The sequence below is a fragment of the Squalius cephalus genome (assembly GCF_949319135.1).
Source record: "Squalius cephalus genome assembly, chromosome: 10".
Lineage (NCBI taxonomy): Eukaryota > Metazoa > Chordata > Actinopteri > Cypriniformes > Leuciscidae > Squalius > Squalius cephalus.
Genome location: NC_137131.1, coordinates 33,541,189 through 33,685,367, shown reverse-complemented (window position 1 = coordinate 33,685,367; position 144,179 = coordinate 33,541,189). Strand labels below are relative to the sequence as shown.

Here is a 144,179-nt window from a genome sequence, read left to right as displayed (position 1 = left end):
TTCTTCTTTCTTTCTTTCTTTCTCTCTTTTCTTTCTTTCTCTCTTTCTTTCTCTCTCTTTTCTTTCTTTCTTTCTTTGTCTTTCTTTCTTTCATTCTCTTTCTTTCTTTTGCTCTTTCTTTATTTTTCTTTCTTTCTTTCTAACTATCTAGACCATGAGACTCCATTAGCTGCCATTCTATGTAATATTTCTAATCAATCAAGACTTATTTAAGCTTCCATTCTATCTAATATTTCTAAACTAAAACAAACTATTTCAAACTGAAAACATTCAAACTTTTAAAACTACTATACTAAAACTTAAACTAATTAAAACTATAAAAACCTTCAAACCTCAAGCTTTTAAAAATTCTTCAAACTTTCTAGCAAGGTTTTTTTCATGCCAATTTAAAGCTTGTCTACAAACTTTTTTTTATCTTGTTCTCTCTATGATATCACTTTCTGTTTCCCCGCATGTTGGTGGCACACCATGACCTTGATTTGATTTGATTTATAAACCGAAAGCTGAGATTTATATATATATATAAAAAATGGATGCAATCTCACAACCTACAATTAGCATTTCTTCAAAAGACACACAAACACTCTCTGAAGCCTAAAAATCTTGTGATTCAGCTTTATTTATTGCAGGATTTTACTTTAGAAAAGGGATTAAGCTGCTAGGATTAGACAAATAGCTGGCAGATTTTCCATCTAACTAACGTCAGCTGATGGGAAAAGTTTACTTCCAACACCCAAGTATATTCTTCACATTAAATTATTTTTTTCATTCTCTTTAAATGTTCTTTCAAATCGTGCTCAGAGAAAGAAAAAAACAGAATATGTAGCTTTACCATTATTTATTGTATTTTACTCTCATAAAATCGAGAAGCCTCATTCTAGCGGTTTAGATATTGAAATTTGTTGTCGTAGACCTACCTGCCTGCCTGCATGTGATGAAATCTTACAGCGTTCACCGCATGCTTAGTTTCATCAGCCTACTAACGTTACAGCACTTAACTTACCTCTGTTTCCGTCAGGTTTTTGTCAGGTCCCATCAAAAACCGTGTTAGAAAAGGCTCCAGTGGTCTGAGGCTGGAGAAAAATCCATAAATGCACAGTAAAACGGTGGGGCAAAGCCATGGTTCAGTCATAATCGCTTGCGCCTATTGACCTTAACGCTACAAAGTGAAAGATCCAGTGATCCAAAGATCCATTTTGCAATGCCACTTTTCGCTCACCGGTTGACCCATCATTTTCTTCTTCTAGGATTCCGGTAGTAGACGCAGCTAAGCGCATACTGCCCTCCACAGGTCAAAATTTGCACTAAATTCTCACATACAATACTGTGTCATGCAAGAACTGAAGAACTGAAGAACTGCCTTGAAGATCAGTTTATGCTTGTCATTGTGTCCAAACAAAGAAAAAACAGAAAAAGCCTCAGCTCCAAGTCCTGCCAGTTTAACAACAAACAAAGCTACAGGAAAAGATCAATACATTATATAGGTACACAAAGAGAGCTTTGGAATACTGACAATTATTGCAGGGGAATCTCTATCAAACTTATAGATGGTTTTATGGGACTCCTCAAGGAAGTGTTTTACTGTTCATCATCATGATTCATGATGTATTCTCAGTATTTCATAGGACTATTGTCAAGTCATTGTTTGCAGATGATATGCTATTTGGTACAGGCAAGAAAACAGAACATTCTCCCGCAGTTTCACTGCACAAGGCTTAAGTCCCAGACTAAAGTGCATGTTTGTGCTGTTTTAACTGAAAGCTACTTGCACTGGCATAGCTTAATATTTGTCAGTGCCATTGTTTTGTCTCAAGATGCACACCACCATCTTTTTTTTTTCTAAGGCACATTTATAAAAGCTCTAGTTAAATGCCATAATTGAACTAAGGCCTAATCCTGACTTAATCTAAGTCCTTTCTGTGAAACCAGGCCATTGTTTGACAAATGAAAATAGACAAATAAGAGTTTGTATACAGATTTGAAGTTGAGACAATGTAATAAAGTTAGATTGGGTATCTATTGTAAGGTACCTTGGGTTGTGGTATATTAAGAAACATGAAGAAGACATAAAAGACAAATACATTTTGTACCAAGGTGTAAGCAAATACGGTAACCTTATTTTGTTATTCGATACAGTCTGTACGGACAGCCCACTGTGGGCCCCGATACTGGTGTGAAATGCAGGGAACATGTGGACCCCATGGGGCAGTTCAGGTGTCTGATATGGTCTAATGGGGCTTTTGCATTTGCATTCCTACGTTCACAGAAGTGTTGATGCATAGTGATAAAAGCTTATTGGCTGAGTTTACAAGATGTGCTTTGCTGATTTGAATAACTTGGTTGGGTTTATCCACATGGTCAAGGAATGAAAGGATGGGTTTGTGTAGAAGAGATCGACAACTAATGTCATGCTTTGTTATTTTAAAGGTCAGAAGGAAAAGATCCTAACAAGGAAAGTGGAAAATGCCAACTTTGGACGGGTTACACTTTAACCCGTTGGTTACACTTTATTTAAGGTGTCATTGTTACACTGTAATTATATATTTAAGTACTGAGTAATAGTAAGCAACTACATGTACTTACTAAAGGTTAGGGTAGGATTAGGATTCGGTTAAGGGGTTAATTGCATTTAATTTTGCATAATTGACTGTTATTACTACGGTAAGTACATGTAACATATGTAACTAGAAAAATGCATTTCCGGGGGAACTGCGAAGTGTGCTTGCTCGGGTGCGGTTCACTAACGTTAGCAGGTAGTGCATGCGTCGAAGTTTGCTTGATCTGAGAATTTCAACAATAGTACTTTTTTCAAGATTGTGCAAAAAGGTGAAAAGTTATGTGCATTAAGAGACATGTCTGCAATGTAGACTAGTGCCAATGGCATTGTTTATGTGGCTTGGATGTTGGTTTTGAAATAATTGGTTATGAATATACAGCAGAGAGTGGGAGTGTTTTGGGTGATGAAATAGTAGCCTATTGAAAGGAAGTTGACAGTCTTCATTTACTGTATCCAATAAGCCAATACAAAACTCACCCAGCTGTTCTGTGGTTGAGTGTTCCCTTTGATTAGGAACAAATTTACTATCTCAAATTAAGGTCTACTGTAATTAGCGATGCTTTGATTGCTGCTGTCAAGATGGTTGTCATCACCTACAAAGAAACGCTGATTTTTATAGCCTACCGTCAGTCCTCATATTGTAATTAAATGAAAAACGCTATCAGTTTCACTATTAGCTTACTCTAGCGATGCAATCGCAACAACATGGATAACGCTGTTTGGCCTTGCCTAGCTTTATATGACATATGCGCCATATGCTAGAGTTGCACATCCCGCTGCCATTTCAGGGCTTGAATTTTGGTGCGGGAATGTGGGGATTGTGCATAATTTAAATATGATAACTTCACACAGATGTTATTATTCATGCCTCAAAAGATCCAAATGAGTAAAGATAGACCATAGTCAAGAAAAGGATATCTGATCATGGATATCATAATGGTTATAATGGTATAATAAATCAAAATAAATCATACAACCAAAAAATAAACAGAAAATTTAAATTAAAAAAATTCTCAAAGAGCATTACAGAAAGCTTTTTCTACCATCTGTAAAGTTTTAATCAATATCGAATATTTATGGTTGGATACAGTTATTGGAAGTGTTTGTCACAGTGTTGGGTTTGTGTTCCCGGGTGTCCACAGATGTCCTCCTTCCCCGGTGTCACTCACATCATGAACTACGTTTCCTATCATCCTGTCTGGCTACCACTGATCATTGCACTCAGGTGTTCCCCATCATCATTGCACTCAGCTGTTTCCCCTCACCTTGTTAGTGTATGTGTATATATATCCTGTTTGTGTCAGTGTTTGTCACTGAGTCCTTGTAACATTTCACACCACTTCTGACGTTTGTTTCTGCCTGGTTCCTGTTTTGTTCTTGTTTATGGATTGCCTTTATGGATTTTGATCTTTTGCCTGGACTGGTTTTGTGAGTACGGATTACCCCAATAAATACTGCAAATTGGATCTCTCTTGTTTCCTGTGTGTGTGGATCGTGACAGAGTTGAGCAATAGGGAGTAACACAATCCAACTATTGTCACAGTTCCTGGAATGTACATTGTTAACAGAGTGGATGTATCATATTAGTGGACTTTTCTTTTTTTTTTTCTTTTTTTTTAAAAAAATTGATTCTTAAAATCAACAAGGCCAATTGCATGTAGTTAAAGAAACACCCAAATGTAGATTTTGTTTATTAAAGCATTGTTTTATAGTTATAGTTTGATATAGGGTCGCGTTTGTGGGTCATATACATCATGAAGGTATGAAGGTAAAACGGTAGCAAAACTCGAGAGCTTGCTAATTTGAATGTAAAATTAATATTTGTATTTGTAAGTTGAAATTTATACTTGCAGCTCTGATGTGAAAAGCTGCATCTATCGATTTGCACACACAGACAATACTCAGAACACCTGTGTTTTGAATTCGAAGTTGCAGATTAATAGTTACAAATGTGTAAAGTGTCATTTACATAAACAAAATGACAGGCACAATTGTGTACTACACATTTATCTTTGTGCTTTAGTTCAGTTTCGTTGTACAACCACAAGTCGGCACTCACAACCTCTCATATCTGGCAGTACAACTTCAAATCCTAGCGCTTTGACTTTTGCTACTCTTTTTGCGATATACCTGTAGCAAAACTCACTCGTGCACTTGTAAATGCAGACTTGAGAGAGCAGAGTCGGGGGCGGGGCTGGGGTCGGAATGAAGTCATTTTATTGGTCGATGCCTCACCAATGAACAACGCCAGCCACAATGCAAACATTTGTATGCATATGTATCAGCTATTTTTTAAAACGCTTGGAAAATATTTTTATGAAATGTCATTAGTTTTACTGGAATAGTTTTACAGAATATGAACGCAACGCGTTTAATTGAGACAGTGGTATTAAAAGACCAAACAGGAAACACCATAAAGCATAGCCTATACAGAAAAAAATTGAGCACAGAATATGAACGCAACGCGTTTAATTGTACGTTTTCCTCGAAACCCAAGAAAACGCTTAATGAGGCTTAATGGACCAACAGTTATAAAATAAAAATTAAAAACAATAAAAAAAAAAACACATAATTTGTTACTTTATTAATAAAACACTAGGCAGCAAGTTTATTTGCACTGAACACACATTTGCTTATATATATATATATATATATATGAAGAGTTCAGATGCTCGTATATTTAAATTCAATAATTTCACTTAAATGGCAGTGAAGATTACCTATTAATTATCATTTAAGTGAAATTACTGAACTTAAATATACAAGCTTGATAAAAATGATCATTCTATAAGAAAATTTCAAATGGCATTTAGAGGCTTTTGCATCTGAACTCTTCATATATATATATATATATATATATATATATATATATATATATATATATATATATATATGTGCCAATTCCATTGCAATATGAAAATGCACCTAAATTATCTGATAAGAATGTAAAATGTATACCTTATGCAATGTAAGTCGCTTTGGAAAAATGTAAATGTTTTAAATATTCACCCTAGCCTAACTGTTGGACACACAAAAACAAACAAAACATAAATAAATTATATATATATATATATATATATATATATGTACGTGTGTGTGTGTGTGTGTCTTTTACAGTCTATGGTATATATACCATATATATATGGGGCATATATATATATGGCATACGTCATATGTTTTACGTCATATTCTGTGCTCATCTGCTTTTCTGTAGTATGCATTAGCATTGTGTCTACTGAGTTTGATAATTTCGTTTATTTATTTTAATATCAGTCTAATGCATTAAGCCATGTTAGTGTTTCAGTGCACGCGGGTTTCGTGACATCATCGAACTCCCATTTCATTGGCTAGGTGCCTACCAATAAAACGGCTCCTTTGACCCCCCCTCCTCCCGCCCCCCTTTCCCTCTCACCGCCTCTGAGTTTCAAGTGCACAAGTTAGTTTTGCACCTGATATATCGCGAAAAGAGTAGCAAAAGTCAAGGCGCGAAATTTGAAATTGCAGTGACAGATTTGAGAAGCTGCAAGTGCCTAATTGAGGAAGTACCGCGAATGTGAACGTAAGATTAAACGCAAAATATATATTACAAGTTTGTGTCTGTCGTTGTATTTCTGTGAATGGCATTTTACACATTTGTGTCTACTTGTCTGCAGCTTCAGATTCAGAATACAGGTTTGTGACTATTGTATGCGAGTGCAAATTTCAACATTCAACTTCAGATTTTTATTTTACAGGTTTTCACATTGGAGCTGTGAGTGTAAATGTTCATGTACAAGTACGAATATTTATTGTACAAGTTCTCAAATTCACATTTACATGCTCTCGAGTTTTGCTACTGTTTTACCTTCATATGAAGGCCTCATTTCAGAAATGTAGGAGTAGGCCAGACCGGCTTTATGAAAGGACGTATTAGGCGTATAAAGGACATATTAGTTGTAAAACTCGACTTGTTCTGGATCTTATTGATTATAAAGAAGAAATTGAGTCTGGTGCAATTATCTTATTCCTTGATTTTTATAAGGCCTTAGACACTGAAGAGCACCAGTTCCTTATAAGCTCTTTGGAGGCTTTTGGATTCCCATCCAATTTTATTAATGTTGTCCAAATATTGTACAAAGATATTGATAGCTGTAATTTTAAATTCACGAACATCACCAAGGTTTCCTATTCTTCGCGGAATAAGACAGGGTTGCCCTTTAAGCCCATTTTTATTTTTATTGGTTGTAGAAACATTATCCATTGATATTTTGCGCAATAATAACTTTGTTGGTCTTAATGTCTTTAACAGAGAGATTTGAATCTCACAATTTGCAGATGATACCATTTTATTCTTAAAAGATAAAGAGCAAGTTTAACTAAAATGAATGCTTTCTCTAATGCATCTGGACTCAAACTTAATTTATCCAAGTGTGAAATGATTTGCTTATTTGACAATGTAGAAAATGAAATTGAAAATATACCAATTAAAAATGAAGTAAAATATTTGGGGATTCATCTAACAAAAAATGTAATAGACAGTTTCTGAATAGTTGGCTACAAAGAAATCTGACTTTAGGCAATTTTAGTCTTTTTATCCAAAGCAGATGGATTATCCAGATTTTATTTGGAAAAATAAATCTCAAAAATTGAAGAAATATATTTTAGCAAACGAAGGAGTGAGGGGGGTCTTGAAGTCCTGAACTTTGATGTTACTAACCACACATTCAGAATTAATTGATTGAAGAGAGGCTTGCTTGGGTCAGATTTGATGTGGTATTTTATCCCTAATATATCTAAAAGGGTAGGTGGCCTTTATTTTTTGATGAAATGTAATTACTCCACTGGTAAATTAAGCTCTGTTAGCCTGGAAATTGGGCTACCACAACCACAACTTTTCCCTCCACAAAACCATCTTATGGAATAATTCAGATATTAAAATTAGAAATAGATCAATCTTTTTTGATAATGGTTTAATTAAAAACATAATTTTTATTGCTGATCTATTCAACTCTAATGGTGATCTGTTATCTTGAGTTTTATGAATATCTACCAATATCCTGTCCCGTTTAAAGAATTTAACTCTGTTATAAAGGCTATTCCAAGTGGTTTAATATGTCTGATGAAAGCTTCCCTTACCCATGAGTCATGTTAAACAACTATCCTTGTTATGTTTGGGAGCTGTATCGCTCTTAAGTAAAGATTGTAATAATAAATGTATTCGTCAACTCTCTCAATCAAGAAATTTATTTACTCCAAAGGGGAAATATTTCTGGAAAACATGGTTACCATTTAAATATTGCACACCCAATAAAATGAGAGAAGTGCATTTTAAATTCTGCATAATATATACCCTTGAAATGCACTTTTGTCCAAATACTGTGATTTAGCTGATATATGCACCTTCTGTAAGAATGTGTCACAGTGTTGGTTTATGTTCCCTGGTGTCTACTAGAGGTCCTCTTCCCCCATGGTGTTATTCACATTAGGAACTGCATTCCCCACAATCCTTGTCTGCACTCATCACTGTTCATTGCACCCAGCTGTTCCCCATCATGATTGTTAGTTTCTGTGTGTATAAATACACTGCCTGTTTAGTGTTTGTTACGCAGTCCTTGTTGTTCATCACACCACTTTTGAGGTCTGTTACCACTCTGGTTTACCTGTTTATTGTTTTGTGTTTGGATTGCTTATTTGGATTTTGACCCCTGCCTGGACTGTTTATGAGTTACGGATTTCCATAATAAAACATCACTGCATTATTGGATCTTCTCTTGTCTCTTTGAGTGTGGATCATGACAGAGGGACTCCGTCATACAAGATCCAGCGGTATGTTTTCCAATGTCTCTTCCCCATCCACCGAGCTGGAGAGAAGACAATTTTTTGAGGGAACCAGGTTGGTCAGATTTCACGGGACCCGTGGAGGCCGCAGTGGAGAAGGTGACCGAGAGGAATCCCGACACCATTCTCCACTCTTGCCCCTCTTCAGAAGGCTGTCTTCCTCTTTTATGCAGTAGCAGTACTGCGTGCTTGGAGGAGACACAGTAGGTCTGCCGATCCAAAGACCGTTCAGGGGCCTCATTTATAAACGTTGCGTACGCACAAAAGAAGGCGTACGCTGCTCTCTACGCAATAATTGGTATTTATTAAAAGCAAACTTGACGGGAAAATGTGCGGTCCTTCATGCAAACTCTGACCCAGGCGTACGCACAAAAACGGGTGAAATGAGAAATGGCGAAACCGTCGGCAGATGGAAGAAACACATGAAAGTGAGTGAAACTGTAGACCGTTGTGTAAAAGAAATGGCAATACTGCCTCTCATAAATAATATGAAGACTTCACAAAGCAAGTCTTACAATTAACAGCCTACACGAACACCCGTTTGATCGATCTGCATTGTAAAACAAACAAAATCAAACGAAGATTAGGCTACAACAGAAATGCAAATTAACACATTTTCACAAAAGTGAAATATGTTCTGCAATCATATTGGCATGTTATGCAATTCATCCTCATAACACATCTGTAGCTTGTCAGATGCAATCAAATGGATGGCAATAAAATGCCATGATGCCATCACAATGCGTAATGACGTGAGTGAAGTTACGTTTCTTGGTTTTCTTCTCTGTGTTTGCCATGATTTCGCAATCAATGAATATTAACTTGTGGGAGTTTCACGGACTATTTATGGGCAACTATGGGCGTGACATGAAGCCGCAAAAGCTGCGTTACATTTAGAATTGATTGTGATTTATTAAGGGAAAACTGCGTAGGATGTGCGTGCGCACGGTTTTATAAATCTGAATATTTCTGTGCGTACGCACGTCCTATGTTTCATCCGTACGCCACTTCTGACGCAAATCCTACGCAAAGTTTTATAAATGAGGCCCCAGGTCACGTCGGCCGAGCCAGAGACCGTTCACGTCACGTCTGCCGATCCAGAGACCGTTCACTTCACGTCTGCCGATCCAGAGACTGTTCACGTCACGTCTGCCGATCCAGAGACCGTTCACGTCACGTCTGCTGAGCCTGTCTCCGGACAGGATGACCGCCGCCGAGCCTGTGTCTCCGGACAGGATGGCCGCCGCCGAGCTGGTGCCTGTTCCTGTTCCTGAGCCGGGGTCTGTTTCTGTTCCTGAGCCGATTCCTTTTCCTGAGCCATGGCCACCTGAGCCTGTTCCTGAGCCATGGCCACCTGAGCCTGTTCCTGTGCCATGGCCTCCTGAAGGGTCGTCTCCTCCCTGGCCTCCTGAAGGGTCGTCTCCTCCCTGGCCTCCTGAAGGGTCGTCTCCTCCCTGACCGCCAGATGGACTGTCGTCTCCACTCTGGCCGCCCGATGGACTGACATTTCCGCCCTGGCCATCTGCACAGCCTGCTCCGCCCTTGCCGCCCGATGGATTGTCGTCTTCGCCCTGGCCGCCCGAGGGGAGGTCTCCGCCTTGCCCGCCCGATGGACTGTCTGTTTTGCCCTGGCTGCTGGCTAAGCTGTTCCCCCCTGTTCCTGTTCCCCTCCATGGACCTGCCCCCCATCCCGCCCCCTGATCCTCACCATTCCTCACCCCCCCCAACCCCCCCCCCCCCCCCCCCCCAACCCCCCCAACCCCCCCCCCCCAGTGTCACTCACATTAGGAACTGCATTCCCCACAATCCTTGTCTGCACTCATCACTGTTCATTGCACCCAGCTGTTCCCCATCATGATTGTTAGTTTCTGTGTATATAAATACACTGCCTGTTTAGTGTTTGTTACGGAGTCCTTGTTCATTACACCACTTTTGAGGTCTGTTTCCGCTCTGGTTTACCTGTTTATTGTTGTGTTTGGATTGCTTATTTGGATTTTGACCCCTGCCTGGACTGTTTGAGTTACGGATTTCCCTAATAAAACATCACTGCATTATTGTATCTTCCCTTGTCTCTTTGAGTGTGGATCGTGACAGAATGAAAATGAAGACATCTGTCATTTGCTTTTCTCTTGTAATGTTTCATCAATTTTCTGGAATGATTTGAGCTCTTATGTTTTTCTAAAGTTAATGAACGGTAATCTACGTATTAAGGATGTCGTTTGTCTTTTTGAAAACCCAAACAAATCTTTAGAATATACTGTTAACTTCCTTATCCTTGTGGCAAAGTTTTACTTTCACAAACAAAGGTTTCTTAAGAAAATTCCTACTTTTAAAGATTTTTTATGTGAAGTAAAATATTTAATCAAATCACTAATAATTGATAATAGAAAACGTACTACTTAAAGCAATATGATGAGATCTTTCATGTACCATGATTAATCTCTGTTTGTTTCTTTTTTTTCCTGTTCTTTCCATTTTTGTCCTATGATTGTGCAAGAACTTTGTACTTTGTTTAATATGTACATTGTTGAAAATGTTCTAGATTTCTAAGAGATGAGTGTTTGTACTATTGTAATTTTTTTTTCTTGAGAAAAAAAAGAAAAGAAAAAAAAGTAGAGAAAGAAATTAGTGTAATTTACAACTCATGAGAATAACAGTACATTTTATAATGGTTATTTTTCTGAAATGAGACATCTTCAATGACATGTGGCTGACAAAAGCGGAGAGCACAGCCTTCAAAATGAGAAAAAAAAATTCTCAATGAAGTTTGTGGTGTGTGTGCTTGTGCATGAGTAGGGCCAGAACATTCAGCGTCTTTGCTCCATGCTAGCAGAAGGTGGTGGCAATGAGCTATTTTAGTTTGTCCTCCGCCGGAAACAGCAAACGGAAGAGAGAAGAAATTTGTCTGTTGTTGTTTGGTAGTAACGGACTACACGATATTTGGATTACGTAATTAGATTACAAAAACCAAGAGTCTGCAAATAGAATAGGATATATATTTTTTTTAATTACACGATAAAATAGTAAACAGCAAAAATAATTTACTGTTTTTGTTCTTTCGTTTTAAAAGAGCTGACCGCGCCGGAGCCTCGTGTGAAGATGGAGCGGGCTCGAACAGCTTTTGACCACTGGATGCACAGGCACCACTTCACGTTCAGGGATACAAGAGGGAGAAACATAACCGTTCAGTGCAACCTCTGCCTTCCAAAGATCAACATCTTGTCCACTGCGAGGGACTCTACGTCTAATCTAAAGAAGCATTTGGAGGTACATTTGCGTGTTTTCTCAATTTTAACATCCAAAGATTGCTTTTTTTATACTGTATAACGTCATGAGTTTGTGGAGCGAATATGCAAAAGTAGACTGTTTTTGGTAGATTCGCGATCGAGCACAGATTAAAGCTTTTGTTACATTTCTATATGTGAATACAAGGATGCACGAGATAATATAATTATGTGACATATAAATACAGGTAGGCACTGGTTTTACTTTAAATGCTTTTCAGGCAAAGTTTCAAGCGAAACGTGGGGACAGAATAAACAAAAGTGGGAGTGGTTTTGAGTTTGTAGCCAACAGATTTATTCTATTAAAAAGTGTTAAGTTAGATGTTAGGTGCTAAATTAGGACTAGTTACCCGCTAGTAATAACGTGCAATATATCCAGTCATGGAATAAGAAAGTTCATTTTAAATCGATTGGCGGTTTGGCGACGGTGAGCAGAGCTGTTCCTGTTTATAATGTTTCTAACGTTACAACGCATGTACTATTTGCAAACTCGTTAGTTAGTGTCGACTCTAAAATGTTGATAAAACGTTTGTAAGGCTTATTGTTTACTCTTTATAAAATGTTATTGACGTTATACGTGTTCATTTGTGAATGAGGGGTAATACCGCGTGTACGTCTCACGGTTTGTTTATTGTGCTTTACACAAGGAAAATGCCGCTTGCGTTACAATTTTAAGATATCCAACAACTCCATCTTACTGTATGTTTGTAAAATATAGTCTAAAACTTAGAAACATGCATATCCTCGGTAGACTTCTATTTAAAAAAAGAAAAGAAAAAGCTCGTCTGAGAAAATGGCGGACGGCTGCAGTTTCGAAGGTGGGATTGGTCAGTAATGTTTTTAAGGCGGGCTAGCTAGTGTTGTATACAACTTTGGTGTATCCAAAATAGTCCCCTATCCCTTTAGTGAATGTCTTATAATCCACTACACTAGAAAGGGGTGAATGAAAATTGGAGAGTGAATTCAGAAAATGTTGCTTTATAAAAAGGGAAATGAAACATTCCTTTGCAGAATTGTTCATATACATTAGTATAATGTATCCCCCTCCCTGTTCCTAATTAATACATTCAGTATTCAAATGTTCGTACAGTTAAAGGGATAGTTCCCCCAAAAATGAAAAATTTCCAAACCTGTATGAATTTCTTTCTTCTGCTGAACACAAAAGAAGATATTTTGAAGAATATGGGTAACCAAACAATTGATGGGGCCCCATTGACATCCATAGGATGGGGAAAAAAATACTATGGAGGTCAATGTCACAATACATGTTTGGTTACCGACATTCTTCAAAATACCTGGTTTTGTGATCAGGAAAGGAAAGAAATGTATGGTTTTGGAACAACTTGAGGGTGAGTAAATAATGACAGAATTTTACTTTTTAGGTGAACTATCCCTTTAACCATGCATTCTGTAGTAGAGCTTTATGGGATTGAATGAGTGCACTGGATAATCTCCACCCTAAATAATGCACAATATATGGGATTGGGGTGATTTTTAGACACAGCTAAATTTCTATATGGCATGGTTTGTGACATGTTCATTCCTAACAGTATGATGATTGATTATTATTATTCATCAAAGCACTTTATCTGTTCAAACTAGCAATGTAATGGTATGACGGTTTTACGGTACACGGTTTTAAATAAAGACGGTTATTGGAACACAATTTAGGGTTTTTATTTTGAATAAAACCAAAATAAGAATTTTTTCTATTTACTATACGTTTAATTAAGAGAGAATCACAAATGTCTAAATTGCGACTTTCTCCTCTTTCATTTAAGTGTCACTCACCTTGCCAGATGCGCAAACGGCAGCACACCGAAATGTCGGAGCCTGAGCCTCTTTTTCTCCCACCCAAGCGGCTGAAGTCCGCTGTCTGGGAGCATTTTGGGTATTTAAAAGACCCAGGAGGCACCATCACTGTTGATGGTTATCCAGTTTGTAGAATGTGTCGGAAAAAAGTGTCGGCACGGTCGGGCAACACTTCAAACATGATGCACCATCTCCGTGACCACCACCCCAAGGAATTTGCAAAGATGAATGTAAGTGACAATACTATAAATCGCCAACTAATAAATTATAGACCGCCTTTTATAAAATACATAAGCAAATGGAATACACATCAAGTTTTGAAATGAATAATTTTTTGGTAGGTCAACCTTATGTTGGTGCATTCTGTAAGCCCTAAATGCAACATTACTATAGGGCAACATAAAAAAAAACAAAAAAACATCAAGAGTATAATCGTGTTATATTGTACCGTGAAGATCTCATACCGTTACACTTCTAGATCAGCTTGCCTGAAAGTTACTGTCCCACTTTGTCCAACATATTAAAGGATAGTTCACCCCAAACCTGTACAAGTTACTTTTGTCTGTGAATCACAAAATATATTTTGAAGAATGTTTTGAGTAGGGATGTCCTGAGTCATTGAATATTAAGTATCTGCCGATACAGAGTCCCGATCCTATACTTGTAATTTCCTAGTGCTTGGTGTACAACTTCCAATACATTTAAGTTATATTAAAATCAATCTAATGTATGGGCCGTGCAGAGAGTTTCTCGGGGACAGGGACTCAAATGTAAAAAGGGGCAAATGCAGATTTCTTTATAAAAATAATAATAATGCAAACAGGTCATTGGACTACACGTATAAAAAATGAAAATGGGTGTGCCATGGATAAATAATGGAATAGTCTATGGGTATGTTTACACAACAACTATATGCTTAAAGCAGATACATTTTTCCTTAAAGTTTTCCGCGTACAGACGACACCATTGTCAAAACGATCCCCATTCACACGGATCCGCGGAAACAACTAAAAATGCTGTATTCTGCTATAGACACTATAGACTGAACACGTAATACGCATCTGCATGACGTCATCATCTTCAGAGATTCACGTTTTTGTTGTTTACACGGAGACTGTTTTCAAAAACTTGCACTTTGAAACCTGTTTTCAAAAGTTTGCGTTTTCAGGCACCCAAACCGCTGTTGTCGTGTAAATGAACAGCAAAAACGCACAAGTTTTACGATTTTAGTTGAAAGCGGTGTCTTGTAAACAGCCTCTAAGCACAGACAAAAATGAAATTATTTTAATTAAACCATATTGTTTATGAAAATAAAATGAGAGAAAAGTGCTAGTTATTAATAATGAATCAAGGTTTTTTGAAAAAGAAACTAATTTATTAACAACAATTAATATTACTTTTTCAAAAAACAGCAGTGCTGTTTGAGCTGCGTGCGCTCAAGCTGAAGAGCTAAATGAACAGTCTTATATGAGATTAATCATATTTATACAACATAAACATATTATAACTTATCTGCACAAAATGATGCAAGTGCACAAGTGAAATTTACATGCTAGTCAGAATGTGTGATCCTGTTGTGCTCTTCTCGTAACAGTGCTGAAACATGGCAACTAGACACAGAATTCACAACGTTTTGTTAAAATAGTGTTCTCTTTATAATGTTATGTAGGCTATATGGCAGTCCCAATCATAGTTATTGATGTGCATTGCAAGTTGAGCTGCGTGCGCTGAAGCTAAAGATGATCAGGGATCACACTGGTAAACTGGAATGCTTTACCACAGCGTTAATTAACTTAACCAAATGCATCCTATGTAAGATTAATCAGATATGTATACAACATAATATTACAACTTAAATCTGCACAAAATGAAAATGAAAATGCACAAGTGAAATTGAACAAAGTTACGTAGTCAGAATGTTACTCTTATTGTGGGTGCACTCTTTCCGTAACAATGCGCTGAAACAAGGCAACTAAATCCAAAGAATTCACAGTGTTTTATTACAAGTATTCTCTTTATTATGTTATGTAATATGACATTCCCAATTATAGTTATTAACATTGTGCATTGCTGTTTGAGCTGCGTGCTAAAGCTAAAGATGATCATAAAAGCGCCCGGTAAACTGAAGCGCTCTTTTACAGCATTAATTTACTTAACCAAACGCATCCTATATGTGATTAATCAGACATACAAAAAATTAACATATTAGCCTACAGCTTACTATTGCACAAAATTTTGCGAATGTACAAGTGAACTTGAGAACAAGTGAATGTGCTAGTCATGAAGGCGTAACTCTGTTGTGGATGCGCTTTTCCCGTAACAGCACAAAACATGGGCGAACAAAGAATTCACAACATTCTTTTGCAGTAGTTTATCATTATAATCCTATGTAGCCTATATGACAGACTTGCGCTGCACATGTTGCCTGGCTTACCTGGCTCTGATACATCATCTCTCCTGTTTCCAAAATATGCCCAAACCACAGATCTTGATTTTATTTTTATTTATTTTTTTTGTCCTTATCCTGCCCTGAATTCTCCTTACCTGTTTCTTCCATGTCGTTCGGTAATCCCACTGTGTTCTGTTCTTGCGCTATATTAAGGTGTGCTGCATTCAGATTGCACACGGCCGTTCACATGTCGCGTCTAAAAACGTGTGGAAAACGCGAGAAGGGTATAACTGCAGCCTGGAGATCTCCAAATGGGGGTGAGAACTCCAAAATGGGGTGGGAGCTCCAAAATAGGGTGTGGCTTCCTCTCATTGGCAGATAGGCACATGACATGCATGCACAATTTTTTTCCACAAATCCAGTTTAGCGCAAACTCCGCCACAAGGCCGATTCTACAGTGCTGATTTCCTACACAATGCTATGCTACAACAAATTCAAACCCCTAAACCTACCCTACACCTGACCATAACCTTAACTAGTGAACTAGACTGCATGGCAGTTAATAAGCTTATGCGATATGAGATCGCCGAGTCGGGCAGATCCATAACTCCCCAACCGGACCTCACCGGACAATGGGACCTTTTTAGTTGCACTCAGCATCACAACCCCCCTCCTTCCCTGCGAATCTCGAGCCCCGGGACACCCCCGTTGCTTAGAACACAGTGATAGAGTAAAAACTTTCCCACGTGCTGTGCTGAGACGACTCGCGGGAAGTAAACTTCAGTCCGAATGCCATTGGCCATGGGCTTTGTGACAATTGGCTGAAGCCAGAGCCAATGGTGAAAGTCTCTGCGCTTGGAGACCCCACCCTATTTTGGCGGTTCTGTCCACTTTTGAAGTTCACACAACATTTTTGGAGATCTCTGGTCTGCAGTTATACCTACTTGGAAAACGCCGGCTAAGCCGCTTTTCAAAAGCGCTTGCTCTCCAGTGGTGTCTTGTGTTGCTAAGCAATCATAAGCCTCTTTCTCCATGAAGACGAAGAAGTTTCAGCAAAGGATAAATGGATTTCCAGCCCTTGCATTAGCTCTACTACTACATATATTTATGGAGACATGCAATAAAAAACCCGCCCCTTACAGCTATGATCAGCTTTTCGTCCATCTTGGCTGAGCTTTTGATGTTGTTATGGAAAGGACGAAGCTGATCGGTTGGTTCTTGTCACAAGACCTGCGGTGCGCTTGCAGGATTCTGAAAAGTTGAGATTTTTTTCATCTCGTTGTGGTGTAGTTGCGCCTGAAAAAAGAGCGCACTGCATGAGTGTCGCGGCACCGTTGCTTTCTATTACACATCACGATTTTATTATGATTTCGATTAATTGCACAGCCCTAGCTAGAACAGACCTCATTGGTTCTTGCGTGTCATGCACATTTGAGCTTCTTTTCCTTTTAATGGTGGTTGGCAAACCCACTTGAAGGTCCATATAGCCACTTACTGCATGACAGCTGATGTAAAATAAAGGATCTGGCTTAGGATAGTCACTGAACATTTAAAAAAAAAAAGAAGCTTAATCAGCTCCGATAGTGATCCTTAGATGGCTCGGGACATCTCTAGTTTTGACTATACAATTAAAGCCACTGGGGTCCAAAACAGAATTGAGCCCCATTGACTTTTATTGTATGGATAAAAAGTTCAAGAAGGACTCGTATCCTTCATAGGACATTCATTCATTTTTGTTTTCAAGCCTAGAAGAAATAAGTTCCAAAAGGCCTTTTTAAAAGAAAAATAATGAATCTTTCATCTTCTAGGGCAAGACATACCTATCAGTTAATGTTTTAAAGTGTTTCATGTGTCTTGGTTTCACTAAGTTTAAGCAATGAAAATAAATGTCTTGTTTTAATTTTTCTTTGTCCTCCAGAGAAAGCATTCTGTGCCGTGTAGGAAGAGAATAAGGGATGCACAAAGCAGTGATGGACCAAGCAATTATGGACCAAGCATTTTGGAAAATCAAACGGAAGAATCCTCCGAAGCAAAAGAAGCTAAGGCTGATCCCACCATTTATTATCAAACACAATCCAGGCTAAATGCACTGGTTTTTAATTTTATCGTGGAGGATGTGCAACCCATTTCAATTCTAGAGCAACCTGGCTTCAGAAAGTTGATTGAAGCATTAAGCAGAGGCAAAAAAGTCATGAGCCGAAATGCTTTTGTCACCAGGCTTGATGTAGCATTTGATAAAATGAAAGGGGAGATAAAAGCAAAACTCGACAAAGTACAGACATTGTGTACAACTGCTGACATATGGTCGGTGCAGGACAGAAGTTATTTCGGAATGACGTGTCACTGGCTTGAGGACAATCTCGAAAGGAAGTCTGCTGCTCTTGCCTGCACAAGAATCCCTATCAGCTACACTTGTGAAACGATTATAGCTAAAATTCAAGAAATTCACTCTTCCTATAACATTGAGAGCAAAGTTCAGGCCACTGTCACTGACAATGGTAACAATTTCGTGAAGGCTTTTAAAGAGTTCTCATCTGAGGACGACCAAGAAGTGGAAGACAGTCGTTTTGAGGATTTGGGCAGTATTCTTTGTGATGGAGAAATGGGTGGAGACTTCTTTCTGAGTTATTTCTTACCTCCCCACCAAAGGTGTGCTGCCCAAACATTGAACTTGATTGCATCAAAGGATCTAGCAGATGCTGTCTCAAAGGGACCGTCAGGCAAACTGCACAGTAGCGCAACTGAAAAATGTGCAGCGATATGGCATAAGACCCATTCCTCTACGGAAGCTACTGAGGCAATGGAATCTATTGCAAAAATGACAATCACAGTACCTTGCCTGAATAAGTGGAGCTCAGAATACTATGCCGTTAACAAACTGATGTCACTTACTGATTCACAGCTCAACGAATTGACTGAAGCCTTGGGTGTCTCAGGTTTTACACCTGATGAAACTGCGTATCTCACAGAATATACAGATGTCTTCAAACCAGTGGCTTTTGCGCTGGACCTTTTGCAGGGAGAAGAAAAGTGTTTCCTTGGCATTGTGATACCAACGTTGCTGACCCTTAAAAGGAAGCTCGAGGAGAAGGCAGCAAACACCCGCCTTTTCTCCAAAGTCATTGAGGACACCGTTAAGGCAATTGATTCTGGCTTCAAGCAGGTATTTGACAGTTCTGATGCCAGATTGGCTACAGCCACCATGCCACAATTTAGATTGTGGTGGTTACCAGAAGATGAGAGGGAAGCTCTTCGGGCACAGTTGATCACTGAGGTAGTACAGGTAGACCAAGGGACTGAAGAAACCGAGACCAATGGAGGCTCTGTTCATGAAGATGAATTCTTCTCGTATGGACCTGGAAGTTCTGGCAACAAAAGTGGTAAGAGGGAAGCAGCAGAAGAGGTATGGCTGTATCTCCAGGGCACAAACAAAGATCTGAAATGCCTAAATGAATTTCCAGGTGTGAAAAAAGTGTTCATCAAGTTCAACACAACTTTGCCCTCAAGCTCCCCAGTACAACAGCTCTTCAGCAATGGGGCCAACGCTGTGACCCCAAAAGGAAATCATCTCTCAGATGAACATTTTGAGCGTGTACTCCTTTTACGTTACAACAGCAAAATCACCACTGCTTTGGAGTAATTCATGGAGGAACTTTGCTGATGTTTATTGTAAAATAAACGTTTTTTTTTTTTTTTTTCTCTGTATAGTTCATAGGATATATGTTCTGTCTCCCCTACCACCCCCCAAAATATTACAACTATTCCACACAAATGCATGTGCCACCAAATACAATTTGGAAAACATTTATTTCGTAGTAAATAAATCGTGTAAACAAAGAAATCTGTTACTTTTAAACTTTGGACTAGTGGTTCTAGAACTGTTCTTAGAACATGGTAGTCTTTGGATAATTTAGATGGATAAGATTATAGCCTACTCTAAATTAAGTTTTAAGTCATGTTCGGAGCTGTTGTAAAATATTCAAAAGCATTACTGTAACCACACATTAATGCACCAAGTTGCTACATTGCTTAGCAACTGTAAACAAACAATATCACTTGGTGGAGGAACTGTTTATTCTGATTCTCATTAGTAATAAAAGTGTTTTTGAACGAACATTGGCCTCTCTTATTTAATGGTTTCTGCTATTTTGTGAGAGCAAGAAGACAATTGAAAACACACAGTGATTTTACCATGATTATGTTTAGGCATAATATGTTTATGATTATTTAGGCAGTTAATCTGTGTTTTTACCTGTGGTATAACCCCACTAACACAGCCTTAAGTTGTGTATTTCTTTAACTTGTTCTTTTGGGATAGAAGGTATGCTTTATATTATTAGACTACTTAATTGTTCTGGGGCCGTATTCACAAATAATTTTAAGGCTAAAAGTAGCTCCTAACTGGCGAATTTAGGAGCAACTCCTAAAAATAATGGGCGTGTCACTCGTAACTTTAGGACTCCTAATTTTTTTTGACTAAGAGTAATTCACGAAACATTTTAGCCCTAAAAGTAGCACCTAAGCCTGGGACAGCTTAAAAGAAGTCGAGAGGAATCCTAACTCACTAAGACCTATTCACAAACCGCTTTTTGTGGCATTTCACGTTGCGATGTTTTGAAATGCGTATGCGGCGGCTGCAGGAGCTTCCAATCGCGAGGGAACAATTTTGCATTGTAGGCATAACTAGGGATGCAATAACGCCTCCAACAACAACCAAAACTAGGCTACTCATTGCATGTAAACTAATTGTAACGTTTCATTGTGAATCAAATTAAAATGTTCTTCTCTTTGCAAACGTAGGCAGAGGCATATAGTGACAGATTAATTCAATAATGTTGCAAAGATATTGCATCAATCCATATGTTTCATTAGGCTACTAGGCTATTTGTTTTGCCTTAGCCTACTCTTTATTCATTTAGGCTATAGTATTTATTCAGTTATTCATCATCCGTCCTTCGCACTACTTGTGTAGCGCACGCATTCTCAGACCTGTCACCTGACCTGTCACTCATCATCGTAGGGGAGGTGTTTGGAATCATTCCCGCGTTACAATCATCAGCCAATCAAGGTGGTCACTTCAGTCAAGCTCGTGCATGAGTAATGACGTCATCCATAGCAACGAAGACTCACTCTTAGTTTAGGAGTTGTCATTTTTCTTTACTAAGAGTAGGTCTGAACGGCGTTGTGAATAACTTCTAAGAGAAAACTCCTAGCTAAAATCTTTTAGTGCGATTTAGGAGTACTCCTAGTGGTAAGATAAAATGCTTTGTGAATACGGCCCATGACCTTTAATGTTTAAGAAGCTTATTCCAAAGAAATATGTTTGGCTACAGTTAAAAACATAACACCTAAGGAGCAATATTTTTTGTTCTCTGTAGTGGCCATAATTCATACACTATGTGAATGCACTTCTGACTCATGCAAGATGTATCATCATACAGAGGTGTCAAACTCAGCTTTTGGAAGGATACAGTCCTGCAGACCAACCCTAATCTAACAGCAGCTGCCAAAGACCTTGGTTAATTGGTTCACTGGTTCACTGTTGGAGGTAAAGTCTGCAGGAAGGAGGTCCTCAGGAACAGAGTTTGACATCCCTAATCTTATCCACTGTATTTTGCAATGTGGAAGTAGGATATTTTCTATGAATATTCAAGACTTCTGATTCATTAGCCACTATTGACAAATATTTCGAAGAATAACAATGTAAACAATGTTTGGAAGCAACGTGACATTAAAATCAAGAGGCTGAGCTTCTTTCATAGATCTTTTCTGATGAATAATACATCAAATTCCATGAGTCTGAAAAAAACATTTTCTTATTACCCAGTTTATTAGTTCCCATGATTCACAAGCACTTATCATTATGAACAAGAAGTTTGCCTATATGTGAGATTCATTTTGTTGAAAATGATATCCCAGGCATATCTCAAACCAGGAAGAGAGTACAGTTTATGAGAGCTGCCATATGCAAGAACAGTTCTGCGAGCAATACCAATTATACCGGTTATAAGAAATGAACAGGTAATGATCTCGGTGTGTTAATTAGCAATCCGCTGAAGAACATTGCTTGGCAGAAAGATTTTTGTTTGTTATAAATTAATACATTTGTGTTGCTGTGTGCTTATTTTATGAAACATTGGCAGCTATGTGTAGGAACAATTTGAGAAAATCCCTCTGTGATGCTGTGTTTTAAAGTGATTTTAGAATCGCTAAACTACAGCTTCATGGGGCTAGTTAGGATTTTGAAAAGAAGTCTTATGCTCACAAGGCTGCATTTATTTTATGAAAAATAGAGAAAACAAGTATTGTGAAATATTATTAATATTTATTATAATTATTTAAAATATATTTTAAAATGTAATTTATTAATGTGATGTCAAAACTGATTTTTCAGTAGCCAATACTTCAGTGTCACATGATCAATCAGAAATCATTCTACTGATTTCTTCTTACTTTCACTGTTGAAAACAGTTGTGCTGCTTAATATTTTTGTGGAAACCATGTTACACTACCATTTTAAAGTTTACCATTTAAAAGTAAGATCTTTTGGTGAATGCTGTTCTTAAAGAAATATGATGCCATAAAGAATCACATGCGCAGGGTAAGATTTGTGAAAGTGTACATAAGATTGCAAGTGCAAATTAAATTTGCATGCACAAGAAAATATTTGTAATGGTGTAAATCACCTTTCAAGTGTAAGAAAAAAAATATTTGCAGCATTTTACTGTTATTTGTAAGTGTAATTCATGTATTGTGAAACTGCAGCTTCATGCTAACGCAAAATAAATATGATCTGTATTCTTCTGACTTCCATTTTTCCGCGCTTACACTTTTGGCACGTTTTTTTTCCGCACAAATACGGCCAAAAGCATTGCAGGCCTGTGAACAGCAATTTGTAAGAGTCAGGAACTGCAAAACAGATTGATCACGTAAAACAAACCTTTGTGTGAAAAAAATAAACTGTTTCAAATGTCTAAATTACTTGTTGAGTGCATGGGGCAAAAAAAGTTCCCGAACTAACCTGATTTGATTAAAAGTACCATTTGGGCAACGAGAACGATGCTGAGCCAAAAGAAGATAAAGATGTGTTCTGGCAACTTGCGTGTTTATTGAACCAATCAGATAAGAGTAAATCGAGAGCCAGCAAGAAGCTCATTTGATTGGCTACATGAAGAAGGTGGACCCGCCCTTCTCTTCACACTTGCAAAACTCAATGAGTGAGAGAAACGTGCCAGAACTGTAAGCGCAGCTAAAAGAAAGACGCAACTGCACAAATCAGGTTATTTTGGGAACTTTTTGACCCATGCACACAAGTCATTCAGACATTTGCAACAGTTTTTTTTTTTTTTTACACAAAGGTTTGTTTTACGTGATCAATCTATTTTGCAGTTCCTGACTGCAGTTCCTGTTGTTTTCGCTTGCAAATCGCTGTTCACAGGCCTGCAATGCTTTTGGCCGTATTTGTGCGAAAAAAAACGTGGCAAAAGTGTGAGCACAAAAAAATGGAAGTCAGAAGAATACAGATAGTATTTATTTTGCGTTAGCATGAAGTTGCAGTTTCACAATACATGAATTACGAATAACAGTAAAATGCTGCCTGCATTAATTTTTTTCTTACACTTGAAAGGCGATTTACACCTTTACAAATCTTACCCTGCACATGCGATTCTTTATGGCATCATATTACCTTCATAGTCAAATAATCCTAAAATTTTTTAATAATGTATTATAAAGCTATAAATCAGCATATTAAAATGATTTCTGAAGGATCATGTGACACTGAAGACTGGAGTCATGGCTGCTGAAAATTCAGCTTTGCATCACAGGAATGAATTACTTTTAAAATATATTAGAATAGAAAAGTTATTTAAAAATAATATTTCACAATATTACTGTTTTACTGTATTTTTAATCCAATAAATTCAGCCTTGATGTGCAGAAGAGACTACCTTCATCTTCATATGTGTATTTTTGTGTGTATTCACATTGATCCATTTCATATATATGGGCGTTACCTCAAACTAGTTTATGATACATTTTCTTATCATGTCATGTGATTTCTTTAGAGAAGAACCTAAAAGCCTTATAAATAAAATAAAAAAACACCAAACTCCTGTAACCTTCCATTCACTCTTATCATGTTCCTTTTGTTCTCCCCCTGCAGACCTTTCACACCTCTTACATGATGTCATTATTATTTTGTTTTATTCTGCCATTATATCGCTTGCCCAGAATGCCCCCTTCTCTTTGAACCCGATATACATCCATCCATCCATTCTCCAAACCGATTTATGCTCTGTGACTCTGGCCACAGACGTGGGACACCTGGACGGATGGCCAGTCCACCACAGGGCTCACGCAGACATCCACACTGTCATTCACACAATTTGGTGTCTCCAATTCATACACATTTACCCACCTATTACCTTTTGTCATATACTGGTGAAAGCTGCTAACTTAAATCCACAGAAATGTTGGAAATTGTGTGAAATGCAAATGTTTAAATAAAGGAAACCTAGTGCATATTGCATTACCAAAATGCATGTTAAATTCACTGCACATACAGAGATAGAGTTGGTGAGAACGAGAAGCAGCATTTACTGTGAACCGAGGTGCACTGAGAACACCGTAAGATGAGCGCGTAACAGTGTTTCTCTTCACTCTGAAACACTTTAAAATCACAGCTATGGACTGTCTGAACTAAATTTTATTATGATTAATTCTGCAGCCACATTTATTATAATTTTACATTGTTTAATTATTAGGTTTTCATTGACTCACTAACTACCTGCAGTTCATGAACCCCCTATTTGAGAAACCCTGAACTAGACCAATGGAATATACAGTTCAATCAGAATCCAATTAACAGCTCTGTCATTAAACCATATTTTTACAGATTAAAAACTACTAATAAACAAATCAATACATGAAGTGAAAAATAAGTTCTGTAAATTTTCATCGAAACTCCCCTCCATCCAATCAGATATTAGCCTCGCCAATTCAGCAAGGTATAAACTGCTTTCTACTGTGCGCCTCCCGTATGAACTGCCTCAGGTGGAACTGTAAGAGTTCTGATGACAAATGAAGCTTTAATCCTTGTACGCTTTCATGTTTATCGAAAAATAGAATGAAATAATAAAAAAAACTGAACGGCAGTCTACTGTATGAATGAAATGAAATGGTGTTATGTATGGATTCCTGAGTGAACAACTATAATTATGGACAAACTTTAATTCAATGGAGTTAACTTGAGGTTCGGTAGCGGGACCACGCCTCAACCAATCACCTGACTTCTCAAAACCTTATATCGGGCCATCCCTTACAGTAATGTTTGTCTAGTTCTCTCTAACTTCCCTTCCCTCTCTCATCCATTCAACCATCTTTACCAACCCCTGTTCTCTCCCCTTCCAGGTTGTATCAGGGGGTCCTAATGACTCTGCCTACATTTAACTGAGATGGGCCGCCAACACCAGACTACCATCCCTTTCCCCCTTCCTCTTCATCCTCTCCCTATTCATCCCTATCTTTCTTCAATAAATAATTCTCCAACATTCATGGTTGTGCCCAGTCCTTGCTCGTGAACGGGCATTTGCTGCGTGACAGTGAGTAGATGGAAGTAAATGGGGCAATCCGTAAGCCTTATAGGCTATTAAGTAGGCCTAATCGGTTTCAAAAGTAGAGCCACATGACATAATGTGCTTGTTAATATGATTTTAGTGTTAAAAAATGACTCACTATGCTTTTCTGTGTAAAGTTATCCAATTTTACAAACTTTTGCAACTGTTTAATCTGTAGAAATATGGTGAATTCATTGACAGACTGTTAATAGGAATCTAATTGATCCGTTCATTTGATTGTTCTAGTTCAGGGTTTCCCAAACGGGGGTTCATGAGGGAACTGCGTGTGGAGTTGATGAAAAGATAAATAAATGGAATTTGAAATTATATTAATTAATCCACATAATCCTCTAGCTCCTCCCCACTAGACATCCAGTGAGGAGGAGCGAATGCAATCTGGGCCTAATGGGTGGAGCTATAATATCCAACCACACCCTAACTCTACCCACAACTCTATCCCTCCACCCCATGAGACGTCCAGAGAGGAGGAGCTGGATGTCTTTTGACTCTGCAGTGAGTAGCCTCCCCATATAGCTTGAAGCTGGGTCGGGCCTGGTTTGAACTTGTATGGGAGACCGCCTGGGAATACCAGGTGATATAAGATTTTGCTTTATCTTCATTGCTCGGCTCTGACAGTTTTCCCTTTATCCTTTCAAATTCAATTGTTTTATTTATTTTCTTTCGTTGTAGCAAAGGACAGCTCAGTCTCGTCATTCTTCTTTTCCCCTCCAGGGGGCGATTGACAAGCTTTTTTCTCTCTCAGTCTACAACTCAGCGCTTGTTCTTTTAACCACTCCTCTCGTCAGCTTCAATTAAAACAGAGGTTCCCAAACTTTTTTTAAGTGTTTTTTTTTTTTTAAATTGGTATGACTGTGAGTATAGGGTCTATTAATATAATTAATATATTATTATTTTAACTCTAATTCTAAAAATGAAGATATAAATATACAACTGTTCCGTAAAAAAAGAAAAAAAAAGAATATATGATAGGTCTAATTATCGGCCTCATAATTTTTTGATTTTATGCTGCAAGTTACAATTCTAAAGTTCTAGAATTCTACAAGTCTAAAGTTCTTTACTTTCAAACTTTTAGATCTTCGAGCTTATAGAATACAGAACAAAACGGTTTCTTTTTTAGGTGAATTGACAACCGAGTCAATTACGTGTAGCTTTTTATAATAAGCTCAGACTCTGGGGTTTTCTCCTGATTGTGTCAAGAAAATATTTAAACTAAGCCTCAGCGTCAGCAACACAGCGCAAAATTACAACAGCCTGGAAATACTGTTACTGCCGCTTGCATTGGCCACTCAGTCCAGCCAGCCGATATTGAGCTCAGTTTAACACATCCCCTATCACTCACACTACAAGGATTTGCATTCATTTATTGTTGTGCATCTTTTTATATGACTCCATTCTTTTACATGATCAGTGTTTTATTGAGTTTTATCTCAAATAAAGTGGTCAAATGACTGTGATCCCGACTTTTGAGATGAACAACATCTTGAGACTACACTGGATGTGTCCATGCGACCGCTGCAAATCCATGGCCACGTACACACTGCAGCTAAATTTGGTTTTCAATCTCAGGAGGATAAAACTCCATTATTCATGACACTATTGTTCTGGGAAAAATCAAATCCCTGTTTATGTGGTAAATCCTTTCTGGTGGTTTGGCATGAATTACCTAATCTGTCCCAGTACTTTACAAAATCATAGAATTAGACCACTTTTTCTCTCTGACCACATAAGCAAATGAGTAAATATCAGAAATTTTTATTGAACAATTCAATCTTTCTGTCTCAATTCAATGGAAAGGGGCAAATTCTATTTCAGTACAAAAAGAAAAAGGGGACGCAGGACAGGAAACACAGCAGTAGTCGTTTTCTCTAGTCCATTCTGGCCTTCAGGGTGCGTGTGGTTATCTTATCCTTCTCGCTGTGAAATAACCACATACACCAATTAACTCACTGAATTCAACTAGAAATGTAAAAATAAAAACACTTCATAGTCTGAATCTGTACCATGCATTACACTTCACACTTCAAGAGTGTGACTTCAAGAAATCATACTAAATTAATTACCCCGGGGGTCAAACATTTGGCATAACTAAGATTTTTAATGTTAATAAATAAGTCTCTTATACTCACCATGGCTGCATTTTATTTGATCATATTGTAAAACATTACATTTAAAAAACGTTTTCTATTTGAATATATATATTTTTTTTTAAAGTAATGTATTCTTGTGATGGCAAAGCTGAATTTTCAGCATCATTACTCCAGTCTTCAGTCACGCGATCCTTCAGAAATCATTCTAATATGCTGATTTAGTGCTCAATTATTAATAATGTTTCTTATTATTATCAATGTTGAAAACATTGTTTTGCTCCTTAATATTTTTGTGAAAACTGATAATTTTCTTAAGAATTCTTTGATGTTTGAAGTAAAAAAGAACAGCACTTATTTGAATTAGTAAAGACATTTATAATGTTATGAAATATATCTGTCACTTGAATCAATTTAATTGTCCCGGATGAATAAAAATATAGATTTTTATTTTAAATCCGTTTTTAACAACAACAAAAAAAAAGAAGAAAAAAAGATTACTTTCCCTAAACTTTTAAATGGTAGCATCATGGTTTCCATCAAAATATAAAGCAATAAACTGTTTTTAACATTGTCAATAATAAGAAATGTTTCTTGAGCAGCAAATCAGAATATTAGAATGATTTCTGAAGGATCATGTGACACTGAAGACTGGAGTAATGTTGCTGAAAATTCAGCTTTGCCATCCCAGTAATAAATCAAATTTTTAAATACATTAAAGTAGAAAACAGTTTTTTTAAACTGTATTATTATGTAATTATGATATATTACGGTTATTACTGTTTTTTTATCAAATAAATGCAGCCTTGGAGAGCAGAAGAGACTTCTTTCAAAAACACAACAAATCTAAAATATTCCAAACTTTTTACCCCCAGGGTATACAGTGAATAAAATCATTTAATAACTTAGTCTTAATGTTTTAAGTTCAGTAAAAATATGGCAATCTTCACATAATGCGTTTTGTGCAGTTTAAAGTCAGTTGATTAAAAGTGAATGATTTTCATACTATAACTACAGTTGATGTTTTGATGATACACTTACATGACATGAACAACGACTCCCATTCCAGACACTGCGTCTCTGTCAACAGCGTTCAGCATGGCCTGTGAGATGGTCTCAAACAAATCGTCTGGTTTCTAGAGAACACAATCAACAGCATCGTCTATGAGACTACCAGGTCTAGATCATAAACCAGCCTTCATGTCCAATACAGTGATGCACACGGGCTCTATTCCACCTACCATGTCAGGTTCCCATAGCGACTCGCACATGCCGTACATCTGCTCTGAGCAAGTACCGCTCACAACAAAGTCTTCTGTTACCATTGGGCATCCAATAAGATCAAGGGAGCAGATGAAGGGTTCGAAGGTCTTTGGGTCTAGACCAGCAATCACAGGCTCAATATAGTACGGCCCAAACCTGAGAAAGGGACATGAAGGGTTGGAATTATGTACACAGAGTGCATGGGAATGTTATTTCAGAGAAAGACAAAGGTGTTACACATTACATATCAGGGCAGTGTGTCCTGTTCCCTGTGCCTGGAAGCACACCAACAGCACACATTTCCCAACTCTTCCTAATCAAACACACCTGATTCAACCCATCAGCTCCTTAGTAGAAATGAAATGGATGGATCAGACAAAATGTGTACTGTTGGTGTGCATCCGGAGACAGGGTTGAAAACACTGGAAGGACACAGCTGTCTAAATTTAAAGATTCCCTGTAACACTGTCTTAGCATCTTAGATTACGGACATTGCAGTTTATTGCTCTGACCACATCTGCAGCATGTTCACACAGGTGATCAGGGACCCTGGACATCTTTCTTCAGGTGTTTTTCAGTAGAAAGGACTCTTTAGTGTCTTAAGCTATTGTAATTGCCTATTATCACCTGTAAACTGTTAGTGTCTTATGGACCGTTCCACAGGTGCATGTGCAATAATTGTTTATGGCTCACATGAACAAGTGCGAAAAATATAGTTGAAACCCTTTCCATTAAAGATCTGAAAAGCTTATTTGGATTGTACAAAATTATCTTTAAAATACAGTATCCTAATAAAGGGATTTTTTTTCAAAATCAGCTAAGGAGTAATAATAAACAAATGGGTTAAAATAAAATATTTTTGTTATAAGAGACAATAAAACAACTTTGTAAATCAAAACCACTCCTTTCCTGGTAAAAATAAAAAAAATAAAAAAATAATAATTACCTTGATTTTCAAAAGTCTGTGACAGTTGAATGTAACATTTCAGTGTCTGAGTAACGTAATTTATTTAAGCCACAAAATACACTTAATTCCGCAAAGTAAGTATAATTAAGTAAACGAAAAGCATTTCAATCATCTCCAGCACGTTTTATAATTACCCAGAATTCAAACATGGTTCTTTCCTTGCGCACGTTATCATGTCCGTCAAAAACTTGTGCAGATGATCTTCATACAGCTCCGGGCGAGGTGAACAGTATATTTAAGGAATTGTCTGAGCATCTCTACAGATCAGAGGTGGGAGCGGAGAAACAACCTGGTATTGGATTTCTGTCAAAACTGAATCTCCCTCACATAAATGATGAGCAGCACATTTTCTCGATTCTCCAATAGAGCTGAAAGAACTAAAGGAGTCTCTAGAGTCAATGAATACGGGGTAAGGCCCCTGGTCTGGACGGTTTACCCCCGGGGCTGTATTTGGTGTTATGGGATCTAATTGGACCACTCCTTCTCGACCACTTAAAGTTTGCAATAGATACAGGTCATTACCACAGAGGTCAGAATACTAGTGCCCTTATCTTACTGGTTCTGAAAAAAGGGAAGAATCCCCATTGCTGTTCAAGCTATAGGCCGATTTCGTTAATTAGCACGGATGCCAAGGTATATGCTGAAGTTTAGCCCAACGTTTAGGAACAGTCGCCAGCTCCCTATGACCAAACAGGATTTCTCATGGGACATTTTGCTATGGATAACGCACGACGCCGCCTGAAAATGATTGACGCATCCGACCTGGCTAACGAACAACGCGCTATCCTCTCACTAGAGGCCGAGAAAGCCCTCGACCGGGTCGAGTGGACATACGTATGGTCTGTTTTAACTTGTTTTGGCTTTGGCTCTCGCTTTATTCACATAATCCAGATTTTATATACTAACTCCTGCACGGGTATCAACAGGTTTATGCTTTTCAAGAGTATTTCAGTTGAGTAGAGGCACAAGACAAGGGTGTCCATTATCACCATTGCTATTTGCAATTTCATTAGAGCCTCTGGCGCTGGCAATTCGTCAGGATCACATAATCTCCCGTCACTATAGGCGGTTCCAAACATTACATTTCTCTTTTTGCGGATGATATCTTACTGTATAAGTCTAACTTTTCCACTTCTCTCCCTCAATGTCTTAGAATATTTAAAGATTTTAGCAATGTGAGTGGCTACAAAATTAACTGGGAAAAATCTGTATTGATGCCCTTGTCAGCATCAGCCAATACTGCATTAGTGTCCTCCTCGATTCCAATTAGCAAGACATTTAAATATTTAGGAAGTCAGATTTTTCCCATATTGCAGGATATTGCCAAGCAAAATATTAGTTCTTTAATTACTGCTATTCAGTGTTTTGTTCATTGAATGCATTTGCTGTTGAACTAATTGCTGTTGACCTACATTTTCCAGCAAATAGGCTAGTTCTTGTATTTGGTGCAAATTAACAGTAGCTAGCAAGAAAATAAGTGCATTTTTTACCTCCTCTCATACAGAAGATTGGACACCATGCTCATGAAGGTCTTCGGCTTGATCTGACGACCTTCCTTCAGCTCATACAAGTTCAAGCGGAACTTCAGCCTTTGAGATCTAAAATAACAGGGAAAGGTAAAAGCCAAAAAGTATTAAAGATCAAATTACAAGTGTTGTTTAAAATCATAAGATTATAATGCATCTAAAATTGTATTCTTACACTGTCTGTACATCTGTGGCAAGACCTGCCAGTCCGATGTAGAGTCGATCTCCCATGGGGAATAACTTCTGGAAGTCTGTGGTAACCAGCTGTGCCTGGATGCCAAACCTCCGGTCTGATGCTATTGCCACACATTCCTTTCCCCGCATCGCCATGACAGCACCTCCATTATATGACATAATAGACTATAGGCAGAAGACAGTAAGACTAAGATTAAGAAAATGCAACTTACATACACTCATATACATTTTTCAAATAGTTATTATATAGAATTAAATACTAAAACATAGTTTTGATCAAATAATATTGTACCACTGGGAACACAGCAATTGTTATCCAAATACACATCAGAAATGTTTATAAATGATCATATTTGATCAAAAAAAAAAGTTCAAATACTGAATTTGCCTTCTAATACCGATACAATTATGAAAGTTATGATATATAGCACGTCTATGCATGATTAATCCACCATCCATATTTGGCCCAGGCAGCCAAGTGCAACTGTTAGTTTCGTTTTAAACATGACTAGGGAATAATAATAATAATTCAGCATAATAGCACTCACTCGATATAACTAAAGCGTATTGTGCGTGTGGAATGCTCATATATATATACAAAAATACTTAAGATATATAGTTTGAACGTTAGGATACATTATTTTATAACAACTTCCAGTAAGTTAAAGATGAGAAGGCAAATGAGCTACAGTGCTAATAAATACGATCGCATTCAGCAAACGCAATTATTTCTTCAAACGTGTTCACTTACCATGATGACAAATGTAAAGCAAGCACTAATACGAAGAACTATTTGAAAGATATGATTATGTTATGCAGAAAATATAGCTGCAGACCGGGTAACACACGGTGACTACACACTTTCTTTCAAGCGCTAACGTTAGTTGTTCCTGCTCGCGTCACTTCCTACAGTCGCAACCACTACAGCGCCCCTGCTGGAGAAAATCCTCAGCTGATGTCTCATTAAACCACTTTTCTCCTTACTTTGACATTAAACGCATAAATAATTCAAATCGTTTTCGAATCGTGTCAATGTAACATATTATATAGCTTTTTTGAAATCAGTCACGGAAAACAACAACCAACTAAAACAAGCCTGTTGCAATTGACGATAGGGGGCGCTAATGCTGTAATTCATTCTCACCCACAAGAGAGAAAGAACAGCAGAAGAAAACAATGCTAAACAAAACAAACAAATAAAATGGGTTCGGAAGAAGAAGTCTTTAAATGCAAGTAGCACGTTTTTTATGTCAAAATGTATCGCTTTATGATTAGCCTGATTTCTTTACTTCCAAAAAACGTAATGCTTCAACAATAACAACATGCTGATATCATGAAATTGTCAATGTATGTGATTAATTCCCCTTTCAAGTAGTGGTAAAAGGCAAAATATTGTTACCAGTCGTCTCTATGCATTTAGGGACTGATGCCAACACGGCAGATCTGATTGTGTGGAGAGTCAGAAACAACAGTCTGTTTACAGGCAGAAGAAATGCAGCCATTAAAGCCTTTGAGTGAGTGAACCAGTCCTGACTTTACTGAGTGCTATCATGCCGCCGCCTTCTTACTTATTTGATGCTGTTGATCTGTCCATCTACAGGCTGTATGTGAAAGAGAAACAGCTGGAAGGGAAAGTGACCCCTGCATGGGTTCGAAAGAAGTGGGAGAATCTAAAACAAAAGTATAAGGTGATGACATGCTTTAAATGTATTAGCTTGTTTGCAAGTCACATGTCTGCAGAAATCAATTAAATACAATGGAAATACTAATGAATTACTCTGCTTGAAGACATGACATTTTTGTCTGGATCTATGAGTGTGAAGTCAAAGATGTCAGGGTACAACTGTCCTGAAGAAAAAAACTTTATTGATATGAAAAAATGATTGATAAGAAAATCTCATAATTTTTTTTTCTTTCTTCATTGCTTATTAGTATTTTAAAAAGTTTGCCAAATGAAAATCATGAGGTACAACCACAACCAAACATGCAAATATAAATAAATAAATATACATTAAATTATGTAATAGAGTGTCAGTGTCAAGGTCAGTAATTCTCTTAACAGAGAAGGTAAGGTTGGTAGTTTTGGTTGTAAAATGTCATGTGCTGTAAGTCCCTCTATTTATTAATTTATATATATATTATATATATATATATATATATATATTAAATAAAAAAAATAATCCATGATAATTGCAAAAATTATAAATATGTAGCCTAAAAGCTATAAAAAACATTTAAACATAGGGGTGTAAACAATATATCGTATCACAATATATCGCAATACAAAAATGCAACAATAATGCATTGTGGATAGTGAAAATATGTATTGTGTATAGTTTTTAGAGGAAAAAAATCAAGTTTTCAGTTTTAGTGTCAGTACTACATTCAACCACTATATAATGTTGAATATAATGTTTAATAATGCAATTGCTGAATATTTGTGGGTCCTGATAATGCCAAATGTCTTATCTTACCAGTAAAAAGTGCCGTACATTATTTTAAACATATCTAGTCAGTATTTTCAGCTTCAGAATCATGAATATTTTTATTCTGGTGTCACCATTGTCCTGTGCATTGGGTTACCAGCACCAAGTCCAAGCCTATTCATTTACACGCCCAATGTAATACCAAATTTAGCATTTTAATTGACAGTACATTTTTTGTTCACCTTTTACTAAAATATCGTGTCGTGATTTCAGTATCGTGATATGTATCGAATCGTGACATGAGGGTATTGTTACACCCCTTTTTTCTCATTCAAGATGCAAGGAAAACATCTTAAAACTTGACTGATAAATTGAAACCTTTCTTGAAAATTATATAAAAGAATCAGACGAATCAACACCAACATAATGTGGACAACTGAGGGGAAGATGGTTAGAATGTCTCAATTTAAATATATTATTGTTATTTAATGACTTTTTTTTTCCCCGATGGAAATAGGCAGGTGCTCTGAATTCTGCAAACAAATATTTGGCAACAAACTTTGCATCAATATTATCTTAAAAATAACTTAAGAACGTTTTTCAAAACCATATGAAACCAACATGAATACAAAGAGTACATTTCTAATAACACGGTACATGTACCTGCAGTTCATTTGTCTTTGATTATTTATTGCAGGACCTCAAAAGCCTCAGTATGGTGGGAGGAGACACCGCAATTGCAACCTGGAAGTGGTATGCTATCATGGATGGTGCACTGAGTGGCGAGATCCCCCTCAACCATTTCATCAAGCCGGACCAAGTGTCCTCATTTGCTCAGGACGCTCCTCCCATCAAGCAGAGAAAGGAAGAGGATTGGTTGATAATCCTGCGGGAGATGGAGAGGAGACAGGAGGAACGAGAGAGGCAAGCGGCGGAGAGGGAGGATGAGAGAGACAGACGGGCTGCAGCGAGAGAAGAAGAGCGAGACCGACGGGCTGCAGAGAGAGAGGTGGAAAGAGATCGAAGGGCTGCAGAGAGAGAAGAAATGAGAGAGGGTCAAGCGCTGGAGAGGGAGGAGAGGAGGGAACGGGAAATGTTTGCCAGAGAGGACCGGTGGGAGAAAGAGATGCTGGCTAGAGAAGAACGACATGAAAGGGAATGGAGAGAAAGAGAGGAGAGGAGAGAAAGAGAAGCTGATGCTAGAGATGAAAGGCTCTTTAAAGTCCTCGAGACATTTGTGGCCAACAAGTAAAATTGACTGATAGTTACATTCCAAGAATCGCCTATTTTCTGCTAATAAACTGTTTTGCATTGCCATGATGTGTCTAGTTCTTTTGAATAAAAAAAATAGGTACAATAAGGTTTCATTAGTTAACATTGGTTAACTACATTAGTTAACATGAGCTATAATGAACTGCACTTCTACAGCATTTATTAATCGTTGTTAATGTTAATTTCCCATTTACTAATACATTATTCAAATCTAAATTTGTATTTGTTAACATTAGTTAATGCACTGTGAAGTAACATGAACAAACAATTAACAAGTAGTAACAAATGTATGGTTCACGGTTAGTTCATGTTAGTTAATACATTAACAAATGAAACCTTGTTGTAGTGTTACCAAAAAGTCAGTATTACTCTTTCACAAATCCAACAAATAAAATGAATTTAGTAATTATACTAATGAAAATAAACCAACATGTCATGATTAAAATTTTTATTATTGAACAAATCGAACACATTAGACGAAAAAACAATATACCCACAAATCGAACACACAGAAACACAATACCTGCTGAGCTTTTACATTCTGAGGGTATTCAGGTAACACAGGGTTTGTTAGGTAACACAGAGTGAGACATTCAGTGAATTAAGTTCCGATTTGAACATTGAACGTTATGTCGAAGAATGTGCAAGGTATCTGAAAAAAGGTTATACTGTATTTTAGAGTCAGAAGTTGAGGTAACACTTTATTTTAAGGTACTTACTATAGTAATAACAGTAAATTATGCATAATCACAAGTAACTAACTCTAAACCAAACCAATCCATAACCTTAACACTATAGTAAGTACATGTAGTTAATTAATATCACTCAGTACTTATTTGAGTAATTACAATATAACAATGTCAACTTAAAATAAAGTGTAACCAAAGTTGAATTGGGCCTCAATGAACAAAGGAATCAACACTAACACAATCAGGACAACATCAGGGAAGATGCTTAGAATTTTTCTATTTAAATATATTTATTTTATTTAAATACTTTATATTTAATTGCTTATTTTCCTTATATCTATTTGAAAATGTGTCTTTGCAAACAAACATTTGGCAACAAACTTGGCATCAATATTATACAAGCATCGTTTTTTTCTGAAAATAAAGTATTTTAAAGTAAAGTAAATTATTCGAAATATCTCATTTTCATATAATCCTCTAAATAAATACTTTAAGAGATGACAAATATTTAGAATACATCTATATAATTACACAAGGAGTTTCTGTAGTTAATATATGATTATTAATAAATGATTTTCACAGAATACTTTGTAATTTATCTCACTAAAGACTGAATGGTACAACACAGGTTAATCAGCTTTCATTGATTGGTGGAATTAAAGGGATAGTTCACCCAAAAATGAAGATTCTGTCATCATTTACTCACCCTCAAGTTGTAACAAACCTGTATGAATTTCTGTCTTCTGCTGAACACAAAAGAAGATATTTTGAAGAATATGGGTAACCAAACAGTTGATGGATCCCACTGACATCCATAGTATGGGAAAATCCCATACTATGGAAGTCAATAGGGCCCATCAAACTTGAGGGTGAGTAAATGATGACAGAATTTGAATTTTTGGGTGAACTATCCCTTTAAGCACAGTGCTTCATAAATACTTCTATTGATTGCAAAGCATGGCACATCAGCTTATTATGTTTGATCAGAGTTGACGAAGAAAAATTCAAGTTATTCAAGAAATCTGATCACAGGAGAGCCCTGCCACTTCCTGTTACACTAGCACAGTATTGCACATCCCGAAGCTGGACATTCTCAGACGTGAGACTCGTCCAGATCCAGGTCAACAGGGGACAGGAGGAGCGGAGAGCGGGCATGGGGTATGAGCAGCGAGGTCAGGAGTGGGTTCTCCATGCCACGGTCCTCTTCTGTACTGTTGGAGGTGTCAGTGTTTTGCAGAAGCCCAGAGGTCTCCTCATCCTCCGGACTTTCTCTGATCTGTGTTGGGACCAGCCGGGACGGTGTACTCAGGACAGGGAGGGGAGGAGGAAGAGGGGAACAGGCTCTAGAAGCGGAGCTGGAGGCGGCAGAGGGGGTGGGAGACAGACTGCTTCTTACACTCTCCTGATCTTTCCTTTCTTTATTCTCATAGTGAAAGACCTACAGTCAAAATAGAGCAAGTGTAAGTTGTATTTAGAGGTAAATTCAATTTTAAAAACACAATGTCTCCATAACAGTCCAATATTTGCCCCCTGGAATTGATTTCCAGGTGTTTTTTAGTTTTTTTTTAACCTGTGTAATTATAATAATTTTTATAATTACCTTATTAAATATATATTAAATATTAAATAATCTTTTATGTCAAACACTTGAATATAAATATAACCAAATTATCTTTCTAACAATATAAATATGATTCAGCACATCAGATTCTTGCATCAATTGCAAGTGCACAAATACATGGTGATTAAACATTTAGGTGAGATAACTGTAATTAAAAAAAAACTATTTCAATTCTGAAATATGACCCATCTCCCCCCTGAAATCAAAAAGGGAATTCTCCCCCATTTTTCAAAACTTATTTTCCGAACTGATTTTTTGAGGACATTCTACAGTCAAAACAATTTGTAATATATCACAATATGTTATCAGCATAGCGCAAAATGTTTAAAATCACAATAATGTCGTATCGTCGCTTAAAGGACAAGTTCGGTATTTTACACTTAAAGCCCTGTTTACAGATCGTTTCTGATGAAATAGAACGGTTAAGATTAAAATGTGGACACATGCTGCTGTCCCGAGAATTTTAGGTTTATTTCGCTTTCCCCCCCACCTACACAATGGCAGCCTATGGGCACTGGAACAATCCTTCATAAAACGCATTAAACTTTCGTTTACAAAGACGTGAAACTCACCGAGTGGTCAGGGGTGTTCACTGATATGCTCACACAAAAATCGCTGCAAAAGATGCTTTCCAACAGGTGTTTTACCATTCGTTGTAAAACTGTGGACCTATTTTTCCAAACGTCTCACACCCGTAGATTCTTCCGTTGAGAGCTTGAATAATAAACACTCCAGCCCAGTTGGTGGCGATAATGCACCTTTGCCAATTACAAGCAAACCGCTGGCATTTAATTGAATACACAGAAGAAGCAGAAGAAGAAGCGGCGGAGTAATACCGTACCGCACACAGCCCATCCAATTCAAGTCAATGGAGTTGGACAAAAACTACGATAAAACCTGTTGGAAAGCATCTTTTGCAGCGATTTTTGTGTGAGCATATCAGTGAACACCCCTGACCACTCGGTGAGTTTCACGTCTTTGTAATCGAAAGTTTAATGCGTTTTAGGAAGGATTGTTCCAGTGCCCATAGGCTGCCATTCTGTAGGTGGGGGGGAGAAGCGAAATAAACCTAAAATTCTCGGGACAGCAGCATGTGTCCACATTTTTATCTCAACCGTTCTATTTCATCAGAAACGATCTGTAAACAGGGCTTTAAGTGTAAAATACCGAACTTGTCCTTTAAGTATATTGATGATATCGTATCATGGGGCCTCTGGTGAATATTATGACAAAAAACATTGTCAATTATTGCTCTTGATAATGCAATAATGATTATTATTGTTGATTAATAGAATACATTAAAAGTGGGAACATATTCTGGCTACACTGACAAAAGTTAAAAGAACCGTTTATGAATTACTTTGATAATTTCGTATTATAAAATCAAGACTTCACATTGGTTATTCACATTGCCATTTATGATGAGAGAATTCAAAGGAGTACAGATTAAAGTCAGAGAGCGCTCACTGAAACAAAACTCCAGAATTTTCAGTGACTAATCCAAATGATTGGCCATAAGCTCAACAGAAACGTGTGTGATTGGTTATAATTCCCAACGCTGCAAAATAAGCATAAATAGAAAACTAATGCAATGTGAGCAGCGTAATGCAGCAATTGACACTTTTCATTTAATTCATTTTCACATTTCGCGTTATTGCGACAGACAATAGATTTAGTAGAGCCTATAATTGAACAGATGCAGTTTTTCCCCCTTATCTTGAATTTGGGGGACATTTGATGGCACTTTTTACTCCAAGCTACTGTTAATTTCCAACCCTGGTCAAGTTCACTCAATGCACCCAAACTTTTCAAGTATATTTCAAACTAGACCTTATGAACGTGTCATTTTAAACTAACCCAACAACTCTGCAAGCTTTCATTTGAACACTGTTCTTAATCAGACCTGTGGCAATGCTGGTTTGTGCTGAGCGGTTTTGATGCTAGGTGATGAGGACTCTGATGCGGTGGAAGGACAGTCAATGCTCAGCTTCCCGACCTCTGTGACCCCTGCTAGGCCACTGCTGGGGCTGGCAGTGGCAGTGGGAGATCTGCCCGCTGCTTCCTGCTGGGTCTCAGTGAAAGTCACAGACCTCTTTTGGTCACCATGTGCTTGGGAAAAAATAAGAGATTCATTAGACACCCCTGAGCCTCGTTTGCATTTATGGGTGTGGCAGACACCTTTATCCAAAGTGACACGCACATTGCATTCAAGGTGTACATTATTAGTGCATGCGATTTCCTGGGAATCGAATCCATAACATTGGTGTTGTTAGCACCAAGCAAGCACTACTGTTTGCCCTACAGACTCTTCCATATATAATTCTCATAGTGGCCATTTGAGCTGATGTCATGAACCCTATAAAACCATATTAATTACATTTGATACTTGGCTTTCTAAGGCCTCTACATCCTAAATGTGACCAATGATTTTCCCAAAATTACCTTTTTATATGACCTACTACATATCTTCTGCCCCCTGGTGGATTATTCATGCTCTTCAGGAAGTAGAAGAACTTTTAATATTATTTCCGTATTTATTGGAATATGTATATTGGCATATTTATTATTTCACTTTTTGGTATTGCAATATATTGATATCTCAAAATGAAAATTAAGTGTATTTAAGAAACTTATAGACATTAGGTATATTTCATTGCTTATAGAAAAATCACATTGAAAATGTACTAAATTACACAGTAGGTATTTGAAGGTATGTTTTTAAAATATACTATGCCCACCACAATATCAAAAAAGTATTATTTTTTATTTAGATTGGGAACTGATATGTATTTTTAGCGTAATTTTCCACCGGACAAAATTGCGCTTGTTAAATGATTTCTGTTCTGTGCATCTGTGCGCACCAATCTTGCACTTTTATCTACTCCTCAACCAGACCACCTAGAGACTTCGGGTTTTCGGCATTATGTTAAGGAAGGTCTAATCTCGGGAACGCACAAAAAAAATCCAGGAAAAGATTTAAATTGCGCTAAAACACTCACCGAGTTTTTATTACTTGTTTTTATATATGCAGCCTGCTCTGTCATTATTAAAATCTTTACTACAACAATGTTTTTGCTATCATATATTTTTTAATTTAAATTATTATTCATAATTGTTTACATTATTATACATGCTATATATATTTTGTCAAAAGACTCAATAGACTAGATGATTACATCTATTTTCTGAATTATTATTTTATATATCAGGTCTTACAGGGTTAAATATGCCAAATGTTGTGCACATTAGCATCATAGGCGTTCATTTCATTTTTCATGTAGTCATACAAACAAACAACACGTACTTCTGTCGATTGGTTTATTCTTAGGCTGAACGCTCCTGCGGGTTGTTGAGAGTCTGGCTCCCTGACGCCCACGAGAGTCGTCCTGCACTCTCGGGATAGACAGCAGGGGTCGCCGGAGCTACAAGACACAGCGCCTTAATTTCATGCCTTAACATAATACACCGAATACAAAAAATCAGAGCGTTATAAATAAGACTGAAAGCTCACCTGCCTAAGTCCTCTCTTCCGACCGAGAGGCGGCTGAATGAGCAGATTCTGCTGTCCTGGTTCACTCTGCACACTGGCAACCCTGCAGAATAAAGCCGAGGGAAAGACACACAAACAGAGCCGATGAGCTTGAACTCCTTGGAGAGCTGAACACAATCCCTGTTAAATCCTCCTAATAAATGGGAGAGTTAAGAGGAAATGTGTCCCTTCCACAAATCCCCATCAGTCCATAGCCCTCCACCAATCAAACACAGGGACAGGGACGAATCAGAAAGCATGAATCACAGGTCAGAACCTGCAATGTCATCAACAAAAAAACAAAGGGGAATAGAGAAGCTGGTATAGCAGTGTGAGCAGGACGTAACCCCCATTTGAACTAAGCCACTTCTGGCAATAAGTGAATTTGTGAGTTTCATATGATGGCAGATCAGAAAATGCATTTTTAAATGTCTAATTGTCCACTTTAAACCTGCTAGACCAAACCCCCCCAGCCCCACAGATTGGCCCCCCAAAGAGGAACTCCAATTTGAGCAGCAAAAAGCCTGAAACATGAGTGGACACCATGAGGCTCACTGGAGATGACATGAGTACCACAGAGTGATAATAGGTAAACTGGCATCATTGTCTCTTGCCAAGAGAGAGAGAGAGAGAGAGAGAGAGAGAGAGAGAGAGAGAGAGAGAGAGAGAGACACACACAGGAAGAAACAGTGACTTGGAGAGGATGAGAAGAGAAAGAGAGAGAGATCCTAGTGAGAATTCAAGTTGGATGTGATGAACAGGGAAGGCAGGCCCAGCCCCGGCACACAGACGGTGAGACACTGCACACACAGGGCCGTGACACTGTACCTAGACAGGTTACCCTCCTCCAGAAGCCCCTGGGATTCATCTAGCACATTGGGTTCACTGTAGAGTTGGGCAGGGAACAAGATTAGGGGAATAATAAGAGAGACATGCAACCCCCCAGCTGTAGATCAGCCCCCTCTTAAAGGGAAAGATAAGGTAAGATTGGATAAATAAGGTTGTTATAGACAGTTTCTGTTGCTTTCAGTCTACATGAGCTTTTGTTTTGAAGTGGGGTGCTTGTTTACCTGTGACTGGGCAGCATGGTGCTTATGCCTGGTTCAGGTTTAGTGGTGGCTGAGCCCGGGGCGTGACTGGAGAAACGCCGCTGGGAAATGAGCCTGGGGAGGAAAGCTTCGTGCTCACTTACCACGCTGGGGATGCTAATGGAGTCATCTGAAAATGACAGAGTAAGAGTTAATATGGGTCATTCAGTAATAATAACATTGGCAAGTGCTTCTAAAAGTCCTCAGCAATGAAACCCATCAATTTTACATTAAACTCAGCATGCTGCATTAAATCATTTCTACTAGGTCACGCTAAATTATTTAGCATTTATGACTGTTTTAAAATGACACCTTTGATTAAAATAATCTGCATTAAAAGGCAACCAGTAACACTACTCACAATAACACAACTGAATTTCATGATGCCGTTTAATGGAAGGCATTACAAAAATACTAGTATTGACATCCATACCATTATTTACTCATCGTTGTGTCCATGGGCATAGCTTGACATCTGAGCTTGGGGGGACTGGTTTTTTTTGGGGCAGACCGTGCCAGTCGCTTTGGTCAGTCACCATTTTAGTCACATTTGAGCTTTTCTATAGTAAACCTACATATTCACACTCCGTGTAACTCCATATATAATAATATTTAAGTGATTTATACTATGACTACAGAGAGTACGCAAATTACTTGTAAGGGCTGCCATGAGTCTGTTTTGCCATGTTAAACTACCGTGCAATAAACACTTCTCAGCAAATAAAGGAGTCAAGAATTACTCACCCTCTGCTTTAAAACAGACATCTGCTGGGCTGTTATCTAGCAAAATGCAGATTCATCACAAGACAACAACTTACACAAATGAGATTGGGGGAGAAGTTATTAAGTTTGATTGGATTTATTTATAAAATTTTCTTAAATTTATTTACGAAATAATTCAAAACGTATTAAAATACCTACATTATATGCATATTTACTTTTGAGTTGAACATATCATTTATTTGTAAAACTACATAGTAGCATCTTTCAGTCACCTCCCTGCAAGCTACGCCCTTGGTTGTGTTGCTCTAAACCTACATGACTTTCTTTCTTTTGAAGGAAAGTTTCTTTCTCTCCATGCAATTAGCCTACAAACAATTTGGATGGTACATAAAAGCACCATAAAAGTAGTCAATTTGGCTTGTGCATTACAGTACAAGTCATATATACGTCACATATATATTTATGAACAGAGACTGGTCTTTTAAGTCAAATCTTTTCGATCAACAGGTTGAAATAGTTTACGAAGAAAGAAAGTTAATGTGATTTGTAATGAGTAATGACACATGGGTTAATGATGATAAAATAAAAGAATTCTGAGTGACCTAGGCCTTTAAGCATAAACTAAAGAAGAAGAATTACACACTTTCCTCCTCCTCCTCATCGGTACGACTGAGTGTATCCTGTGAGGGCTGGCGTGAGGGTTGACTCTCCTGCTCCCAGACAGTTCCTGTACCAGTGTTGGAGCGAGACATGGTGGCGAGACTTAACCTGTATGCAGAGGTGGACGTGCCAACAGTACTGATGGAAGTCTTTCCCTGGTATGCTGAATAAAAAAAAGGGGCAGAGATAGACAGAAAACCATTTCACGTTACATTTAATCCTAGGTTAATGTCTTTTTTAACCCTGGGTAAAGTCCAGTTTTAACCCCGGGTTAAATCTGGGTAAAATTAATTACAAACGCAGGACCAGTGTGGAACATGATTAGCCCATGGTTAAGGATGACCCAGGGTTAACAAAGTGTGACAAAACCTGACAGATGGGTAGGTAAACTTTTGATTTATAAGTAATACTGTATATCAATTAAGCCAGTTCTCACCGGAGCCGCTGTGCACAGCCTCTTTCAGGATCTTGAGCTCGTTGCTGAACTCAGCAAACAGAGAGCTCTTGCAGAGGGAACGTGGGATGAAACGACGCTCTAGTTGCTCTGCGATATGGTGACGGGCTGTGATCTCCTCCTGAGACTCAGCCGGCTGGGTCAACAGCTGAAAGTAGAGATATGAGGACTTGTTCATGAGCATCAACTTTATGGAAGCACGGAAAGAAAACTGGCAGAAGATAGATCAGCGAGATGAGAGATATAAACTAGTGGTTGACCATCATATCACCAAGGCTGATATCTTTATAGGAACGTCCACCTGAAGGGCAAAACAAGGCTTTCTTCTGCTGCCTGCCAGTTATTTTTACCAGGTTTGTTTTATCCAAAAATGTTGGATAGGCTTGGATAGTGCAAATGACTGAACAACTGTAGGTAGCTAGTTAACATGAGCTAATTAGCACTCACTTTTGCTCTGACACAAAGTTGTGTGGTTGTAATGACAGCTCTCAAACTGTGGTTAGAAGCATATTTTCTTGGTTTGCATGACATGTGGGCTTAAAAAATCCTTCTCTTGAGCAAAATAAGCAAACTGACATTCTATACAATCTATATCTTTCATTTTGAATACATACCAATGACATTAAGGTCCTTTAATTTGTCGAGAGATTTAAAGCACAGTTTTTGAAGGTCCTTTAATTTGTCGAGAGATTTAAAGCACAGTTTTTGAAGAGTACGCATGTGTGTACGTGCTCTAGAATGTAAGAACGAGCCTATGATTGAATCTGGAAATAAAGCAAAATAACAGAGAAAAAAAAAAAAAAAAAGAGTAGCTATTAGTCCCCATGTGCCATGTCTGTAATTCACAGCAAAAAATCTAGCATTAATTAGATCTCAAACGGATTCATTAAAAACGATGCATCATACTATGCTAGTTAAGCTGTGAGTTATGTTGTTGTGCGGGAAACGCACCCCAGATTGCAATTCATATAATCTGTACTTTTGTACGTTTTCATGCTGGTGGCAGTATAAGGGGAGGGATTCTGCACAAGCTATGTAAACATTGCAGAAGTGGATTTCTGGCAAGGACTTCACTGTTTTAGTGATTCAAATTCTGCAGCAGGTGGTGTTTATGGATTGCAAGTGCTCAAAACTTGCAGTTTGTTTACATATCTTCGTTTTTCAAACTGTAACTCGAAAGAGATTGAAGATTGAAAATTGACAGGCCTGTGCTGCATTTCTATGGATGTTTTGCGACAGTCATGTGACAAAACTATGCATATATGTATACAGTACTTAGTCTTAGTTAGTATCTTCACAAAAAAAAAGGTTTTAAGTCAGTTATTTATATCTTTGGCCGTAGTGTGTCAGTAGGAAATATCAGTTTACATTTCCAAACATTCTTTTTGGAATTAATTGTAATAATCAAGTGAGATTTTTGTATGCACAAGGAGTCTGACAACAGCCGGTATGATCACGGAGATCTGATCTCACCATCTATTAGTGATTACATGAAGAAAAAGAAAAAACTGAGACAGACTAAATCCAGAATTCTGCTGCAACATCTCCAAGAAATCTGAAGAAACCTTCCTAGAAAGCCACCTGAAAAACTATGCGCAAGTGTACCGAGGACAAAAGCTGTTTTAAACCCAGAGGTTGTCACACCGAGTATTGATTTGATTTATATATATATAGCCCATTGGCATCAGCCATTACAAAACATGTATTGGTCAACCACTAATAGAAACTTCAGAAAGGTAGAGCATACCCTCAAAATCTCTTACCTTGCACTGTATGAAAGGACGTAGTAGAATGAAGATCGGAATCCGTGTGCGCACTATGAAGTCAATAAAATCCCAAAAAGCCAGACCGCCGACTTTACGCAGAGCCATTTCCTTGACCTGTAGACTCAGCTTGTACCACTGATTACCCAACTGTCGCTCAAAGCAGACTAAGACCACCTTCAGAGCTAGAGAGAGCAGATTGAAAATATTTATATAAAATATAGAAACACATTTTTAAAATGAAATTTTTCCTTTCTAAGGCTCTAGTACCAAGATAAGCTGCCTGGCTGGTGGATTCAGCCAGTCCCTCTCTACGCAGGTCTTTCCCAGTGTCCCCTGGGGTGGAGCAGTGGGCAGGGGATGCGTCCAGAACAAAGTTCTTACTGCGGGAGGTGCTGATGATGCGTGGAGGTAACAGGATGTTAATGACTGTCTGCAAAAGGAGAAAAACCTCCGGTTGTTCCAGATGAGGGCTGTCTGTGAAAGGAAAACAAACAAACATATTCTAAATTACATCCAATCGCATTATCTCTTTGAGCATATTTAAGGGGCCATTCACACATGCGTTTTTGCAGTTAAAAATACAAGAATAAAAAAAAATAAAAAAAAACATGCAACGTCTAGAGACTAGATACTAAAAATACAAGAATACAAAAAAAACAAAAAACATGCACCGTCTAGTTTTTAAAAAGATGATCATCTTTTAACATGAGCGCTGCATTTCTAGATCGTCGTATTATGCACAAGACATTGCAAAAGGCAGAAGACGCGAGAGCAATGGTCAAACACATGCGTCTACAACATGTTTACATAGAACGCATTTTTACATTCCACTGCACATGCTTTTCTGTTTCTATGTGAACTGTCCCTAAATGTTTCTGGTTCTGTTTGATCTCTGAGGCAGACCTTTACTTCCCGAGCCCACAGTCAATACAAATGGAATCAAGAGGTTAAGCAGCATGCCCTCTCGTCTCTCCTGATTGGTGAAGGGGGAGATCACATGACTGAGCGGGAAGTCCTCCTTTAAAGCCTAGAATTGGAGGAAGACATTAAACATATGCCCATGAATGCAGGCAAAAAATATGTCAATGAATTGAAATGCACATTAGAATAATGGTTGCACTTTATTTTACAGTGCGTGCACTTATGTCCCCTTACCAAAGAAAGTACCCGGTAATAAAAGGCAACTACATGGGTTACGGTCAGGTTTAAGGGTAGGTTCAGGGTCAGTACCTAGTTATTACCCAGTTCTTGTAATTACTATAAGTACATAGTATGTGCATGCAGAAAAGGACTGTAAAATAAAGTGCTAACGAAATATCCTTAGGAAGGAATAGATTATACCTGGATCTGCATGGCAACCAAACGCACAACTGCAGTACTGAAGGGAAGGGGAGGAGACAGGTACGGACTCAGATGCAACAAAGGAAGTCCATCTGCCACACTAGACGGCCCCACAACCCCCATCACCTTAACACACACATCTATATGTAAACACATACATATCACACAGAGCATATAATCAGCAACAGGTGTTTGGGACTCACCAGGTTGACACAGACATTGATTAGAGATCGCAGGTGAGGGAGGAAGGAGATGATTGGCTGCCGATGAAGTGTCAAACAAATCCCTTCAATCAGACTGCTAGCCGCCTCCCATTCCACCTGCCGCCTGCAAAAACAACACACAGAGATCACAAGATAGAAATCAACAAAGGTATCATGTTTTCTACCACTAGTCATTGAATTATGGAGCACCTAAAGTAACAATACAATACAACATTTCACAAACATAAGCAAACTAAAAGTATTTACACAAATTACTTAAGCAAGATACGTAAGCAATAAGGTACGAGAGGCTGTGCTGTATCGTGAATAAGTCACGACTGAAGGCCGTTGTTAGGCACGACGCGAAGCGGAGCAACCCCTTGAGCCGTGACTTATTCACGATACAGCACAGCCTCTCGTACCTTATTGCTTTTATAAAACGGTTACCACACAATACAACTATTAAAGCCGAAAAATATGTATCTATGCAACCTAGCATGAAGTAAAATCAGTAAAAGCATTCCTTCCGCTTGAAAAAATAGTCCCTGACTGTAAACAGCAACAGAAGTTCCATACATTTTTTCAGTCAGTAGTGAAGACTTTTACATTGAAAGGACTCAAACTTGTGAACACAGAAAAGACTCAACTGACAAATGACTAGGGCACGGGAAAACCCCTTAACTGTTAAAAGGACACGATATCTCAGCGGACATCCAAACAGTTTTTTATTATGAATATAGGACTGACCTGAAGCAAAATGCTATGTCTACTGTAAATGCAGGTACACTCGCTTACTCAATCTCTACTCTAGCTTCAATGAACAATATCAATGAGATCAAACATATGTTTAAGTTGCTAAGAGTGGTTGCTAGGGGTGTTGTGTAGTGATACATAGAACCGTTGGGTGAAGTGGTCATAGCTGTGTTTTATTGGGAATAAAACACAGCTTTTGACCAATCAGAATCAAGGATTGGAACTAACCGTTTTATAAAGCATAATTAGACATACTTGTTGCTTTACAACATTTAGTCCACTAACCATAATGGAGACAATGGAAGACAAACACATCACCAAAGCACAAAAGCAGCAGCCATCCATCACATCTCAGAGATGTGATACCACTGATAAGGCCCACCAGAGCAGACAGAAACACAGATGGTGGAGGGCTAGAGATCAGTGTGAGGACATACCTGGTGCACAGAGCCTGAGGGTGAACGCACCTGAGTGTGGGCATTTTATGAATCTTGTTAAACATGCGGTCCAGCCTCTTCAGAATGAGGATGAGAGCGGGACGAATGGCCTCTGCCGACCAATCGGTAATGGGTAACATCTCTGTAATGTAGCGGCGCAGCCCTCGGCTTTCCATGGTCAGTGTGTCATAAGGGGCCAATTTGAGAAGGGAGTGGGCGATTTCTGCCAGTCTGTAGAACATAAAGAGTAAAGTTATAGATGCATGCTATGACTTGCTTGCTCCATAATGCTGTGGAAATTTAATTACTACTGAATGTTCAAACTTCTTTAGGTAGCTTTTGTTTCACCTCATATGAGACTTGATGTCCAGCAGTTCTAGAGCAGTGACTCTGGGTTCTCCTGCCACGTTCTGCAGGATTTTGAGGCGCGGACCACAGTGCTTGTAGAACTCCGTGCAGATGTTAAGCAGAGACTCGCGGGGGCGACGGAACTCTTCACGGGCGATGCGCTCGTCCAGTTCCTCCCTCAGTATACCCTGACCCTCCTCCAGCAGGTGCAGGTTATCCCTGCAAAGAGTCAAATTACCGCAATAATTACTTTTTTTTTCAAACCATATCAATAGACAATATGTGTTCAGGAAGTTTGGTCATTTTCTGCTATATTACTTGGGTTGCTATAGTAACAATATACAGTAGGTGTCAGCATGGTGCCAAGTGACCTTCTTCTACAGCAATTGGGTGAAGTAGGAAGCTGATGTGAGAATGTTGCTTCGAGTGAGCAAAACATAAGATATTCAGTTAAATTGACCCAAATACAATTATTTGATGAAGGTATCCTTTTTAATTCATGAAATAAAATTGAGGCTGAGTGACACTTATTGCAATGAAATCTGCAAGTGAAACTTGCAAAGTGCCCCCATAATGCTATAAAGGTTCCTAGTTTTGTTTTGGAGGTGTCCTACAATAGGTTTACATACATCCAAGGTCAAAAAACACTTTCATTTTATCATAGTATACATTGCAGCATGAGATCTTTTCTCATTGTCTGAAACGGTTCGATAAAGGATTCAGTTTGTGACCAACTTCAAATGATGTATGATTTGTTGGAATCAGGCAAAATAAATTAATGGGCTACACCCGTTTTGAAGTCGACAAAGTAAATTTTGAGAAAAATCAAGTTAAAGTTTTCTGAAGGTTCCAAAACAAAATCACCTGGCCACCATACCTTAAAATCACTGGTAATGACACCAAATTTGGCACACACTCAAGTCAAAACCAAATATCTATAGGAAAAATATATATTCAACTTTTTTTTTCCATGATACCACGATACATGATACCATGATACAATTTTTGATTAACATTCATTTAAATTAACATAAAATTTGCCAGCACGGGTCACATTTGTTATGCACTTTGATGGTTGAAACTTATCAAACTTTTTACCTTCACAAACACTACATCAAAGGTAATATCCAAAAAAGTATAACAGGGGAACTTTTAAAGATTTATATGGTTAGGAACACAGGCATTAATGATTCACTACGGAATTCTGGGCTCTCAAACGACATCTGTGGTTGTAGCATAAAAATGCAAGTTCTGTTACTAATGCATATGTTTTGCACTGCCCTTCTGTGTGGATGATTCAGATGGTTTGAGTTATACTGTTTCATTGATAACTATATTAATGCAGATATTACTAGCCATACCAAGATCACTGATTGTAAGAGATGTTTTTCAGATTTATCTCTTGTAGGGCTTTGAGTTAGAATGTAGCAGATCTGCTGTCATGGTAAATGATTCCTCTTTTCTTTTCTCTGAAACTTCCTGCCTAAACGAACCAGAAAGCTCTGAATAAAGGTCATGATTGTAGGCTTTAAAACTTATTTAAAAAGATGGGAAGGAGAAGGTATATGTCTCAAAAATGTAAAATTGGACAGTTTCTCTGTGACAATTTATTATTTAGTTCTGATGCCCCAATAAAAAGAAGAAACTTGAGAAATGTCAAACTGTATGGTCGGTCTTCAAACACTAATCATGACTTTATACACAGTACCATGCTCTTCATACTATAATGTTTTTTGGTACACAGACGCATCATAAGCCAACTATATCTGCCCTGACCTGGTGTTTGGTCCTCCAGACATGGTATGGTTGGCTGTAGTTGCTCCCTTGTGGCCTTGATCACATCGACTCATCTGAGGTGCGGTCATGGGTCTAGGAATGACAACACCATAATAAATTATACATGACACAGGGAATATCTAGGACTTCAGAGCAGTAAGTACAGTAAAGGCTTGTGTTCTGGGACTGACCGTGTCAATGCCTCCACGCTATAGAGCAGAGCCTGCAGAGAGGTGGCCAGAGCAGCTATGGCAGCAATCTCATCCCTTGCTGCAGATGCAGACTCCAGAGTCTGTGTGTTACCCTTCATCTTCTGCAGGTAACATGGAACCAAAGCCTCCAGAACCATTAGCATTTGCAGACTGACAAAAGAAACAGAGAAACCAAGTTTATTAAAGGTTGGAATACACTACAGGACTTTTCATATCTTAATGGATTTCTAAATGGTTACAGAGAAAAGAGAATGTGCATCATACACTAAAGTGTTTGATCCTCAGTCATTTAATGTCATTACGAACACAACAAAAACATGCGCCTTGCTGCTAGCGGACTTCTCATATCCTTCAATCCTCCAGTTATTAGCCAATAATTATTTGAATGTTGTTGCTGATAACTGGTAAATGGCTGATTTTAAAATTATACTATTTTGTCTAAATCAATTGAAAATAAAACATTAAAAACTAAAATAAAATGACATTTTTTGAATGCAAGTAAATCATATAATTTGGTACCACAACATAAAAAACAAACAAAACAAAGACAATATTAAACAAATGGATACTCATTTAAAAATTTTCTAAGATTACATTTAACAGTGTTATTAAATTAATCATGTTTTATTAAAAAATTTACTTTAGGTCAGCATTAAATAACGTCAAAGATAATCTAACTGTAAAAATTAGGTACACTTATAAATCTAATATTGTACAATATATATCCAGTATCGATGGGCATCTAATATCTGCTTATAATGGTATGGTGCCAATAATATACTTTATATATATATATATATATATATATATATATATATATATATATATATATATATATTACATCTCTAAAGAATTTGATTGAAATCTGCAAGTGACAAACCTGCGGTAGGATTCTGGGGCATAAGCGACCACTGTGACACACAGCTTAATGCCTTCACTTATTGAAAAAGCCAGATCCTCATTACCGTAGCAAAAATCTGAAAAAAGAAAACCCAGAACAATAGCAATAGCCAAGCAGAATAGTGTTCACATAAAACAGAGGACGAGGGTAGACCTGTATCCTTCAGGAGCCCTGTGTGCCATCTTACCCAGAGAGCGGAGAGGTTTCTCAGCCTTCACCAGCTCCAGAGCATCCAATGAATCTGCAGTCTCTCCCTCTAAAGATACCAGCAGGTCAAAAAGACACTGTGAAGACACGCCCTTCGAAAGACCAGTACTAGTGCGAGTCTGTAAAAAAGTCAGTTCATACATTCAATGTTTAATGATACTGTAATAACACCGTAATAACAGTATCTATAAATTGAGGGTTGTTAAAACCATGAAATCTTAAAACTCTTACAGTGAATTCCAGCAGTGGGGCCACACTAGCAAAGAGCTGCAATATGAATGGTTTACGGTGGAGGATATAGAACTGTCTGCAGCAGAACTCAATCCCTCGACGCAACAGTGGGTTACTCTCATAATCCGCATATGTCTTCAGCAAAGAAAAGCAGCAACGCAAAACCGAATAAGCATAATAAAAAATTAGAAAACATTCCTAAATCATAATAAATGAGGAAAATAACTTAATATGTGTGCTGCTAACCTGGAGCATAGTGGGAAGGATCCATTGATAGCCACTGAGCGAGAAGAGGTGGTTGAAGTGTACAGCTGTGTTGATGGCAGTGGCGCTGTATTGCCTGAGGAGGGCACTGTCCTCGGGGTGTAGGAGCAGGGCACCGTTAAACACATTCAGAAATAGCATAATCTCATCACCCCAGGGGTATTCACTGGGCATGCCCAGAAACATCTCCTCCAGCAGTTTGATCCATAGGACCTTGTGTAAAGTGTCCAAACCAAAAAGCTCTTTGCCTGGGAAGGGGGAAATATATTGATTTACATATGAATTATAATGTGTATTATATGAACATGCACACATTTTTTAACATAAGAACTGTAAAGGAGATTTTCTAAACATGAACTAATATGAACATAATTATTTAAATGTAACCAGGACTGTAGCGTAAGGAGTATGCATTTATTTTAAATAACAAAATAAAAAAACTATACAATCAAACAAAATGTATTGACAATTACATTTTTCTAAATTATTTTAAAATGAAATGAAATGATGTTTCAAATTATAACTATGTAATAATCGATAAACCGATAATCCACGGCTAGCTGTGCATTTAACTATTTTAATGCAATACGTGGAGGCAAAGAACTGCCCGAAAAGAAATCGCAAAGTGCATTATAATCGTTTAATGCACAGCTAGCCATGGATTATTCCGCTTATACCATGGTCATTTGCCAGCATTGACAATTTAAAGCTGTTATTAATGTTTGCAGCGCAATATTTGACCGGAAGGGTAAAATTGACGGTTACTTATCATGATTTTCCCTGTTCCTGTTTTGCCGGAGTTCTCGTTCATTGTTAGTTGCTCTGGTTTCTAATTGAGTTACACACCTGTTCTGTTAATGATCTTCCTTGTGTATTTAAGCCCTTCGTTTTCCGTAGGTCTGGGTATTGCGATAACGTTATGTTGTAAGTGTGTAGTACTTATGTTCCTGTTGGTCATTAATCGTCTATCATCTATCTCTGTGGATTATCTACACTGGAGCGCTGTGACAAATGGAGTAATTTCTCTCTTTTTTTAGTTTAAAGTTACCATGAAATCAAAAATTTTCTTATGGAATGTTGCAGTGTTGCTGATGAATGCATTTTTAAAAACTGTGTCCACCTGATCTTTAATCTAAAACACTAACATCCGTGTATTTTTTCTTTCTTCGGTTTTTCTACAATTCAACTCAGCATCTTGTCTTGTAATATTGAATTAGTCAAATTGAGCCACCCTTCTAATAGAATGAATAAAGATGTCTTGGATATATTTTAAGATTATAGTCAACCATTAGATGTTATATATGCCAATTTTATGGTTAGAAAGGATTCAAATGAACAGGACTTTGAAATTGCCAGGTAATATTGTAAGATGGATGAAATCATCAGAACTTGCCATATTCAGATTTTTGGTGAACTGACACCACTGGTTAAATTGTTGGATTGTTAGTCAAGATTATTAGCTAACGTAAAAGAGGATCAAATTATTTTTCCCATTTACCTAGAGGCTCATTGAAGAGGGTGAACTCAGCATCAATGGCAGAGCGAGGAAATGACGGCAGTCGCAGAAGGTCTTCTTGAAGCATGGAGACGTGGGATTGCTTGTGCATGGCAGGCATACGCTGGGTAAGCGAGATGATGAACAAAACTCGGCCAATCTCTTCCAGCTTTCTGGAAAACACCTGAACATTTTTTTAACAAATGATTGGTAATTTGTGCTATATTTTTCTTAATTTTTTTTTTTTTTATGTTATGTTAAGTTATGTACACTATATAGATTCAACAATAGTTCAGAATTCTAAAGTGACCTTGATCTTACACAAATTCCATTATGTGAACCATTAAATGGTTCAGCAAAAACACTTTCTCCCTTGACTGAGATTCATAAAGCACACCTGTTTCTGAATGAGCTCTTGACCCTTCTCTGGAAGCATATGAACCAGGTTGAGCTGAGGAGACACTGATCTTCTGAAAGGGTAGATGTCTCGCACATAGGTCTGATGTAGAGATGCATACCAAATTTCAGCCAAAATACAAACATTCTAGTGTTTGCTACCAAGAATATCCAGTATGTATCTTTTGAAATGTCTAGATCTGTTCGAAAACTATAACCCACCTTGGCATAGTGGATAAGGTTCCAGCGCTTATCCATTAGAAAATAGTTAGCAGATCGAGCCTCTGGTATATTGAAGAACTCTAAACACTCCTGGCATGAAGACATTAAGCAAAACAAAGGGGAAAGGTTGTTCAATTGTGAAAATATAGCAACGCAACATCATTTAATAGCATGTCCATATTGAACAAATCTACAGATATTACAATGACCTTTAAAAGAGCTTCAAACTGGGTGTCTTCATGCACTGGTAACTGGGTAGGAATGTCACACTCATTCTGTCCATGAACGACCAGGGTTTTGGTTCCTAGGCACACAATTACAGGTTCAGTTATGAACATGAACAGGACACTAGTAAACTTATTTTCTGTATTGAGCGTAGCTGAAATATGCAACCTGGCATGGAGGCAGTAACCAGAAGCTTGACCTCACACTGTTCTTTCTTCATAGTCTGTTTAAGGTCTTTGAAAAAGAGCCCTTCTACATAACCCACCACCTCCCACAGAAAGGTCAATGTGGCTGATATGGCATCCATGCCCCACTCACAGGGAGTCCTTACGAAATACATGATCAAGCCCACCTTGGAAAAAATGAGAAAAATATCAGATTTCACATGTCTAGTATGAGACCCAGATCTGCACAATGAGATCCCTGAATCTCCATCCGTCACTCTAAAAGGGATAGTTCACCTAAAAAGGAAGATTCTGTCATCATTTACTCACCATTATGTCATTTCAGACTTTTTTGTTCATCTTCAAAACACAAATTAAGATATTTTTCATGAAATTTGAGAGGTTTCTGTCCCTCTATTAATAGTCCAGGTAACCAAAACTTAGAAGATCCAAAAAGGTTATAAAGGCATCGTAAAATAAATCCATATGAATCAAGTGGTTTAATCAAAGTCTTGTGAAGAAATATGATCCTTTTTATATGATGTACAGATTTAATTTAGGCTTTTATTCACATATAAACACAGACATAGAGCGCATCACATATGGCAAACATGAAAGCTCAAACGAAAACCAATGAGTTTTTTTCTAGCATGCACAAGCTTCCATGCTTACCATATGTGATGCGCTCTATGTCTGTGTGTTTACACGTGAATAAAAGCCTAAATTAAATCCGTTCATCATATCTCTTCACAAGACTTCATATGGATTTATTTTACCTTTATGAACTTTTTGGATCAATTTTATTCAATGGAGGGACAGAATCCTCGCAGGTTTCATTAAAAAAAATAATCTTAATTTTTGTTTTGAAGAATAGCCAAAGTCTTCTGGGTTTGGAATGACATGAGGGTAAGTAAATTATCACAGAATTTAAATTTTGGGTAAACTATCCCAAACAAAGATTCTTAAATGGTACTTTGTGTGAAGAACCTTTAACATTTTCTGTAATAGAAAAGTGTGCTTTACACTATAAAAATAATATTATATAAGGTTCCCTATGGCACAAAGATAAATGGTTTTTGGAATCCAAAATGGTTCTTCTATGGCATTGCTGTAAAACCCCCTTTTGGTTCTTTCTGCTGGTTGGTTTTCTTTTCATCATGCTAAAGTCTCACCAGATAGTTGAAAAGAATGTGCGAGGTCTGTGCAGGCAAATCCCCAATGTTAAGAAGCAGTTTCCTCAGCATGTACATCAGCTCATCCTGAGAACAATAACCATGTTTCATCATATAACAGCAAACGTTCATCTTTTATTCTCTGAAATAATGACTACTTAAGTGGTCTTACCTGTCTGTTACTGACTGTGAGTTTCTCCAGGAAGTGTCTAAGAACCAATGCTGGATCTTCAATCAGACAGTTCCACAAGACCTGCTGAGCAACAGCACATACTGTGGAAACACAAAACAAAAAAACAAAGTAGTAGTGTGAGGCTCTAAAAGAACAGTGGGTAAAAATGTTAATTAAATGGTTTGTCGGAAGATTCTTCCTTGCCTCTCACCTGCAACTCCATCTTCCCGAACTCCTCCATCTTCCATCAGGTGCACAATGGGCAGCACGGCAGCACATATGCATGGTGGGAAAACAGCCTGGGGCGGCTGCAGCATGTGGTGTGTTGGTGTGAGTTCCGTTGTGTTCTCATCATCTTGTAAGGTAAAACAAACCACATGAATAGCAAACAATAAAATCAATATGATTACCGGTAATGACTTTACTCCTAAATCTGTTGTAAATATGGAGAAGGTGACGCAGCTTACCTTCAGCACTGACCACTGAGCGCACGGACCACACAGAGCCTCTGCGAAAGGAGTAGTTTCTGTGAGAGTTACTGGAGGCACAGGAAGGGCTGGCGGACAGACGACGTGATGTCAGGTTCATCACATCTTCTACTGACAGAGAAGAGGATACCACAAGTTACATTTGCGCTCGATGGTGTTTTAAGCCCCCAATGGCTCCTTAGAGGCAGCTAACCCTACCCTCAACCTTAAACCTACCCATCCCTTCGCTGTCTGGAAGGCGCCGTTGGGGGCTTAAAACACCAAACACCTACATTTGCACAGTTAGCTCAGCTCTATGAACATGTTCTGAAAGCCCATATTTCAGGATCGATCACTGGGCTTAAAGTGAAATCAGTGTTTCAAAATCTAAAGAAGTCATGTCATTCATTGTTTTATTATTTACTTTTTATTATTTAAATGTTTTCTTTCTGGCACTTAAAGAGAGAGAGAGAGAGAGAGAGAAAAAAAGCTTGTTTAATTCTAAGACTATGTAAATACATTCACATGTGAAGTGTCCATGCGGTATTTACACACAAGCTGTGGGTTTGCTGTTGAGTCTAATTTAGTTTTTAATCGTTCAGTAAACAATCTATGCTCAAACAGTTCAGAAATTAAACCTGGTTAAAACATTTGGTAACACTTTATTTCGATAGTCCACTTTAGACCCTCTGTTAACTATAAGTAACTTTGCAGCTACATGTCAACTAACTGTCATTAGAGGATTAGTAGACTGTCTGCTTAATATTTGCTAACACTTTATTTTGTTGGTCCCCCAACATAAATTTTACTGACTATAAGTAACTTGGCAACTACAAGTCAACTTATTCTCCTAACCCGAACCCTATCACCTAACCTAACAGTCTACTAATACTCTAATGAGAGTTAGTTGACATGTAGTTGAAAAGTTACTTATAGTTAGCAGAATGTCTAAAGTGGACTATCGAAATAAAGTGTAACCAAAAATTTCAGCTGCTCATTTCTAATGTTGGGATTCTTTATATGCAGAGTTGCAGGTATTTCAGTGGAATTTGTATAAAGCATTGCTCAAACAGAATTCACTTTCAAACCGAGAGGCTATTTCAAGTATCCAAGACCAAGTCCTGTCTACTTGAATGGGGGAATCCTGAAATCTCAATAACTGCTTGTCGAATTCACATTTAAATAACATATTTCAAATCAGCAACACAATCTGACATGAACTGTCCCATAAACTGTTAACTAGCATTAAAAAAAAAAGTTTATTTTTCAGGCTGGACCAGCCAATGCGCATGTGCAGTCCAAAGCACGCGTCTCAAAACACTGTTTCTATGGCGAGCAGAGATTCTGACGGCAGCTGCAGTGATGCTATGACTTTACCAATCATCGACTGGCCCTTTTATTTAGAAGGTGGAACATGTTCTGCCATATTGCCTGTTGCACTTTCTCCTATTCATAAATAATATGAGTTTGTAGTCTTTGTACATCTAAAGTCTTTGGTTAAAATCAATGTTTTTCTGGACTGGGTTTTGTGTTATGGAAATTTACAGTATGTTTTCAAGTAAAATGAACCATTTTTTGTCACTTTATATTAGGTGTCTTTAACTACTACACACTTGCATAAAAAAACAGGTACAATGCACTTATTGTGTTCATGTTGTATTGTAAAACACTTTTGCCTCAATTGACTTTGGATACGGGTAAATTTTCGAGACAGGTTTGGTATGGTTAGGTTCAAGGGTTAGTTAAGGGGTAGTCTCAGCCTCAGACGTCACGCCCACAGACCGCTGGCTGAACGTCTGATGCATATGGCACACTTTTCTGGAAACACTTCAGGAGTTTTTGAAGTCGCAATCTGATTGGTTGAATTCTACAGGATGTCCAGGAGACGTGCGTGTCGCGTTCTTTATCGGTCCACCTGGAAACAAATGCCGTGACGCCAAAACCCCTCGTGGAAGAAGAAAGCCGTTGTGTTTACAACTGTGACAATGAGCGCTTACCAGACTCAACTAAACGCTGGATTTTCAAAAGTATGTGAAGTTCGTGGCTCCATTGTTGTAGTAAACTTGCACAACGTTCTTGAATGAATAATTTATTAGCATTTAATCATTTAATAATATTTATTATTAAACATGGCGCGGAACAAAAACGAACTGTGATTGATTGCGTTACATGTCAGTCACGTCCTCTTGGGCGTTCCTTGACCAAGAAAAGCTGCGATAGAGTCCAGACCTTCTGCCGTCAGTCTGAAGGTCTGGCTACGCGAGACTAGTTAAGGAGTAAGGGAATAGTCAACAGTGCCATTATAGATGTAATTACAACAATTAATTGCAGATGTAATTACATGCAGGTGTTTTTTAAATATATGTACAGTGTGAAATCATATTGTACACATTAAGTGTATCAAATGATTCATTTAAATGTTAGTACATAGTAGCTAAAAATGTAAAGTGGGACTACTCTTTTATCTGAAAAGATCAGGGAAATTAGATTCCTTATGATATAACCCGAACTAGTACAGCACAGAAATGACACACCCTCTTCTTCCTGCTCGGGCGGGGGACTACATGTAGGCTCATAGCAGGCCTCTTGAGCGATAGGGATGGCCGTGATGATGCTGGCCTCACGACCGAGCCTCCTCTTCTCTTCCTCCTGCTGCATGTTCTTCAGGATGTGCTCTGCCCGTTGGTGAGACCGAGACACTGCACGTGCCGAGAATGATTTCTGAAATGTACAGGGAGCAGAGGAAGAAATTAATGAGTGGCTAATAGGGAAATATCTTCTGTAAAATCGGTGCATGACCATTTTGCCTTAAGGCAGGATATGTTTGGTGTGGTGGGCCACTAAAACCTACAGACTGATCTTCACTAATTGCATCCGGAACAGTGCCTGCATTAACAGGAACCCATGGAGGGTCAAATATGGGCACACAGGGCATTCCCAGGATAGGAGAGGGCAGCGTGAAGTTAATGCTGGGTGGAGGAATCTATGAAACAACATGCACGCAGAGAGAAAGAGACTGTTATTATTTTGTTTTACAAATATCAAAACTTTTTTCAAAGAATAATATGCATAGAAATTAGAAGAAGCATACTGCAGTAAATTGCACTGTAAAATGTTTTCCCATCAATAATACCTTAAAAATCTGCTGAGCCCCCTCCTCCATCCGAGGCCACACTTGGTAACGGAATCTCCAGACAGTGTAGAATTTCAAAATGGAGTTAATTCTCTGACACGCTTCCTGGTGCTGAAATTCAGCCATCATCATCTCGGTCACTCCATCCGGCACCTTCACCGCGCACAGCAGGAACAGGGCAGCTGTGTGTGTTTGTATGATAATAATTAATGTATATAGAGAGAGACTCCATTTAAGAAATGGATGAATAAGCATATACCTGCTCCCTTCCAAACCCTAGGGAGTTGTCTTGCTGTCTACATTGTATATATAGGCAGCAACCTTTTAACATCCTAACCAAAATGTCAACAGCCACGTGTGGCAAACTCTCACAGTTCCAGATTGCAACAAAATTTGATGTTGCTGTATTTGATACTCTTATAATTAGCACAATTATAAGAGCACAATTTGATACACTTATTATCAGCACAAAAAAAGGCATACACGGAAACCTAGGTGTCCTAGAATATTTTTAGTTACATTATATGAATAATTTGATTTTATTTGTATAGCACTTATAGAATTTTAACTAATGAGTTAATTATAACTAATTTCTACTGATACTTTCCAAGCACTGAAAATACCTATATAAAATATTGTTAAAATTAAGCTTTAGTCATGTAAAGCTTAATTTATAATAAAATTTAAAGTTGGGGTAGTCTTTTCTTTCCTGTTGTGATGTATATCCAAGTGAAACTTCTCGGACAAGAAAAAATGTATGGTGGGACTTGATTTTGTCCAACCAGAATTTAATGGATTGTTGTCTTTTTGCAAGAGGGAGATGAATTTATTTTGATTAAAGATTATTAATGCACATGAATTAAACAAATATTAATGTGCATGGATAAATTATTTATAATAAATATTGCAAAAATAATAGTGCCCAAAATACATACCAAGTAGGCTGCCCACTACTATAACATGGTCATCAACATTACAAAATGAAAATTAGTTCTGCAATGCCTTAAATAGGATTATAGTAGATTCCCCAGCAAGGGAGGAGCCAGACAGACCTGCAGCTGCAGCCATATGCTCATCCACACTCAGCAGGAGCTCCCATGCTGCAGGCAGAATGTCTCCATACATGTCCTCAGTCAGGATAGGGGCTGCTTTTATGAGCAAGGACAGAGGGGCTGGAGACAGGCTCATTACCTAAAAAAACAGAACATAGCATACTTAACACTACTAACTCACAGTCTTTATGCATATGTAACAATAGCAACAGCTTGTACACCAGTAAAGTTCTCAGTGTAGTGGACAGAAAGGAGAGACCTGGTTGCGAATGTACTTTAGCATGCCAGTGTCTTTTTTCCCCTCAGCACTGCTGTCAGTGGGGCGTCTTTTCATGGATGGGGTCCGGAGGCAGGATTTGTCTGAACACTGAAACAAAAACAGGCAACACTTTATTTTGATGGTCCCTTTTGAACATTCTGTTGACTATAAATAACTTTGCAACTACATGTCAATGAACTCTTATTAGAGTATTAGTAGACTGTCTGCTTAATATCTACTAACACTTTATTGTGATGCTCCTTCAACAGACGATCTACTGGCTATAAATAACTTTGCAACTACATGTCAACTTATTCGAAGCCTAACCCTTCCAGTCTACTAATACTCTACTAACACTCTAATGAGAGGAAGTAGACATGTAGGTACAACGTTACATATAGTCAACAGAGTGTGTTAAAGGGACCATCAAAAATAAAGTGAAACCCAAAAAGCAATTATATTCTGTACTTGGGCAAGCTGATCTAAGAGGGCTCAGTTAGGTTGTCCCTTAGTCAACACATACTCTACAGTGCCAAAGCTCTTGAACTATTTACTTGGATATGGAATGAATATCTTTACACTGCAATGACAATTGCATAAATAATGTTAGGAGATTAATGTTTTAGAATACAAAATATACTAAAACAAGTCACTGTCTTAATAAATGAGTCATTGAATCAATTCAATTCAGTTCTATCAAAAGGATTGATTCATTCAGGAACAAAGCAAGTGAATGGGTCATTGAATCATTTGCTCAAATGATTCATTCAAAACATGGATTCATTCAGGAACTAAACACCACTGTGAACATTTCTATTGTGGCTTTGTTTAGAACTATTTCTGTTGGTAAAAAATAGCAAAATGAAATTGTGTCTAAAATGTAAATTACTTAACTTCTTGTTTATTAAACTGTTGTATAACATCAATATTAATATGATTTACAGTCGTGCTGTCTGATATTCTGGAAAAAACAGCACTCTTTATTGCACATGTGAAACTAATCAAGAAAGTTGTTATTAATATGAAAAACTAGGGGCATTTTTGCAGCCATATCTTGGATGTTGAGGGCATTTGTGCCCCAAAGCCCCATTAATTTCCAAACTGCTTACTTTTACTGTAAGGTGAAAATGAGGATCTACTCAGCCAGTGTCACTCAGTTGTTGCATGTAAATTCCTTCAAAAAGCACTTGAGTGTGTTTAGAGTTTTTAGAGGAATTATGTATAAAATTGGTACAAATGCTACATTGTGTCAGCACATTAATTAAACAACAACAACAAAAAAATCTAGTTTTATGTTTCTAGAATACTAGTTTGTACTTGGGGACCCCCTGGCACTGAATATTTTTAACCACCTCTTTGCTTTTTTTGGCACGGCCGCTGATATTGCCAGTGGCGCTGTTCTCTTTCAGGCTGTCCACTGTTTCTCCGTATAAAAGTTTGATGGCACGGACGAGCCGAGCACAGGAACGGCTGTGGTGCTGATAGCAGCGAGGGTGGCAGAAATCCACATGAGTGCAGATGAAACTCTGCTGGTTGCACAGCAGAATCATAATCTGGAAATTGAGAAAGATATGATAAACAAATATCCCACACATTTAGTTCACACAGGGAAAAGTCAGAATGCTGGCTCTTACGTGCAGCCATGACATGTTGCGATGGTAGTTGTCCTCTACACCCCCTGTGCTGCCAGGACCTTCAGGTTCAATGCTTGGCTCGCTAGCGCTCCAAGGGCTTCCTAAACAGATAACGCATACACTACTTTTCTTAATGTGTTGTACATTTTTTGTTTACTTATGTACAAGAAAGCCATTGTCTGTTTAAGCAATTTTTTATAGTATCTGTGACAAATCTTTTTAGATGTATCTGATCTCCATTTACTTCCCAAATATGAATTGTATAATTCATTAAATTATTTATTATTTAATTTTTATTGCGATCTTTATGTAAATCAAGCTAAAAATTCTAAAACAAAGGTTGGTAAAAAAAAAAAGATTTAGCTTGAATCAGAAATATAACAGCACAGCAGGCTGTTCTTTTCTTTTGAGGGTACTGCTTTCACTTAGAAAGAAATGGCTCTTATTTTTATTTATTTATTTTATTATTATTTTTTAGAAATTTCACCCCTCCTTTACCTCATACACTGCATACAGAAATATGCTATATATCTCTCACTCTGAAGTTTTAAAACAGCAGCACAAACATTTTAAAAAAGTGGAAAATATGTATGATATCATAGTTCAATATAACTCTTGACAAGCTTAGATTTCTGAGACACATTAAATAAAATGACTGCAAAATAGCCATCCAATTTGAACTCCCTTTACACACCTTGGGCCCTATCATACATCCGGCCCAATGCAGTGCCAGGCGCGGCGTTAAGTGTTTTTTGCTAGTTTCAGCCCGACGCAGTTATCTTTTTCACGTCCTGCGCCACGTTGTTTAAATAGCAAGTGCATTTGCGCTTATTTGTGCGCCCATGGGCGTGCTGGTCTGAAAACGAGGTGTGTTCAGGCGCATTAATGGCACGTTAAGATTTTGAGGCAACTGAAATAGACTGCACCATTGACCAACAAAAACCTGGTCTAAAGTCAATGGCGCAGAATTTTTATTTTGTTATTTAAAGAGCGTGTTAGTAACATGTGCCAATGCGCATACACTCTGCTTATTACACACACAGGGACCCCCAACAGCACACAAACTAGCCAAATATTAAAAATAAAAGGATTACAATGTAAAAGATTAATATTGTGTACATAAAGATATGGTGGAATCCGGCTTGTCCCGTAGATGGTCGGCCCGTAGATCTGCACAAGAGCAGATCCGTTTCCTCTCTGGAGACGCATTCTTTCCGCTTGCAAATTCCACCATGTAAATAGCAACCCGCCATGGTGCAAGCGCAACTGGCTTTTAAAGGGAATGGGAGATGAGACTCTGATTGGTTTATTGCAAGTTACGCCCAAAACACACCATTACTCATTTGGGCTGCATTTACACTGCAGGTCTTGATGCCCAATTCCGATTTGCTGACTATATCCGATTTTTTTGACGACCCGCTTCATCTTTTAAAAGTGACCCGTATCCGATATTTGCATTTACACTATACACTGCCAAAACAACCAAATGTAGACGTTCTGGCCCGGAAAATGAAGTAAAACAGCTCGATATGCAATGGATGCAGAATCAGACAAAATGATTAGTGATGCGCGGATCGTCATACCCGCGGGGTCTCTGTGGATAATCCGCGGATCGGGGGGGGGTCAATAGGCTAATAAAAATAACATTCTGATTAATTTCGGGTGGGTCGCGGGTGGATATGATAAATCATTAACGAAAATATTAACTATAGCCTACATTCTCTAAAATATGAGTATGTTCCATTCCAGTTTAAGTTTGGAGTAAAGCCATTAAGAAAATTAAATTCTGTCAAATAAATTTTGTTTTAAAGAAATGTTCATTTAAAAGCAGCGCTTATTCATCAGTCCGCTGTTGAAGGTGACGATCATCCATTTATAATCACGCGTAACAACACATACGAATGCATAATTTGACCATCGGGTACGGATACTTAAATCAGACAAAAATATTGGTGAGGGTGAGTGGCGGGTGGATGATTTGTTTTTGGCTGCGGATTCGGTGACGTTGGAGCTCATCCGCGCATCTCTAATTATCCAGTGTTTTGCTTTCCGCACTATTTTCAAAAATCAGCAAAACATTGCTCTCGTAAGGCGGAGAAAAAATTACTCCACTGTGTTGAGCCTTCGTCCTCCATCGCACCATTAATAAGTCATGTGATCATCCCTTGTTGCAGCCGCGGCGCTACCATTGGGCCCAGGTGGGCCTGGGCCCACCCATTTTAGGGTCCGGGCCCACCCATTTTCTACTATGGTTTTGTACGTTTCTTCATTCGGATCTATTTGCGATCCATTCCATTCTAAACAAACAACGCAGTTTACATGCTTTGTCCTAGTTACATTATTAATTAAGATAATAATTAATAAATGCACGCATAATTATCAGTGAACTTGATAAATATTGCAGATATGTTTTACATGCATGCACAAACAAATGCCTTTCAACTTGTGTGTGCAAAATTCAGAATAAAATGAATGTGCAGCAATTTGTACAAATAGAGAGTCTAGGTCTACTATACGTGTTGTAGCCATTAAATAAGCTTATTTAGTTTAATATTTGTTAAAATATTATAATGTTATTTTTTAATTTATGTTGATTATGAAAAGTGAACCGCACACACGAGTAGCCTACGCAATATCGAGAGACATGGAGCGGGTCAAACATGATTTTGACCACTTAATTAAGTTTTGTTTTGCAGAAAACGATTTTTTTAAGTGAATTTCGTTTTGTATAAATTGTATCTTAATTTTATTTATATTTTTTTTAATCAACCAATTGCCAAATACCAAAAAGGCTAGCAGACAACACAATCATGGAGGCGCCCGCGCGGTCACTTGCACTGCTCGTAAACAGGAGCGCATCTCATCCTAACTTAACGAAACTCAGCATATGCCTCACAGACATGAAATATATCTTAAGAAAGCTTGAAATGTCTTTTTAACAATTTAAAACGAAAAGAAATAGTCTACTCTCTGGTTATGTAATGATGTGCATTTCTCTCTATAGGCGCGTTCACTAGGCTACTGAGATGGCGATCGTCAACTTCATCTTTACAGCTGTTGTTGCTGTTAATAAACTAAAAATAATAGGCTTATAATTTTATTAAACAATAAATTAAATGAAATTTTAATTGTATTAAAAAATGACACCAAAAAAATCCTGTTTATCAATAGTGTGTGTGTCGGGGAAAAAAAAAAAAAAAAAGAAACAAAACCCTCAAAAACCCCACTGTCAGTGTTTTGTAAGGAACAGGCAAATATGTTCAATATAGCAGGAGACATTTTAAATTGTTAACTAATAAAACAGTTATTTTTTTATGTCAGTGTCGGCTATGAAGTTGACGACTCGCGATCTTCGCAGCGCCAGAGAGAAATGCACATTTCATTTCATACGAATTACATAAGCAGCGCAGCAGTCTGTTTTCTTTCGTTTTGAATTGTTCTGCTTAAAAGTAGACATTTCAAGCTATCTATATGTCTCAGGTCTGTGAGGCAATAGCTACCTATTATAGACCTACGCTGAGTTTCGGTTCATTTATGAGACGAGCTCCAGGTTCGCCAGCGCCTCCGTATCCTGATTATCTATTTTCTAATAGCCTATATTTAGCTACTTCTTATTAAATCCAGACAATTTGTTGATGAAACATCGATTAAAATTAAGATACAATTAATACAAAACGAAATTAAATTTAAAGACAGGATTTGTGCTTTCAGTTTGAGGTCTCTGTGAAAGTTTTAAAACATTATTTTAGTGCCGCTTTAGAGCGCTCACGTCAGTAGCGGAGAGCTGTCTGTTACTTTTTTTTGTGTGTGTGTGTGAAATACATTTCTAAAAAAATGCGACTTAGTCCAGTGCGGCTTAGGCATAGCCTATGTTTTTTTCTTCCTCGTGACGCATTTTTTGACTGATGTACGCGACTCCGGAGCGACTTATAAAATAGGCTACGGTAAGTTATTTATTCTTTTTGTGCAAATGTCCCATAAAGTCCCATCCTTTAAGGATTAATTTATGTCCCGTTGACCGGTCCATTGCATTACGAATAAAAGCAGAATCAATAAAGTAAAAAATGTGATGTGCAGTCAGGTGGTTTGAGTGTGTGCGCGTTTTTTGACGAGTTTTATAGTCTTGATATTGTTTCTTATTCAAAAGTGGTGACATGACGCCCCATCCCCCCCGCGCTGAAACGGAGATGAAGGGGAACCCGTTTTTTTTTTTTTTTTTTGGCTTATTTTAACTGGCCCATCCAGTTTTCTGGGGGCCCACCTACAATCAAAATCCTGGCGCCGCTAGTGCCTTGTTGACGTCCTTTTTTGACTCGCATTTACTGGGGAATATCCGATTTGTCTGCTTACATGGCAGACGCAAATGCACGTATCCGATTCATATCCGATTTATTACCACATATGAGTGAGGCCTGAATCCGATCTGAGAAAATCGGAATCCATGCGGTTTTTTCCTGCTTACACGTTCACCGGTCATATCCGATCTGTGCCACTTGAGAGGAAAAAATCGGAATTGGGTCACTTGAACCATGCAGTGTAAATGGGGCCGGAACAGGGACAACCCTTTTAGACCATGCGCCAACCATTTTTCCCGTCGTTACACTAGCAAAAGTTGATTCGGACACGGACACGCCCTAAGTGCACTTGCGCAGAGTGCTTTAGACCATGCATTTAGATTGCGCTTATCGTTAAAATAGGGCCCATTGTGTATTTTCACTTATAAAGTTCACACTTTAGTCATTACCTTTACAACTGACCATTAGGTCATAACATGTACGATTAGATATGTTTATTAAAAACATTACCTTTGTGTTTGTTGGATCAGCATATATTCTTTTAACCCATAGCCTACATTTTATTATTGACGCCATTATTAATGTCTTTCTAAATAATGTATTCTGCTTTGGCCATCTCCCCAATAACTACATTTACAAATGTAATAATAAAATAACTTCATAAAGGGCTGGAGAAGCATTGTCTGACCTATATCAGTGACAGTATCTCTACTCTGGGAGAGCAGCCGCTCCGAATCCACATCATTCTCAGACTCAGAGTCCTGTCTGGACATCTTAGTGCTTTTCAGACTCCCTGCCCGGCGGATAGAGGACAAAGAGCCTCCTTTCTTTATTCGGAAACTCCTTGCTCCTTTAATCTGTAGCAAACGAGAGCCACCAATACGGATCTTCCTAATCGGAGCTGGGGAGAGGAGATGAGACAAAATAAAAATGATAAATCATATTTTCAGCCTCTATCAAACATGTACATGCAGACAATTATTCTTTTTTCATTTTACCCAGTGGCTCTTGTGATGATTTCTTCTCCTCACAGCCAGTGTCAGACTTGAGGGTGTGGCTGCTGCTGTTCAAAGAATCGTGTCCATCTTCATCATCCAGGATTCCTGCAAAGCTGATCTTCCTCTCATAGCGGTGACGGCCTAGCTCAGGGTCCAGACGCAAGCGGCAGCTCTCTAAATCCTATAGGAGCCAAAATACAATCTTGATTTGGCAATTGTTTAACTGTGCGATGTAAGATCCGCTTACTATTCAATCATCAGCCAAGTAAACGCATTCACCAGGGATGTGCGCTATTAAGAATGGAATTGAGAGATTTAAATTCCAAATTAATTTCCTGCATTTAAAACATAGGTCACACTTTAGATTAGGGTCCAATTCTCACTAACTATTAACTACGACTTTTGCCTCAATAAACTCCTAATTACTGCTTATGAATAGTTAGTAAGGTAACTGTTAAGTTTAGGTATTGGGTAGGATTAGGAATGTAGAGTAAGGTCATATAAGTACTAATAAACAGCCAATATCCTAGTAATATGCATTATAATAAGCAACTAGTTAATAGTGGGAATTGGACCCTAAACTAAAGTGTTACCGAAATATGCATTTCCATAATATTTAATAAATTAACTTTTACTTAATTTCCCAGAATACATTACCCTGAATTTCCTTCTATTAAAATTCTGTCATTTTATCTTTCTGTCATTCCATTTCAACATTTTGTATTGTAGACAACTGAATTCAAATTCCAAATAATGAACTGAAAGGGAGACAAATCTTTAATTCTAAACTTCCTGCCATAAATATGATTAAATCGTTTCGTTTTAGTTAAATCGTTTTAGTAAAATTATGGCCAAGATGTTCTAATTTGTTAACTCAGTTTAGTTAAATCATACACATGATTTAACATTTAGGACCTTATCATTCCTTAGATAAGGACCTTATCATTCCTTAGGATAAGGACATTGTGATTAATGGCTATAGAGTTTTCCGTTGTGATCGTCTAAAGAAGGGGGGTGGTGTTGCAATTTATGTTAAGACTAAATTTAACACCAGGATCTTATTTTCTAAATCTATTGTTAAACAATTTGAGATCTTAGCATTAAATCTGGAAATAGCCAAAGGTCAGTATATTACTGTTATTGGCTGTTACAGACCCCCTCCTGAGGTTGTTGATGCCTTACCAAATTTAATGGAATTTTTAAATGAGCTTGATTATAGTGACACTGTAATAGTGTGAGATTTAAATTGGGACTGGTTATCCTCGGTGTCTGATGATTTTAAAAATCACTGTAATGGTTTAAATCTTACACAGATAATAAATAGTCCCACTAGACCTAATAACAGAAACTCTAACAAATCTACTCTTATTGACTTGTTTTTGACAAACACACCTCACAAAGTTTCAGATGTAGGTGTGTTTGCTAACGATTTGAGTGATCACTGTGTCATTGCAGCAGTAAGAAATACAAAACTGCCTAAGACTAAACCTAGGATAATTTTTAAAAGAAATTTGAGGCACTTCTGTGAACAAGCATTTTTACATGATTTGTCTTGTTTTGACTGGGACAGAATTGCACTTATTGACAATGTGGAGCTAGCTTGGAAATATTTTTATGATGGTTTTATTAGTATTGTGGACAAGCATGCTCCCTTTCAGAGGTTAAGAGTAAAGGGACGTGATAATGCGTGGTTTACCCCGGAGCTAGCTAATCTTCGGCAGAGAAACCAAGCCTGGGCTAAAGCCAGGCAGTCTGGGACAGATTCAGACTGGCTCAGTTTTAGACAGCTGCGTAATCGCTGTACATTTTTTATTAAAAAGGCAAAATCAGATTTTTATTTAGCAGCTACAACGGAAAACCTAAATAATCCTCAGAAATTCTGGAAAGCCCTGAAATCGGTATACACCTCAAATTGTCATAATGAATTACCTCCATGTATTATTAAGGACAAAGCCGTCATTTCTGAAAAGTCTGCAATTTTAGAGTGCTTTAATAAGCACTTTGTGGAAGCAGGATCCTTGTTTAAACGTCAGCTCCTCGCAAACAAATCAACTGTGACAAACAAACTGTTTAAATTCTTCAGTTCCGTCCCAGAAATCGGTGGCGAGTAAAGAGCCCTTTTGTCTAAAGTCTTTCTCTGTCGTAGATGTGCAAACAGCTCTTATTGCCTTGGACCCTAGTAAATCTCCTGGCCCTGATACTTTAGAGCCTTATTTTTTGCGAATAGCTGCTGATTTTATTGCTAAACCAATTACAATTATTTTTAAATCAAACCCTAGTCAACAATGAGATACCAAGAATTTGGAAATCGGCATATGTAGTCCCTCTTTTAAAGGGAGGAGATTCCTCGTGTTTGGATAATTATAGAGCACTTTCCAAATTACCGATTTTAGCTAAAGTTTTAGAAACATTGGTTGGTGATCAGTTAAAAGAATATTTGGTTGCCAATCATATTTTGTCTGACGTACAGTCTGGGTTTCGAAGGCAGCACAGTACTACTACTGCTGCAATGAAGGTCATTAATGACATTATTGAGGCAATGGATTGCAAGAACACTTGTGTAGCTCTTTTCATAGATTTAGCCAAAGCATTTGATACAGTGGACCATTGCATTTTACTGGAAAAGCTACGAAATATGGGTTTTTCTGATTGTACTGTTGATTGGTTTACTAATTATTTGGCAGATAGAACTCAGTGTGTTTATTTTGACAATTCTAAATCAGCAACTCTGAGTGTATCTTGTGGTGTACCGCAAGGATCAGTCTTGGGTCCAATTTTATTTACTATTTATATTAATAACTTGGGTGATGACATTTCTCAGGCTCATTTCCATTTTTATGCTGACGATACCGTTATTTATAGTAAGGCTGCAACTTTACACCAAGCTTTTTCTTATTTACAATCTGCTTTTAACCTTGTTCAGATCCAACTTTATCAGCTTAAACTAGTTTTGAATGTTGAGAAAACTAAGATTATGCTTTATTCAAAATCTAAGAAGTCTTTGGACAGTCTTCCAAGTATTTTTACTATACATGGTGAGCAGATCGAACAAGTCAAATTGTACAAATATTTGGGTGTATTAATCGACGATCAGCTCTCTTTTAAGTTGCACATTGATAAACTGGTACAAAAGCTCAAATTGAAAATAGGATTTTATTTTAGAAATAAAGCCTGTTTTTCTTGGAAAACCAGGAGGAGATTGGTTGCTGCCACCTTTCTCACTGCACTCGATTACGGTGATTTGCTTTAGAAATGCGCCTGATCGAAGTTTGTCTTTGTTGGATACTGTCTACCATAATGCATTAAGATTTGTGACTGGATGTAAGGCATCAGTACATCATTGTACCTTGTACAAAATGACAAACTGGCCCTCATTGTCAGTAATGAGACATATACATTGGCTTATTTTTATTTATAAGTCTATATTGGATATGCTTCCGTCTTATCTTTGCTCCTATATGTCACGTAATATCAGTTCTTATAATTTACGCTCTGGTAATTTGTACTTGTTAACTGTACCTACGGTTCGTACAGAGCTTGGTAAGAAGGCTTTTAGTTATGCAGCCCCAGCCACCTGGAACACATTACAGACTGATTTGCAATTGCGAACTCTGATTTCATTTGGTGAATTTAAACATTGCATGAAAGTGTTGGAAATAGATGCCATAAATTGTTGTCACTGTTTTTAAAATACCTAAATCCTTTTACACCTACAGGTGCAGGTCATATAATTAGAATATCATCAAAATGTTGATTTATTTCAGTAATTCCATTAAAAAAGTGAAACTTGTATATTATATAGACTCATATAGACTTTATTTGTTATAATTTTTGATGATTATAGCTTACAGCTTGTGAAAACCACAAAATCAAAATCTCAGAAAATTAGAATATTACATGAAATCACACAGTAATTACACAGTAATCCCATGGTCATTGAACCAGGTTTTGGTTATTTTGGCAGTGTGGGCAGGTGCAAATCCTGCTGGAAAATGAAGGAAGCATCTCCATAAAGCTTGTCTGCTGAAGGAAGCATGAAGTGCTCTGGAAATGTCCTGGTAGACGGCTGCGTTGAGTGGACAGCACAGTGGACCAACACCAGCCGATGACATGGCTCCCCAAACCAACACAGACTGTGGAAACTTCACACTGGACTTCAAGCATCTTGGATTGTGTGCCTCTCCATTCTTCCTCCAGACTCTGGGACCTTGGTTTCCAAATGAGATGCAAAATTTGCTCTCTTCAGAAAAGAGGACTTTGGTCCACTGTGCTTTATTAAATCCAGAGTCAACGCAGCCGTCTACCAGGACATTTCCAGAGCACTTCATGCTGACTTCATTTTCCAGCAGGATTTGCACCTGCCCACACTGCCAAAAGAACCAAAACCTGGTTCAATGACCATGGTATCACTGTGTAATTACTGTGTGATTTCATGTAATATTCTAATTTTCTGAGATTTTGATTTTGTGGTTTTCACAAGCTGTAAGCCATAATCATCAAAATTATAACAAATAAAGGCTTGAGATATCTCACTTTGCATGTAATGAGTCTATATAATATACAAGTTTCACTTTTTTAACTGAATTACTGAAATAAATCAACTTTTTGATGATATTCTAATTATATGACCAGCACCTGTATGGTAGGTATAAATTGTATTTTTAAGTAGTCTGATGTTGATGTGGTTTGTTTATGTATCTTGAGGATCTTGTTTAAATGTTTCTTGTTGTTGTACGTATGCTTGGTGATCATATTTGTAACTATGTGTTGTTAGTATGCTGCCATTTTGGCCAGGTCTCTCTTGCAAAAGAGGTTTTAAATCTCAATGAGATCATCTGGTTAAATAAAGGTTAAATAAATAAAATAAAAAAAACATGTTGTACTACTTTGTTCCCTCATTAATGTAACTAAAACAAGGGAACCAATAAGTACAACATGGCTAAGTTTTAACTAAAATTAGGGAACAAATTAATAATTTGTGGGAATTAAAGGGGCGGTCACACAACACTTTTCATTACATTGACTTCCATTTAAATGCATACAATTGCAAGAGATAGGACACACTATCCAAGTGAAGAAGTTATGCATTTTTGCTGCATTCAAAAGTACAAGTTTGGTGAACTCTGACCTGCAAATTCATGAAGATGTGTGACCAATAGAAGATTGATACGCCACAGAGTGACCTTTTAGCTAAATTAAAAGAACACAAACTTTAAATCTGCAGGATTGCAGTAAAGTGAAGCAGATTGCATATTTTTACAATTTTTATGTATTATATGTTGTATTATGTTTAAAAAAAAAAGAAACATTTTGCGACCATTCCAGTGTCCATAGAAATTTTGCATGCTCAAAGTCTAGTGTGACTGCAGTTTAATTCCTAATTTGTGTCCACAACATCCTGTGTCCAGTTTTTTTCCCCTGCATGTTTTACTGTATGAGGGGCTTCGTAATTAAAGGGATACTCCAACCAAAAATTCTCTTATCATTTACTCACCCTCATGCCCTCCCAGATGTATATGACTTTCTTTCTTCAGATGTACACAAACTGAGATTTTTTGAAAAATATTCCATCTCTGTGAGTCCATATAATGCAAGTGGATAGGTCTCTCAAAGTTGACACTTCAAAAGCAATGCCAAATGAACACGACGGTAATCCATACGACCCCAGTTGATGAATCAATGTCTTCTGAATGATAGGTGTGTATGTGCATTGTGAAACTCTGGTGACCCTCTCCTTGATGGAGAAGTGACCATCATCTGTGCTTCCATATCACTTCTAATTTTTTCTAAAATATCGGAAGGAAGAAAGTCTTATACATCTGTAATGACATAAGGGTGAGTAAATGATGAAAGAATTGTAATTTTTGGGTGAACTATCCCTTTAATCATGTCACATGAATGAATCTGTTCAGAGGGAGACAATACCAAAACTGACCACAAGGGGCTCTGTTCGGGGTCTGGGGAGACAGGGAAAAGTCTCCCGCAGGAAAGTGGTGATCTCCAGAAGCAGCTGACAAGCAGCCATCTTCAGAGCAAAAGGGCAGCCACACTTTGTAGGGTTGACGGTGTCTGTTGAAAGAATCATAAAAAAAAAAAACCATTAGCTAAATGTCGAAGTATTATTTTGGTTTTGAACATCATCTGTTTGTTTAATCTGAATTCATGTCATTTTCACTCTTACTGTCATCCAGATAATCTTCCTCCTCATCCTCCTTTTTCACACGCCTCTTGCTCTCTTCATCATAAATAAAACCCAAGATGTTGGCTGGACTCTCACTGTCTGAATGGCAAATTTCACTCAGCCGAGTGCCTATTGCCTTTTTGAGGATACATATATTAGATGCAACCAAATGCCACAAATGCATTTCTCAAAAATTATGTAAGAAGGTTTTCTGCAGGAAAGGCAAAATTTGCATATTTTTCAGATTAATGTGACTCACATCTCCCCACTGGTAAAATTGTTTGGCTGCATTCCACTGGAGCTTTGTGTTCCTCTTGTTTCCTGCTATAGGCGATCGTCCTCTAGACAGCCCTCTCTTAGTGATGTTCACATGGTGACCTTTCATCCACTCTGGCCAGTTACCACGGTTACAGCGATGCACAAAACGGGCACACTCCAGAAAAAGCGAGGCCCTTGCCACCACAGGGGCTTCCTGGGAGAGACATTTATCAAAATCAACATAATGTTCAGTTCCTTATTTTCTCTGAAAGAATCCAAATACTGATCTCAATTTCAAGCGGCAAAAACGTAACCACATAACAAAGATCTGAAAATACATTTCGGTACCCCTTTAAAGGACATAACAGGTTTCAAGTTTATGGTTATCATTTTATCTCTTTAGTCTAGCAGGTATGCTTCAAAAGTAATGTGACACCATTTTGTATATAAACAGAAGAATCCGAACTGACCAGGTCCAGCGCAGCAGCTAAAATCGAAGCATCTGGTATGGTTCCCGGCTCACAGCAGTTCAACAGGAACTGAAACCTCTTCATCCCCTGTCTGATTGCACCTAGATTCACAATATTCTTATTCTTTATGGCCTCCTGGCTGGCAGCCAAGCGCTCCTGGAATCCATGGCAACCTTGTCGGTGATACAGAATAGTGTCAGTACAAGGAGTGTAGCATCTGACAAGGTTTTAACAACTGAAAATAGCTGGTGAAATATGCATCTGGTGATATCGAATGAACATGCAAGTCTGTTTTTGTCCTTACAAGATCTACAAATCAAACCATGACTTGTGTATTTCCCCAAATATATATCTAATAACTATTAACTATTAACTTGGAGAGCTGAAGGTTCACGACAACTCTGACAAAGCTGTGGCGGGTCATGGTGCCAGGCCATAGGTCAGAAAACCACAGTTCCTCGTCCAGCGGATGGTTCTGACAAAGATGGACAAACACACAGAGAGCTGGCATGGAAGATGGTAGAGGAGTGTACCAGAAGCACAAGACACGTCAAGTACGGGCACACACACAAACAAACAGAGCGAATTGTGGGCGGGGGCAGGGGACGGCACCGAGGATTCTACCATCTTTCTCTTCTGTGTGGTGAATCTTGGAAGGGTTCCTCCGACCAGACCGCCATTTACCGAGCCGCTTGAAGAAATTCTCCTCTTCCTCTCGCCCATATTCAATAGCGTTACCCTCCGACAGCTTCACGGCACTGGTGAACTTGACCTGAGATGTACAGGAAAGACTCGGATCAAGGACTTGATGTCCAATAACTCTAGTGCAAAGCAAAACTGATTTTCTTCCATGAAGAGGTTCAGATTTATTCCCAAGAAAGAAATTAGGAGAGGCAGAAAAATTATATCATTAATGATCACAGTAATGATGGCAATGGCATAGTTTCTGGTGGGACATAATGATTATTTTCCCTCCTTGTGTGTATGATCATAAAATATTAGAATTAATTCATTTATTTTGTTTTGTGTGTGACTTTGTATAACAAAGTTTTAGTTTAAATGATTGAATATGTGTATGTTTTACAACATTATTGTTTGTTTGTAGAATAAGAAAACCAAATTAAGTATAAATCATAAAAAAGAAATCAGGTCAACTGTTTCTTGGGTGACTGTAATTATGCAGTTTTTTTTGGCTCAGTCTAATAATTTATTCAAAAATGCAATTCATACAACCAATGATTAAAATACTCATCTTCTAAGATGAATATGGTTTGGGGCATAAAGTTAAAAATGTCAAGGCAGTGTTATTTTAGTATCAATGATATACTATTATAGTTTTTGTTAATATTTTGAAATATCTAAAAATGTTGTAATTTTGTTTTCATTATATTTTAGTTTTCAGTTTTAGTTATTTACTTCATCTTAAACTAAACAAAAATTAGAAATATAATTACTAGCTGGAATAAAATAAACTTAGGTTATTTTATATTTTATTTGATTTCAGTTAGTTTAGTTTATTTCAAGTAATAAAAATGTTTATTTTATTTTATTTAATAACGATAATAACCCTGTGTCAAGGTGATACAATTGCATATCATAATGGAGAAAATAGCATATTATTATTATTATTATTATTATTATTATTATTATTATTACTACTACTATTATAATTTAGAAAAAAAAAATTATTTTAACAAAACTGCTGCACTGTTTATTAATATTGGTCAAGTTGTGCAACCAACAAATTCATGTGGTTTATCTAGCATGCAGAAAAATATGAAATATGATAGCATATAGAGGATCCCTGTGATGAGTCTCTGACAAAATCTGATTATTTTACCTTTTTATGACATGCTTAGGTTAGTTCAGGTTGTAAATTGTGGTGCAACTCTCCAAAACCTGGTAATATATATGAACTAACAATACATAATATTGGTAAAATATACTTTTTACCTCGAAAAATATATATTTGAAATCTTGTTTGAATATAATGATTAAGTAATGAGCAATAAGAGAGAGCACTCACATGCATTCAAAGTATAAGGAAAGTATGTTATTACTTTTTATGATGGTCACTCACACCACATGACATTTTATTGAATGTAAATCATTAAATGTAATCTCTCCATGGGTGCATTTCTAAGAACTTTGCAGATTTTTACAAGATTTTTATTACTGTGGACACTCTTATTTGTCATTGACCCTCTTAACGAACTATCTTAACATTACTACACTGTAAATTCAGAGTCCTCACCTTGGAGCTCTGTCTGATAAAGGACAGTCTGTCCACTGAGCTGATGTCCAGCAGGTCCTCGACCCCATCAGCCAGTCCAGATAGAGAGGAGCGTTTCAGCCAGTTACCTGTACCACAGGTTCAATAGTTACATGAAAAAAATAAAATAAAAGTGAATTTAGCATTTCGGTAGCATGTTTGAACTCTGGTACCCTTTAAATGGAAGTGCAAACAAGCCAAAAGGAATGTAAGAGGGAATATTTCATGCTGGTTCTCCGGCTCATACACAAAAATAGACAAAACAACACATTGAATCTCACAGCAAGTACATAAAAGTAAAAAAAGAAAGATAAATCTTGAATGCATTTTTTTTTTCCAAACTAAAGCTTCCATAATGACACTGTAAGATGAGGCTGCATCACTAAAACACAACACACATACGTAACATGGAGACAGTGAGTGGATGGCGAACTTTCCTATGGCATGCTGGTGACAAAAAAGGAAAGAACAGAGAAGTGAATGACTTTTCATAAAATTAATATCCCCAACACACCAATGAACCAAACAGAAGTGAAAACTCTTTTTAAAATTCAGTTTATTGGTTTATTTAAAAACAATTCTAATATCAACTTCACATACTCTCATATTAGAAGTTAATTTTTTGAAACGTTTACAAACTTACCTATGTATGGCATGCACATTAACACATTTAAGGAAACCTAAATCTTCATTTGTGTTTAAAAAGATGAATGAAACGACATGAGGGTGAGTAAATTTTTAGTTTACAGAGAGCAAATCACTATAAATGTGAGTATTCTCCCAATCATGCATATTTGGCATAAGATCATGGTTTTACAATTCAGAAAAATAGAATATTTTTCAAAGAAAATAATATTTTTCTAGTTCAGACTAAATGGGCTGAGAGAGATGGGCAGAAAGATTTACATTGAATTGTTTAGATAAATGTATTTACTGTACTTTGCATTTTACGGATGATTTTGATTACAATTTAATTAAAATCTTATGTAAAATGCAGGTTACAGTAAAATGCAAAGCATATACACACACACACACACACACAGACTCACACACGCACAGGAAGCTACTTTATTATGGAATATTATTAAACCTGAATCCTGTTTATACAGCAATTCTGTAATGAAAGAAATTCTGAAAAACTGGGTAATAGCATGTATACCAGTGATGAACAACAGTATCGGGATAAGAAAGGGAAGTATTGGTAGCCAAAGGCTGATGTCATCCTCTGATCATACTGATCACACTGTTGTTTATCATAGTTAAGTCTCTATTTATCTGCTTTGTATAGGACAAATCTGGTTATGTTTGTAAAGAACTTCTCTCTCACAAAAACATACCTATGGGCAGTTTGAGCTTCTTGCGCAGTGAGATCCGTCGAGAACGTGATCGTGAACGCCGGTCTGTGGTAGTACCAGAGTGGGCAGTGGTGCACTCAGAAGTGTCCTGCTCTGATTGGCTGCTTGTATCACTGGCGGCACTCTGAGACTTGAACATCTTCCTCCAAAAGTCTTTCCTTCCTAAAAGAGCTCCTGGAATCTGCTCTTCGCTGATACACAGATACAGATGCACTCAATCCATGCATATATTTAATTTATGCATTACAAAATGTGTGTTATATTTGTGTGTGTACTTTTTTGCTGAAGATGGCTTGGTTTCCTCCTTTTCGTCACTTTTTTTAGTGGTATTAAGTTTTTCTGCGCTGTCCAGGAGAGCACTGAGAGCCACACGTCGGAAGACATTTCCATGAGACTCCTTTATAAACTGAACCAGCTGACGTATGTCACAGTACAGACCCTGATTTGAGTGTGTTTAGATGTTAGGAGAGAAATGTGTGAAAAGAGAGAGATGGAAAAAAATAGATTTAAATGGTCACTCTTCTTTGAACAATATAGTTCTTTACCTGAGAGCTGCTAAACAGCTATTCATTTGACATAATCCATATACATAGAAGCACATAAAGTAAACTTCTATTATACCATATCCCAACCAGATGCAATACGACAAGATCCCAGCTAAGAACAATTTTTCTGTACAGACGAATGTGAAAATGGCGTGTGATGCAACCTATTCATCACAAACCACAGCAAATCAAAACAAATCTTTCTCAGTTCCGCCTTAGAGTTGAAAAAATGTAATTGCGATTTTAGTTAATTTATTTTAAGATGACATAGTTACTCGTTTCTACATATACATACTATAGTAATAACAGTAAATTATGCATAATTACAAGTAACCAACCCTAAACCAAACCCGAATCTTAACTCAATAGTAATAACATGTAGTTAATTAATATTGCTCTGTACTTATTTGAGTAAGTACAATGTAACTACGTAACCTTAAAGTAAAGTGTAACCCAACTTTATATCTCACAATTTGACTTTATATCTAACAATGCAACTTTTTCTCACAATTGCAACTTTTTTTGTCACGACTTGGCAATACGCAATATTATTTGTATGAACTCACGCAATATTATTTCTCATTATTTGCGATCTCATTTCTCACAATTTGTGACCTTATTATCGCAAGTTTACATCTCACAGTGGGTCTTAAATTTGCAATGTAAAGGGAGTAGCAAAATATTTTTTCCCTTCCATATTGTGACCTACATCCAAATGAAATGGATAATCACAATTATTTTTAAAGATAATGTAAAAAGTAATTGTGACTTTATATCTCATAATGAAACTGTATTCCTTGCAACTGAGACTTTATGTCAATTTATATCAATTTATACCAATAAATCAAATCTATATATTTATATCAATTTGCAAAAAAAAAAAATTCTTACAACACGTAACTTTATTTCTCATAATTTGCGTCCAGATTTCTCGCTAATTTCTCAGAACTTTACATCTCACAGTGTGACTTTAAGTTGCAATGTAACAGAAGTAGCGACAGATCATTTCTTCCACATTGTGACCTACATTATTATGAAACAAATTATCAAAAAAGTTGATAAAAATGTAGGGCGGGGACTTGGTTCTATATATCTGTAGTTGATTGGATGGAGGCAGATTGGAATGTGAATGTATTTAGTTTGCATTCAGATCTACTAAAGGCATGTTATTGATCATAATAAGATCAATAATGTGCCTTAAGAAAATAGATAGGGTGAAGTTTTTTCTCTTTAATTTTTTTACTCAGATTTGGAAATAGGCTTTCCTTTATGCTTAAAAAGATGGCAAACTTAACAGAAAATATGCCTTTTCACTTGTTGTTTTAGTGTATTGTGCCTGGTTAGTACACAGTATTAGCATCACCAAATATAAACTCAAGCCCAAAGTTTTGTCAACTCATGAGTTTAAAGCAGTACTCTCACCAAGTTCTCAGAACTGTGAAGCTCATGTGTAGTGGAGGCACATCTTGTTATAAGAGACTTGAACATGCAGCCCACCACCACAGTCTCCATGCTCTGGGCCAGAGACTTATCTCCTCCAGTGGTGAAGTTGTTCCCGAAACCAGCTTTGTCTGCAAAGACAATCAAGTCATCTCAGATGAGAAACTGTGACCTGGTTGCCATGTCAGGGCAAAATCACTGAGGCTTAGCCATAAGCTCCAAAAAATAAGGGAAGCAGGAAACATTGATGTTTACAAGATGAAAAGGGGGAAAATTAATAGCACATATGATAGGAAAACCTAAAAAGTGATTGCGGGTTTTGAATGTCTGCATACATGCAAGTGACTGTGGCCTGAGAGATAGTGATAGACCTAACAATCAGGTCATGCTCTGATTTCACAGCAATGTTGAGTTTTGTTTAGCTGGATCTATTAAGCCGATTTTTTGATTGTTTATTTGGCAAGGCCTATGTACTGTTTAGCTCTACTACAGGCGAGAACATCACCCTGGACACTGTGAGGGGTGCAGGAATGGGTGTAATGCCTAGTTTTGGCAGTAACTTTAGATATTGAGTATCTACCGATGTTTCTTTTATTCGCCCTCCTGGACCTCTCACCTGCACTGCCGTACTCTGAAAGAGAAAAGATGGTGGGCAACATTGGTGTCAGGCCAGCACAGACATGTACTCGTAAGTCAGGAAACACCAACTCGCTCCAAAACACACCCACACACAGACACATACCCACAGATGCAAAAAAAGACACCCCCCCAAAAAAACATAGGGATATAATTTTTATAACATTCACTCATGTTCACTAACTTGCCAGAAATCAATCGAAATTCAGCTTATCTTGTTTTGATACCATAAAATTGAAAATACAAACAATAAGAATTGGCACTGACAATATGATGTTTGGCAAGTCTGCTGAAAGGATGAGTGATGAGCGTTTGGGGTACAAACAGTGGAGTTTGACTTGCAGACATGTAGGTAGGTGGTTAGGGTTAGGAAGGGTAAGTAAGTAAGGAAGTAAGGAAGGAAGGAAAGAAGGAAGGAAGGAAGGAAGGAAGGGAAGGTCATATTACTAGCAGACATGAAGGCAGAAGACAGAAGAGGCCAAGGAGCGAGAAACGAATGACATTAAAAAAAATGTAGAGGCAGTCTGTATCTCCAAATTATTTTGTAACATTTGCATTATGTTTCTCATTTAATACTTTGTATTAATGACCTTTGTATTATGGCCTTTTTAATGGAATATAAGACTTCATTATTGTGATTGGACATGCCAGCAATAGCATTTTACAGTTCTTTCCAAAACCAAATTAAAATTTTGGGTAACACTTTATTTTACAGTCCTGTCCTTGTTACACATAGTTACTATAGTAATAACTCTATGCATAATTACATGCAACTAACTGTTATGGGTGTGGGTGTGTCTTGTTTTCTTTGTATTTTTTGGTTTTGTATTTGTCACGTTACTGTCAGTGTTGTGTTTCTGTTTTTCTGATTAGCTCATCTGTTTCCCTGGTTACCCTCATTAGTTCATTTGTATCACCTGTGTCTTGTTAATTACCTTCATTTGTATCACCTGTTTTCAGTTCATCTGTGTGTATTTAGTTTCCTCTGTTCAGTCTGTCCTGGTTGGCTGTTAGTTGTATGTAGAGTGTGTTATCTGCCTGTTTATACCTTTTTGGATTATATTTTGGAATTAAACTCTTGCATTGAAGCCCTCTGCCTTCCTCACCTTCTTTCGCCTGCACACACCCGTGACAGAACAGCCGACCAATAAAAATGGATATCCCCGCTGTCTGCCTCCTGTGTTTGGAACAGGGGGATCAAACATTGGAGGACCACACGCAGAACTTTCTAGAGACTGCTTATCTCACTCACTCAGCCCCGCCGAGCCAGCGCTTCACGTCAATCCCGCCGACCCAGAGCCATCATTCGCTGCAGCGCCCCCTCGCTCTCGTAAATGGAGGAGGAAGAAGAAGACTTCCTGCATTCCCCAAATTCTGGAGGCCACCCCTGAGCAGTCTGCTCTTCATGTCTGTTCTGTTGAGGTTGAAGAGGCTACCCTTTCACTGTATGTTGATGCTATTATGTGTGTCTGGGCCGCATATGCCTCCCTGTCGGCTACCTCAGCTCCATCCTCTCCTGAGCCACCTGTTTCCACCATCAGTCCTGCCGAGCCTGCACTTAATGTCAGTCCTGCCGAGCCTGCACTTCACGTCAGTCCTGCCGAGCCTGCACTTCACGTCAGTCCTGCCAAGCCTGTGCATCACGTCATGCCCGCCGAGCCAGAGACTGTTCACGTCATGCCCGCTGAGTCAGAGACTGATCATGTAATGCCAGCTGAATCAGAGACTGTGGACGTAATGCCCGCCAAGCTTCCTTCGCCGCTGGTCCTGTCCGGCCCAGAGCTTCCTTCGCCGCTGGTTCCGTCAAGCCCAGAGCTTCCTTTGCCGCTGGTCCCGTCCGGCCAAGAGCTTCCTTCGCCACTGGTCCCGTCCAGCCCAGAGCTTTCTTTGCCGCTGGTCCCGTCTAGCCCAGAGCTTCCTTCGCCGCTGGTCCCGTCTAGCCCAGAGCTTCCTTCGCCGCTGGTCCCGTCCAGCCCAGAGCTTCCTTCGCCGCTGGTCCCGTCCAGCCCAGAGTCTTCGCCGCTGGTCCCGTCCAGCCCAGAGCTTCCTTCGCCGCTGGTTCCGTCCAGCTCAGAGCTTCCTTCGCCGCTGGTCCCGTCCAGCTCAGCTTCCTTCGCCGCTGGTTCCGTCCAGACCAGAGCTTCCTTCGCCGCTGGTCCCATCCAGCCCAGAGCTTCCTTCGCCGCAGGTCCCATCCAGCCCCGAGCTTCCTTCGCCGCAGGTACCGTCCAGCCCAGAGCTTACTTCGCCGTCGGTCCCATCCAGCCCAGAGCTTACTTCGCCGCCGGCCCCATCCAGTCCAGAGCCGCCTTCGCCGCCGGTCCTGACCAGTCCCGACCAGTCCCTAGCCGCCTGCGCCACTGGTTTCGTCCAGTCCAGAGCCGCCGCTCCCATCCAGTCCCGAGCCGGTGTCTGTTCCTACCCCTGAGCCTAAGCCCATAGCTCCCCCCAAGGGGGGGGGGGGGGGGGGGGGGGGGCTATACGTCTCCGCCATGGCCACCCGAAGGGTTGTCTCCGCCATGGCCGCCCCAAAGGGTCCTCTCCGCCATGGCCACCCGAGGGGTCGTCTCCGCCATGGCCGCCCGAGGGGTCCTCTCCGCCATGGCCGCCCGAAGGGTCGTCTCCGCCATGGCCGCCCAAAGGGTCCTCTCCGCCATGGCCGCCCAAAGGGTCCTCTCCGCTATGGCCGCCCGAGGGGTCCTCTCCACCCTGGCCGCCTACACAGCCTGCTCTGCCTTGGTCCCCCGAGCTGCCATTACCGTCCTGGAGTTATCGGTCCCTAGTAGCACTCCGGGGAGGACTTCAGGACGCCCACCCCCGGTTCTGTGCATGGGGAGGGAGTACGGAGAGGTGACATCATCTACGGCTGGCCTCTTGTTTCCTCACTAAAACGTAATCTAACGTCTGTCGGCATTTTGGGACATTTCAGATGGCATAAAATGTATTATTGCACTTTGTGAAACCCCTAGAATTATGTAATAAACCTTATTCATTATATCGATCTTTTGTTTTGATTTCCATATTGTTGGGGCCAAGAGTCGGCCATAACAAAATGGGGGCTCGTCTGGGATTTTTTTTTTCCTTTCGAGAAAATATTTGACAGATAGATCTTTTTTTTTTATTTTTTTATCTATGTAGTTCACGTAATAAGAGACTTATGTCCGCTTGTTTCGCGTGATAGACATTTATGCATTTGTTTGATTTTGTATTCGTGTTGTAAGACGCGTGGGTAATTAGAAACACCTGTTGGTGTTTTCAGCAGCTCAGCTGTTTGCAGGTAGCCTGGCAAGCCAGACCTACATCAAGATGTTTAGTCTGGCAACTCACCATAGACACGCTCAATCCGAGGGGCGGGATAAATGGCTGTCTTTCAAATTCCCTCTGCACGCAATAGGACAGCGCTACAACCAACCAGAGCGTTTTCCCAACAGCGGAGCTAGTTGATAGATTCAACTTTTGCCATATCTGGCCGGCAAAACGACGAACACATCTTCCTTTTTTAAAGAATGACTTAAGTGCCGTTCTTTGCTCTTTTCTCAAAGAAAAACTTAACTCCAAGTCCTCCAGAGTCGCGGACAAAGCCGATTCAAAAGACTGTTCGCCAGCAGCAGCCGTCATTCTTTGTTTTCAAGTCGCAGGCAGGTAACCGTCGCAACTCTGTCGTCATATGTTAAGCCCGCCCCGCCTACTCTATAAGCGACGTGATTGGCCTGACCCAATTTAGGTTTTTGCAGCTCGAAAGTCTATGGAGAGTTGCTAGACTGCCCTGGCTGCAAGATACATTTTGCTGCCGCTAGGGTGCGTCTAGATTTCTAGGCGTTTGCAGGTGAATGTGCCGAAAGATCGATGTGTAAGTTGGATAGTCACTGTTTTTTTCAGTAGTTGATCACAAATGTTCATCACTTATCCATGTGATATGAGGGGAAAGTGAGGTAGGAGAGTTAAACTTTAAATTGACCTACATTTGGAAAGTGATACAGAAATGCTGTTGAGGTAAACGTATGTTTCACTCTTGTTTGGCATTTGTTTGGTAGAGTTGAGATCTGGTGTTGCCATACATGTATTAAGGTTGTTTATAATACCTTTTTTTGCATGGCATATGTACGTTGTTTGTTAGTCTCCATTAAATTTGCGTGAGATTATAGCAAGGTCAAATTGATGTTTGTCTTCCCATATTGGTAACGTTTCCCTTGTTAGGCTGAAGCAATGCTTGCGTTGACTCTTTACTATTTTATTTTGTTATTTTTGTGCTGACGGTGGGTTGAGGGCACTGCCGCCGTACAGTCTCTCTCTGGTTTGTCCAAGAGGGGTCTGTACTGTCGGTATTAGAGTGCTTAAAGTCACTTAGCCCTTGGTGGAAGCACGAAGCTTAGGGTTGAGGTAGTTTTATGTGAAAAAAAATCAAATTTATGTTTTGGAGGTTGGTAATTGTGCTTTTTAAGATGACTACGTTATTAGATGAGTTTGAGTATCCTACTGAGGAGAGCTTTAATAAGCTTTCTAATAAACAGTTATTGGAAGTAGCAGAAAAGTATGAAATCAGCCTTACCACTAAAGAAAAGAGTTTAAAGGAGGGAGTGGGATTTGTTGTTAAAGCTGCTCTTATTGATTTGGATATTCTTGTATCTGAATCAGAGAGACCTTTAAGTGTTACTGGAGAAAGTAATGTTCCTGTTCATATTCCTTTATCCCTGTTGTTTGAAGAGCAGAAGGAATTGTTGCTCTTGGAAGTGGAGAAGAGTAGAATAAATCAAGAAGTTGAGTTGCGCAAGTTGGATATTTAACTTGCGCAAAGGTTTGCTCAAATTAGAGAAGGTAAGTTGGGATACCACTCTGAGAGTTTACAGGCCCAAATAGTTAGTTCAGCTCCAAAAGTTTTTGATGTTGCTCGTTCTCTTAACCTCAAACAAAATTTGATGAGGACGATTTGGATACTTTCTTTACTTTGTTTGAGCGGTAGGCAGATCTTATGGGGTGGGAAGATTGTAAGCAGATGCTACTTTTGCAGTGTGTGCTTTATGGTAAAGCTCAAAAAGCCTACTCAACTCTAAGTGTCCGGGACAGTCAAGTTTACAGTAAGATAAAAGACGTGGTGCTGAAGGCATAGGCCTATGAGTTAGTTCCGGAAGCTTACAGGCAACGGTTTCAGACTTTACGAAAAGGTTTAATAAACCAATCAGAGCGACATCTCACATTCCCTTTAAGAGCAGGCGCGCTTGTTCCATGGCGGATTGCTATTATAACGGCGGATTTGCCAGGCGCGCGCCAGGAGCGGTTCACAGCCGAGGAGACCTACGTTCTCGTCAGGGCCGTAAAACACAGAGAAGTGACACTGGGGATGGGAGAAACCCACCCAAATTAGCTTCGGTTAAACAGGCGTATAATAATTTGGGTAAATGTGTAAGCTAGATTTATGCCTATTTTTTCACATCTTCATGGGCACAACAATGATTTCCCTTGTGTGTTAATATTTTTCCTTGTAATAATGTATGGTTTTCTAAAAATGAGAACTGCTGCGTCTGTGTGTAGATGAGATAAGCAAAGTGTATGCGCATTGTGCACACGCTACATTGATTATGGCCAAGCATGTGCCCTTAAAATAGCATATGAATAACATGCGCCACTGACTTTAGACTAAGTTTTTCCTGGTCAGTGGCGGAATTGTTTTCTAAACCTGCAAAATAGCACCAGGGAACATTTGCGTCGGAACACGCCTCCTCTTTGCGCTGCACCGCCCCGGGGAGCGCAAGTTCATTTCCTAACTTACCGACGTACGTCTGTGGAGGGAAAAGTCCGCTATGCGCGGGTGTAAAATATGAATGATACATGCGTCGTGTACAAAGTCAATTGCGCTGGGTGCAAGATAGGGCCCCTTACCTGAAAATGTGGCTGTTTTCATAACAGAGCGTAATATTCAGAATGCAGAGGCCGCTGCTGTCCTTGCTGATGAATATGTTTTGACTCATAGAGATGTTAAAAAAAAATCATTGGCGTCGTTTAAATAGCTTTGTGGAAAGTGCTCCTATGGAGACTCGTTCTTCTTTGCCTGGTAATATGAAGCTTGAGAAAAAGCCAAGAAGTTCGGTAGATAAAAGTGATCAGTCTGCTTACTGTTTGAATAAAGGACACTGGAAAAAAGATTGTCCAGCTCTTAAAGCAAAAATTAACCGTTCTAAATTTGAACCAAAATCTGCTCTTGCTGCGTCTTCCGTTATTGAAGTGGCTGGTGTACCTGGTGTTGATGTAAACTCTGTTCAGGAAAGTGCGGTGTTGGGTAATGTAGAAAAGTTGAGCTATGCTCCTTTCATTACCGATGGCTTTGTGTCTCTGGTCGGAAGTGATGAAAAAAGTCCCAGTTAAAATTCTCAGAGATACTGGAGCTTCAGAGACATTTATTTTAGAGTCTGTTTGAACCTTTTCTGAAAGTTCCAGTACTGGAAATGAGGTGTTAATAAAAGGAATTGTGTAATGGAACAGGCAGAACTTGTAACCCAATGTCATACTTGAATCAGATTTGGTCATTGGTCAGGTTACTGTAGGCGTGAGACCTTCTTTGCCAGTGGAGGACATCTCTGTTATTCTGGGTAATAATTTGGCTGGAGGTTCACCTTCACGCACTCATTTGATAGAGCACGTTATAGATGTCGGCGACATCTATTTTGGCCTTAGAAATGCGCCCGCTACTTTTCAACACTTGATGAACCATGTAACCTCTGGGTTGAATGGTTGTGCTGTTTATTTAGATGATGTGGTTGTATATAGTGACACGTGGGAGCAGCATCTTTTACATATCCAAGCACTTTTTGAGCGTTTGGCAGAAGCTAGGCTCACGGTCAACTTGGCAAAGTGTGAGTTTGCCAAGGCGACTGTGACCTATTTGGGGAAGGTAGTTGGGCAGGGTCAAGTCCGTCCAGTGCGTGCTAAGGTTTTGGCCATTGATCATTTTCCTCCACCTAACACGAAATGAGAGATAATGCGCTTTCTGTTAATGGTGGGCTATTACAGAAACTTTTGGCCAAATTTTTCTTCAGTGGTAGCTCCTTTGACTGATTTATTTAAGAAAAACTTCAAATTTGAGTGGACCTTGCAGTGTAAACAAGCTTTTGACAATGTGAAGCTGTTGCTTAGCACTGCCCCTGTGCTGGTTGCCCAACGCATTGGACAGCCTTTTCAGATCTAGGTTGACGCCAGTCAAGTTGGAGCTGGAGCTGTAGTGTTGCAAACTGATGAACAGAGTATAGAAAAAACAGTTTCCTATTTTTCTCACCAGTTGCATTATTCCACTATTGAAAAGGAGGCATTGGCGTTGATTTGGGCTTTGCAGTTTTTTGAAGTCTATGTAACAAGTGGTATTTTTTCAATTGTGGTATTTTCAGACCACAATCCACTTACCTTTTTGCACTCTTTGCAGAGCCCAAACCAGCGTCTTATTCGATGGTCTCTCTTTTTGCAACCCTATCCTTTGGAGAACTGACACTTAAGGGGTGTGGAAAACGTACTGGCTGATGCCAGAGTATTTGTGACTGATCCAGTTGATGTTTTTTTCCTTCTGTTTTCTCTCATTGTGACTATGGCTTTTCCTAGGCGCCGGGAGTTGCTGTATTCAAATTGTAAGGGGGAATCAGATTAAAAAGGCACCATACTGGGTTTGGAGTCGTTATAATGATTTTGGGTTAAGTGGTAATATTTTGTTTTTTCGTTAATTAATTAATAAAAAATTTCTCATTTGTTTCAGAGATCCTTTGCAAGGATCCTCTCTCTTAAGAGGGGAGGTGTTATGAGTGTGGGTGTGTTTTTTTTTTTCTTTGTATTTTTTGGTTTTGTAGGTGGCAGCGGAGATGAGGAAGACCTGATTCAAATTAGGAGGTGGAGATATATGTGTTTCTGTTCCGTGCATGGGGAGGGAGTACGGAGAGGTGACATCTACGGCTGGCCTCTTGTTTCCTCGCTAAAACGTGATCTAGCGTCTGTCGGCATTTTGGGACATTTCAGATGGCATAAAATGTATTATTGCACTTTGTGAAACCCCTAGAATTATGTAATAAATCATATTCATTATGTCAATATTTTGTTTTGATTTCCCTATATTGTTGCGGCCACAAGTCGCCCGTAACACTAACCCTAAACCAAACTCTAACCCTATAGTAAGCACATGTAGTTAATTCTTATTACTCAGTAGTTAAATGTATAATTACTCTGTAAAACAGATACCTTAAAGTAAATTGTAACCAAATTTTCTATGTTGGATAGATGTACCCAACCTCTAAACTATTTCGATTTGCAATATATTTGGTGGAATAGTTAATTATATAAACTACTGAAAAGACGGGGATGAAAAAGCCTGGATTTATGACACTAAATGTCTATATTAGATGCTATGATCTGTTCTGATTGGTCATGGCTGTGTTATTAAGCATAATTCCTGTTGTGTATCATGGGATGTGTGGTATGAGACAGAAATATTCAGATGTTCTGATAAATGGCAATGTGTTTGTAGGAAAAGCTACTCACTCCATTCATTTCTATAAGAAATGAGACTTGATTGCATAATGCTAGTAATTTTTGCAACATTAACCCAGACAGGGGATCGAATACCACCTGTTTAAACCGGAAGGGGTTTGTTTAGCTATAATGACCAGCTATCTGCCCAGTGAATTAACCTGCTTATTTATTAAATAAATAAATACATGTGTATAAAATAATGAACTGATTTTATCTTACTACATTAGCTTAAAGCTTTTGACATCCTCCTGAGACCCAGCCACAGAATTTTGTCCATTGTAGAGGACATTACATTTTAGTGAATTTCTGTGAGACCATACATGTCAAGGTTTTAAGTCTGGATGTACAGTATTGTAAAGAGCACATTTAGAGATACTAAATGTTTGGAGGTTTGACCATGCAACTCTCTCTCCTTGGTCTGATAAATGACTGACATAGACTAAATCAGTGGTTCTCAAACCTGTCCTGGCGTACCCCCAACACTGCACGTTTGCTTTGTCGCCCTAATCAAACACACCTGATTCAACTCATCAGCTCATTATCACATGGGTTAATGAGCTGATGAGTTGAATCAGGTGTGTTTGATTAGGGCGACAAAGAAAACGTGCAGTGTTGGGGGTACGCCAGGACAGGTTTGAGAACCACTGGACTAAATGACCAACTTTAGCACTCTTATGGAAATTTTATAATATTTTGTAATTATCATTTAAAGTCCCCCTGTAGTCAATAATTCAATCCCTTAAAACTCAAATTTGATCACCAAAATTACGTATTTAAAAATCTTCCTGTGAAAAAAGAAAGAAAAAAAAATGCCTTTCATGCCTTAAAATAGCTTGAATGTAACTCTACACCCTTGCTTCATTTAGTATACGCGGGTATATGAATATGCTAATTAGCTCCGCCTCCACTCACACCAGCTCAGAGATTCACTTGATCAACTTACTGAGGTAAACGCTGCACAATGGTATCGTTCTTTACAACGTCGGACACATAACAGTAATTAATATGATTAGCCTTTTGCTTGTGTCATGATTCTGGTTTTTCCTATCCTTTTCCGCCCTCTTCTGGTCACTTCATTCTTTACACTCATTTGTTTTACGCACGCAATCAATCACTCACTCTCTTTGTCCCAGCTGTTTCCTATCTTCTCCTGTTCTACCCTAAGTGCATCGCACCTGTCCCTTTTTCTCTCTGATTACGTTTGCTACTTCTCTCTCTTTCTCCTGCCTCTTTGTCGGATTGTTCGTTGACTTCAGTTGAATGAAGAACTGTGTTACTATCTCGCTCTACCTAATTCCTGTCCTGTCGTATCCTGTCGTGTCCTGTCGGGGAAGTCATCTAGCAGCAAGTATTTGACCACTCATGCTCTAACCAGCTCTCTGTGTCCAGTGTTACGCTTGACTGTGCTGCTGCTGTTCCCCGCTGTGTGTCGTCTATGCATCCATCTCTGTGACCTGAGGCTAGCCACCTGCTGAGTTCTTGCATCGCCGCTGCCCGCTGTCTAATTACAGTTTGCAAGAGGACTATTTCTGTTTACGATTACTGGCCGTATTCTTGGCAGTTTCTGTTGTCAATTATCTATAAGGAAGTTTTCTGTTGAACTGCTCTGCTGGAGGCTACCTTATTTACTTTCTATTAAAAGACTGATTCACTGTCACTCGCTATTGGGTCTTTTCTCACCTCATAACAGTACAATCCGACCAAGATGGACCCAGCGAGTGAGACTCCTTTTCAAGTTGCTGTCGAGCGTCAAGGCGCTTTACTGGGCAGGCATGAAGAGGAGCTGGTCGCCACAAGACGCGTGGTGGAGTCCCTGGCTGCGCAGGTGTCTGATCTGACAGCGCAACTTCATCATCTTCGTCAAGAACCCTCTTCATCTTCTCTGCTGCCCTCGTCTCCAGAGCCTAGAATAAATAATCCACCGTGTTACTCGGGTGAGCCTACACAGTGTCGTTCATTCTTGACACAGTGTGAAGTAATCTTTTCTCTTCAACCTTCTACTTACGCCAGGGACCGCGCCAAGGTCGCATTTGTGATCTCCCTCCTTACTGGACGGGCTCGTCAGTGGGGAGCGGCCAGCTGGGATGCTGAGGCGGATTTCCTGGATCGGTTTTCCTTGTTCAAGGAGGAGATGATTCGTGTCTTCGATCGCTCCGCTCATGGACCAGAGGCTTCCCGCTTGCTCTCTTCTCTTCGTCAAGGGAGGCGTTCAGCCGCTGATTTCTCAATTGAGTTTCGCACTCTTGCCACGACTTGCGGCTGGAATGAACCGGCGTTGGTGGCCCGCTTCTTGGAGGGTCTCAACACCGAGGTCAGGGACGAGATCCTCGCCAGGGAGGTTCCCAGTCGTCTCGATCCACTCATCGACCTCGCCATCAGAGTGGAGAAGCGCTTCGACTTGCGACGACGAGCCAGAGGTACCGAGACCGTTTCTTTCTCTCCGCCCACAGCCTCTTCTCTTTCATCTTCTGTCGCGGAGCCCATGCAGCTGGGGGGCTTACGAATCTCCTCGAAGGAACGAGAACGAAGAATTATGAACCGGCTCTGTCTCTACTGTGGCTCCGACAAGCACTTTGTGTCGACGTGTCAAGTAAAAGCCAACGCTCGCCAGTAATAGGAGGGATACTGGCGAGCGCTACTTCTCAGGCCCCTTCTCATCAAGCCAACACTACCATTTCTGTTCATCTGCATTGGCAAGGTTACTCTGTCTCTACCAACGCCATGATTGACTCTGGGGCCGAGGGGAATTTCATTGACGAGACGTGGGCCCGTGAGCAAGGTATTCCTCTCAATGAACTGAAAGAGGCCACTCCCCTTTTTGCCCTAGATGGTAGTCCCCTGCCCAAGATCTGCCGTGAGACTGTTCCTGTGTCTCTCACGGTCTCAGGCAATCATCGCGAGACTATTTCCTTTTTAATTTTCCGTTCCCCTTTTTCTCCCATAGTGTTAGGACATCCTTGGTTAAATTTGCATAATCCCCATATTGACTGGTCTAAGGGAACCATCCTGTCATGGAATCTGTCATGTCATGTTAAATGTCTTGTCTCTGCCATACCTCCTGTTTCATCTGTCTCTGTGTTTCAGGAAGAGCCAGGAGATTTGTCTGGAGTGCCGGAGACGTATCACGATCTGCGAGCGGTTTTCAGCCGTTCACGGGCCACTTCTCTCCCTCCTCATCGTCCTTACGATTGTTGTATCGATCTTCTTCCCGGTACTACGCCACCACGCGGTAGATTATATTCTTTGTCGATTCCTGAGCGTAAGGCTCTCGAGAATTACCTCTCTGAGGCTCTAAATGCGGGTACCATAGTTCCCTCTTCCTCCCCTGCCGGCGCGGGTTTCTTTTTTGTGAAAAAGAAGGATGGTTCCTTGCGTCCCTGTATAGATTATTGAGGGCTCAATGACATTACGGTAAAGAATAGATATCCTTTGCCGCTTATGTCATCGGCTTTTGAGATCTTGCAGGGAGCTAAGTTTTTCACAAAATTAGACCTGCGCAATGCCTACCATTTGATACGCATAAAGGAGGGTGACGAGTGGAAGACCGCGTTCAATACTCCTCTCGGGCACTTTGAATACCGGGTTCTTCCTTTCGGGCTCGTAAACGCTCCCGCTGTCTTTCAAGCACTTATTAATGACGTCCTTCGCGATATGCTCAATATCTTTGTCTTTGTTTACCTAGACGACATTCTGATCTTTTCGCCCTCGCTTCAGGTTCATGTACAGCACGTTCGACGCGTTCTTCAGCGCCTGTTAGAGAACCGTCTCTTCGTCAAGGCGGAGAAATGCTCTTTTCACACACAGTCAGTAGTTTTTCTCGGTTCCGTTATTTCGGCGGAGGGAGTTAGTATGGACCCTGCAAAGGTCCAAGCGGTCACAGATTGGCCAGTTCCTGATTCACGCACAGCCCTTCAGAGATTCCTTGGTTTTGCTAACTTTTATCGCAGGTTCATTCGAAATTTTAGTCAAGTGGCAGCACCGTTAACCGCGCTTACGTCATCCAAGTCTCGTTTTGTCTGGACCGATTCCGCTCAGAGTGCGTTCGAGCGCCTTAAGAGTCTTTTCTCTACAGCTCCCATTTTAATTACTCCCAACACTTCTAACCAGTTTATTGTCGAGGTCGATGCATCAGAAGTGGGCGTTGGGGCCATTCTTTCCCAACGCTCATTTCTTGATGACAAGGTACACCCTTGTGCCTATTTTTCTCACCGTCTTTCGCCTTCAGAGCGCAATTATGACGTCGGTGACCGCGAGTTACTCGCCATTCGTTTGGCTTTGGAGGAGTGGCGTCACTGGTTAGAGGGAGCATCGGTTCCTTTCATTGTATGGACCGATCATCGTAATCTCGAATACATTCGTTCCGCTAAGCGTCTGAACGCGCGTCAGGCTCGTTGGGCTCTTTTTTTCACCCGTTTCGAGTTTACTATTTCGTATCGTCCTGGGTCTAAGAATGTAAAACCCGACGCGCTCTCTCGTCTTTTCGATTCCTCTGAGATCACGCCAACCCAGGAGGTTATTATTCCTCCTGCACGGGTGGTTGGGGTGACGATTTGGGGAATAGAGAGACTCGTCAAACGTGCGCTCGCTCGCTCCGTTCCGCCGCGAGGCTGCCCTAAACACTTACTTTTTGTTCCTTTCTCTGCTCGGCGCGCGGTCCTTCAGTGGGCCCATATCTCCAAATTGGCAGCTCATCCCGGTGTTCGGGGTACCCTTGCCTTAGTTAAACAGCGTTTTTGGTGGCCGTCCCATGAGAGGGATGTTCGTCGCTTTGTAGCTGCATGCACCGTTTGCGCTCAGACCAAGTCCAGTCATTCTCCTCCGACTGGCCTTTTAAGACCGTTGCCTGTTCCGTCTCGTCCGTGGTCACACATAGCTCTCGATTTTATTACAGGGCTCCCCTCGTCGGCGGGTCATACCGTTATCCTTACTGTCGTTGATCGCTTCTCTAAAGCCGCACATTTCATCCCCCTTCCTAAACTTCCCTCCGCCAAAGAAACGGCACAGATAATGGTCGACCACGTTTTTAAGCTCCATGGTCTCCCCTCCGATGTTGTTTCTGACAGGGGTCCCCAATTCGCTTCTCAATTTTGGAAAGAATTTTGTCGTCAGATCGGAGCTTCTGCGAGTCTCTCGTCTGGGTTCCACCCCCAGACCAATGGTCAGGCCGAACGCGCAAACCAAATTGTCGGCCGCATCCTGCGCAGTCTTGCTTTTAAGAATCCCGCGTCTTGGTCCGAGCAGCTCCCCTGGGCTGAATACGCCCATAATTCTCTACCGTCCTCCGCTACCGGACTCTCGCCTTTCCAGAGTTGCCTTGGGTATCAACCGCCTTTATTCTCTTCCCAAGATCCAGACTCGTGCGTTCCGTCTGTTCAAGCTTACATTAAGCGTTGCAAACGAACCTGGAAGAGGGTTAGGTCAGCTCTTTGTCGTGCTAGGACTAGGATGTGCGTTGCAGCGAATAGGCGTCGTGTCAAGAGACCCCGCTATCTTTGCGGTCAAAGGGTGTGGCTATCCACCCAGAATCTGCCACTTCAATCCATTTCACGGAAGCTGGCTCCTCGGTTCATCGGTCCTTTTCGGATTTCTAAGATTGTCAATCCTGTCTCAGTCAAATTGAAGCTACCTCCTTATCTCCGACGCGTCCACCCGGTCTTCCATGTCTCATGTATTAAACCCGTTATTCGCGCCCCGTCTTGTCCTTCGCATCCTCCTGTCTTAGTCGAGGGGACTCCGATTTATAGAGTCCGTAAGCTTCTGGACGTTCGCCGTCGTGGTCGCGGTTACCAATATTTAGTAGACTGGGAGGGGTACGGTCCGGAGGAGAGAAGTTGGATTCCATCTCGGGACGTCCTGGACCGTTCGCTTATCGATGATTTCCTCCGCTCTCGCCAGTCTTCCTCCTTGGGAGCGCCAGGGGGCGCTCGTTGAGGGGGGGGTACTGTCATGATTCTGGTTTTTCCTATCCTTTTCCGCCCTCTTCTGGTCACTTCATTCTTTACACTCATTTGTTTTACGCACGCAATCAATCACTCACTCTCTTTGTCCCAGCTGTTTCCTATCTTCTCCTGTTCTACCCTAAGTGCATCGCACCTGTCCCTTTTTCTCTCTGATTACGTTTGCTACTTCTTCTCTCTCTTTCTCCTGCCTCTTTGTCGGATTGTTCGTTGACTTCAGTTGAATGAAGAACTGTGTTACTATCTCACTCTACCTAATTCCTGTCCTGTCGTATCCTGTCGTGTCCTGTCGGGGAAGTCATCTAGCAGCAAGTATTTGACCACTCATGCTCTAACCAGCTCTCTGTGTCCAGTGTTACGCTTGACTGTGCTGCTGCTGTTCCCCGCTGTGTGTCGTCTATGCATCCATCTCTGTGACCTGAGGCTAGCCACCTGCTGAGTTCTTGCATCGCCGCTGCCCGCTGTCTAATTACAGTTTGCAAGAGGACTATTTCTGTTTACGATTACTGGCCGTATTCTTGGCAGTTTCTGTTGTCAATTATCTATAAGGAAGTTTTCTGTTGAACTGCTCTGCTGGAGGCTACCTTATTTACTTTCTATTAAAAGACTGATTCACTGTCACTCGCTATTGGGTCTTTTCTCACCTCATAACAGCTTGACTATGTTATCAAACAGCTAATAACGTGTTGCTAAAGTTACACAAACTATGTTCTCGTTCGCCATCTCAGTCTGCCTTCTAACAATCATCAAACAACCCCGAACGTCAGTGGAGAAAGGCATACATTTCATCATAACATCGTACTATACATCAGAGGTTCTCAACTCCAGTCCTTGGGACCCGCTGCTCTGCACATTTTGTATGTCTCCCTTATTTAACACACCTGAACCAGATCATCAGCTCGTCAGGAGAGACTCCATGAACTGAACTGAGTGTGTCAGATAAGAGAGACATACAAAATGTGCAGAGCAACGGGTCCCGAGGACTGAAGTTGAGAACCACTGCTATACATCATACACCTGCTATATCAGTAAATCTACCCGATTTTCATATCAACAAAAAAATATACCGGGATAACCAAGCATCTCTTGAAACTCCCCTGCTAGTTTTCTGTTAATGATATGCCAAAAGCCAGCCGGCACGTTGACATGATATTGGTTACAAGGTGGTTTGTGACGTCAGAAACACCAGCGATTTCAAATCATGTTTTTGAGACTGTCTTTGGTTCACTGCAGTTTTAAGGAGAAAATACTCTGCAATGGTTTTTACTAATGAATTTGCACATGGTTAGTCTTAAAGCATATTAAAAACACCACATAGACATATAAACAACATTAAAATCTTGATTTTCACCACAGGGGGACTTTAAATCTTACTAATTTTCAAATTGTTTTTCATGAATAAACATTTCAGGAAAATGTAATGGAGCTTCAAATCAGAATACGACTTTCTATTACGAAACGGCATCGATTTCAGTGAAAACAAAACAAAACAAAACAACATTGTTTTTCCCCATACATGTCTTTTCATTTTCCTAATTAGTCCTGGTGTTCTCTACAGAGGACACAGCATAAAATATAATTTTTTCTTAGGCTCCGAACAATGTAATGACAAAATTATATATATTTTTAAAATTAAATAAATAAATTTACTAAACTTTTTTCTGGATCTCAGGAAGATATACAGAAAACAGCTCAATATTACTAAGAAAACCAGTTCAGCAACTAAATAAATGCTGCTGCAGTGTTATAATATTAAGCCATATATTATTATTATTAATCTTAAGTCTAAGTTACTTTTTATGGACTAGTTAATTAACATAATTAGCTACAATGTTACATGTCTTCATCTATTTTAACTTCTCTCTCATCCAGCTCTTTACGTCTCTTACCGGCTTGTTGTTCTTCCAAGCAATGGTTTCATTTTCTTGCTTTACCTTGCTTCTAGTCATCTATCAAAGTTTTTTTCCGTATATATATTAAAATTAACATTTAAGTCTTCCAGTTTTGAGTTACAAGATGGCAACAATGGGCTATTCTAAGCTGTGTTGGTATGAAAACAGACGCTGAAGTTATACAAGAGACATGAAAGTAGCACCGGTATCTTGCCATCGACAACAGTCAAATATACAGTTTTGCGGTCATTATACAAAAATATTTCACAGATCAGTGACCAATTGGAATCAGGTATTTCAGATAGCCATGTAACATATTCTGAATTCACTCAAATTAATGATTTTTTTTTTCTTTTGGTCTTTGAAAGAAGTCTCTTATGCTCACCAAGGCTGCATTTGTTTGTTTAGAAACACAGTAAAAACATTATGTATTGTGATATATTATTACAGCTGTTTTCTATTTTAATATTTTTTTTAAATGTAATTTATTCCTGTATTGCAAAGCTGAATTTTCAGCAGTCATTACTTTAGCAGTCTTCAGTGTTACATGATCCTTCAGAAACCATTCCAATACGCTGATTAATTATTAATAATGGTTCTTATTGATTAGGAATTATATACATGCTCATACACCTTCCTTGGATAATACATCACCCTCAGTTATTGACAAGTGTTTTGATCAGTGTAAAGGAAGTAAAATTGAGTCATTAGTATTATATGACATGTTGCAATCCATTAACTCTCCCTCAACAAAATGACTTAAAGAAGAATGGGGAAAAGAGCTGGGAAGGGACATTTTTCAATCCTGAGGAAACTTGGCAGAGTAGTTTAAAGGATATTAATGAACACTCCCAATTCTAGACACTGTGTCGTTCACTTTAAGGTTATTTACAGACTACACTATTCAAAAAATAAACTGAAAAGTATTTCACCTCTCTGTGATAAATGCAGCTCATTTGATGCTTATTTGTCACATAGTATTATTTTCTGCCCTAATGTACAGAGTTATTAGTATACATTATTTGATGTGCTTTCAGAAACACCCTTACTCACTCAATTACAGCAAATAAGTTACTACTGCTGTTCTGGAAGAAAAAGCATGCTCCCATGGTGAAGTATTTGTCAGTTGAGTTGTGTTTTGGTTTAGTTTCCATTGTGTTCCCTGTCCCTATTAGACTGAGTTCTGTTTGCTAGTTTGTTTCCTTAGTTACATATTATAAATCACCTGCTGTTCATTATTTCCCTCATTATCACTTTATTAATTTAAGCCCTTTGCTTCCCCTTATGGTTGAATTATATGAGTTTCTCCTTGGATTTATTATTAAATACTGTTTGTTTCTCTGAATCTCCTGAGTTACAGTTAAGGCTTTGAAAGTTGTTTTCTACTTTACCTTTCAGATGATAATTGGTTCCAAGTGTAAATTTGGACAGTTTTATAAGATCTGGCACCCTTACCTTGATGGAAACCTTGTTGACTAACACATCATTTTAGCAATGTAATGTTTTCATCATATTCAATGTTAACAGGTCTGGTAAGGGATGGTTTTTAAAAATGTGTTTTTACTTTGCATTTGTATAAACAAATTAAATGGAGCCTGTAAGTGTCACAATTCTGTTTAGTTTTTGTTCATGGACTTTCAGTTTGTTTTTATTTGTCACACGTTTCCTTGTTCTGACTCACGCCACTTGTCTGTCTCCATAGTTGCCATCATTATTAGTTCATTGGTTTCAGCTGTGTTCTATTAATTATCCTCGTTTGTGTTTGCTACTGTATATAAGTTGATCCCTCACATTCATCCTGTTTGGTCTATGTTACATTTAGTGTGTGTTGCCCTTCCTGTCTCAATATTATTTGAATTACTCTCATTCAATTTTGTATGGAACTTTCTTCATGGATTCTTCATCTTCCCAACCACCCGTGACAGTAAGATTGCAAACCTTTCTTTAAAAAATGTTTTCCAATAAAACAAAGCAACAAAAACTGTTTTCAACACTGATAATAAGAACCTTTTTTTGTCTGTTTGTGGAAACCATGATACATATTTTTTTTTCAGGATTCTTTGATGAATAGAAAGTTCAATGAACAGCATTTCGATCATGACAACTTTCAAGATTTTTAGCATGGTAATGGATATGACAATGTTAATGTATTTGGTCTTGGTGGAATAGATGCTGTTGCTGCTAAATTTCTGCTGCTGTTGATTATTGCTGATGTTGTAGATTATTGCTGCTGCTGCAGAGCAAGTACAGGAACTTGCTACTGCCAATACATATGCCAAAACGCTGCTGTATCATGTAAGAAATCATATAATATCAGATCTATACAGGTGGAGCTAGGGAAGGTGGAAGGTTTAGACAAACACTGAAAGCACGCTGCAAACTGCTAGTAAAATGGATAACCAGCCATTTAAAGGGTTAGTTCACCCAAAAATGAAAATTCTGTCAGTAATTACTCACCCTCATGTTGTTCCAACCGCGTAAGACCTTCGTTCATCTTCGGAACACAAATTAAGATATTTTTGATGAAATCTGAGCCATGTCTGAATCCTCCATAGGCTGCTATGTGACCGAAACTTGCTGGCCCAGAAAAGTTATTAAAGAGATCGTTAATATAGTCCAAGTGACTCCAGTGGCTCAATCTTAAGTATATCAAGCGACGAGAATACTTTTTGTGCGCAAAAACAAACAAAAATAACGACTTTATTCCACTTTTCATTTCCTTCTCTCTGGGCCTCGTAGTGTTTTTGCGCAGCGCGTCTGTGTTACACGTCATCACGTAGGCTCACTATTGGCCGACGCCGGTCATGTGTGTGATGCGTGATGACGTACAACACAGACGCGCTACGCAAAAACACTACGAGGCCCAGAGAGAAGGAAATGAAAAGTGGAATAAAGTCGTTATTTTTGTTTGTTTTTGCGCACAAAAAGTATTCTCGTCGCTTGATATACTTAAGATTGAGCCACTGGAGTCACTTGGACTATATTAACGATCTCTTTAATAACTTTTCTGGGCCAGCAAGTTTCGGTCACATAGCAGCCTATGGAGGATTCAGACATGGCTCAGATTTCATCAAAAATATCTTAATTTGTGTTCCGAAGATGAACGAAGGTCTTACGCGGTTGGAACAACATGAGGGTGAGTAATTACTGACATAATTTTCATTTTTGGGTGAACTAACCCTTTAAATGTTGAGCAGCAAGCTCATTGGCTGCAGATATGACATGAACCAATCAGCTTGTGCCAAGTAGTTAACACTATGAATATCATCAGCTTGCAGCCTGCACCATCTAGAGTTTCATGGAAGAACTATGCATTTATTTGAATCAAAAATCTTTTGTAACATTCTAAGTGTCTTTACTGTCACTCCAATGGGTCCTTGCTAGAATAAAAAGTACTTTTTTTTAACATTAATTATAAGCATATTAAATAAGCACCAAATCAGTGTCATCGCAGGAATAAAATGCATTCTAAATTATATTCAAATAGAAAAGTTGTAGTAATATTTCACAATATTACTGTATTTTTTAAACGACAACATAAATTTTTTTTTTTTTTTTAAAAACAGTCTTGGCGAGCATAAGAGACTTCTTTCAAGAACCAAACTTTTGACGGGTAGTGTTATTTCAATGTAAAATTTATAATTTTACTTCATTCATAGTTTTAAATAAGTTCAATACACCGTTTAATAATCAAATTGCAAATAATCAAGTTCATGCTGTATATCTTATTTCAGAATAAAACATAAGCCTGGGCATGTTAAAGACATGCACTTAATAAGCGCAGCTCAGCCCTCTTACTGTCAGTGATTGGCTCCATGCAGAAGCCAAGTAGGGCGTGCAGGAAATCCACAATGTTGTTGAGCGAATCCTTGTTAACGTATTCTTTCATAGTCTGCCGGAACTGCACTTTATCCAGCTTGTACATAGTAGTCAAACAGTTCTGAGCCTAAAAAAACAGGACAGAGCATCTAGTGATTTACCTTTGCTGGAGACAGAGCTAGTTAATCATGTCTAATAATTGCTATGAACAAGCGTAATATAATGCATTCTACATGTATTATAAAATCTATATCATCTGACCATATGACTTAGTCTGACAGTAAATCAACATATTGCTGTGTGACAGAGGTCAGTGCTTAATCTTCTTGAAAAATAAAGGTTAATTTGCACTGTATTGCACAGCTATATTGACCTGCATTCGAAGGCGGTCTCCGGAGAGTCCGCGATGGCCTTCACCACAGCCGTACGCGCAGCCGAGCGATTTTACAATCTTAATAAGCATGGTGAGAGCCAACCTGTGAGTGCTGAGTGAAGTGTCTTCATCCTGTTGATGATTTTAAAAAAATGCAAATCTTGCATGTGACAATTACACTCAGATATTCCTTTACACCAGATATATTAATAGGCTTACCTTGTTGTCCTTGTTCTTTATATCATCTCTGCTTCCTCCACGACTCTCTCCTCCCCCTCCTCCTCCATCACCTCCACCACCTCCATTAGGTGCTGGTCCTGTGCCTCCAGCTGCCTCCCCCTGAGCTCCACCCACACTCTGACTGGCTCCCTCCTTCGGACACTCCGCCTCTTTGTCCTCGGGTTTGGAGAATTTCTTACTCATGCTGGGAACCACACCCAGCTGCAGAAGGCAGTCGATGATGTTGAGCGCCACATCGCAAATCCGAGAGCTGATGTCATGGGTGAGTACAGAATACAGGGCCCGTAGAACAGCCTTGAAAAACACCACAGTGGTAAACAAGAAAGGTAACACTAATAATAATAATAATATGAACCATATGGTCAGATCTGTTAAACTATATCTAAAATAATCAAATTTTCCACAGAAGTTATTGGCCAATCATAACATCAGCCAGTTAAAAGTTTGAATGTTTTTGAAAGAAGTCTCTTATGCTCACCAAGGCTACATTTACTTGACAAACAAGTGATCTACAGTCGAATCAGATATATTGTGAAATATTATTAAAGCTGAAAATAACCATTTTCTATTTTAATATATTTTGAAATGCATTTTATACCTATGATGGCAAATCTAAATTTTCAGCAGGCATTACTCCAGTCTTCAGTCACATGATCCTTCAGAAATCATTCTAATATACTGATTTGGAGAATAATAATTTTATTATTATTATCAGTTGAAAACAGTTGTGTTTTTTGTGGAGACAGTGATGCACTACCATTTAAAGCTTTGAGTTTGAGATTAAATGTATCAAACCTGAAAGTAAAGAAAAAAAGTTTCAAATAAATGCAGAGTATTGAACTTTCTATTTATCAAAAAATCTTTTGGCTTTCCACAAAAATATTAAGCAGCAAAACTCTTGATAATAATGATAATAATAAGAACCATTATAAATAATTGAGCACCAAATTAGAATAGTAGAATGATTTCTGAAGGATCTTGTGACACTGAAGACTGGAGTAATGATGCTAAAAATTAATTACATTTTACTATATATTAAAGTAGAAAACTGTTATTTTACTGTATGTTTGGTCAAATAAATGCAGCCTTGGTGAGCATGAGAGACTTCCTTTAAAAACATTAAAAAAAAAAAATCAATTATTCCAAACATTTTACCGGTAGTGTATACGCAAATCTATCACTCTATGACAGTAAACCCCTCTGCTCAAGGCTCCACTCCTTACCATGAGGTCCAGCATGCCATTCTTCAGAATAAAGTTGTTGGTGCCCTCAATGGTGTCTCGGTCCTCCAGGGATGTATAGTTGATGCAGGAGTCTGTCAGACTTCGGGGAAGGTTGGAGCAGGCCAACGGTTCACATGGCATCTCAGGGATGGGAATGGGGTTACACAGTTTCTTTATGTGCTCCGTGAAGAAATCTGTGTATCCCACATTAAAGGAAGCCACAGTTGTGTTAAATGTAGCCATAGTGATGGTGGAGATCTGAGAACGAACTGAGAAAAAAAGAAGACTATCAGTCCACATTACTGATTAAAGAGGCAGTCACACTACACTTTTCGTTCCATTGACTTCCATTCTTGCGCATATGCATGCGAGAGACCGAAAACACAAGTTTAGTTCTAAGTTTGGTGAACTCTGACCTTTGAATTCGTATCACGTGAAAATGTGAGACCAATAGAAGAATGATACGTCACAATGTGGCCTCTTAGCTTAATTAAACGAACACAAATTTTAAAATTGCAGGATTGCAGCATTGCAGGAAAGTATACTTGGACTGTATACTTTTGCATTTTGTATGTATCATTATTTTATCAAATATGTTGAATTTATGTTTTTAAAAAAGGCACGACAGAGCATAGTGGTCAAGTCATATCTCATTAGTTTCAGGAGGTTGCAAATATTTTGATTATACAAACGCTCAAAATTCCTATATTTTTTAAGACTTATTATTAATACTGTTAGGGTAAGTGTGATATTAAAAACAAAATATTTGCTGTTTATGTTGTCATTTTTCTAAAGCTAAAATCAGTGATAAATATTATCTGTATAATATTTTTAATTCAAAATAATTATTTATTTGTATAGCGCTTTTCACACAAAAACTAATTTCTTTGAAATGTTCCATGGATCCCCTAACGCCACCTTGTAGCTTCAATAAAAAAAAAAAAAAACTTCTGTTGTATTTTATGATTTTTAATGAATTTTATGAAATATTAACTGTTATGGATTTAGGAACTAATAGTGTGATAGTGCTTATTTGCTTACCACCCTCTTTGATGGTATTGTCACTGTGACTGTTAGAGTGTTCAGGCAAGTTGTGGTGGGAGTGAAAATGTTTCGCTCCAAGACTGTCCACATCTCCAGTAGTATCTGAGCTTCCACGACGTGTTAACTTTCCTGCAACACAACAAAACAGAGCAATATGACAATAAATTTAATTATATGTCTATAGAATATTACTTTTAATTATATTACAATACTAAAATGATTAAAAATGTTAAAGTTTTATGAATTCATGCTTTTTGATGAAAAATAATAACGAATTTCATAGGGCCCTTCATACCCATGATGGTGGAAGGCCAACCCCCGCGGTCCAGTGTGCGACGGTCATCTCCCAGTCCAGAGAAGCTTCCGAACGAAAAGGTGCTGCGTGTGGGTGAGACGTCCAGGTGATCCTCATGCATTAGGAAAGGTACACCCATCCGCCGCTGCCGTTTTTTCCCAGTATGGTGGAATGGGATAGAGCCTTTTCTCTCCCGATCCTCTCTACGGTTCTTCAACTGAAAAAGCAGTGACAGGATAAAACTGTCACGAGTGTGGCTATATCAAGGAAGCGCACGACGAATGAGTAGTCAAAATGAAAGTCTTTTGTTAATCAAAGAGAACAAACAGGAGCCACTTGGCACAGACATTGACATCATGGAACAAAGAACAGAATGAACTGAGGGATTATAAACACACACACAGATTGTTAACGTAACAAGAAACACCTGCTTAATCAATGACCATAGAGACAAACAGCACAGGCAAACAGGAACTGAGTGCATGTTATATTAATAAGTGGTTAGAAAAATGTTTAGCTTTCAAGCAAAGTTATCCCTTCTAGAGAACTAGGATGTTTTAAAAGGGGTTTTGCTTGATCTATATACATATTGGTTTACGCTCTTAAACTATGCATAAATAAAATAATCTGCAAACCTTTTTAAATATGTTCATGCCCATCTCAGCTGATAGATCAGGGACTGCTTGTCTCCTGAGGTTAGTAATGGACACCTTGGTGAAGGTCTCAGAGCTCAAAGATCTGCTCTCCTCGTTACATTTCAGAGTCATATCCTTAGAAAAATAGGAAGGAAAAATAAGGGTTAAATCATTTTGGACCAGAATGTACATACTGGGAACTATATTCTCAGAAGGTGAAGCACTGCTACTTCTGCGGAGTGATTTACTCTGCTCCTCACCACGGGGCTTCTCGGGTGCTGCGAGCAAATCACTCCGCCCAAGTAGCAGTGCTTCGCCTTCTGAGAATATAGTTCCCAGTATGTATACGGTTAGAAGATGGCTGTGTCATGTGACCTTGTTATTTGTACACGCTGTGACTATACACATCACAACATGTAAATAGGAAAATGTTGGCGTTATTTTGTCACTTATTGGGATCAGTATGCTAGCTGGAGCCTTTTACCTCCAGTTTTTATACTAAGCTAGGCTAGCGGTCGGTGTGTCTGACAGAGTTACGGCACGCACGGAGATGAAAAGGGTATGTATGGACTTATCTAACTCTGGGGGATAAGGTGAATAAGCTAAAGTCCCAAAAAGTCAGCGTGTTCTTTTAAAAACACTGATAATTGAAGGGGGTGGATTGGAATCCACTGCTGCTTCAATGTATATGTAATGAGTGATTATAAATCAAGGTATTAATCAATATTTTCCTTCTAAATATCAAATGAGTTGAATGACTCAGGAGATTTTACTTTGTTATAGAAGTTACCAGTGTGATTACTGAAATGTACTTTTCATGTATTCTTTAATGTCTGTATTTGATATCTGAATGCAGTAACAGTGCTTGCTTATTTAGCCCGACTTCCAGAAATGAAATATGGACTCGTTTTGTGTTTGAGAAAGGTCTTCAACGTGTTAAAACATTTAGGGGTCATTGAAGCCAATAGAACACATTATATTGATGTTTTGAGAAAACTCTCCTGTTTATAGTTAGAGCCTGGCCAAATCCAACCTTGGAAAAGCTGTGTGTCGGTGTGTGTGTTAGTCTTCTTAGTTACAGGTTAAGGAACCACTGGCATTATTGGAGAGTTGTTTACTGAGTTGTTGTTCAGGACATGCTGGCACCCAGCAACCCAAATCTGAGAACTGGAAGGTCAAGACGTGCCTAACTTCAGGGTCCAAGTGTCAGCTGCATAATCGATGGAGATATGCTTCAGCCTATATGTATATGTGTGGAAAATTACTATATTTATCTATTTCTTAGCCAATCAGAAACTGCAGCCTGAAGCAAGGACGTAGCTTAGACCTTGGTGAAGGGTATAACTGCTGTGATCTTTGTAACTGTAAGCGGGGCGGCCTACGAACTCCTGTGTGAGTCTTGAAGCTGACTTCTGCTGAAGAAACTGCTAACTATCTTAAGTAAAACCTTTCTTCAATTTATTATAATTCTGACTCCGGGTCTTCTTTCAAACATCTGGTCCTTGGGTCCTAAACTGTTACCCCCTAACATAATGTAATAACACTGTTAAAACTAATTGTTAGGAAGTCTCTAAAGGATGTCATACTGTACATTTCAATGCTCTGATAATTATTATTATTTTCAATTTATTTAGACAAACTTGGATGGAATTTTAATATCATCCATTTATGTATTATCGACCATAGCATAAAACTAATAATCTGTTTATTTATATCAATATCAGTCAGAAATTTAAAGGGGTGGTATAATGCCCATTTTTACAATATGTAAAGTAAGTCTCTGTTGTCCCCAGAGTGTGTATGAAGTTTTAGCTCAAAATACCCCACAGCTATTTTTTTACAGCATGTTAAAATTCTCCCTTTTTGAGGGTCAGTAAAAACACATTGTTTTGTGTGTGTCCCTTTAAATGCAAATGAGCAGGTCTGATTACCTCACACAGAAACGCACTAAAATGTCAGAAACTATTCTGCCTTTTATGTTTAAACTGGAGTCGGACAATGATGGAGAGACTCAAGAAGAAGTGACAACATGTAGAATGCAACAGGACGTTTCTGAATGGTTTAGTTGATGAATTTATGTTCCTGATGTGGAGTTAACTATCTTCAAGTCATTGATTAGCATATTCTTTCATGATAATCTATAAGTCGATCGTGTGGGAACTGTTGTAAGATGCCTACTGAGGGACATGCTATTGCATTTGTGTTACGTACTGTATTGCATGTGAAAAGATGTGGTCCCTATCAGCCGTTTGTTGTAGTCCTTAAAAAACGATTTCTTTAAAAGGAAATATCTTCCTTTGCTTTGAACTTAACTTTGCAGATGTTGTTTATGCTCAAACAGCAACATTACACACTAACTAAAGTTAAAAAAGTGAAATCATAATCAAGCACCTCTTTAAAGGGGTGTCTGATTATGATTTCACTTTTCTAACTTTAGTTAGTATTTATTTCACACCCTGGATCTGTCCTAGTTGCACCACTGCCAATTACCATCTGAAACTGTCTCACAGTCAGCTAACTGACGTGTTAATGATTGTTTCTGTGCTGGATTACCTGTGTTTTGTGAGTATTGACCAAAGATGGGGTAGCAGCCACCATGGAGCTACTGCGGGGCCGTGGTAAGGGGGGTATCAGGGGCTCGGGGGGGCGTTCAGGCTTCTCCTGCAGTATCTGACGCAGCCGCTGCAAGTAGAATATGAGAGCCCAGTGCACACCTTCTTCTGTCCAGTGAGGCTGCATCAAGCAACGCAGCACTGCAACGTCAAAATAGGTGGCATACCTTGCCCGCTGCGATACAGAGATGCCACTTGGGACTGAGAAACTTTCGGTGAAAGAAAGACAGAGAGGTTGTTACAGAAAATTATGGTCAGAAAGAAGTTCAGACTGAGGTTGCTGAGAAGCGTTGCTTGGCAACTGCACTGCGATCACATGCACAGACTAACACTGTAACAGATGGGAGTCTAGCTGGAAATGGACGCTGTTTATCTAGCCAACATAGGATGAGTTTAAAGAAAAACTGCTTTAAGATCATTCTAGTTTTAAAAGATTATAATGGATTTTTTTACTTTTCTGCCAACACATTACAATAACGTTAAGGGCAAGATTTACTAACAGCTTGCGCCAGCACAAACCGTCTTTTGGCGTTAAAAAACTACTGTCAGGATTTACTAAAAACACGCAGTGAAAAATTAGCACTGAAAAGGTGTGGAGTGTGGACAGGGTTATTTTTGCGGCTGACCTTATATGCATTCGTAGGAGTTTCCCTTTCAGGCACAAAAATTATAGGAGGAGAGTATTTAAATGAATCATGCAAGGTGATTTACTAAGGTTAGTCAATTTACTGGTATTTGCACCATTATTTACTGCCCAAAAAAGCACATCTTAAACCAGACGCTAATTTGTGCTGCGCTTGGTAGATTGCATTGATCATATGATACGGCTGCGTCTGTGTTCTTTAATTTGCGTGTCGTCAGTAGATCACGAGCAGAACTTTCCACACCCATCGGCGCTTTTTTGGAATTGTGCTCACGCTAATTTTAGTAATCTAAGTTTAGTAAATCTAGACCTGTTTAGTAAATGATACCGTTTAACTAATGATTTAGTTAATACGTTATCATGAACAAACAAAGAACAAAATTTTACATCATTTATTAATCTGTTAATCTTAATTTATAAATGTATTATTTTTTATTATTTATAATATATTAATATGCATATTTCTAAATGTATTATTGGTAATTAATGTTCGTTCATACTTAAGTTAATTGTGTTAATTTATAGAATTAAATGTGTGAAAACTGTATTTGTATATGTAAAAAGTAACATAAAGAATAATAATTGCTGTAAAAGTATTTTTTTCATTATTATTTCATGATAGCTAATGTATTAACTAATTGATTAACATTAACCCAGGGATTAACGCAGATCATTTAACCTTATTGTAAAATTTTTGTTCAGTGTAGAGGAAAACCACCCAGAAATTAGATTGTTTTCTATACTGACGTTTTTTCCACTATATTTCAACATAGAATGATCGTAGATAGTGCTGCTATATGTACCACCTGTGTGTACAAACACTCACTTCTTCTGTTGTGAAAATCCTCTCTCAAAGGCCTGCTGTGAAGACCCTCCCTTCTCCACAGAGTTGCCACGACGACAGCCCTGTCCTGTCACTGAAGGGGAGGAGGAGTCAGGCAGGGCTGATTCACATACCACCTGAAAGCCGAGACAGAAGAGGAAATCACATGACCCCAGCAGAACAATAATGTTAATGTATTACGAGAGGAAATTAATTTAAGCCTGGACTGAATGAGCCACAAGGGGCTGTGCGGCTGCAAATCACAGTCTGAATACTCACTGCAGGGCATGGGTTACTGGTATCATGAGGACTACACTGGTTATTCACTGGAGAATTCCTCTTTGCTGTGGAAAATATAAGAGAGAGAGAAAGCAGATGTTTGAAACAAACGATTGGCACACATAAAGAACAATGACCGGTAAATGGGTAAAAAATTACACTGATGTTGAGGACAGAGGTGAAAGGTGAATTGACAGAAATCAGACCTGTAACAATATTACGCATGGGTTTGACAAGGGCATAAAAAGCAGGAACATCAGGTTGACGGTGCTCCCACATTGGCTGCCAAATAACAAGCCCACCAGCCAATCGAAAGGTGAGGTCCGACTCCTGCCAAATCCAAAAATATCAACAATGTTAGCAGTTTGAACTAATTAATAAAAAAAAGGAATATGCACATTCAAAAAATGATGATGTATTTTGAACTGATAAAGTAGGGCTCAACAATGAGGATTTCAATTTTTTACTTGCTTTGTACTGCAAATTTTCATCGGCCCCGCCACAAAAGAATGATCTATTTCTATGATCTATGATTCTATTTTTGCTAGAATTTTTTTTTTTCAGTAATTTAACTTTGCTTTTTCACTCACTAAAATATTTGTATTATTTTATTATTATTTCATTAGAATTATTTAAGAATTAAAATAATAATAAAATATTTCGATTTTTATAAAAAAAATAAGATGAAAATTATACAGCTGTAATGTAACTCCATAAATTCATAAACAAACTTCTACTAACCTCATCTATGTAAGCCATCTAGATAACATTATCTAATGACAAATCAGAAGATTCTACAACAATAATAATAATATATCATAGAAAGCCAAGACACTATAATTAATGCACCAACTATCAATGAATCCAAAATTTACAGTGGCAACGCAGCACTTGCACAAAAAGGCAAGTGACTCAGCAGGCCATCCTTATTGTTGAGCCCTGTCGCAAAAATCGAAACAATAAAGGTTCCAACCTTGATCCGGTTAATGAGGGGCGCAAAGAGAAACACAAAGAGCTCCACAGTGGCCATGTTTTTGTGGTAGAGTTTGGCACGGGCATACTCATTCTCTTCAGTGGTGCTGCCATTGCGGTCTGTGAGACCCTGGTTCCCTACAGGCTGAAGGTAGGCACTACTGCCGCCACTGCTGCCCCCAGACCAGCCGTGTCCCAGGCCAGGCTCCTGGTGACACTCCTGCGCCGCTTCCAGAAGCATCCAATGTAGAGTGTGAAGGAGTTTTGTTTCAGCTACCCCGAGTTTATCCTGGTGTCCTGGTGAAGAGAGATTTTGGACATGCTAAGCTATAAAATTAACCACAAAATGATTTCACCCAAACACACGTAATCTAGCAACCGTAAAAGTGTTCCTACCCAGCTTGTTGCGGTTCGAAAGAAGGATGGCAGTGCAGTGAAGAACATGAGGTAGAGCAGCCTGAACCAGCTCCCAGCGAGAGATGCTCTGGATGGCTTCAGTGAGGGCTGGAGAGAGCCCATGGAGTTTGTTCTCCACCAGCACCCGCTCAAATGACTAGCCAGGATTAAAAGCGTGAGACATAATCCCCAAAAGCACTTATTAAATGATTACTTATTCTTGTTACAATATTATTTGTACACAAGGAAGAGAACAGAATAAACCAGCCTGACTGTCAGTTATCTGACATAATAATGATAATAATAGGCTACTAATTTAGTAGCCTAATTACAAAACTATATGCAGATTTGCTTTATTTCTTACTGGTAAAACGCTGCGTCTGTCAATAAAACGAAATATTCACAATTAATTCCATGATTTCCAGTCTTGCATCGTCTTTAGAAAGCAGACTAAAAAAAGAGCAATGCACAATTCAGTAGTTTTTTATTTATTATTTTTATTAACCCCAATTTTAAAAACCCAGTTAGGGAACTTTATTAATTATTATTATTATTCACAATCACAACCTTCCAGGTACATCTTAATATTTACGTTTAAACTTATGGATGTAGGCTACATGAATGAACCTCTACTGATTTAGGCTTATGGTATTGTTTTCCGAGATAGAGGACAGATTATTCACAGCACAGGTGACAGTGTTCACTTATGATTATTACACTCACCACACAGGAGGCTTCATACTGCTTCCCTAACTTCGGCCGCAAAAACGCGCTGAAACAGATACATATTTCATTTAGTTACGTTACATGTCTGTAATAAAACTGCATAAAATAACAGTCGAGCTGACAAGGACAATCAGATGATTTTAACTGAAACTGAATTATGACGAACTCTGGGTAAAGCACTGGCAGCAGCATTGCTCTATGAAGGTTACATATTCGATTGAATATTCTGCAAATTTTGTTTAGGGGTTTATAATAAGACACACAAGGTGCGGCGGTGTATGAAAAGATGACGCACGAGACACCAGCGCAACAGAAATCAATTCAGAAACCGGTATGAGAGATGCATACGAATGAGAAAGGCTCTGCGGGAGCCATATACAAGAGAAACAGACTAATCACTCAAAAAAACAAAACAAACACCAACAAGAAAAAAACACCTGTTATGCCACGACTAAATCACTGACCTGGTCTGTCTCCATAGGAAGGTTTGGATCGGAAACGGGATTCCCCGGCAGTTTTCCTGGTCACTGTCATCCAAGCTCTTTCTTTTCACCATTTTTTGACCTGCTGGATTCAAGGGTGCAGACGTTCTGCTCAGAGATGGATTTGATTCACGGCATCACAGTGATATTTTACATCGGATCGTAAAATGGCTGCAGGTGTTGACTTGTGTCGACACCACCCCGCGGAGCAGCGCTGAAATCCACTTGTCAATTAAGGGACACTGACCACCGGTTTGAAGATTCGGCTTGAAATACGTAATCAATGAGAAGGAGCGATGGACCCCCTCTGGGTCTTAAAAGCTCGAGTTTCGCGCATAATTCAGGGTATAACAATTAATACTGCATGTTATATATTTGCTATATTATTACACAAACTGGCAATTCCGCCAAAATGTTACAGTTAAAGAAATAATATATGGGAACTCCTTGTAAGAATCTTTCAGAAACCCTTTATTTTATTACAGTGTCATTGTTACATGTAGTTACTGTAACTATAAACTATGCATAGCAATTACATGCAATTAACCCTAAACCAAACTCTCATCCTAACCCTAACCTAATAGCAGGATAGTTGATTATTATTACTCGGTACTTAAATGTAGGCTATAATCACTGTAATCCTGACAACTTAAAATAAAGTGTAACCTCCCTTTACTTTTAATTTCGGCTTCTCTATTTCTTTGGTGGGTAACACCAAATTATCACAGTTTTAGTGTTGTAATAATAACTTTAGTAATTGACAAAAACTATGCTTACCATACTCGATTTACGCCACAAATTACATTTACATAGTAAGGACATGTTTATTATACTTTTGTAATTACTCTTCACAAATGTAAGGTAAAATGTGATGCTTCATGTAACAAAAATGAATCTCTCCGCGACAGGGCTTATAGCTGCCACAGTAAGTAGGCTACAACACGTTTCACAAATTGCAGTTGATGAGAGTAAACCAATAAAATGTATGTCACCTCAGTTCTCCTTAATAACATGTCAGACAAACACACGAGCTAGTAGCTATTCAGACTCTGAAGAGCATCAATAAATGTGATATATTCACTTTCATCAACCTGATTTCAAAAACATAGGATATGTTAAACATAGGTATTAATTATGTTTTCCCACACACACACATGACATGTCACTAAATCTTCTCTCAACACATTTATTGAATTAACAACTTATTAATTCTGATTTTCCATCTGAACTTCCAATTGAGTGAAATAATTCTATCAAAATGTAAAGTCTATGGCAATAACAAAACCTTCAAATAAACATACAAATATAATTCCTAGAATTATATAGTGTAATTCAGATGCATCTCTTTGACTGATTTGTTTTGTCTGCCAATATTTACAACAATATTGCCAAAATGCATACATTTGCATATAACATCTGATCAAGTTTTTACATAAATTACACCAATAATTTTGTAATTATAATTACCCCCCCCCCCCACACACACACCTCCACACCCCCACCCACAATAAGCACAATATATAGTTAAGTAGATTCCAAAACACTTTATTAATTTGGTTCTCTCTATATCCAGACACATTATCATATTATTTACGGTTTAATGAAGTGGAATGAATATGTACTAAATCCATCAAATGGTAGGGAATTGATTTTTTTTTTTTTATCTTTAGGGTTTGTCTTGTTGCATTTAAACAAATGAAGGAAACCAAAAAATCTTATAAAATGAATTATTTAGTGAAAACAATATCAGTGTTTATTAAACAAATCTCTATTTAAAAATGTAAGGGTGTTTACAAATTCTAGTAAGGTTATATAAAAAAAAAACTGAACTGATACATTTTTTATGGGAGTGTGGGATTAATAAACTAGTCATATAGGACACTACCGGAATCATCAAACAACCAATTCCTTGGGTTCTTACTCTGTATACTAGTGAAAAAAAACTGGAAAAAAAACAAAACAAAAAACACACACATTTGTAGTCTTTTAAATCAGCCGTCCTCCCTGAGCAATCTCACAAACATACACAATCTCAGAGCCACATTCACACGTGCTAGGGACTGTAAATTATAGGGATCTGTGTGACCAGGATACCACAGGCAAAGAGTCTTAAGTCATCTGAGATTCAGCAAAACAAAATTAAAGATGTCCAAAAAACTTTGGCGACTCCAAATGAGGTTGTTTTTATGAAAGGATTTTATGATCAGACCAACATAATCTCATGTGTTGTCTGACACTGGATGCCTGTGAGATCTGAATGCAGCGATTGGCTTTGCCTTCATATTAGCTCATACTGGGGTTTCATGTACGTCTTGTCTTTGGCCTCTTTGACTGTCGCTTGGCTTCATCCATAGGGATTCCATCCCCGCTTGTCTGAGCGAGTCCTAGAACACCCTGGATCTGATTGAACAGCTGCAGAAGAAGTGGGATCACCTTGGAAAGACAAAATATCATTATTTACATAATGTCCTAAGAACTGCAGCTATTGTAAATGACAAGAGTCTCTAAGTAGCTTTCAACCATCCTGAAAAAAAAAAAAAAACATACCCGCTCATGATTATACACAGCAAGTAACAGCAGCAATGTCAGAGGAAGGGCGATGAAAGATCCTTGGGAAACATCTTGATCTGGCATTTTCCTCTGTTGAAAGCCGAAAAAGTGTAAACAAATTAGGGCTGAATGATACATCAGATATAAATATATTTACAGTTGTGGTCAGAATTAATGGCATCCCTGGTAAATATGATCTAAAATGGCTGTAAAAAATAAATCTGCATTGTTTATCCTTTTGATCTTTCATTAAAAAAAATAGCAAAAATCTAACCTTTCATTAAAGTAAAATAATTAAAAATGGGGGGAGGGGGAGGGGGGATTTCAATCAAAATTTGAAATTTCAAATCACATTATGAAATAAATGTTTTTCTCCAAAACACGTTGGCCACAATTATTGGCAGCCCTAGAATTTTTTTTTTAATATCTCTGAAGTAAATTCCTATTAATATTTACCTTTTTTAGCACACAAGGGTGATGATAGTCTAGCTATGACTTCTTGCTAGGAGTTTAAATATGAGGAAACACAAAGGCCAAATCCCCTTAATCATCCATCACAATGAGTAAAACCAAAGAATATAGTTCTGATGTGCATCAAAAGATTGTTGAGCTTCGCAAAATAGAAAGTGGCTGTAAGAAAATAGCTAAAGAATTGAAAATCCCCATTTTGACCATCAAGGCAATAATTAAGAAGTTCCAATGAACTAAAGATGTTACGAATCTGCCAGGAAGAGGACGTGTGTCTATACTGTCTTAATGCACGGTGAGGAGGAAAGTTTGAGTGGCCAAAGACTCTCCAAAGGATCACAGATGGAGAATTGCAGAGATTACTTGAGTCTTGGGGGACAGAAAGCCTAAAAAAATGTTCAAACAACCCCTACATCACCACATGTTGTTTAGGAGGGTTTCAAGAAAAATCCTCCTTGCTCCTCCAAAAATAAACTCCGGATATTCAGTTGTCAGACACGACTGGATCTTCAAAAGGGACCGGATTCTGTGGTCAGATGAAACAAAAAAAGGGCTTTTTGGCAGCAAACCCAGCAGCTGTGTTTGGTGCAAACAGGGATTAAAAAAAATTACCCAATGTGTACTATTAAATATATTGCTGGATCTTTAATGTTGTGGGCCTATTTTTTTGCAGGAGGTCCCGGACATCTTGTTCAGATACATGACATCATGGATTCTAGCAAATACCAACAGATAAAAAAATCAAAACCAGACCACTTCTGCTAGAAATGTTATAATGGGCCGTGGTTGGATCTTCCATCAGGACAATGATCCAAAACAAACATCAAAATCAACACAAAAATGGGTAACTGAGCACAAAATGAAGCTTCTGCCATGACCGTCCCAGTCCCCTAAAAAAGTCCCCTATAGAAAAATGAGTGGGCTGAACTGAAGAAGAGAAGCACCAACATGCACTTGTGAATCTGAAGGATCTGGAGAGATTCTGTATGGAGGAATGGTCTCTGATCTCTTGTCAGGTGTTCTCCAAACTAATCAGGCATTATAGGAGAAGACTCAGAGCTGGTATCTTGGCAAAAGGAGGTAGCAAAAAGTATCAGGGAGCCAATAATTGGGGCCAATGTGTTTTGGAGAAAAGCATTTATTTCATAATGTGATTTCCCCATTTCAATTCTTTCAATTATTTTACTTCATATATATATATATATATATATATATATATATATATATATATATATATATATATATATATATATATATATATATATATATATATATATATATATATATATATATATATACACACACACACACACATATATATATATATATATACATACACATATATACACACACATATATATATTAGGGCTGTCAAATGATTAATCGCGATTAATCGCATCCAAAATAAAAGTTTGTTTTTACATAATATATGTGTGTGTACGGTGTATAATTATTTTCTATATATAAATACACACACATGCATGTATATATGTAAGAAATATTTGCATGTATATACTGTGTATATATATTTATATTATATATAATTTATATTATATATAAATATTTTATATATAAATAACACATTTTTCTTAAATATATATGCATGTGTGTGTATTTATATATAGAAAATAATTATACTCCATACACACACATATATTATGTAAACACTAACTTTTATTTTGGATGCGATTAATCGCGATTAATCGTTTGACAGCCCTAATATATATATACATACATATACACATATATACACATATATATACATATACATATATACTACTGGTGTAACGATCATCATTGATACAATCATTATTTGAAGTGCCAAGTTATTTTCAAAAGGTGATTTATTCGCTCTTATTTTGATTGCTACTTTTGACATCAGTGTTTATATTTGAACTATAGACTTATCTTATTACTGCTGTGATAATATGAATATTTGTAACAGAAATAATGAATCTGTGTGGTTGAAAAGACAATAAAGCTGTTTACCTATACTATACATGACAACTGCTCTCTCTGTTATCCTATTACTTCTGTGATAATCTGAGTATTTTGAACAGAAGTAACAAACTGTGTAACAAAAAAACTAATTTGTAACAAACTGTGTGGTTGAAAAGTCTATGAAGCTGTACCTATACTATACATGACTACTGCTCTCTCTGGCTCAGCGGCAGCGCATATTTGAATTTTCCCGTGTGATTTTGTCAAAAGTTTAATAGACAGGCAAATTGTTGTCATTTAGGAATCGAGATCGCAATCTTTAATCGATTAATCCTGCAGCTCTACCAAATGGCAAATTAACTAATTGTAGATGAACAATCTATTCACACAAATCTAATTATTCGGCATGTTTTCATCACCGAACAGAAAATAATTTAGGGCTGGTCTGAATACCATTCTTTGAGCTTCGAAGCTTCGGTAGTAATGAACATCGAATATTCAAAGCTTCGGAGAGAGGGGGCTGAACATATTCTTCTCTCTAATAAAGGCAGTATTCTCTATGTGTCTGTAAGTCCGTTTGTATTTTGATTATTTCGAAAACCGTTCATCCAATCGACTTCACAAGGGAGTGCAGTGTCGCATTTGGTGCAATATAGATATACACGCGAGACACGACACGTTCAGAATTAATAAACATTTAATAAACCACAGAACAACGCGAGCGGGAAGCGGCGCACCTCACACGGGCAGGGCTTATGCTCCGAGAACGGACACTGCACTAGTGATATTAAACACATCTTCCCCATGAACAACACAAAGTAAATACACTCGCACGTAACACACACACACACACACACAGGTCTGTTAACTTAAGCAATACTTTTATTAAGGTAGTCTAATATTTTTCTGACTAACAAATTACTGACACAGTAAAGGGTAGATTTAAATAAAATAAAAAAAACGAAATTTAAATAAAGAAAAACGAAATTTAAATAAAGAAAAAAAAAAATTTAAATAAAGAAAAACAAAATTAAGTTAAATTAAAAACGAGATTAATTTAGATTGATAATGATAATTGATAACGGGTAAAAAGGCTAATACATTTTGTTTCTATTATTCTATTTTCCACAATGTCAAAGCAACGCAGCTTAACACAAAATACAAGCTCAGGCATGCACTTCTGTCCATACAAACTCCACTGTTCTGCGCTCTAGCCAGAGAATACTCCCGTTGCAGGAACACTTTAGTAGGCCAAGAAGAAGCAAATATATTTATTAAGTATAACGAGGTTGGGTTCCTTCAACTGTCCATCCTATTAAAAATGGCTAGCTATATAAGATAATTGTAAAAAAAGAGTATTGTATTTTGTCAGATTTTATAGTGTTGAACATATTCAAGCGCGAATGAGAACCGTTTCGAGGGGGGTGCCAGGTGTGAAAAAAACCACAAAAAAACCCGAATATTCGAATGTCAAATTTTCAAATCGAATACCAACCCACCGAACGAATATTCAAATATTTGGGTCCAGCCCTAAAATAATTATGTATGTTTTGTGCGAAAAGGTTCTTACCTTAGGATTAAAGGTTAGTGTTACATGTTTGTGGTAACCAGAGGACGTGAAAGAGACCTGTGGGAGTTTGATGTCATACTGGGAGTGTGAAAGTGATGTTTGCAGCATCAACACGTAGCTCTGCAAGAGGACAATAAAATGAAATTAATAAATGAAAATGACCACCAATTTTTAAGCTGGTGGAAAGTACTGGCAGAACAATATGAATGTTGTGAAACAAAATCTAAAAAATAGGAGTAGTTTAGATGAAAATTGAATAGAGGTGATAAGTAATGATCTACCTCTCCATCACGTGGTAGGGGGGCGAAGTGGAAGAACAGGGACTGGCCTAGAGACACAGTCTGGAAGGGATTGTCAATGTCAAGATTGTCACTTTTGTAGAGCTTCACCTTTAGAGAGGGAGGAATAACAATGACTTCAAGATTTCATCAAATATGAGAAAAAGGAGATTTAGAGTTACTGCACCTACCCAGAGAGTGGGAAGATGATCAGGGGAAGTGATCACATTGCCACTCAGATCAAACTGGTTGATCTGTCTAAAGGCGATTATGTTTATTCCTTCAATATCAGTGTTGCCCACCTAAAAGTCAAAAAAATAATTAAATGAATGAAAACTTCACATCCACCTTTTTCCTAATGAGCCAACAGCCGTCAGTTTGACTGAATGAGCTGTAAAATCTTCTTCAGACGTCAGGAGAATAACGTAATGATTGGTATTTTGATGTGACGTGGTATAAGAAGAATATCTATGGCAAGAGCTCTTTTCAGTCTGTGTATTCTTTTCCTCCTGGTTATTTTCTTTTGCATTCCACTGTAACAGTATGAAAAAGGACAACATATACTGCGCATTTATGGTCTGCTCTCCAGATTTCATTTATGATATATATCCCATGAATAATTCACTGGAATGCACAAAGAATCTCTTGTTTTCTCCCCAAATCCTAATGTCTCTTTCCAGGTTTGTTTTCACAAGTTTGCTTTAAAATGTTTGTCTCCCCATTTCCATTTCACTTCTTATCCCTAATAGGAGTGTTTACTGGAATGTGTCTAAAGCAGGTAAATACAATATTTATTGTCTGTCAAAATGATGGAAATCACTTAAAATTCTTTTAAATCGCTCAATGTTTCAGTTTAATGAACACTTTTGACTAATGCAATGTACAATACAGACATATATTACTACAGTGATGTTTAACACGTCCGTATTAATATTGCTGTGGAAATAATCAATCTTTTGGGGGTATTCATGGATATAATGTGTAAAAAAAAAAACCATGAGGTCAATAAATTCCAATGCTCACCTCAATAGTTTTGTGTGGTGGCAATGCTCTCTCTATGTGATCATTTCCTTCTTCTCTCAGCTGAATATTGTAGTTACACCCAGGCTGACAATGAACAAAGAAAAGGCAAGCTTTGTTTAGAATCTTAAAATGTAGTTTTTGTGAACATTTGTCAGTCGTATTGTTTATCTGAAGAGTTACTCAAGTAAAGTCTCACCCGCAAGCCTCTGAGTCTAAAGCGTCCCTCTTCATCAGTAACGGTGTCCTCACTGTACATGCCACACTCTCCCTGCCCCACTGCCTCCACGGAAACACCCTGCTCTGCATCGCCACCTATTGACTGCACTGTTCCATAGCAGCTAAGATACATGTCAAAATGTACAAGTGGAAAATTTACTTCACGATGGAATGAGCATGTTTCGAAAATTACATTTAGAAACAGGATAGACTGCGGCAATGTCTCCAAGACACTTGAAGAAACCTGACTGCAAAGCTACCTGAAAAACTATGCGCAAGTGTATCAAGGACAAAAGCGGTTTTAAACGCAAAGGGTGGTCACACCAAATACTTATTTGATTTAGTTAACAGGAGTTATTTGATGAATAAAATCTGTTTATGACAGTATTTTTGAAAGCATCCTCATTTTATAGCATTTTTACACAAATGCCTATAACTTTCCACAGTAATGTAGCTTTGCAGGGAGGTTTCTTCAAGCGTCTTGGAGACGTTGCCAAAGTTCTTCTGGATTTTAGAGATTTAGTCTCAGTTTATTTCTGGTTTTTTTTCATGTAATCACAGATAGACTCTATGATGGTGAGATCAGATCTCCGTGTGGAGCATAACGGCTGTTGTCAGACTCCTTATGCATACAAATATCTCAGTGGATTATTACAATTAATGACAAAAGGAATGTTTGGAAATGTAAACTGATATTTCTACTGACACACTACAACAAAAGATATAAATAAATGGCTTAAAACAATTTTTCCGCCAGTGAAAATACTAACGTGCACAGTAACGCACAAAACGTGACTTTTGCACAGTACTGTACGCGCATATAAATAAATACATAAATAAATACACACATATATATATGCTTTGTACTAAGCATTTTTACTGCCAGTGCATACTGTAACACTGAACTGCTGACCTGTATGCAGTTTTGAAGCCAGTGATAGGAATATGGAGGACCTGTCCTTCCTCTACTGTGATCATTTGTGCTGAGGGCTCAAAGCGGAACTCCTTCATCATGGGTTTGAAATAGTACTGGCCAGGACTCTGAAATGGAGGGAGGAGAGATTAAGAAAATCTAGGTATTTATGTTCTACAGAAGAAAGTCATACAGATTTGGAACGACATAATTACGCCTAGTTCAGTTGAACTGTGTACTGCAAATACATACGAGTATCAGATGATATGATAAAACCACTGATCTATATAGAATCAGTTTTAGAATCAGTTTTGAATCAGTTTTATCCACTGATATATAGATCAGTGGATAAAACTGATGACATTATTAACGGTCTTCATAATTGCTTTTGAAGTTGAAGCTTGTGATTACCGTTACATTTCCGACACAACGCTTGAGGTGTTCGGCCAATCACAATGCTCTGGGTCAGCTGGCCAATCAGAGCACACTACGCTTTTCAGAAGGAGGGGCTTTGTAGAAATTGACACGTTTTAGAAACGCTGGGCATAGAGGAGCTACAATAATGTACTGTATGTGAAAAATTATGTATTTTTTGAACATTAAAGCATGTTAACATATTCTATTACATCCAGTACACAAAATAATGAACTTTGAAAATAGCATCATATGACCCCTTTAATGACAGACTACAGCAGGTATATTAGGCTTCTGTCACTTTAAGAGCTAATGCACAGATCCAATATACTGTTACACACGTGTTTAGGCGCATATCTGAAGCCCATTTGCTTATCTGCGTTTGGCTCTGACTCGGAGCACGCACACAGAAAGCCGCCTGGGGAACAGTGTCTCTTTTGCAGCTTAATGCGCTTTTAATAACACGGTTTAATATAAAACCCATCCTGCAGTTTAGCAACAGTAGACTGCATTTTACAACACTCACGTATTTGACTGATTTAGATGATAAGCTTGGGTTTTTAGGGAGGAATGAAAGCACACCACTGTGAATGAAAGGAAGGTGCGCTGGATGGAATGTGGCAGTGGCACAATAATAATTTTACCTTGATTATCTTGTTTTCATAATTGTTCGGAAGCCAAATTCAAAAATCAATAATGATTAATCGTACAGCCCCAGGGAAACAATGACAGAATTTTTGGTTTAAATAAATTATACCTTTAAAACTGTAATTTTTTTCAGTATAAACTTCTACACCAATGTGATAGACACATCAAAAAGATGCCCATAGTCACTGAAAAGACAGTACCAGGTTGTTGAAGGTGAGGAGGCCAGTGTCCTGAGTGAGTAAGTTTGAGCGGAAGCTGGCTCCACTGAGAGACAGCAGAACCCCTGAGAGAGGAACACCATCCTCTGCCTTTATCTGAGGGGCAAGAAAAAAATCTTCAACAAAATTAACCATTTGTTTCCTAGAAATGAAAATACAAGATGAAATGTGATCAACTAAGCTTATGAGAAGACGTTAATATGGCACTAACCTCAAAAGTGACCCCTGCCAAGGCAAACGCTTTGAAGTCTCCTGTCTTTCCCTCCACTGGAGTCAGGACAAAGCCCTCTTTACTGGCACTGATGTCATACAGAGAGTCACTATGTAGGGGTCCAACACTGGTTTCAAAGGGAAAAAAGGAGTTTTCAATTTTTATTGATTAGAACACTAGAGTCCACTTACGTTTTCAGCCACAATGACTGCACTTCATTTTTAAATATGCCATTAGTCATTCACTTTCTAAACCATACTTTTACGCTAATATGCATTATTAAATAAATAGATAAGAGAGCTATTAAATAAATGAATGCGGTATGTTCATAAATAAGTGAGATACCTGTAGGATCCAGTTTCATCCGTGAGAACTGTAATGAGAGGGTTAGTAGCTCCACTCTCCTTAATGGAGATTTCCACACCCTCCAGTGTAGGTGACACCTGCCCTGTGAGGAACAGCCCTGCCCTGCCAGCAATCTCCACCATTTGACCAGGACAGTTCTCTGTCAGAACAAAGGATTGTATTACAGGTTTAGATATAATAAACTGGAGTAAAACTGTAACCCGGTTTTCTGAGGTACATTAGTGAGGCATTTCACTATGGGACACACATATGGAAGAAGTTTCTTACATTCCATGACAGACCCATGGGTTGAAAGAGTGAAAATACTTTTTTACAAAACTGATTTATCAATATTTCAGATATATGAGTTGAACACACCAAGTAATGTCCAAATGCCATTTTTCATGTTGAATTTACTAAAACCCAAATTAATAACCATCAACAACAATTTATAATTCTCATAAGCCCGTATACCTGGTCTTGGCCTACATCGGGTGTGTCCAAACCTGCTTTAGGAGGGCCATTTTCCTACAGAGTTTAGTTCTAACAACATCCTGAACCAGCTAATCGAATTTCCGTAGTTTCTCACTCTTTACTCTTGGCAAAATGCACCCTTAAAGGGATTAAAAAAAAACATGTCATCATTTACTCATATTCTTCAAAACATCAAAAAAACAAAAAAAAACAATTAATACAGGTTTAGAACAACTTGAGACAGAATTTTCATTTTTGGCTGAACTATCCCTTTAAGGTACTAATATGCACTGGTTTGGGGTAAATAAGGAATAAAGTTGTTCCTATACGGGTACTGCCCCAATGACAAGATGTTGTTCCACTAAAGGTACATTTTGCTAATTTTTTCTGAAAGTGTAGTTGCCTCATTTTTTGTACCGATATGAACCCCATGAATTTGGTTATCAGTCAGTGTCACCTTATGTATAAGTGTGGATTTGCTTTTGATGTAGCTTGACAAATGTTACCGTCCTTTGTGTGAATAGAAATTTTCTGCAATTTGTTTTGTATTTGTTGTGAAAGTGCTTGGACACAAAATGCATTTATTATCATAATATAAAAAGCTTAAAAAAGGGTTCAGAAGTTTGTATTGCACTCTAACCTCCAGTGATTGTAGCCTCTACTTCAGGAGGGTAAAACAGAAATTCTTTGGATGAAGGTGTGACTGTGATCTTCTCCCCAGCCCTGAAATAACCAACACAGTCAAGATATAAAATGAATACCAAGAAATTCATGACTGGTACGAAAATACAAGGTAATACACTTTCTTTGAACATATGATTTTACAATTTTTTCCTAAAGCCCAAAGTATACTTTGGCCGTCCACGTTCCACACTGTCTGCGCACACTGTCCACGTGCAGCCGGATTTTTGTGTCCGCATGGACGATGCATGTACAACAGCATGTTTGAGTGACTTGAGCGTGTGATAGAAATATTTGATGTAATGGCCTCAGAAATGGTAAAAAGGGTATTTTCAGTATGAAATTTACAGAAAAATGCAGACTAAGTATGCTCAGGTCAAAGACCATGTAGACTTACCAAAAAAGTACTTAACACTGTAGAACTAACAGTAATATGGTTAGCTTAGATAATTGAGTTATATTGATTTTTACTCAACTGTAAGATTTAAATTCACATGTCTCTTTTTGTTGTGGTCAGAGAACTCCTCGGCTGTGAATAAAACTTTATTCCTGCAAAGAGCAACATGGGAGTTGTGTCAGATATATCTATGCTGTGCAGCTGAGGAATAGAAGTACTAAAGATTCTACGCTCAAAAGACCACCGTCGAGACAGTGATAGTGTTGGAAGACTATAGAGCGGCCCTCGGGGTGAGGCTATAATACTCTGGGTTAGTATTAATGATCCTGTGTCGGTCCAGCGTACACCTGAGAAGGACGGTGAGAGTGTATAGATGCGAAAGAACTGTGCGCTCGTGTGATTGAAGTAGTGATAGACAGTAGTGAAGCCGTCACCATACTTCAGGGAAGTATTGTATTGTAAGTATTCAGGGAATACTATTATGTTAACAACTGGAAGTTTTTTGAATTGTCCTTGGTGAAGAAGTCAGATTTAGTAGGTTGTATTTGTATTGAGAATTTCCACGACAAGCGCCTGAAAACAAAGTCCACTAGATGCCGAACGCGTCTTCCTGCGCTAACGGCCAAATGAGCATACTTTGAAAGGCTCGGAACTTGGAAAATGAAACATACCTGGTAGACAGAAGTGGAAAATTACAGCAAACATTCCTCAAAAGATCTTACCGTGCCCAATAGGAGAATTCATAGTGGAATGGCTCATGGAGTTCATCTGGTTTCTCCTCCACAGGAAGGCTCTTCTCCTCTGCTCTTTCTTCCCTCTCCTTCCTGCGGGCAGCTATTTCCAGAAGCTGCTGCTCTCTTCGCTCTTCCTCGTTTGAGCGCAGGGGCCCCAGAACCAAAGCAGGCTCACTCTCAATGGAAGATCTGCCAAAATAAAAAACAAAGAATACCGGGGTTTAACCTTTAACCTATTAGAAAGCAACAGACAGACTTGCTTTATACTTTTAAAAATGCATTAACAATGTTCCGCCGCACTCACTTGATGGTGACCGTGACATCCAGCATTTTATCAGTGGTGATTAGTCCTGTCATGTGGTGTCTGACAGCAGTCAGGGTTAAGATGCTTGGAGCAGACCTAAGGAACAGGATGAAAAAAAACAGTGTGGATTAGACTTCCTTCAATAATGTTACACAACAAGCACATACTTCAAAAGAACCGGATCAAAGGATATAAAAAGCTGTGGCAACTACTTTGATTATAATAAAAAGCTTGGCACCGGCAGTCACATACGTGTTGTAGGTGTAGTAATCCTGTTCAAACTGGTGACAGGAACGTGGAGTCACTTTATAAACACCTTAGATTGAAAAGAAATATGTTAAGTACTTTAGCCTCTATAAACTTCACCAACAAAACTGAAGGAAAGACTGAGCTCACCTGGTTTGGACAGACAGAAGCGATTGACTCCTTTGGACAGATTGTAAATGCCAACGTTCTCTGGTGAACTGCCATCTTGGAAAAATTCCTAAAATTATAGACAAATAATCCATCATATTCATCATTACCATTTGAAACTAGTAACAGCGTATTCTGGCAACTATGTCTTCAGCCATCATTAAATATTGATTTTTTTTTCAGGCCTCACCAGAGTAATGGCATGGGACAGTGAGCAGCGCAGCAAGTATCCAGTTTGTCTGAACTCCACTCCTTCTACATATGTGTCAAGTACATCGATCTCCACTGACTTATGCTTCCAGCACCACTCTTCTTGGGTGATAGACACTGTGATAAACAGAGGTTGTTAATCTTTTTCTTAAACTGAAAGGCTGCACGATTTCCAAAAATAATAATATGATTAATCTATAATATATTGCAATATAATAAAACTTCAACATAATTATAAACATGCAAGCATATGCATATGTGGAAAATGGAAAAGCGGCACAAATGTATTTTGTGTTAGATGTGTTTTGTACATGGATTCCGCAAACCATTTTTTTTCCAATGGCTTTTAAAAGTGGTGGGGGCAAAACTGCAATTTGGCAATAAACTAGTTGGAACATGTCCCACACGCAAATGACATTCTCTACTAAAGAGCGATTTTATTTTATTTAACATTTAGTATTATTGTTTTCATTAAAACATATTTAGAGACATTTTTGTAATGAAAAAATACTTTTATAAATTATACAAGGCATTAACTATAAAGGGATGCATGTTAACTACAAAGGGAATTTAATAAGGGCTTTTCACATAGTTTGGACAAACTTCTGGTTTAAGGCCAAACCACATCTGATTTTATCCGAATACAGATACAAATAATTTTGCCATTGCAACAGATACAGATATTGGCTTCTCTGCAAACCGCTAATTATCACTACTATTATTATTTTTAAAATTAGCATATATTTTGTTATAATAGTACTATAACTAGAACAGATATTACTGTAAAATGTAATAACCTTATTAATTTTACTCTCTTTCAGCTGCTCCCTGTTAGGAGTCGCCACAGCAAAATGATCAGCACATCTATTTAACAGAGCTTTTACGCCGAATGCCCTTTTTGACTTGTGCAACCCCAGTGCGCACGCGCGCATACACACACACACACACACACACACACACACACACACACACAGTGGGGGACTTCTTGCTGTGTGGCAACAGTGCTACAGACTGAGCACAGACTTTTTTTTTTTTTTTTACATTTTACTATACAATAATAGTATTACAATAGTAATTTCTGTTTACATTTCTTCAGTTTCTTACAATTTTTAATTAATTGTGTAGTAATTTATACATTGCCAAAGACAGCAGTAGGTGAAATCTGCAAGTTGACAAGGTCTAGCTGTTTAGAACCTACTCAAGGTTAAAACGGGTAAAACCTGTAAGACCTTCAGAACACAAATGAAGATATTTTTGATGAAATTTGAGAGCTTTCTGTCCCTCCATTGACAGCAACATCTTTGCAACTTTCAAGGCCCAGAAAGGTGGTAAAACATCGTTAAAATAATCCATGTGACTACAGTAGTTCAACCTTAATGTTATGAAGCGATAAGAATACTTTTTTGTGCGCAAATTTTTTTTAAATAACGACTTTATTCAACAATCTCTTCTCTTCCATGTCATTCTCATACGCTGTTGACGTAGTGTAAACAGTGCAGCACTTCTGGGTTCTATGTCAGAACGTAGGCTCAGTATTGGCCGACGCTGGTCATGTGTGATGCTGGCCAATAGTCAGCCGACGTTCTGGCGTAGAACCCAGAAGCGCTGCACTGTTTACACTACATCTGCAGCGTATGAGAATGACATGGAAGAGAAGAGATTGTTGAATAAAGTTGTTATTTTAGTTTGTTTTGCACACAAAAAGTATTCTCGTCGCTTCATAATATTAAGGTTGAAACACTGTAGTTGCATGGACTATTTTTAACTATGTTTTTACCACCTTTCTGGGCCTTGAAAGTTGCAATGACATTGCTGTCAATGGAGGGACAGAAAGCTCTCAGATTTCATCAAAAAATATCTTCATTTGTGTTCCAAAGATGAACGAAGGTCCTTACGGGTTTGGAATGACATGAGGGTGAGTAATTAATGACAGAATTTTCTTTTTTTGGTGTACTAACCCTTTAGGACCAATTCACACTGCACCAACAGACTTCGACCAACACAAGGTAAATCACCAGATTGCAGTATGTCGCTTCTAGGACATTCCACGGCCCAACAAACAGTGACTGAACACGTTTACTCGGCTAAAACTATTTGCATACATATTTAATTATAATTTTAATAGTCTCTATTGCTCATTAAAATCAAAACAGGGAAAAACAGTGCTTACCTTTGTACTTGCCGGGTAGCACATTATTGAAAGTAAAGCTGAGAGTTTCACTGCTGCCAGACAACTGGAGGTTCTGCCTCTCTCCCTGTCTGCTCACAGGCTGAAGGGTGACTGTCAGATCTCCACATGCCACTGATGACACAATTCAATCATCGAGACAAAAACAGAAAACACACGTATCGAATTTGATAGCGGGCATGAAAAAAAATCTCACCAAGACAGGACACAGAGCCGGAGACAGATGCTATGAACTGAGTGAAGAGAAGATCGGTGATAGGATGGTCCACCAGTGAAATATCGAGAGAATATGGCTGAAGAGCGAGCCCAGCTTTTACGTCACTTTCAGGGAGGGTCACCTGCAGCACAGCACACAACATAATTTAATTAACGTGCAACTACAATAACTTTAAAAGTCAAGTGGCGTTACAATAGAAATTATCATTACCTGCAAGCTGTAGTCCCCTGGTTTGACTTGAAAGCAGAATGCTCCATGACTATCACTTTCAACTGTGCGGAAAAAGCCCTGATCCTGGGCCGAGAGCGTAACTTTATAGTGCCCAAGCTGTTTAACAGTCTCAGGAAGACGGGTGACTAAGATGTGACCACACACGCTGAACCTGAAAATGACAAAGTGGGGCAGATTTTTTTTTTATCAATACAATCAAGCGGAAGCCTCAAACTAGAGGGCAGAGACCTGAAGTACTTGTTCTTCCTCTGACCACATTTTCTGGCTGGAACTTCTTTTTAAAGGTGAAGTATGTAAGATATTTTATGTTAAAATACATTCTCTTAACCAGGTTTATTGTTCATTGTTAGTATGCCATTCATGGGTTTATCTTCTACCCCAAAAGTGTAAACATTGAGCCTCCCAGGCACCATCAAAAGATTGAGAGCAGTCCACTCAGATCTGTCAGTCTCTTTCCAGCTTAACCTACAATATAGCGAGAGTTTGGGGCGTACTGTAGTAGGCGGAGCCAGAGGGTGTTTAGCCGGTGTGGGACCATGGCTGATGTGTTACATGGGAAAAAACATGTAGTTTTGATTAAACAGGTCATGACCACATCAAAACGAAGGGGGCATTGCGATGGTACATGCTACAATGTATGAACCAAACAGCTTAGTTATGCACCCATTCAGAAAGACAAATTTTGTCTTCAAATTCATAACATTTTTATAATGTTTCCTTTCATGTAGGAACTTTTATTAAGAAGTTGCCTACTTTAACTTGTTGAAACATGCCTTCCTAATAGGGCTGCACGACATCGCGCTTAAACAGTCTTATTGCGATTATGAAATTGCAAAGGCTGTGATTATTGTTTATGCGCAGCTTGTAAGTGACGTACGGCTCTGTGATCCATCTGAAAGCACTGTGGTTTGAGTCGCTTATAACATGCATTTCAACACACGTCAAACATCTTTCCAAACACGAGTCGGAGAAGCATTTATGAACCTCTTGTCCAACAAAAGACAATGTTTAATAAATCAATCAAAGCGCTTCAATCTTCTGTTTATTCAGCTACAGGATAGTATGATGCCCATAGGGATTTCGTGCAATAATGTGCGTTATCTACTTCTGCAGGGCAAGCAGTGTTTGCGTGAGAGCGCCCTCTGGCTTTCAGATGGAGCAGCATTTACTACTGATCACAGAGCCATGCTGCACTGACAAAGCTACACATAAAATAATTGTGCAGCCCTACTTTACAAGCACCTGTAAGATCTGTTTTTGATGTTTGAATTTGGGGAAATAGGGCTGGGCAATATGACCAAATTCTTATTTCATGATCACGCTATACATAATAATATAATAATTTTGTGTTATTTTCTCTAATTTCTGTTATTAAAAATAAAAAAGAAGCAAATTGCAAACAATAGGACATATACATTCAATATTAATTTAACAAATGAAATGTATCAGGTACAATAGGTTTATTTAACGTGTAGTATACAGAAATGTAATAATCAAATGTAAAAATAAAATATTGCATAATCATCACTGTATGAATTAAATTTAAATGTATTCTTACTAAAGCTAAAAAAGTTATTCAGTCAAGAGCAGCAAGTTATTTTCTCTTTTGTTTGATTCACTTTAATGACACAGAACAGCAGGTAGGTATATTAGGCTGCTGTCACTTTAAGACCAAACGCACAAAATCAAATCCATTATACTGATACACATCCAAGTTTACACCCAACTGTTATCTGTCCTATGAGACAATGCTCTTCTGTAAGATGTACTGTAGGCTATCTTATACCTTCTGATGTTCGAATTTCGTCCTGTAACTGGCAAAAAGTAAGAGAAGATCGCTCCATGTGTGCTTGATCTGCCGCTTACACTCAGGTCAGGTGCTACAGAAATCTGTCACGTCGTATTAAAGAGCGACATCTATTAAACTGAATTTGAAAGTTGAGACCCTTTTTCATAAGGGATGTCGTGTTTTCACCTCTTGGTTAAAACATGAATATTCATTATAATCCCATGATCAAGCTGACAAAATAATAATAATAATAATAATAATAATAATATTGCAATCATTTTGACACAAAATAAAATAAAATAAAATAAAATAAAACCATTTTGACTCACGACTGTGCTTTGAACTGCACAAACTTAGACATAAAACATAAAACTGACATGATTGCGAGTCACACCTACAGAAAAGTGTCAATCAGTTCACCTGACTGTGGAGGAAACCTGCAATTTGAACTCATATATGATAAACATTAATATTAGTTCATGTATTTTAGCAAGAAGTTCTGTTGGTAGGAAAACCATGGTCTCTATATTGAGTCTTGAACAACAAGGTGACACGTTTGTCAATATGAGAAATAATCCATAACCATTTGAAATAGAGCGATTTAGTATAATAAAGTTAATTATTATGCAATCTTACCATACTGATATGGCATATTTCAATATTTGGTGGTTTAAATGCCTGCTCCAGGTCTCTGTGCAGTTTAGTGCCGCTTTCAGAGCGGTCACTTCCGTAACGGAGAACTGCCACACCCGTAACATTGTTTTTTCCTCATAAATGCGATCACGAAAAATAAAATAAAGTTAATATTTTATGTTCTGTGGAGAGTCAACCTTTCTTTATTCGGTGGAAGAGATGGGCAGTATTTTAATTACATGTATTTGAAATACGTATTTAATTACTTTTGAGTATTTTGTAATTTGTATTTTCCTTAAAGTAACAACATGTAGCTTTTCAACCTTCATAATATATTTCCAAGACCCTTGTGATAGTACATCGACTTACAATAGGTTGAATGAGACGTCTGCCAGAGCCTGACGGGGTCTGTATCGCTTTTACTGGCACTATGTAACTTCGCGGTGCGGGTAGTAACCAGCGCTCAAAAAGAACTACAAAATTCGACTGCTTTACGGCATACGCCACTTCGCCCACCACTTCCTCAAATGTGGCCAACCAGCGCGTTTGTTTTCGTGCGTCTGTTTTCGTCATGGCTGAAGCAGCAGCGAAACGTAAGAAGTCCAAGGTTTTGTCGGAGTAGAGTCGGAAGAGGAAAAGAGAGAGTGATAAACTGAAAGGCAGGACGAGGATCAATATGGGTCGAGCGTTTGCTCGCTGGCGTGAGCTAATTGAGGAGTGTTACCAGACCGATGCTGACTTGGCCGTCATGCTGTTGAACTAGTAAGTAACTGTAAATTGCTTGCATACTATCTTTAGTTTTTCTAATCTGTTGTCTGCCTGGCTACGTTACGGAAACTATCTGGTCCTCCATTTATTTATCTTCATGAATCAGCTAGTAGATGAGCGAATTATCAATCTGGTAGCTAGTAAACACTAACATGCGTTAGTTTTAGATGGTTAGGATGCTATCGCTATCATTCTCGTTCAGATTTGAGCATTGTAATCGACATGCAAATCGCAAATGTTGAGTTAAAATGTTTAGTCTACTAAATATGTATAAATTATAAAAGGAGGAAGATTAATAATATCATTACCCATATGAAAAAAAACCTACATGCTTCATATACAGTAACCGTAAATCATTTTACAACAGCGGTAATGGACAATTCCGCTTCCAACCTGTAGGGCGACCGCAGAGGAAAAGTTCCATGTTGTTGCTTTAACAAAAATAAATGAAATGTAATTTGTAATTAAATACTTAGAGAGACTGTAATTTGTATTTAAAATACTAAAATACTTTTTGAAGTCCATCAAAGCACATGTATCCATCATAAAAGTGCATCTTTCCATCATACAAGTGCATCTATATCCTTTAAGTTTTAAAGGGCACCTATTATGCAAAATTCACTTTTACATGGTGTTTGAACATAAATGTGTGTTGGCAGTGTGTGTACACTGAACCACCCTATAATGATAAAAATCCATCCAGTGCTTTTTTTATAAACCCCATAAATCATAAGCACTGTCTCAGAACAAGCTGTTCTCAGATTCGGGGCAATGTGACGTCACTTTGCACAGGCCCCACCCACGACTGTTGATTGACACTGCAGTTTGAGCATAGACCCGCGCTGAGTGAGCTGGACGCAGAGTCTGCCATTGTTTCGACGCTTGAGCAGCTGTAGACAAGAATATCTCCTAAGCGATTGAGGTGTTTTGTTGTTGGATGTAAAAATGAACATAGCAGTCTTCATTTACTCTCGTTGTTACTCGAGGATGGATCTGTACTGTTTGTGATCCAGCTTATGGTCTCCGGAGCGACAGGCCTAACGTTACTGACCTAGGCAGAAATGAAAGTGAGAGCACGCACTTTATGACAGCTCATCGAGTCATTTTACGGATATAAGGTTTACCAGTTTATTAAGCACCCACTGAAAAGGTGTGTATATATTTGTTTACTGTTAGTTGTAATGAGTGTTTTGTGTACTTCGCTGTGTATTTTGATGATAATGAAAGGGAGAGAGAGAGAGAGTTTATGGATATGACTTTAATGTGCACTTCTTTTACTGTGTTTATTCAGCTCTTACAGTGATTCTCTGGAGTAAAACTAATGCTCATCTTTTGTGTGATGTACAATAAACTTCACTGAACTCGTCAGTATATTTCGGTCATCATTCGGACGGGGTTTGCTACAGCAGGCTTGTATTAATAGTGGATAAAAGCAGATGACAAATAAGTTATAACCATAATTAAACTAAACTATACCTGTTCCATCTCCATACAGCATATATTCTCTGGCTCTGTGGGCATTATTGTCCGACTCTGAGTCGAAATGAACACTGCAACTGAGAGTTTCTGTTCTGATATTATCAGATGAGATTGTCCTGACTCTGAGCGCGAGCTCGTGATGCTCTGCCCCCTGGGCCGGCAGCAGCAGTTAATTTGCATTTAAAGGGATACACACTAAAACAGCATGTTTTTCTGAGCTCCAAAAAAATGACAATTTAAACATGCTGTAAAAAATTATCTGTTGGGTATTTTGAGCTAAAACTTCACATACATACTCTGGGGACATCATAGACTTATTTTACATCTTGTGATAAGAGTCATAATAGGTGCCCTTTAAATATAGTTATTTTTCTTACACGAACGCATCGCTTCACTTCAGAAGGCCTTTATTAACCCCCGCAGAGCCGCGTGGAGCACTTTTATGATGGATAGATGCACTTTTAAGATGAACTTCAAAAAATATACAGCCATTCACTGCCATTATAAAGCTTGGAAGAGCCAGGACATTTTTTAACTCTGATTGTATTCTTCTGAAAGACCAAGGATTGCTTGAGGGTAAGTGAATCATGGGCTAATTTTCATTTTTGGGTAAACTATCCCTAGGACCATAGAAATAAAATACATAGAAATAAAAATGTGACACATCCTATTGACCCTGTTCACATTTCTGGGTTTCTCAGAAGTGGAAGGCGTCATAGTTGGGTAAACTTCTATAGCAGTGAATGAAAGACTACATTAAATATATTTTTTTGTGTTCCCATTTGCTCAAATAGCAAAAGAAAAACACCACAACAGCGTTTTCACAACTTTCAAAAAGAGTAAAAAAATAGAGATAGATTGATAATGGCAGTCAGAAGAAAGATGTCAACTTTGTCACAGCCGCGGTATTAGAAACACCCTCACAGCAGCGTTAACTAGTTTTTGTATAATATAATACAAATATAGTGTTATAGGCGTAATTATCTTTTATTATGACAGTATGTGGCAACATGTACGTTAAAAGCGGATCTTCTGCACTAAATGATGATATTGCGATATTCTAAACTCTTACATGTATCTAACGCCACACTTACTCTCACACTACAGAAGACTGTAAATTTTGTTTGTATTTTTGTATTTTCAAATTACAAATTATTTTCACAGCAGTATTTTGTATTTTATTTAAATACATTTGATGAGTAAGTATTTGTTATTTGTAATTAAATACTTTTTGATGTATTTGTGCCCATCTCTGTTCGGTGGGTAGTATTACTTTTGGTTTGCGCAGTGTAATTCACAGAATTCATAAAAAATATGTTGCCACCTAAAACTTTTTTTTGTCACGTCCGTTACGCATTTATATTTCCCTCATCTAAAATATAAAAGGCGTGTGTAGACTGATATTTTTCGAATGTCTGGACTCCTTTATTAAGGGATTATGGATATATAAACAGACGTTTCAATATATTGGTATTTATATTGGTAATATATTTTATATTTCAAGTTATGACTGCAATGTCACGTCCATAACACTGGAATTGCCCCACTCTGATGTGTCAATATATATTTACATACAGCGATATACAAGATTTAGCAAAATTTCTAACGATAGACATTTTATACAGTGGTAACAATATATATCATCATACCGCCCAGCCCTATTTGAAAATATGCTTTATTTTTGTAATTCCGCTAGGTGCACAAAAATTACATATTTCAACTTTAAGGCCAGTTCTTATATGCATACTCACCCTGCAGTGATGATGTCTGGCAGCTGAGGGGTGCTGGGAGCAATCTTCACAGTGACTGGCTCAAAGAACATCAGCTCCTTGTGCGTGTTGATGGTATAAGTGCCTGTGGTCATATTCTCCAATCGGAATGAGCCATCTTCATTAGTTTCCACTGTGAAAGAGACCAGGGAGGAGGCAAAATATAAATGCAATGTGTTAATTTAGCATACATTTGTTTATTAAGCATGAATTGTTGGGTTCTTAGGAGTATACCCATGGCTAACTATGTTAATTTTTCTTAAGCGTAGCATCACAGTTACCTTTAATTTGGTTGTTAAGTGTAACTACAGCCTCTGCAACACCCTCTCCATTAGGGCTATTCAGAACTCTGCCCATCACAGAGAATCCCATGACCCGGAATATTGGCTGAGAGACAAAATAGGAAAAACATGTTAGAAAACAGGTTAGGCTGCTGAGCAATTGTTTCATACACGAGTTAATTAATTAAAAATATTTTGTTCATTAATGATTTAATGTCCATTTGAAGACAGTACGTAAGCATTACTACAGTTCTTTTAATTGCTTTGGTTCAATTTTCACAAGCAAGTGGTAAATTTCCAAAAGCTTACCATGGTAGAGACAAACAAATTGCAACTCATCCGGAAAGGGTTAACTACACTATAGACTCTGTCATTTAGTACTGTATTGACAGCAATGTTATAGCAACAAGGCTTATTTCAAACATACTGCATATCTTGCATTATTTGCTACTGAATGAAATGACTGTAAAAAGTACTGAATCATAGACCATATTGTTTTGTTCTGGCGATTAAGCCAAATGTTCTCATTACATATTACAATGATATTTATTGTGTTTTGAAACAATGATTCTGTGGCAAGAAAATGGTTTTGAAAATGCACACTTGTGAAAATAGTACCAAAGCAAATAAAAAACTGAATAACAGTATCTAAACCATAATTAAACAAGTCAGAGAATTGAGAAACTCACCTGCAACATTAAACTGTTGTGTTGTACTTTGAAATCCATACGAGAAGGAGCAACATCAAAAGTAATTCTCTCTCCTCTGTAATATGGGACCTGCAATTCAAGAAGAGACAAGCTAATAAACTAAGACTGACATTTGTGCTTTATCATTACAAATGATTTTACTTATAAAAAAGGCAGCATGAGATGAACAATAAATGTCACATTATTTTAATTAAAAAAAGACAGGTGTTTATATATTATGCTTCAGTGTGCCAGTAGTTCACAATTCACATTTCATATGGAAATTAGTGACAATAAAAGTAAAAACAGCTTCTTACCACAGTGTATTCACCACTGGGAAGACAGGGAAAGGAGAAAGTGCCATCCTCACGAGACTGGGAGCTGCACAAATAGACAAGGGAGGGGTCGCCGATTAAAGCCCCATCCACAGGAGCCACACTGCAGCCATTAATATCCTGGATAAATAACAAATTTGATTAGGAAAAATTTACCAGATAATAGATGATGATTCTGTGCACATTTGTGACGACATTATCATATTATAGAATGACATATACAATTGGCTTTTGAATCTAATAAAACCATTTACCTCCTGTGTTACGCTGGCAGAGTAAAGGAGGAAACTGACTCCCTTCATGGGTTCACTATCACTCTGCACCTCTCCAGAGACATCATAGCCCTTTACCACAAGAGGAGCTGCGGCGGGGGCATTTTCATTCGACACAACCACAGTGGTTGAGCTCTGTGGGGAGGAGAGAGTAAACCAACAAGATTTCTTAGAACAATATAAAAAGCTGGATTAAATCTGAATTTTCTCCAGTTAAATGATAAGAAAATCATAATTTTTGGCCCTAGAGATCGTGTAAAAATTCATGGAAGGACTATCTTGGGCCGAAGTAAAAAAAAAAAAAAAATACAACAATCGCTAAATTAAAACCAGTTCTTTCTCTTACTGATCTTAAAAAAAAGCTTTATATAATACATATATTGTATACATATATACAATAGGTATTTGTCGATTTTTATTGTTATGCCTACAGCTTGTTCAAAATGCAGCAGCCAGTTTGCTAATAAATACAAGAAAGAGATACCATATTCCTACAGTCTTGGCCTCTCTTTGGTTGCCTGTCAAGCAGTGAATAGAATTAATGATGTATGTTTTAAAGCTCTTCACAGTTTCGCCCAGTTTGGTTTATATTTCAGAGCTTATCAATACTTACTGCTTCTAAAAATCCCTTAGATCGAATAATCAGCTGCTTTTGGACATTCTGCAGACTCAGTCAAAATGTAAGGGTGATCAAGCTTTTGCTGTTGCTGCCCCTAGGTTGTGGAATGGGTTACCACTGTCCTTAAGGTCATCAACATCGATGTACATGTTCAAGCTGCATTTAAAAACTGACTTGTTTTCAATAGCTTATACTGTACAATAGTAGCATATGTGGCTGTAGTTTTTGTAGTTTAGACTCTTCTGCTGTCTTTTACCCTCTTATTTGTTTTTACCATCTTACTTTCTCTTTTATTATACAGCACTTTGGTAAACCTTGCCATTTTTTTAAAAGTGCTTTATAAATAAATTTGATTTGATTTAACAATAAACTCCAAGTACACAAAACTGCATTTATATTTAAATGAGATGCTTTGACATAAATGTAATGTATGAACAAACATAGTAGTATGAAATGTAGTGGCAGCTTTCTTTGGGTTTTGACCTATTTGTCATTGAGAACTATTTTGTCAACAAGCTAGTTTGTACTTTATACCTGCTCCAGGGTCCATGAGACATGAGAGGCGGTGATGTCATAATTTCCTGGAAGCACCTTGAGAAAAGAATACCTGTAAAACAAGCAAGATAGATAGGGTAACATGTTTTTGTCTATTTGTTAATGGAGTATTTGTGCAGTAAAAATCTGAAAATTATTTTGAATTGAAAAGTTAAAGAGAGAACCTTGGGGTAAAATGACCCCCATGGCATATTGTTTGCCATGGGGGGGGGGGGGGGGGGGGGGGGCTTTTACCTGGTGTTTTTATTGTTAGATTTAATAATTATTTTATATGTCATGGATATATTATTTTTAATCATTTCAAGAATTCATTGCATACTTCAAACAATTACTCATAATATTTTTAAACAATAATTTATCACAATCTATAGCCCAGTCGAGTGAAATCTGAATTAAATCTGTACATGCAATAGTGTAAATCAAAAGTATCCAAAAAGAAGGATCAAAGTTTCATATTTCACTGCATTCAAACTTTAACTTGCAAATTCGCATGATGTTAAATGATCTAGGGATTACGAGATGTTGTCTTGGCTCAATTATATGTTGAATTTTCTTTTTAGACAAAGCGGTGCAGAGCGGGACAATATTAAGCCCATTGTGTCAGAAGAACTTTTTCAGGATCAGTGTCTAGTCAGACCGTGCCTTACCAGTTTATGAAGAGAAAAAAAAAATCTACTCACTGGCCTCCAGCTTGGGTGAGGACACTCTGAAGAACATCATCTTCTCCTGCTTTTCTCAAACTTACTTCAACACCAGTAGGCCCCAACAAATGCCCTTTACTCAAGACCTGAATGAGTGAAGAAAATGATCAGATTTTTTTTTACCTTACCAAAAACTGAATTACAAAGTCAGATGTACAGAATTTCAACTTACAGTTCCCAGGACTGAAAACCCTGTAAAAACAAAGTTGATGTCTTGTTCTTTAGTGCAGATGTCAGTAATTCCATCCACATGTAGGTCCACAGTTGTTGGTTCTGCGTACAGATAATGCATAACACAATACATCACAGGTGAATGGTAAGCACAAGTTACACCATGGATTGATAAAGAGCAGATTTAAGAGTATACATGAACTTGAATTATTGAAGATTGAATTATTCACGATTTTATCGCATGAAATCATATCGATTTCTTACCAAAGCTCCATCCTGACGGTGGTTCTATCTTTAGAACAAAATCACCCTGTAAAAGATGGTAGTCCCGATTAGTGCAAACATACACATAAGCTACGATCATGAACTTTGTGCTGCAGATTAACTGTCATACAGATAATTGTGATTAATGATTTAATTCTGTTTTGTTAATGTTTTGATCAGTTTGTACAAAATTCTGCTGCTGGAATCCTTACTAGGACCAAGACAAAGGATCTTATCACTCCTATCTTGGAGTCCTTACACTGGCCCCCTCTGAGGTTTCGTGTTGATTTTAAAATTCTCATGCTTACCTTGAAGGCTTTGCATGGTTTGGCTCCACAATATTTGTCAGAGCTCTTGACCCCCTACACCTCAACGCTTGATCTTTGCTTGATCTCTGCTCCTCCGAAGCTGGTCTTTTAACTGTTCTGCTAACTCGTTTGAGATCTATAGGGCTTTTGCTTCTTTTGCTCCAAAACTTTGGAACTCTCTGCTTTCTGAGATTAGGGCACACCAACTGCGATTTTAGAGTTCCGGCTAATATTTGGCACTAATTCAAGTGTAGGCCTACTTGGTTGTAAAGGCTAAAAGGGAATTTCCATTTAGAACAGCAAACTGCTGATCGACCAACCTAAATAGGGTGAGTTTTACCTCTGTTTAATGTAATGTTACTTTAGTCAAGTGTACATGGGAAACCATGGCATGACCAAACCAAAGCTACTATCAGAGAAGTATATTGGTCGGCTTATATCTGTAGTAGTGGTTATGACCTCTGTCTAAAGAAAACGTTACTTTAATGTAAGTGTATACAACCGAGGGGGCTATACAAAAATATCTTTGATTGTGTAAGCGTGAATGTGACCGTCAAAGGTATTAGCCAATTACCTCTGTTTAGTGACTCGAAGCTGGCGAGTTTGTGATCATGGGCCCACATAATATAATAACGGCCGGTGCGAGGACCCTGTGTGACTTTGGCACCCGAATGAACGATTAGAGTTAAATAGAACAATCAAATGTATTGCTAAACTATTATATAAATGACCAATAACAAATTGGCATTCCAACTTAAATTTGAGGTTGTGGTAAAATGGAGTCAGATAAAAGTTTAATTGGAATCAAAATACTTTGCCACGCGGAAAAGACAGTAACATGCAGTAAACCTTCACTCGCTTATCGTGAAATGTCGTTGGACCGATTGGGCAGGCCTTACAGGTTCACTGCAGTTTTAAGGAGAAAAAACTCTGCAGTGGTGCTGCTGACTTATGAATTTGCACATGGTTTGTCTTAAAACACATTAAAAACACCACATAGACATACAAACAACATTTAAAAACTTGATTTTCACCACTGGGGGACTTCTTACAGTCACACTTGTTACAAGCACCATGTTACTTTCAAAAGGTGATTTACTCCCTTTTGATCGCTTCGGAAGACAAGACGTCAGTGTTTGTTTATATACGAACTATAAACTTTTATCCTAGTTTTTCTGAGATAATATGAATATTTATAACGATACTGTGATGTTGAAAAGATATGAAGCTGTATACCTATGACAACTGCTCTCTCTGGCTCAGCGGCAGCGCCAACACAGATTTGAATGTTCCAGTGTGATTTTGTCAAAGGTTTAATAGACACAGGCGAATCGTTGTCATTTAGGAATAAGACCTCGTGGGTGTTTGAATGGAGATCTTGATCTTTTAATGATTAATTGTGCAGCTCTACAGGAAACTGCTTCTCTGATGGTGTGAATTAAGGTTAAGCTGCAGATATAAGGATGAAATACTGCATTGTAAGAGCCTGGCAGGCGGTCCCTCAGCCTGCTCAACTCCTGTTCCAGTTAAAAATAGACGGGCCTGTCAAAAATGAATTTTGCCCCAATTTACACCATCAGAGAAGCTTGCAGCAATTTGTGAGTCCTATGACAATACGTGATTAGTTTAAACTCCACTGGGAAATTTTACCATTCTGCAGATTAGGGCTGCAACAATATATTGAATTTGAGGCATGGATGTAATCTCAGTGACATATGATGCAGCTATATGGAAATTTGTATATGTATATGAATATGTATATTGTACATGTATATAGGGATGTATGTATGCATATACGTATGTATATATGAATATATGGGTGTATATATGATGTACGTCTGGGTATGTATGTATGTATGTATGTATATATATATATACATGTACGTAGGTATGTATGTGTGTATGTGAAGAGTTCAGATGCAAAAGCCTCTAAGTGCCATCTGAAATTTTCTTCTAGAATGATAATTTTTATCAAGCTTGTATGTTTAAATTCAATAATTTCACTTAAATGGCAATGAAGATTACCTGTTAATTGTCATTTAAGTGAAATTACTGAACTTAAATATACGAGCTTGATAAAAATGATCATTCTATGAGAAAATTTCAGATGGCACTTAGAGGCTTTTGCATCTGAACTCTTTCTTTTATGTTCTCTTTTTGACTTATTTCTTGATTTTATTGTAAAGTTTTTTTTCTTTTTTCTTAATTCACTGGGTGTAAAGGAGGAGAAAAAAAAGAGAAAAAAAAAGAAAAAATATATTGTGTCAACTCTGACATGTTAATTGTATGATTGTAATATGAGCAATGTCACAATAAAAAAGTATATTAAAAAAACAATATATTGAATTTCATGATGCATTACAAATTAAATCATAAGGGGTGCATATGCATTGCAATTTGATTTTACTGCATCAATCCGGAAAGTTATGGAGATGAAAACAAGAGCAGAGAAACATCTAGAAATGCACCCGTTTTCTGGTATGTGCATTGAGCGGCAGCAGTGATGCACGTGTCAAATAAAGAACCTGCAACTAACCCTAACATATGATAGCTGGACTGTCAAGGGAACTGGCCTGATGCTGTCATCTATCTTCAAGGTAGCAAGGTGTTTTCCTCCAGTGCACTTACATTTTCCTGTTATATTCTTATTTGAATAATGAATATAAAGTCATGCAACTTCAGCTTGCCCCAAGTATCTTTATAATACTATAATAAATATTTCCTTAAATATAGGCTATATGAAAAATTATAAGTTAACTAAATATAATTTACTATGAGGGATCTACCTCTAAGTATTTCTTTAATATTATTCATCATTTAGTTATTTAAAATAGTCTTGCTGCCAAATTAGCTTCCAAACATTTGGCCTACAAATTTCTGCAGACAATGTAGGCTATAGAATGCATTCATACATTTATGTTTGTTTTTATAGCCTTTAATTTCCGCATTGTTTAGAGAAGAACACATAGATTGATATGAAAAATGTTTTGTCAGTGAAGTACGGAAAATAAAATCTGATAAATTGATTTAACATAGAAATAATCTAAATGTACTGAATCTGATAATCAAAAGTGTTTTAGTTGCAACCATAAAGCCTACTTTTTAAAATGAATTTGAAACAATTATAAATAAACAATATGAAGAAATATTTATGCAAATAGAAAAAGTGGAAAGAAGAAATTAATAGTCAAATAAATTAAAGCTCCACTCTCCACATGATTTGCTTACATCGATGTTGTAGATGTCATTTTGCACAAGTACATAATGTAAAATAAGCATATTATTTCCATTAATGCTAGATGATACTTTTTAAAGAGGGTCATTTTTACTTAGTTCTTTAAATAGAATGAACAGGAAACATGCATGTTGCAGATGTCAGTTTTTTATGGCTTAAAATCTAGAAAGAAATAGTGGAATCATATGTCCCTCGATATTGTGTAGCCCTACTAAAGGTGAGGCAATCTGAATGTTCAAGAAAAAGATTCAGAATACAAGACATTCTAAAGAGTTACAGTACCTTGTCATAGAGGGGGACCATGAAGTAACCATTGATTGGTGCACAGTCAGTCTGATATTTCAGAGAGCCCTGCTTAGTGTACAACTTTATCTGTAAAGAACACATACATAGTCAAGGTTGGCCATAAACTCATTTTAAATTCATTTTACTTTTTACAATGCCATTGCATTTACATATCTCAGTCCATTTTCGTCAAAATTGTAATATACACTATCATACTTAATCTTTAAAAAAAAAGAAAAAATTGCTAATACTGAGAACAACATGGATTGCTTGACTACCTATGCGCAGTTAATTCAGAGAGTTTCAGTGATTAACTTGAGTAAGGCAAATCTAATTAACCGAGACAGATCTGTGATAATAATATTAAACATGCTTGAACAATTGCTGACATTGCTTGACAGGTTGCATAGCTGTCATGCAACCTGCTACATTCACGACAGACGGATCAACAGATTATGCGATCTACAACCTACAGGCATTACTTCTTAGGAAAACAGATGACATATAGATCAGATAATCAGTTCAGTTCCGGAACTGCATGCGCTAGCTAGCCAGCTAACCATTCTTAACCCTAAATCTCAAGTCTTTCTTACCTCAATGACAGAGTAATTAATTTCCACGTCTGACTTGACAAAACCCCCACAGCCTACCAAAATATCATCAGTACCATTCACAAATGTCAAATACAAAAAAGATAGAATAAGAAACACTAGCTCTTTAATTCCACCCATCGTGCAGCGCTGGTGTAGCGTACTGACGTACGGTGAACATGTCGCAAATGAATTCAGCCAATCATTTTAATGGCAAATCTTTTTAGCTTATTCCTATTGGTCAGTCACGACCGGTGCCAATATTAATTGTTTTTATTGGCTGTTTCAGGAGAGGAACTCGAAAACCAGAATGGGTACAATATTCGTCAGAATAAGGTCCTTATCGCATGAATATCTGATAACTATAATAGTAATAATAAGGCGAATGGTTATATCTCGATAAATACTATCAGCTTATTATTTGTAAAGGCAATTTCACACATTTGCATATTTAACCAGTAAATGTTTCAAAAAAAAAAAAAAAAAAATCACACATAATTTTAGCATTTAATTCAATAATAAATATTCACATTCAAAATATTATGTTTTTAGAAACCTGAAATGACTTTACCATTTGCTTGAAATAGCAGGAAAAGCAGTCCCC

The 144,179-nt window shown here is 38.1% G+C and overlaps 6 protein-coding genes and 1 long non-coding RNA gene across 12 annotated transcripts in view; 3 read left to right on the top strand and 4 right to left on the bottom strand.

Annotated features, from left to right (window-relative positions):
* slc19a2 (solute carrier family 19 member 2) overlaps positions 1 to 1,253 on the bottom strand; it is a 13,338-nt gene extending 12,085 nt beyond the window's left edge. The window contains exon 1 of the mRNA XM_079884740.1: positions 1,004 to 1,253. Coding sequence (XP_079740866.1) covers positions 1,004 to 1,132 — 129 coding nt within the window. The 5' untranslated portion in view covers positions 1,133 to 1,253. The remainder of the gene's footprint in view (positions 1 to 1,003) is intronic.
* Positions 1 to 19,973, top strand: part of zbedx (zinc finger BED-type containing X) — a 23,155-nt gene extending 3,182 nt beyond the window's left edge. Inside the window, exons 2-4 of one of the 4 annotated variants that reach the window (XM_079884737.1) lie at positions 11,445 to 11,641; positions 13,440 to 13,700; positions 17,778 to 19,973. In XM_079884737.1, coding sequence (XP_079740863.1) covers positions 11,474 to 11,641; positions 13,440 to 13,700; positions 17,778 to 19,499 — 2,151 coding nt within the window. In that variant the 5' untranslated portion in view covers positions 11,445 to 11,473 and the 3' untranslated portion in view covers positions 19,500 to 19,973. Of the gene's footprint in view, positions 1 to 11,255; positions 11,642 to 11,942; positions 12,086 to 13,439; positions 13,701 to 17,777 lie in introns of those variants that run through there. The other 3 variants (XM_079884736.1, XM_079884738.1, XM_079884739.1) reach the window with 3 other exon arrangements.
* A 7,260-nt stretch (positions 19,974 to 27,233) lies between these two features.
* psmb3 (proteasome 20S subunit beta 3) lies at positions 27,234 to 32,448 on the bottom strand. Its single transcript, XM_079884735.1, has 6 exons — positions 32,284 to 32,448; positions 31,513 to 31,697; positions 31,302 to 31,409; positions 28,823 to 29,000; positions 28,623 to 28,717; positions 27,234 to 27,411 (listed from the first exon to the last, which is right to left on the bottom strand). Exons 1-6 carry the CDS (start codon positions 32,284 to 32,286, stop codon positions 27,363 to 27,365), a joined length of 618 nt encoding a protein of 205 aa, XP_079740861.1. The 5' UTR covers positions 32,287 to 32,448; the 3' UTR covers positions 27,234 to 27,362.
* Positions 32,449 to 32,674: 226 nt separating this feature from the next.
* Positions 32,675 to 35,668, top strand: LOC307166403 (uncharacterized protein). Of its 2 annotated transcripts, none has more exons than XM_079884733.1 (4): positions 32,675 to 32,761; positions 32,953 to 33,046; positions 33,133 to 33,220; positions 34,656 to 35,668. In XM_079884733.1, the coding sequence occupies exons 1-4, from the start codon at positions 32,734 to 32,736 to the stop codon at positions 35,208 to 35,210; spliced, it is 765 nt and encodes a 254-aa protein (XP_079740859.1). In that variant the 5' UTR covers positions 32,675 to 32,733; the 3' UTR covers positions 35,211 to 35,668. The 2 variants fall into 2 exon arrangements, with proteins under 2 accessions (XP_079740859.1, XP_079740860.1); XM_079884734.1 differs by having other exon boundaries at positions 32,935 to 33,046; positions 34,656 to 35,269.
* A 578-nt stretch (positions 35,669 to 36,246) lies between these two features.
* On the bottom strand, positions 36,247 to 112,457 carry unc80 (unc-80 homolog (C. elegans)). 2 transcript variants are annotated; one of them, XM_079883329.1, is made up of 64 exons: positions 112,170 to 112,457; positions 111,703 to 111,751; positions 110,980 to 111,136; positions 110,585 to 110,880; positions 109,818 to 109,941; positions 109,612 to 109,676; positions 109,336 to 109,469; positions 107,808 to 108,075; positions 105,255 to 105,389; positions 104,620 to 104,836; positions 104,322 to 104,453; positions 103,281 to 103,549; positions 102,037 to 102,351; positions 101,818 to 101,949; positions 101,424 to 101,571; positions 81,219 to 81,269; positions 80,621 to 80,769; positions 78,929 to 79,092; positions 78,636 to 78,844; positions 77,281 to 77,387; positions 75,651 to 75,798; positions 75,027 to 75,199; positions 74,558 to 74,770; positions 74,299 to 74,434; positions 74,053 to 74,186; positions 68,118 to 68,298; positions 67,808 to 68,020; positions 62,825 to 62,925; positions 62,543 to 62,743; positions 61,191 to 61,298; positions 60,932 to 61,070; positions 59,880 to 60,061; positions 59,598 to 59,729; positions 59,281 to 59,467; positions 56,747 to 56,878; positions 56,491 to 56,634; positions 56,280 to 56,380; positions 56,108 to 56,194; positions 54,940 to 55,123; positions 54,756 to 54,850; positions 54,547 to 54,636; positions 54,326 to 54,427; positions 53,932 to 54,112; positions 52,416 to 52,681; positions 52,170 to 52,304; positions 51,919 to 52,057; positions 51,711 to 51,807; positions 50,810 to 50,980; positions 50,619 to 50,711; positions 48,843 to 49,061; positions 48,525 to 48,725; positions 47,305 to 47,428; positions 47,102 to 47,227; positions 46,664 to 46,787; positions 46,028 to 46,234; positions 45,758 to 45,942; positions 43,977 to 44,142; positions 43,524 to 43,703; positions 42,140 to 42,287; positions 41,898 to 41,954; positions 41,052 to 41,133; positions 40,845 to 40,962; positions 39,444 to 39,649; positions 36,247 to 37,357 (listed from the first exon to the last, which is right to left on the bottom strand). In XM_079883329.1, the coding sequence occupies exons 1-64, from the start codon at positions 112,259 to 112,261 to the stop codon at positions 37,013 to 37,015; spliced, it is 9,966 nt and encodes a 3,321-aa protein (XP_079739455.1). In that variant the 5' UTR covers positions 112,262 to 112,457; the 3' UTR covers positions 36,247 to 37,012. The 2 variants fall into 2 exon arrangements, with proteins under 2 accessions (XP_079739455.1, XP_079739456.1); XM_079883330.1 differs by having other exon boundaries at positions 36,248 to 37,357; positions 56,747 to 56,875.
* Positions 99,417 to 102,204, top strand: LOC307165586. Its single transcript, XR_013822506.1, has 3 exons — positions 99,417 to 99,549; positions 101,808 to 101,908; positions 102,126 to 102,204. It is a non-coding gene; the product is annotated as an uncharacterized lncRNA (long non-coding RNA).
* A 541-nt stretch (positions 112,458 to 112,998) lies between the features above and the next one.
* On the bottom strand, positions 112,999 to 143,760 carry nomo (nodal modulator). Its single transcript, XM_079884286.1, has 31 exons — positions 143,579 to 143,760; positions 142,983 to 143,072; positions 139,158 to 139,203; positions 138,895 to 138,995; positions 138,702 to 138,808; positions 138,001 to 138,073; positions 136,830 to 136,982; positions 136,558 to 136,695; positions 136,241 to 136,330; positions 135,552 to 135,657; positions 135,253 to 135,403; positions 128,812 to 128,983; positions 128,581 to 128,722; positions 128,367 to 128,498; positions 126,177 to 126,313; positions 125,969 to 126,056; positions 125,825 to 125,888; positions 125,573 to 125,668; positions 125,257 to 125,457; positions 124,097 to 124,179; positions 122,983 to 123,142; positions 122,638 to 122,764; positions 122,409 to 122,522; positions 121,147 to 121,274; positions 120,214 to 120,355; positions 120,018 to 120,101; positions 119,186 to 119,296; positions 118,998 to 119,105; positions 118,717 to 118,836; positions 114,735 to 114,827; positions 112,999 to 114,620 (listed from the first exon to the last, which is right to left on the bottom strand). Exons 1-31 carry the CDS (start codon positions 143,714 to 143,716, stop codon positions 114,489 to 114,491), a joined length of 3,627 nt encoding a protein of 1,208 aa, XP_079740412.1. The 5' UTR covers positions 143,717 to 143,760; the 3' UTR covers positions 112,999 to 114,488.
* Positions 143,761 to 144,179: the final 419 nt, after the last annotated feature.

Excerpts from the sequence above, each read along its gene's own strand:
- unc80 (XM_079883329.1), bottom strand. The coding sequence starts at position 112,261 with ATGGTGAAAAGAAAGAGCTTGGATGACAGTGACCAGGAAAACTGCCGG. Across the intron at positions 109,942-110,584 it reads CCCTCATTAACCGGATCAAG|GAGTCGGACCTCACCTTTCG; the intron begins GTTGGAACCTTT and ends TGGATTTGGCAG. Across the intron at positions 78,845-78,928 it reads AAGCCATCTTCAGCAAAAAA|CGAAGAGCAGATTCCAGGAG; the intron begins GTACACACACAA and ends TCTGTGTATCAG.
- psmb3 (XM_079884735.1), bottom strand. Across the intron at positions 28,718-28,822 it reads CGCTATGGGAACCTGACATG|AAACCAGACGATTTGTTTGA; the intron begins GTAGGTGGAATA and ends TGTGTTCTCTAG. Across the intron at positions 27,412-28,622 it reads GGAGTCGTTGTTCATGTCAT|CGAGAAGGATAAGATAACCA; the intron begins GTAAGTGTATCA and ends GTTATTTCACAG.
- nomo (XM_079884286.1), bottom strand. The coding sequence starts at position 143,716 with ATGGGTGGAATTAAAGAGCTAGTGTTTCTTATTCTATCTTTTTTGTAT. Across the intron at positions 136,983-138,000 it reads TCTCATGGACCCTGGAGCAG|AGCTCAACCACTGTGGTTGT; the intron begins GTATAAAGTACA and ends TCCTCCCCACAG. Across the intron at positions 126,057-126,176 it reads TGTCCCATGCCATTACTCTG|GAATTTTTCCAAGATGGCAG; the intron begins GTGAGGCCTGAA and ends CTATAATTTTAG.
- LOC307166403 (XM_079884734.1), top strand. The coding sequence starts at position 32,734 with ATGGGTTCGGAAGAAGAAGTCTTTAAAT. Across the intron at positions 33,047-33,132 it reads GCAGCCATTAAAGCCTTTGA|GCTGTATGTGAAAGAGAAAC; the intron begins GTGAGTGAACCA and ends GTCCATCTACAG. Across the intron at positions 33,221-34,655 it reads ATCTAAAACAAAAGTATAAG|GACCTCAAAAGCCTCAGTAT; the intron begins GTGATGACATGC and ends TATTTATTGCAG.